The sequence below is a fragment of the Anomaloglossus baeobatrachus genome, chromosome 10 (genome assembly GCF_048569485.1).
Source record: "Anomaloglossus baeobatrachus isolate aAnoBae1 chromosome 10, aAnoBae1.hap1, whole genome shotgun sequence".
In the NCBI taxonomy this organism is placed as follows: domain Eukaryota; kingdom Metazoa; phylum Chordata; class Amphibia; order Anura; family Aromobatidae; genus Anomaloglossus; species Anomaloglossus baeobatrachus.
Window position 1 is genome coordinate 61,126,692 of NC_134362.1, and position 144,179 is coordinate 61,270,870.

At 46.8% G+C, this 144,179-nt stretch overlaps 2 protein-coding genes and 1 long non-coding RNA gene across 3 annotated transcripts; 1 reads left to right on the top strand and 2 right to left on the bottom strand.

Annotated features, from left to right (window-relative positions):
- Positions 1–31,323: 31,323 nt before the first annotated feature.
- On the top strand, positions 31,324–67,097 carry LOC142255337 (uncharacterized). The gene is made up of 5 exons (XM_075326895.1): positions 31,324–31,689; positions 36,727–37,070; positions 42,234–42,336; positions 49,253–49,427; positions 65,345–67,097. The coding sequence occupies exons 1-5, from the start codon at positions 31,594–31,596 to the stop codon at positions 65,470–65,472; spliced, it is 846 nt and encodes a 281-aa protein (XP_075183010.1). The 5' UTR covers positions 31,324–31,593; the 3' UTR covers positions 65,473–67,097.
- GATD1 (glutamine amidotransferase class 1 domain containing 1) lies at positions 65,524–92,470 on the bottom strand. Its single transcript, XM_075326896.1, has 8 exons — positions 92,307–92,470; positions 88,851–88,927; positions 83,337–83,442; positions 78,929–79,036; positions 73,157–73,251; positions 71,284–71,377; positions 69,095–69,206; positions 65,524–65,991 (listed from the first exon to the last, which is right to left on the bottom strand). Exons 1-8 carry the CDS (start codon positions 92,404–92,406, stop codon positions 65,985–65,987), a joined length of 699 nt encoding a protein of 232 aa, XP_075183011.1. The 5' UTR covers positions 92,407–92,470; the 3' UTR covers positions 65,524–65,984.
- A 29,160-nt stretch (positions 92,471–121,630) lies between these two features.
- Positions 121,631–138,164, bottom strand: LOC142255341 (uncharacterized). Its single transcript, XR_012727408.1, has 2 exons — positions 138,078–138,164; positions 121,631–122,505 (listed from the first exon to the last, which is right to left on the bottom strand). It is a non-coding gene; the product is annotated as an uncharacterized LOC142255341 (long non-coding RNA).
- Positions 138,165–144,179: the final 6,015 nt, after the last annotated feature.

Genomic DNA, 144,179 nt, shown 5'->3' on the forward strand with positions numbered 1-144,179 from the left:
TACCGGCAGGTTCCACTGACCCCCATTGTGTGCAATGTTCGGTCCCTGTGCCACTTCGTCAGCCGGAGTCTATGCTAGTAGTGGCCCAGGCAGAGACGCCTGTGAACCCTGCCCCGGTGACGGGGACAGAGTTTGCAGTTTTTGCTGATAAGATGTCTGTGACTATGACAAAAATTCTAGAAACTTTGCAGTCCAGGCCGGTCACTCAGACCATGGGCACTGCTGATTCAATGTTCCCCGGTCCCCCTCAGTTGGAACTAATCCGTGCTCCAAGGGGGTCCCAGGCATCACAGGCTGAAGGCTCTGACTCGGACGACAGTCCCAGGCAGCCTAAGCGAGCTCGCTGGGAGAGACCCTCGGCGTCATCACGCTGGTCAGGGTCTCAGCGAGAGGATTCTCTGTATGATGAGACAGAACTAGGTGATCAGGAGTCTAATCCTGAGACTGCTCTCAACCTGGATACCCCTGACGCCATGGTGAATGATCTTATAGCGGCCATCAATAGACTGCTGGATATTTCTCCTCCAGCGGAGGAGGCAGCAGCACAGCAGGAGAAATTCCATTTCAGGTATCCCAAACGTAAATTGAGCTCTTTTCTGGACCACGCTGACTTCAGAGAAGCAGTCCAGAAACACCATGCTTAAACAGATAAGCGTTTCTCCAAACGTCTTAAGGATACACGTTATCCCTTTCCCCCTGACGTGGTCAAACGCTGGACCCAGTGTCCAAAGGTGGACCCCCCAATCTCCAGGCTTGCGGCTAGATCCATAGTTGCAGTGGAAGATGGGACTTCACTTAAAGATGCCAATGACAGACAGATGGACCTTTGGTTGAAATCTGTCTATGAAGCTATCGGCGCGTCGTTTGCTCAAGCATTCGCAGCCGTGTGGGCACTCCAAGCTATTTCAGCTGGTCTGGCGCAGGTGGACTCTATCATACGTCCATCAGTGCCGCAAGTGGCGTCCTTGACCTCGCAAATGTTTGCGACTTACGCTATCAATGCGGTCTTGGACTCTACCAGCCGTACGTCAATGGCGTCCGCCAACTCGGTGGTTTTACGCAGAGCCTTATGGTTAAAGGAATGGAAAGCAGATTCTGCTTCCAAAAAATGCTTAACCAGTTTGCCATTATCTCAAGACAGACTGTTTGGTGAGCAATTGGCGGAAATCATTAAACAGTCCAAGGGTAAGGACTCTTCCTTACCCCAGCCCAGATCAAGCAAACCTCAACAGTGGAGGGGACAGTCGAGGTTTCGGTCCTTTCGAGGTTCGGGCAGGGCCCAATTCTCCTCGTCCAAAAGGACTCAGAAGGAGCAGAGGAGCTCAGATTCCTGGCGGACTCACTCACGCCCAAAGAAAGCAGCCGGAGGAACCGCTTCCAAGCCGGCTGCCTCATGACTTTTGGCCTCCTCTCTCCGCATCCTCGGTCGGTGGCAGGCTCTCCCGCTTTTGCGGCATTTGGCTGCCACAGGTCAAAGACCGGTGGGTAACAGACATTTTGTCTCACGGGTACCGGATAGAGTTCAGTTCTCGTCCTCCGCCTCGGTTCTTCAGAACTTCCCCACATCCCGACCGAGCCGATGCTCTTCTGCAGGCGGTGTGCTCTCTAAGGGCAGAGGGAGTGGTGATCCCTGTTCCTCTTCAGGAACGAGGTCAAGGTTTTTACTCCAATCTGTTTGTGGTGCCAAAAAAGGACGGCTCTTTCCGTCCTGTTCTGGACCTAAAACTGCTCAACAAGCACGTGAAAACCAGGCGGTTCCGGATGGAATCTCTCCGCTCCGTCATTGCCTCAATGTCTCAAGGAGATTTCCTAGCATCAATAGACAGACATCAAGGATGCTTATCTCCACGTGCCGATTGCTCCAGAGCACCAGCGTTTTCTACGCTTCGTTATAGGAGACGAACACCTTCAGTTCGTAGCCCTGCCATTTGGTCTGGCGACAGCCCCACGGGTTTTCACCAAGGTCATGGCAGCAGTGGTAGCAGTCTTGCATTCTCAGGGACACTCGGTGATCCCTTACTTGGACGATCTACTTGTCAAGGCACCCTCTCAAGGAGCATGCCAACACAGCCTGAACGTGGAGCTGGAGACTCTCCAGACCTTCGGGTGGATCATCAACTTTTCAAAGTCAAACCTGTCACCGACCCAATCACTAACATATCTTGGCATGGAGTTTCATACTCTCTCAGCGGTAGTGAAGCTTCCGCTGGACAAGCAGCGGTCACTACAGACAGGGGTGCAGTCTCTCCTTCAAGGCCAGTCGCACCCCTTAAGACGCCTCATGCACTTCCTAGGGAAGATGGTGGCAGCAATGGAGGCAGTTCCGTTTGCGCAGTTTCATCTGCGCCCACTTCAATGGGACATTCTCCGCCAATGGGACAGGAAGTCGACGTCCTTGGACAGGAAAGTCTCCCTTTCCCAGACGGCCAAGGACTCTCTTCAGTGGTGGCTTCTTCCCACCTCATTATCACAAGGAAGGTCCTTCCTACCCCCATCCTGGGCGGTGGTCACGACAGAAGCGAGCCTGTCAGGGTGGGGAGCAGTTGTTCTCCACCACAGGGCTCAAGGTACGTGGACTCAGCAGGAGTCCACCCTTCAGATCAATGTTCTGGAAATCAGGGCAGTGTATCTTGCCCTACAAGCCTTCCAGCACTGGCTGGAAGGGAAGCAGATCCGAATTCAGTCGGACAACTCCACAGCGGTGGCATACATCAACCACCAAGGTGGGACACGCAGTCGGCAAGCCTTCCAGGAAGTCCGGCGGATTCTGATGTGGGTGGAAGCCACGGCCTCCACCATATCCGCAGTTCACATCCCCGGCGTAGAAAACTGGGAAGCAGACTTCCTCAGTCGCCAGGGCATGGACGCAGGGGAATGGTCCCTTCACCCGGACGTGTTTCAGGAAATCTGCCGCCGCTGGGGAGTGCCGGACGTCGACCTAATGGCGTCTCGGCACAACAACAAGGTCCCGACCTTCATGGCGAGGTCTCGCGATCAAAGAGCTCTGGCGGCAGACGCCTTGGTGCAAGATTGGTCGCAGTTCCAGCTTCCCTATGTGTTTCCCCCTCTGGCACTCTTGCCCAGAGTGCTACGCAAGATCAGGTCCGATTGCCGCCGCGTCTTACTCGTCGCCCCAGACTGGCCGAGGAGATCGTGGTACCCGGATCTGTGGCATCTCACGGTCGGCCAACCGTGGGCGCTACCAGACCGGCCAGACTTACTGTCACAAGGGCCGTTTTTCAATCTGAATTCTGCGGCCCTGAACCTGACTGTGTGGCCATTGAGTCCTGGATCCTAGCGTCTTCAGGATTATCTCAAGGGGTCGTGGCCACCATGAGACAGGCTAGGAAGCCCACGTCTGCTAAGATCTATCACAGAACGTGGAAGATTTTCTTATCCTGGTGCTCTGCACAAGGAGTGTCTCCCTGGCCATTTGCATTGCCTACTTTTCTTTCCTTCCTGCAATCTGGTTTGGAAAAAGGCTTAGCGCTCGGCTCCCTTAAAGGACAAGTCTCAGCGCTATCAGTATTTTTTCAGAAGCGTCTAGCACGACTTCCTCAGGTACGCACGTTCCTGCAGGGGGTTTGTCACATCGTCCCTCCGTACAAACGGCCGTTAGATCCATGGGATCTGAACAGGGTACTGGTTGCTCTCCAGAAGCCGCCCTTCGAGCCTATGAAGGAGGTGTCACTTTCTCGACTCTCACAGAAAGTGGCCTTTCTAGTGGCGGTCACGTCTCTTCGGAGAGTGTCTGAGCTAGCAGCGCTGTCATCCAAAGCTCCCTTCCTGGTGTTTCACCAGGACAAGGTAGTGCTGCGCCCGATTCAGGAATTTCTCCCTAAGGTGGTATCCTCTTTTCTCTGTCGTTTCATTGGGGGACACAGGACCATGGGTTATGCTGCTGTCACTAGGAGGCTGACACTAAGTAAACAGAAAAAGTTAGCTCCTCCCCAGCAGTATAACCCCTGAGCCGGAGGCGGGCTCAATCAGTTTTTTGCTTAGTGTCGTAGGAGGCTGATGTGGGCCGTCTGGGCCCCCTTCAGCCACTTGATTTTTTGCGTTAATTTTTTTCATTTTTTCTCGGCGACGCTCGTCGCTCTCATCTGTGGTAATTTTCTTTTTCTGCAGGTATCTTTTCTCTACCTCAGCTCTCGCAGCCCGTGTGGGTACCGCTCCCCTAGGTCGCAGAGGCTTGAGTTGTCGGGCCCTCTCCCCCGTCCAATTCCACGGTACCACTCCCCGGTTGGCACGCGGGGCTGAATTTTTCTGGGCACCCCTATTCACCCTGCGGTACCACCCCAAAGGGTCGCAAGGGGCATACAGCAGGGACTGGACCTCCGCAGCGCATCTGGAGTTTTTGGATGGGGCCCGCAACGCTGCTACATTTAGGGGCTTCCACCCCAATGGCGTCCAACTCCCTGCCTTCTTCAGCCTGCTTCCAGGTGCCCGCAGCCATTCCTTCGCTGAGCGGAGCACACAGGAGCATGTGCAGAGTCTCAGCCTGCACACTGGACAGCGCGCCGCGGATCAGGTAGGACCCCTACCTTCCCCCCCCCCTCGGACGGCTGCAGAAATTGAGGCCCCGGTCTGGGCCTACTCGCCGGACTCCCCCGCTGCGTCCGTGGAGCTCCCTGCCGGCTCCGAGGTCGGGCGGCCCCGCATCGCTGCTGCGCCGCCGCCGCTTGCGGCCGGGTCCGCCGGCGCTGCCCCTGTACCTTTTAACAGCGCCTCCTGAGGTTGGCTCCGCCGGCGCTGCATCTGTCTGCAATGGCACCTCCGCTCGGCCACTGTCCTCGGTCCCCCAGGCCCCGTCCTCGGCGTGCCCAGGCCGCATCCCGCACGGCGCGCCGAGGATCCTCTCCGCCGCCGCCTGCGGTCGGGTCCGCCGGCGCGGCCTCTGTCCGCCCCGGCACCTCCAAAATTTAGTCCCCGGCTTCGGCCCTGTCCTCGGCGTCCCCAGGCCCGCCTCCCGCACGGCGCTATTGGACGCCGGCCTCTCCGTTCCCGCCCTCGGCCGTGCTCCAGGCATCACTTGGGGGGTGGGGGATATTTTTTTTTCCCGCTCACAGCGTCCATTTTAAATAAAGAGAGAAAGAAAAAAAAAAAAAAAAAAAAAAAGGAGAATGGGAATTTATTCCAGACTACTAGTCTGGGTTTACTGAGGCCTCAGCGTCACCTTATTTTTCCGGGGGAGAGACTAAAACACACTTTTCTTAGTGGATATTTTTTATTTTAGGTCGATTTTTATTAAAAATTTTACATACATGAGTTTTTTGCACCTTAACTCCTACAGTACTTGCGGGCACTTGTTTTGCTTCACCTTTTTTATATCGCGCTCCCAGCTTGAGTTTTTAGTTTAGTCCCCTCCGGCGGGTTAATGCCCTGTCTCAGGTCATAGATCCCCTCGCCGCCGGCCCTCTGCTTCGCGCGCATGCGCTGCGTCCCCGGCCAATACTCGGTTATACCTTCCATAGGTCTAGCGCAATCCCCTTGGGGAGGTGAGTCTCGTACCAGGGACCTTTCCTATGCTAGAAGCGGACCCGACAGGTCTCGTCTTTTGTGGCCCTCCTGTTTTCCACCTTATTCCCCAGGTCCAGACTGCTTTTTCTCCGGCAGTCTTCCGACCTCCCGGGTGATGGCCCAGGCTTTCCACCTCTGCTGGACTCCGAGCAGGACCTGGATGTTTTGGCGCATGTCTAAAGGCCTGCTGGAATTGGTGAGTCAGGCCGTAAGGCTACGGACAGCCCCCTTATCTCCATGCACGCAGGTCCCCCTTAAGTCATTTGGAGCGGACCCTGCTCAGACGACATCCAGAGCTTGCTGAGTTACCGCGTGCTCAGTCAACTGCCATACACGAAGTTTACCAGCGGTAAGTCTAGTCATCGTCTTTATTCCCTTCTACAAAAAGGGGTCTCGGTGAGAATGGGCAGGCCACACTGGAGTCGCTGAGTGATCACAGACAACAACCAGACACGGCGTTTACCTGCGGTAAGTCGTGTTATTGTCATTATCATTCCCCCAGAGGGCTCTGGAGAGAGGGGGCATGGCACCTTGCAGACAGGAAGGTGCGGGCCCCTGCGGGTTTTCAGTGGACATCCAGTTCGCCGTGTGACTGCGTGAGCACGGATATTCATCGGACGCAATTTTTACCAGCGGTAAGTCCCTTATATTGTCTTACCCCTTCTCTTAGAGGGCTCCGTGATGAAGGGGCACGCTACCCTGTACTTCACCCGCCTGGGTTCCTCCTGGCTTCTCGTCCCTATCGTGACGCTCCGCAGGGCCTCCACGGTCACTCTACGCAGAGGTCCGCGCTCCACCTATGCCGATCCAGGACTGGTTATCAGCTTCTGTGAGTACCCTCTCTTTACAAAATCTGGTGTCTCCCCGCTACACGGCCTGAGCCTCTAACATCAGGGTACCTACCCGTCGAGAGCTCTGACTCGGGATCAGGAACGCAGATTCGACGTCTAGGAAGTCGCTGATTTCCTTTCCGGCTCTCGGGATCGCCCTTTCGGAGATAGGCGAGTCCAGTTTATCCCCTAGGCTACGTCAGGGTAGACTGGCTACGTAAGGGAAGGGTACATCCTTTTCCCGGCATCGGCTCTGATGCACCAGGACTCGTTCCCTCACGTTAGGTTCGTCAGGAAACCTTTATCCCTACAACAGCCATCTCCGCTTTGCGTGGCTGCGGACCGTCCCAGCTTTCTAAGAGTGCTTGCAGGGATCACGATCCCTACGCATTCCCAGGCTCTCTCTGCCCAGGAACGACCGGGAGACCCAGAGTCTCCCTTCAAGTACCCTCGCCTTGAGGTTTAGACCATCATCATCACTTTTCGCTACTAGGGTAGCTGAGCTACAGGAAGGAGTCCTCCCAGACCCGGCCCGGTCCATCACTCCTCAGGCACGGTATTTGAGCCGTTCAAGGGTTGCTACTCCTCACGCAGGAGCAGTTTCCCTCCTGGCATAGGGTCCTGCGGCTCTTTGCCTCCCGCTCCCGTTTTTTCCCTTCGGTTTTTTGCTATGCGAGTCCTCGACAGCCTGTGGCGGTGTTAGCGATGGTGCACATACCAGATTTCATCCCGGACTCTCCAACGGAACACACTGAAGAGCGGGGACAGGAAGGCTCCGTCTTCGAGGGTGACCGGCCAATTTCCTCCTAGATGACCAATCTTCCCAATCATCCCTGGGAAGATTCCCTTTCCTCCTCTGGAGCTTGTTATCAACCGTCACCAGTCTCCCGTACTAGAGTATGCTACCACACCATTCCTCGGCACGGTCCCGAGGGACACCCCTGGAGTGTCGTCTCCCCTTCAGCATTCCGGACTCGGAGCCATTCGGTTAGCTCGGTTACAATTTCTTCTCTGGGTTGTATTGTCCAGTCAGGTTCCAGTCGGACCATGCCACAGCAGTGATGCGCATCTTCCACCAGGAAGACGCAAAGAGCTTCATGGCAAGTGAAGAGGCCAAGAGGTTCTTGCTCTGGGACGGGCTCTTTCATTCGCCAATCTCGGCAGCACATCCCGAGCGTGGACGTTTGGGCGGCCGATTTCCGCGGTACGATAGGTCTCGCGTAGGTAAAGGACTCCAACAAGGGTATCAACAGCCAGATCTCTGGCGAAGGAAGACCTACAGTCGTGACTTTTTGGCATTCCGATCCAACTCTCAAGTCCATGGTGCGTCGAGTACGCCACCTGCTCTGGACTAGAGGACGACGCCCAAGCCCGGTCGTGTTGCTTGTTCAGGCTCTCGTGCATCTTCCCGCTGCGTTCCATGTTCTCGAGGGTTCTCAAGAAGGACCTAGGCAGGCGATAGCTCGGGAGTGGCCCAGGCGAGCATAGCTTCGCATAACTTACTCATCTCCTCGCAGATGCCCCGTGGCTCCTTCCAGACCGCCAGATTCTTCCGTGTCGGGGCCCCTCTAGTCTACCAGGACTCAGGAGTCCCAGGTTCCATGGCCTCACCAGTGGATCCCGGGTGCTGGCTCGGTCAGGTCTGTGAACAAGATGATGGCAGACATTGAGGAGGGCATGGAATCCAGTTCCCTCGAAGATTTATTTCCACGTGGAAAGAGCTCCCCCGGTGGTGTGAGGACCGCATCTTCAGAGACTTTTCACTTTCCGTCAATCAGGGCCTTCGCTCAGAGAAACGTCCATCTGGCTCGGCGTTTTTCATCGTTCACTAGAAAAGTGGGACCATAATCCAGTGATGAGTTTGCTCAAGGTACCCCTTTTTTCCCTGCTCCCACCTGTTTTGATAGGTGGGTTCCTTGTGGCCATCTGTTTGTTATCGACGGCATCAGGGCGGACAGCCCTCTCGTAGTCTTTTCTCCCCCTTTTTCCGCTCCGCCAGCAGGATAAGGGGGGGGTTCCAGCCAGAACCCTTCGTTTCTGTCCGAGACACCTCGGCTTTCCTTCCAGAAGAGGTCTTTAGGTTTCGTTTTTGTCGGTTCTAGGCTCCCCTCTCAGCCTGAAAGAGGCATAGTTCGTTCTAGGGCTGGTACGAGCCCTCAGTCTTTCGTGTCGGCAGGACACCATTTTTTTGTCGGTTACACCGACTGTCAGTCCATCCTTCCGCCCTTTCCCAAGAAGCATAGGCCGGCGCAAAGGGCCTGAATATCACATGGATCCTTTCCTCCATATGTGAAGACTATCGCATGAAGGTCGGACTTCCGCCGCGGTCTACCGAGCAAGGGGCACCCTTGCACGATTGGGCTCCGGACGTCGGTCAACCAGGTCCTCTGGTCCACCACCCGATCTAGTCGGCGTACCTTTGCTAGTTTCTAACAGGTTCTCACTCAAGCTTCGGCAGAGGCCAGTCTTGGTGCAAGGTTTGCGGGTGGCAGTGGCACACCTGTAACAACGTAGGCGCTTGTAGGTCCGGGTCAGCCCGGCAAGGGGAAGCGACTTCCTTCCTATCTCCGGTGATGGTTTTCTTCCCACCCAGGGACTGCTTTTGGACGTCCCATGGTCCTGTGTCCCCCAATGAAACGACAGAGAAAGTAGGATTTTTGTGTACTCACCGTAAAATCTCTTTCTCTTAGTCTTCATTGGGGGACACAGCACCCACCCTGCTTGTGTTTTTCGTATATATGACATGCCTGTTTCCCCAGTGTCCACATTCCCAGGTCACTGGTCACACGACTGTTCGTCATAGTTTTTTACCTTGTTTTTATCCAGGATTGTTTGGCTCTCCTCCTACTGCTTGTGCACTAAACTGATTGAGCCCGCCTCCGGCTCAGGGGTTATACTGCTGGGGAGGAGCTAACTTTTTCTGTTTACTTAGTGTCAGCCTCCTAGTGACAGCAGCATAACCCATGGTCCTGTGTCCCCCAATGAAGACTAAGAGAAAGAGATTTTACGGTGAGTACACAAAAATCCTACTTTCATCTCAATCAGGATATCTCCTTACCTTCCTTTTGTCCTCATCCAGTTCATCGGTATGAGAAGGATTTGCATTTGTTAGATCTGGTGAGAGCACTCAGAATCTACATCTCCCGCACGGCGCCCCTGCGCCGCTCGGATGCACTCTTTGTCCTTGTCGCTGGTAAGCGCAAAGGGTCGCAAGCTTCCAAATCCACCCTGGCTCGATGGATCAAGGAACCAATTCTTGAAGCCTACTGTTCTGCTGGGCTTCCGGTTCCATCAGGGCTGAAGGCCCATTCTACCAGAGCCGTGGGTGCGTCCTGAGCATTACGACACCAGGCTACGGCTCAACAGGTGTGCCAGGCGGCTACCTGGTCGAGCCTGCACACTTTCACCAAACATTATCAGGTGCATACCTACGCTTCGGCGGACGCCAGCCTAGGTAGAAGAGTCCTGCAGGCGGCAGTTGCCTCCTCGTAGGGGAGGGCTGTCTTGCAGCTCTAACTTGAGGTATTATTTTACCCACCCAGGGACTGCTTTTGGACGTCCCAATCGTCTGGGTCTCCCAATGGAGCGCCGAAGAAGGGAATTTTGTTACTTACCGTAAATTCCTTTTCTTCTAGCTCCAATTGGGAGACCCAGCACCCGCCCTGTTTCCTTCGGGATTTTTGTTTTTTTCGGGTACACATGTTGTTCATGTTGAACGGTTTCAGTTCTCCGATGTTACTTCGGATTGAATTTGTTTAAACCAGTTATTGGCTTTCCTCCTTCTTGCTTTAGCACTAAAACTGAGCAGCCCGTGATCCCACGGGGGGTGTATAGCCAGAAGGGGAGGGGCCTTACACTTTTTAGTGTAATGCTTTGTGTGGCCTCCGGAGGCAGTAGCTATACACCCAATCGTCTGGGTCTCCCAATTGGAGCTAGAAGAAAAGGAATTTACGGTAAGTAACAAAATTCCCTTCTTTTTTTTTTCACCCTCCACAACACATCACTGGAATAATGAAGTTATTCTGTGGTGCCTTATGGCTGGCAAAAGGCACTAGCAGTGTTACATTGATGCCAGCTATGGGGAGATAAGGTATGCACACCAGTGACTATATAAGGGGAATACATGGAATAGCAGAAACTGCTGTGTGAATACTGACTTGAAAAATCCAATAGCTATATGTAGAGTGAAAATGTGAAAAATGGAATCTGCATTACTGCCATGAACATATGAATCAAGAGAAATTTAGCTACTGAATTGATCAATGCAATAGAGCCCCAACACTACGCCAAAGTATTTCTCTACGTTGGGGTCCCTAGCGTTGGGGCTCTATTGCATTGATCAATTCAGTAGCTAAATTTCTCTTGATTAATATGTTCATGGCAGTAATGCAGATTCCATTTTTCACATTTTCACTCTACATATAGCTATTGGATTTTTCAAGTCAGTATTCACACAGCAGTTTCTGCTATTCCATGTATTCCCCTTACATAGTCACTGGTGTTGCATACCTTATCTCCCCATAGTGATGTTTTTTTAGGTTTTTTTGCACCCAGTTCAGACTTAGAATGGTGTTCCAAACGTTATTCGTTATTGTTAACATTGATGCCAGCTGACATCAACCCCAAAAAATATTACCCTTGATTGCTCCCCGCACCAGGGCAATTTGGAAGAGTCATGGCAAAGCGCCAGAAAGAACAAATCTAATGGATGAGCCATTTCTGCGGCAGATGTGGGCTGCTATTTTTAGGCTGGGAAGGGCCAAATAACCATGGACCTTCCCAGCCTTGTATCAGCCTGCAGCTGTCTGCTTTACCTTGGCTGGTCATCAAAAATGAGGGTGGACGCCACTTCCAGCAGTAACCTGGGAGTTGAATGCATCCAGGCATCTTCCCCATGCTTTTCCTATTTCCCTCTAGTGCTGTTTAAACTTTCAGTGATTTTCCTGCCCCCAGCCCTCCTAAAAAAGTCTGCTGGAAAATGCTAGAGTTCCCTATGGACTTCCATTATACTCATTACTCGAATCGAGCCTGTCTGAGTGTCTGGACATGCTCAATTTGAGTATCAAACACTTTGGTGCTCGCTTGTCACAAATAAAAAAAATAATTGGGCAGGCAGAAGCTGTGCTAGATTTCAGTGATGCTTACTAATACAACATGGAAGAAAAATGTTGGCAAATTTTCATGCTACATTGCTTTCAATGTAACATATAGATGGGGAAAAGCCTCCTGACATTTTCATTAGACCTTGTGATGAATGGCAAACATGGAATCTAATATAGGTGCCAAATGGATACATTGAGGATTTGTTTTGTTTTTGTTTCATGATCTATGGGTTATGGATACCCTTTTTTTCTTTGTCGCTCCATTGGGAGACCCAGACAATTGGGTGTATAGGCTATGCCTCCGGAGGCCACACAAAGTATTACACTAAAAGTGTAAAGCCCCTCCCCTTCTGCCTATACACCCCCCGTGCTCCCACGGGCTCCTCAGTTTTCTTGCTTTGTGCGAAGGAGGCAGACATCCACGCATAGCTCCACAGCTTAGTCAGCAGCAGCTGCTGACTATGTCGGATGGAAGAAAAGAGGGCCCATAACAGGGCCCCCAGCATGCTCCCTTCTCACCCCACTCTTGTCGGCGGTGTTAAGGTATCCATTGCGGGTACGGAGGCTGGAGCCCACATGCGGTTTTCCTTCCCCATCCCCTTTAGGGCTCTGGGTGAAGTGGGATCCTAATCGGTCTCCAGGCACTGAGACCGTGCTCCATCCACAGCTCCTGGGGACTCTGCTGGACAAGGAGCCAAGTATCGTCAGGGACAGGCCCTGCTACTTTGAGGTACTCTGTGTCCCCGTGGGGACCGCGCACAGAAACACTCCAGCATTGCTGGGTGTTAGTGCACCGGGGACCGCAGCGCTGACCGCGCTTGTGCCATCACACACTGCAGCGTGGCTGGGTGTTAGTTTACTGGGGACTACCGCGCTGACCGCACGCTGCCATTTCACACTGCAGCGCGGCTGGGAATGTTAGTACGCCGGGGACTACCGCGCCGACCGCGCTTATACGCCGGCCGCGCTTATAACTTTTGTCCCCGTCTTTTGCGGCCTAGTCTCACTCTTTTCCCGCCCCCAGGCCTGCCAGTCAGGGGAAGGGCGGGACGCTGTACAGGACGTCAGCACTGAGGGCTGGAACATGCTTTGCATACTCCACCCCCCTCACTGTGCACAGTGGGGCACCAGATTCCCGCACTTTCTAGGGCACGCCCATGGCCCCCTCCTCTCCTCAGGACGCCGGCAGCCATTCCTGTCAGCTCTTCTGACACTGGAGAGGGGAGACAAGCTCTGGGAGACCCAGGCAGGGATTCTGGTGACCACACAACCGCTTTTGAGCGGGCGGTAAGCAGCACCTGAGGTGCTGGCCCCACTAGTGCAGAAGTGTACTTATAGATTATATGATTATAGGATATACTTTACACTGTATGGTGCACGATTGATTTTTGGCTATATACCCTCCTGGATTGCTCAGAGGAGACAACAGCATGTCGTCCGCAAAAAGCAAGGGTGCCAAAGCACAGGCTTACTATGCTGCCTGCGCCGCATGTACGGCTATACTACCGGCAGGTTCCACTGACCCTCATTGTGTGCAATGCTCGGCCCCTGTGGCACTTACTCAGCCGGAGCCTCTGCTAAGGGGGGCCCAGGGGGAACCACCTGCTAACACTGTCCAGGTGACAGGGACGGAGTTTGCAGTTTTTACTGATAGACTTTCTGAGACTATGGCTAAGATACTAGAAGCCTTGCAGTCCAGACCGGTATCTCAGACCATGGGCACTGTTGAATCATTGTACCCTGGTCCCCCTCAGTTTGAACAATGTCCTCCCAGGGTGTCTCATAGATCCCAGGGTGAGGTCTCTGACACGGACCGCAGCCCCAGACCGCCTAAGCGAGCTTGCTGGGAAATTCCCTCGACATCATCACATTGTTCAGGGTCTCAGCGGGAGGACTCTCTGTATGATGAAGCGGAGGTAGCTGATCAGGATTCTGATCCTGAGGCCGCTCTCAACCTTCATACTCCTGATGGGGACGCCATAGTGAATGATCTTATCGCGTCCATCAATCAAATGTTGGATATTTCTCCCTCAGCTCCTCCAGTGGAGGAGTCAGTTTCTCAGCAGGAGAAATTCCGTTTCAGGTTTCCCAAGCGTACGAGTATGTTTCTGGACCACTCTGACTTCAGAGAGGCAGTCCAGAAACACCGAGCTTGTCCAGATAAGCGTTTTTCCAAGCGCCTTAAGGATACACGTTATCCCTTCCCCCCCTGACGTGGTCAAGGGCTGGACTCAGTGTCCCAAGGTGGATCCTCCAATCTCCAGACTGGCGGCTAGATCCATAGTTGCAGTTGAGGATGGGGCTTCACTCAAGGATGCCACTGACAGACAGATGGAGCTCTGGTTGAAATCCATCTATGAAGCTATCGGCGCGTCTTTTGCTCCAGCATTCGCAGCCGTATGGGCACTCCAAGCTATCTCAGCGGGTCAAGCGCAAATTGACGCACTCACACGTACATCTGCGCCGCAAGTGGCGTCCATAACCTCTCAAACGTCGGCATTTGCGTCCTACGCTATTAATGCTGTCCTGGACTCTGCGAGCCGTACGGCGGTTGCAGCCGACAATTCGGTGGCAATACGCAGGGCCTTGTGGCTACGGGAATGGAAGGCAGATTTGGCTTCCAAAAAGTGCTTAACCAGTTTGCCATTTTCTGGCGACCGTTTGTTTGGTGAGAGATTGGATGAAATCATCAAACAATCCAAGGGAAAGGAAACATCCTTACCCCAGGCCAAACCAAACATACCCCAACAGAGGAGGGGACAGTCGAGGTTTCGGTCCTTTCGGGATGCGGGCAGGTCCCAATTCTCCTCGTCCAAAAGGCCTCAGAAGGATCAGAGGAACTCCGATTCATGGCGGTCTAAGTCACGCCCTAAAAAGACCGCCGGAGGTGCCGCTACCAAGGCGGCTTCCTCATGACTTACGGCCTCCTCACACCGCATCCTCGGTCGGTGGCAGGCTCTCCCGCTTTTGCGACACCTGGCTGCCACAGGTAAAAGACCGTTGGGTGAGAGACATTCTGTCTCACGGTTACAGGATAGAGTTCAGCTCTCGTCCTCCAACTCGATTCTTAAGAACATCTCCGCCTCCCGAGCGAGCCGATGCTCTTCTGCAGGCGGTGGGCACTCTGAAGGCAGAAGGAGTGGTGGTCCCGGTTCCTCTTCAGCAACAGGGTCACGGTTTTTACTCCAACATGTTTGTGGTTCCAAAGAAGGACGGGTCTTTCCGTCCTGTCCTGGACCTAAAACTGCTCAACAAACACGTAAAGACCAGGCGGTTCCGGATGGAATCCCTCCGCTCCGTCATCGCCTCAATGTCCCAAGGAGATTTCCTTGCATCGATCGATATCAAAGATGCTTATCTCCACGTACCGATTGCTCCAGAGCATCAGCGCTTCCTGCGCTTCGCCATAGGAGACGAACACCTTCAGTTCGCGGCACTGCCGTTCGGCCTGGCGACAGCCCCACGGGTTTTCACCAAGGTCATTGCTACAGTAGTTGCGGTCCTCCACTCTCAGGGTCACTCGGTGATACCTTACTTAGACGATCTGCTGGTCAAGGCACCCTCTCAAGAGGCATGCCAACACAGCCTCAACGCTACTCTGGAGACTCTCGAGTTTCGGGTGGATCATCAATTTTCCAAAGTCAAATCTGACACCGGCCCAATCGCTGACATATCTTGGCATGGAGTTTCATACCCTCTCAGCGATGATGCTCCCGCTGAACAAACAGCGGTCACTACAGACAGTGGTGCAATCTCTCCTTCAAGGTCAGTCACACCCCTTGAGGCGCCTCATGCACTTCCTGGGGAAGATGGTGGCAGCAATGGAGGCAGTCCCTTTCGCGCAGTTTCACCTGCGTCCTCTTCAATGGGACATCCTACGCAAATGGGACAGGAAGTCGACGTCCCTCGACAGGAACGTCTCCCTCTCTCAGGCAACCAAAGCTTCCCTTCGGTGGTGGCTTCTTCCCACTTCATTATCGAAGGGGAAATCCTTCCTACCCCCATCCTGGGCGGTGGTCACGACGGACGCGAGTCTGTCAGGGTGGGGAGCAGTTTTTCTCCACCACAGGGCTCAGGGTACGTGGACTCAGCAAGAGTCCTCCCTTCAGATCAATGTTCTGGAGATCAGGGCAGTGTATCTTGCCCTAAAAGCGTTCCAGCAGTGGCTGGAAGGCAAGCAGATCCGAATTCAGTCGGACAACTCCACAGCGGTGGCTTACATCAACCACCAAGGCGGAACACGCATTCGGCAAGCCTTCCAGGAAGTCCGGCGGATTTTGATGTGGGTGGAAGCCACGGCCTCCACCATCTCCGCAGTTCACATCCCGGGCGTAGAAAACTGGGAAGCAGACTTTCTCAGTCGCCAGGGCATGGACGCAGGGGAATGGTCCCTTCACCCGGACGTGTTTCAGGAGATCTGTTGCCGCTGGGGGATGCCGGACGTCGACCTAATGGCGTCCCGGCACAACAACAAGGTCACGGCATTCATGGCACGATCTCACGATCACAGAGCTCTGGCGGCGGACGCCTTAGTTCAGGATTGGTCGCAGTTTCAACTCCCTTATGTGTTTCCTCCTCTGGCACTGTTGCCCAGAGTGTTACGCAAGATCAGGGCCGACTGCCGCCGCGCCATCCTCGTCGCTCCAGACTGGCCGAGGAGGTCGTGGTATCCGGATCTGTGGCATCTCACGGTGGGCCAACCGTGGGCACTACCAGACCGACCAGACTTGCTGTCTCAAGGGCCGTTTTTCCATCTGAATTCTGCGGCCCTCAACCTGACTGTGTGGCCATTGAGTCCTGGATCCTAGCGTCTTCAGGGTTATCTCAAGAGGTCATTGCCACTATGAGACAGGCTAGGAAACAAACGTCCGCCAAGATCTACCACAGGACGTGGAAAATATTCCTGTCGTGGTGCTCTGCTCAGGGTTCTTCTCCCTGGCCATTTGCCTTGCCCACTTTTCTGTCCTTCCTTCAATCCGGATTGGAAAAGGGTTTGTCGCTCGGCTGCCTTAAGGTACAAGTCTCTGCGCTCTGTTTTTTCAGAAGCGCCTTGCCAGACTTCCACAGGTACGCACGTTCCTGCAGGGGGTTTGTCACATCGTCCCTCCTTACAAGCGTCCGTTAGAACCCTGGGATCTGAACAGGGTGCTGATGGTTCTTCAGAAACCACCATTCGAGCCAATGAGGGATATTTCTCTCTCACGCCTTTCTCAGAAAGTGGTCTTCCTAGTAGCAGTCACTTCACTTCGGAGAGTGTCGGAGCTAGCAGCGTTGTCATGCAAAGCCCCTTTCCTGGTGTTTCACCAGGACAAGGTGGTTCTGCGTCCGGTTCCGGAATTTCTCCCTAAGGTGGTATCCCCCTTTCATCTCAATCAGGATATCTCCTTACCTTCTTTTTGTCCTCATCCAGTTCACCAATGTGAAAAGGATTTGCACTTGTTAGATCTGGTGAGAGCACTCAGATTCTACATTTCTTGTACGGCGCCCCTGCGCCGCTCGGATGCACTCTTTGTCCTTGTTGCTGGCCAGCGTAAAGGGACACAAGCTTCCAAATCAACCCTGGCTCGGTGGATCAAGGAACCAATTCTCGAAGCTTATCGTTCCGCGGGGCTTCCGGTTCCCTCAGGGCTGAAGGCCCATTCTACCAGGGCCGTGGGAGCGTCCTGGGCCTTGCGGCACCAGGCTACGGCTCAGCAGGTGTCAGGCAGCTACCTGGTCGAGCCTGCACACTTTCACAAAACACTATCAGGTGCATACCTATGCTTCGGCAGATGCCAGCCTAGGTAGGCGAGTCCTTCAGGCGGCGGTTGCCCACCTGTAGGACGGAGCCGTTACGGCTCTATTATGAGGTATTATTTACCCACCCAGGGACTGCTTTTGGACGTCCCAATTGTCTGGGTCTCCCAATGGAGCGACAAAGAAGGGAATTTTGTTTACTTACCGTAAATTCCTTTTCTTCTAGCTCCAATTGGGAGACCCAGCACCCGCCCCTGTTTTTTTTTGTGTACACATGTTGTTCATGTTGAATGGTTTCAGTTCTCCGATATTCCTTCGGATTGAATTTACTTTAAACCAGTTTATAATTTTTTCCTCCTTCTTGCTTTTGCACCAAAACTGAGGAGCCCGTGGGAGCACGGGGGGTGTATAGGCAGAAGGGGTGGGGCTTTACACTTTTAGTGTAATACTTTGTGTGGCCTCCGGAGGCATAGCCTATACACCCAATTGTCTGGGTCTCCCAATTGGAGCTAGAAGAAAAGGAATTTACGGTAAGTAAACGAAATTCCCTTCTTTTTAAAGGGATCCTGTCAGTTCCAATATGTACCCAGTACCACGAGCAGTTCTGGGTGTATATTACTAATCCCTGCCTAACTGTCCCTGTATACACTAGCATAGATAAAGGGATCTTTAGAAAGTGTTTCTAAAGATCTTTTATCTTATGCTAATGAGCACAGGGAAGTCCCAAGGGCGTTGCTTCTTTCTAGTTCGACCATTAGCATATTAGCACACCCACAGGCGCATGCTAATGTGCAGCTCAAATCAAAAAAGGTCCATGGAGCCTCTGTTAGGAGTCTCTAAGCTGAAACTAGCCAGGTATCCCTCTTGGCAGGACCCAGCTACAAGGAGTGGCTTTTTTTTAGACCACCATAACCACCATATTAAGTGGCCCTTTTTAGTCAATATCCAACTCTAGACAAGTTTAAAGATATGACAAGGGAAATACCAAGGCCAGGTATCAAATGTCAGAGAATGATCTCACTCCCCTCTCCGCTGCCATGGCTGCCCAACGCTGGATTTCAGCTCAGTGCACATGACCCCGGAATTTGGGACATGCGCAGGGCTGTATTTTGCCTTCATGCTGCCCTAGGCACTTTAAGTGGTCGCGCCCCTTAGTGACAACGTAAAACTGAGTTTTCGCACTCGACATCTGTTTAAGGCAGATCTACTCTGCAAAACACTTTAAAAAGTATAAATGAGAAATGAAGGGCACTAACCCCCCCCAATGGGGATCACCACAGGCACATCAAAACATAGCATGAGTATAAAATATTTCCACCACACCATCCCCACTTATATACTGTGACTGTCACACTGCCCCTAATAAACTACACACTGCCCTCCCTTATAAATTATAACCACCACACCTTCCTCAATTATGAAATATGATCTGTACTGTCCTCACATCATGCTGCTCCCTCCTCAGTGTCCCATGCATGCTGCTCCCTCCTCAGTGTCCCATGCATGCTGATCCCTCCTCACAGGGTCCCATGCATGCTGCCCCCTCCTCACAGGGTCCCATGCATGCTGCTCCCTCACTGTCCCATGCATGCTGCTCCCTCCTCACAATGTCCCATGCATGCTGATCCCTCCTCACAGGGTCCCATGCATGCTGCTCCCTCAGTGTCCCATGCATGCTGCTCCCTCCTCACAATGTCCCATGCATGCTGATCCCTCCTCACAGGGTCCCATGCATGCTGCTCCCTCAGTGTCCCATGCATGCTGCTCCCTCCTCACAATGTCCCATGCATGCTGCCCCCTCCTCACAGGGTCCCATGCATGCTGCCCCCTCCTCACAGGGTCCCATGCATGCTGCCCCCTCCTCACAGGGTCCCATGCATGCTGCCCCCTCCTCACAGGGTCCCATGCATGCTGCTCCCTCACTGTCCCATGCATGCTGCTCCCTCCTCACAATGTCCCATGCATGCTGATCCCTCCTCACAGGGTCCCATGCATGCTGCTCCCTCAGTGTCCCATGCATGCTGCTCCCTCCTCACAATGTCCCATGCATGCTGATCCCTCCTCACAGGGTCCCATGCATGCTGCTCCCTCAGTGTCCCATGCATGCTGCTCCCTCCTCACAATGTCCCATGCATGCTGCCCCCTCCTCACAGGGTCCCATGCATGCTGCCCCCTCCTCACAGGGTCCCATGCATGCTGCCCCCTCCTCACAGGGTCCCATGCATGCTGCCCCCTCCTCACAGGGTCCCATGCATGCTGCCCCCTCCTCACAGGGTCCCATGCATGCTGCCCCCTCCTCACAGGGTCCCATGCATGCTGCCCCCTCCTCACAGGGTCCCATGCATGCTGCCCCCTCCTCACAGGGTCCCATGCATGCTGCCCCCTCCTCACAGGGTCCCATGCATGCTGCCCCCTCCTCACAGGGTCCCATGCATGCTGCCCCCTCCTCACAGGGTCCCATGCATGCTGCCCCCTCCTCACAGGGTCCCATGCATGCTGCTCCCTCCTCACAGGGTCCCATGCATGCTGCCCCCTCCTCACAGGGTCCCATGCATGCTGCCCCCTCCTCACAGGGTCCCATGCATGCTGCCCCCTCCTCACAGGGTCCCATGCATGCTGCCCCCTCCTCACAGGGTCCCATTCATGCTGCCCCCTCCTCACAGGGTCCCATGCATGCTGCCCCCTCCTCACAGGGTCCCATGCATGCTGCCCCCTCCTCACAGGGTCCCATGCATGCTGCCCCCTCCTCACAGGGTCCCATGCATGCTGCCCCCTCCTCACAGGGTCCCATGCATGCTGCCCCCTCCTCACAGGGTCCCATGCATGCTGCCCCCTCCTCACAGGGTCCCATGCATGCTGCCCCCTCCTCACAGGGTCCCATGCATGCTGCCCCCTCCTCACAGGGTCCCATGCATGCTGCCCCCTCCTCACAGGGTCCCATGCATGCTGCCCCCTCCTCACAGGGTCCCATGCATGCTGCCCCTCTCCATGAGCGCCTAATGCTGCCTTACTCTTTTCCATAATGACACCTCCATGCTGCCCCATTCATCACACTAAGACCACCACACTAACGCTTATGCTGAGACCACACACACACACACACACACACACACACACACACACACACACACACTACCCCACTCTTGATATTGACTCCCCTACATTGCTCCACTCCATACTGAGCCCACACATGCTGCCCCTTCTCCATAATGAGCTCCCAATGCTGCCCCCCTCTTATTCTGAGTCCTTACACTCCCCCCATCGATTTTGTCATTGCACTATCCCTCAACCCTTGTCCTCTGTCTCTAGCATTGGCCCCTCTCTCCCCCGCCTTCAGCAGCAGCCTCTCCCCCAGCATCAGCCTCTCTCCCCAGCCTCCCCCAGCATCAGCCTCTCTCCCCAGCCTCCCCCAGCATCAGCCTCTCTCTCCCCAGCCTCCCCCAGCATCAGCCTCTCTCTCCCCAGCCTCCCCCAGCATCAGCCTCTCTCCCCCCAGCCTCCCCCAGCATCAGCCTCTCTCTCCCCCAGCCTCCCCCAGCCTCAGCCTCTCTCTCCCCCAGCCTCCCCCAGCATCAGCCTCTCTCTCCCCCAGCCTCCCCCAGCCTCAGCCTCTCTCTCCCCCAGCCTCCCCCAGCCTCAGCCTCTCTCTCCCCCAGCCTCCCGCAGCATCAGCCTCTCTCCCCCCCAGCCTCCCCCAGCATCAGCCTCTCTCCCCCCAGCCTCCCCCAGCATCAGCCTCTCTCCCCCCAGCATCAGCCTCTCTCCCCCCAGCCTCCCCCAGCATCAGCCTCTCTCCCCCCAGCCTCCCCAGCATCAGCCTCTCTCCCCCCAGCCTCCCCCAGCATCAGCCTCTCTCCCCCAGCCTCCCCCATCCTCAGCCTCTCTCCCCAGCCTCCCCCAGCCTCAGCCTCTCTCTCCCCAGCCTCCCCCAGCCTCTCTCTCCCCAGCCTCCCCCAGCCAAAAAGAGGCATCGCAACGATCATCAACTAACCTGTAAGGTGCTCATACATTCTAGGCTCTGCCTTACGCATACCTGCTCCGGTGCCTGCTGCCCTGCTCTGCTGATTACCCTCCTCTGGCTGGCTCCAGCTCCAGTCGCGTCCTCCTCCGCGGCGTGTGTCGTCTGAAGCATTGGACGCTGCAGCACGGGGCAGTGAGCTGATTACCGCGCCCGCGCGCCTCTGACCCGGAAGTGCAGGTGCTGGAACTTCCGGGGTTAATCAGCTCACTATGCCTGGCGCCCTCCGTGTATTTAAAGAGACAGAAGTGCGCCTTTCCTCTCCCTCCCCCCCCCCCCCCTGACTGCAGGGGCGAGGAACATCACCGTACCTGCGGCCGCCAGCAATGAGGAAGGAAGGAGATGGGTGGGATGTTCATCCTGCTAGTCTCTGCCCCTCCGCTTCTGATTGGCGGCCGCTTTGTGACGCCACAGGAACTGCCCCCTTAGGAGGCGGTTCGCTGGCCAGAGCGACGTAACTAGGCAGGTAAGTATGTGTAACTGGTGTAAGCGATGTTGTGTGCCACGGGCAGCGATTTGCCCATGACGCATAACCGACAGCGTGTAAAGTGCCCTTAACCCAAAGGGCTGGATGGACGAGGAGAAGATGATTGAGTAGCTGAGGGAGGTCTACGTCAAGAGACCGAATGGCTTCTCCCCCCCACAATACCCCATCCCTATTGGTTTGTGACTCCATGCGCGCCCATGTGAAGAAAACTAATTCAGAGCTTGCCGTAATTCTGGGTGGATTAACCAAGGAGCTCCAGCCGCTAAATATCGGCATCAACAGGTCATTTAAAGTTAAATTGTGAGCTGTGTGGGAGCATTGGATAACAGAAGGTGACCACACATTCACCAACACAGGGAGGCAACGCCGGGCAAGTTATGCCACTGTGCCAGTGGATTGTGGATGCCTGGAAGAAGGTATCAGTCTCCAGTGTCATCCGAGATTTCAGAAAGGCTGGAATCATCACTGAAGAGCTAAGCAGCAGCATCGAGACCGACTCCGATAATGATGAGGGGGAGCCGAGCATGCTCGATATAGAAATCGCCCAACTGTTAAACTCCGACATTGATGATGAAGGATTTGATGCATTTGTGGAGGAGGAATGAACTGAAAATGTAATTTTATTGATATGCAGTTACAAATGAACAAGTTGAGTTATTGTGAGAGTTGAATGAAGTTTGACCTACGGTCTGAGCTTTGTTTCATTTAATGCGCTGCGCCTTATACTCCGATGCGCCTTATATATTAACCTAGGCGCCTTAGCAGGCGCTCATTGATAATGTGCCTTATCTGGTGCGTCTTATGGTCCGCAAAATACTCCTAATCACTAAGTTTAAATCTACAAACTTCATTCCTTCATTTTTCCATCACCCTGAATTGCAGGGTGCAGTCTGATCCCAATTTTAAGATTTTTCTTGGAGTGTTCCTCCCAGTAATACAGGCTGGATGTGATCTGTGTGAAATCAGGGCATTGCAATCTTTCCCTGTATGTATCTTTACAGCTCTGCTACTGCACATATTGCCATTTCATATGCTTTCTTCCTTGTCCACAGCCAGTTTTCTGTGCCCTCCTTTTCTCAATAGGGTTCTGTTATGGAGGAGCAGTCAGGAGCTGGAACTCAGACTTATAACCTTTCTGAAAATTCACTGCGCTAGATAAAGGACTTGCATCTTCTGTGACGGACAACCCAGTTGAGTCTTTTATGGTGGCCATACAGGGTGCTGGCAGTAGAAGTGCAGATTGCCTTGCTTTGGCTGCCATAACTGGATTCTGGGCAATGTGAACATTTGTTCTCAACTCTACCTTTTTAAGCTATTGCAGAGCTCCATATAGCCACTAAACTAGTGCCATAGGTTAGCCTTGTGTTTAGAATTGTATACATTCAGACCTATACTGACCAGATGGAGGCCAGAGGACAGTTTTTGCCTTGGTCTGCAATGAATTGGCTTCTAAGGTACATGCTAAAGTGTCCCAAGGGCTCTATGGGCAATCCCTTTTACCTCCCCACCTGTCCTCATCTGCTGACCTGCTCCTAAATCTCAGGTCTGTCTTAATAACACGCAGACCATGCCGTGCACTCTCCTTCTCCCACCTGCTCTCTCTTTCTCTACTTCTCCTCACTGCTGGTGACATATCTCCCAATCCTGGACCTCCCCAGATGGGACACTCCTCTCTACCACCCCCCTATCGCTCCACCCTTACTAGTAACTACCGCAACCTCTCCAATATAAAACCCATCCCCCTCTCACCCACTCCACCGCCCACTCTCTCTGGAGCGCTGTGGAATGCCCGTTCGGTCTGTAACAAACTGCACATCATTCACGACCTCTTTACCTCTTGCAATCTATCCTTTCTGGGCATCACTGAAACATGGCTGACACCATCCAACACTGCCTCCCCTGCTGCGCTGTGCTACGGTGGCCTTCACTTCTCCCATACTCCTCGCCCTGGCAATAGACAAGGTGGAGGAGTGGGCCTCCTTCTTTCTAACAACTGCAGCTTTAATCCAATCCCACCCTTACCCTCCCTTGTCCTGCCTTCCTTTGAAGTGCACTCTGTCCGCATCTATTCTCCTTCCAACCTCCAAGTGGCCATCATATACAGACCCCCAGGCCCTACCACTTCCTTTATCGACCAGTTCTCTGCCTGGCTTCTACACTTTCTCTCTGCTGACATTCCCACTATTATCATGGGTGACTTCAACATCCCCACTGACACCCGCCAGTCAGCAGCCTCCAAACTACTCTCCCTTGCTTCATCTTTTGGTCTATCTCAGTGGTCCACCTCTGCCACCCATAAAGATGGACACACATTAGACCTTATCTTCACCCGTCTCTGCTCTCTATCTAACCTCACTACCTCCCCTCTCCCCTTATCTGACCACCATCTATTGACCTTCACTGCCCTGTCCTCCTCACCTGCCCCTCCTGTCCAGCACGTATCACACCCTCGCAGAAACCTCGCACACGTCAACATACATACCCTTTCTGACTCTATCCTACCACTGTCCTCCATATCTTCAGTGCACGACACAAACAGTGCCACCACTTTCTACAACGCCACTCTCACATCAGCTATTGATTCAGTTGCTCCTCTTGTGCATGGCAGAGTGAGACAAATCAATAGACAACCCTGGCACAACAGCCTCACTAAAAAACTACGGCAAGTGTCTAGGGCTGCAGAGCGGCGCTGGAAGAAAACGCACTCCCAGGAAGACTTCACCACATTCAAAAATGCAATTCACACATTTCGCTTGGCCCTTACCTCGGCTAAACAGGAATACTTCAGAAACCTCATATCCTCTTTAACACACAACCCCAAACAGCTCTTCAATACTTTCAACTCCCTCCTTCGCCCACCACTGCCCCCTCCAACCTCCCTCATTTCCGCAGAAGAATTTGCCACATATTTCAAAGAAAAGATCGACCAAACCAGACAAGTCTTTTCTGCTCAACCACCACAACCCCTTCATATAACAGACCACTGCTCCTCCCCCATAAACTTCCTCTCCACTATCACCGAAGAAGAGCTTGCACATCTTCTCTCAAAAGCGCACCTCACCACCTGCGCACGTGATCCCATCCCAACCCACCTCCTCCCCAACCTCACCACTATCCTAATTCCAGCCTTAACCCATCTCTTCAACCTATCTTTATCAACTGGTACCTTCCCTTCTGCCTTTAAACATGCAACAGTCACACCCATCCTAAAGAAACCTTCCCTCGACCCAACCTCTGCTGCCAGCTATCGCCCCATATCGCTACTCCCATTCGCCTCAAAACTCCTGGAACAGCACGTCCATGCTGAACTTTCCTCCCACCTCTCCTCTATCTCTCACTTTGACAACCTACAGTCCGGCTTCCGTCCACATCATTCCACTGAAACTGCCCTGACAAAAATCACAAATGACTTACTGCCAAAGCTAACAACCACTTCTCTATACTCCTACTTCTAGACCTATCCTCAGCTTTTGACACTGTTGACCACTCCCTCCTACTACAGATCCTCTCTTCCCTTGGTGTCAGAGACCTCGCCCTCTCTTGGATCTCTTCATACCTCTCCAACCGCACTTTTACTGTCTCCCACTCCCACACAACCTCTTCATCCCGTCCTCTCTCTGTTGGTGTCCCTCAAGGCTCTGTCCTGGGACCATTACTTTTTTCTATCTATACATTTGGCCTGGGACAACTCATAAAGTCCCATGGCTTCCAGTACCACCTATATGCCGATGACACTCAGATCTACCTCTCTGGTCCAGATGTCACTTCTCTGCTGTCCAGAATCCCAGAGTGCCTATCTGCTATATCTTCCTTCTTCTCCTCTCGCTTCCTAAAGCTCAATGTGGCCAAAACTGAGCTGATCATCTTTCCTCCATCTCCCCTACACTCTCTACCTGAACTATCTATTACAATAAATAACATCACGCTCTCCCCAGCATCCAAAGTTCGGTGCCTCGGAGTGACCTTTGACTCTGCCTTGTCCTTCATACCACACATTCAATCCCTCACCACCTCCTGTCGTCTTCAACTCAAAAATATTTCCAGAATCCGTCCCTTCATCAATTCTCAATCTACAAAAATGCTAGTGCATGCTCTCATAATCTCCCGCCTCGACTACTGCAACATCCTCCTATGTGGTCTCCCTGCTAACACGCTCGCCCCTCTCCAGTCCATCCTTAATGCTGCTGCCCGACTGATCCACCTCTCGCCTCACTACCACCCCGCTTCTCCTCTCTGCATGTCCCTTCACTGGCTCCCAATCTTCCATCGTATCCAATTCAAACTACTAATACTGACTTATAAAGCCATCCACAAATTGTCTCCTCCATATATCTCTGAACTAATCTCTCGCTACACTCCAAAACGTAATCTCCGGTCCTCCCAAGATCTCCTTCTATCCTCCTCTCTCATTCGCTCCTCATGCAACCGTCTCCAAGACTTCTCCCGAACATCCCCAGTCTTCTGGAACTCACTGCCTCAACACGTCAGATTATCTACTACACTTGCAAACTTCAAACGGAACCTAAAGACTCATCTGTTCAGAAATGCCTATAACCTTGAATGACCTCACTGCCCCACCACCGTGCGGAGCTGCCGCCCCACCACCGTGCGGAGCTGCCGCCCCACCACCGTGCGGAGCTGCCGCCCCACCACCGTGCGGAGCTGCCGCCCCACCACCGTGCGGAGCTGCCGCCCCACCACCGTGCGGAGCTGCCGCCCCACCTACACCCCACCTATTGTCTCCTCCCCATAATCCTATAGAATGTAAGCCCGCAAGGGCAGGGCCCTCTTCCCTCTGTACTAGTCTGTCTACTGTAACTTGTACATGTATTTTGTATGTAACCCCCTTCTCATGTACAGCACCATGGAATCAATGGTGCTCTATAAATAAATAATAATAATAATAATAATAATCAAAATGGATTTTTCAGATCTAAATGGATTTTCCCACTACTTTTTCATCCCCTTTTACAAATATCATAGCTCTTCTAAACAATACCTTTTGTAATATACTTGTGTTAGATGTATAGCTTCTAGGAGTGTATCTCAGCAGGGATCACAGTACTAGCTTGTTATGCAGATTCTTCTTCCTCCTATTTTCAGGCACAGAAATCAGACCAAATGAAAGTAAAGGCCCCGTCACACGCAGCGACATCGCTAGCGAGCGTACCCGCCGTCGTTTGTGCGTCACAGGCAAATCGCTGCCCGTGGCGCACAATATTGTTAGGAGCCGTCACACGGACTTACCTGCCTAGCGACGTCGCTGTTGCCGGCAAACCTCCTCCTTTCTAGGGGGGCGGTTTGTGCGGCGTCACTAAGCGGCCGCCCAATAAGGGCGGAGATGAGCGGCCGTAACATCCCGCCCACCTCCATCCTTCCTTATTGCCAAAGGACGCAGGTAAGCTGTAGTTCGTCGTTCCCGAGGTGTTCCACATAGCGATGTGTGCTGCCTCAGGAACGACGAACAACCTGCGTCCTCAACAATCAACGATTTTTGGAAAATGAACGACGTGTCAATGATGGACAAAATGGTGAGTATTTTCCATCGTTAACGTCTGTTTGTTGGTGTCACATGCAACGACGTTGCTAACTATGCCGGATGTGCGTCACGGAATCCATGACTCCGGCGATATATCGTTGCGTGTGATGGGGCCTTTAGTTTTCACTGGGCTCCTGTTGGTGAGTATGGACATTTTGGAAGAATGACAGCTGCCTGAGCAGCATGTGTCCTGACAAGACAATTGGTCTGCCTCACAGGATCTGAGCTAACAGTTTCATTCAGCAATACAGCAGTGGCTGACGCCTTTGCTAATGAAATGCTGCGATCTGCATTTCAAATGCAAAGGGTTTAGGCAATGCAATCATTGATGTGGGCAGCTGAAAAGTGTTGCAATTTGCACAACAGTGATAGGTCAATACTAGCAATTGCAAGATTATATTGGTACCTAGCCTAGGCTGCTCTGACTCTTTGCACTGCTCAAGATATCAGGAGATACTAAGTGTTCTCACAGGCTACTGCGATGCATGATGGAACTTCTACTAATATAGCACAGTAAACTTGGGGAGACTAAGTGATGGATGTAAACATCAGAGCTGCAACTGACAGTGATGCTATCTGCATGATAAAAGGTTTATAGCGTATGGAAGCATTTGGTGGCACATAGCACAATTGATGAATTAAAAAATGAAATGTGTAAGGGTATTGGATAGCTTCCTTAACCCTTTTAAGTATTAGTTATGTCTTGAATTATTTATAGTAGTTGAACGTTGATTTTTCCTTCCCAAATGGAAGGAACTAGTGCAGAGCATAACTGATCACAGCATCCCTTGTTAACATCAGACAAATGTAATAAACTACAGTTACTCTTGGAACGATATTTTTTTTTTTTGGGCGCTGATAACACCACCTTCTAAGTCTGGGGTCACACCAGTTTATATTCTCATCTGAGAGAATTGGGTAAATTATACAAATTACATTTTGATCAGTGTGATCTGATTTTCTCAGACAAGATGGAGAAAAATGTTTCCCCCATTCAATCTGAAAATCAGACTGCACTCAGATGTCATCAGAATGCAGTCTGATGATTTCCACAGACTCATAGATTTGCATGGCTGAGTGTGACCCGATAATTGGATCCAAGTGAAAAATCAGACTTTGGCCCGGGCCCATATAATTGTTCACATGCCGATGATGGTTTCTGTCGATCGCAATCGGACTGAAAATAGTGTTTTAATTGAGCCCCAAAAATTTCTTCAGATGCTTCCACATTATATAAAGACCTGTAGAACATTGAACTTGTATGGAAATTCTGCTGGATGTAACGTTCGCTCCCTATCCGGGGTATATTGTAGTGAAACGTACAGATACAATAACAAAGAATAAGAAGGTGGCAGATTCCTAAACACAACCCCAGACAGAGTCATAAAAGGTGATCGAAATCCATGTGGATAAAGGCCTGCTCCTAAAATAGCCGTGTGTCTTAACCCTTTTCTCTCCATATTACACTTGTTCCTGGAAAGTCGCTATGATAAAGAAAAATTGCTGAATAAATTACATTACTATAACACCAGATCATCCTAAATTATATTAATGTCTTAGGAATCATGTCGCGGCCAGGCTTTACATTGCAATATTTGATATCTGCTAACATATTGCTATACATTCTACAAGCAGTCATTAAACATTTGCTTTAGAATGAATTACTTGACGTGGCGCCTTTGATTTTATGCCATATCAAGTCGTTATATATTAATCCACCTGCGTAACGTCGGAGAATGAGGGCTTGTTTATGGTGCCTGCTCCGAGTCTGGTTAGTGTCGTCCTGCGGCTAATGAAGCTTCTCGTCTCCGGTATAAACCTCTTGTACAAAAAAAGAAAAAGTTCTAAGTTTATGCAGTAATATTCATAAAATGAGGATTTGACATCTGTTCCTAATATTTCAGTCTTTAGCCTCCAGTGTGTATCTGAAGTATAGCGTAGACAAGATATTTGGCTGCACAACCTGCGGAAACTCTTAAGGAGTCCCAACCATCATCATGTTAGACAATGAACTTCAGCACCAAGAAAATAATACTGCAGCTCCACTAGATGTGTTCCTGTGTGTGTCTGAGACGCATATGCCACATGTGGATTATTGCAAATTGCCATGCTGCTTTGGGAATGCTGCAGGATTAGGTTGGAAGTACAGGTGCAGCGGGGAGGAAAGTGCCAAAGATTCCCATCACATGGCGCACCGCCACCATACGCACACCTCCATATATAAAAAAAATATGCACATACTACAGCTCTGGCAAAATGTTTTCAGACTGACACAAATTGTGGTTTTCACAACGTTTGCAATTTCAGGTTTTATAGTGGCAATTTGCATTAACACTAGATTGTTTTGAAAAGTGATCAAAGGAATTGCAGAGCCATTTTTTGCCATGAAAATTAACTTAAAGGGACTTTTATATTGATGGCCTATTAATAGGTAGGGGGTGCGCCACACTCGGCATCCACGCCACTCAGGTGCTCCCAATGCCAATGGCAGCCGAACCTATTGAGTTGTGGAGCTAGTCACAGTCCGGTTCTACACTTCCGGCCCTGATTCAAATCAACGGGAAGGATGCACAGTACCAGGTCGTGGTCACTATAAAGACTAAAAGACTATAGAGCTGTGGTATGACGTGAAGCAACTCGGCACATCTGTGAACAGCTGATTGGTGGGGAAACAGAGAGTTGCGCACCTTCTAGTGATGAGCGATCAAGTGTGCTTAGCACTGCTCATTACTCGATCGAGCCTCAGGGTGCTTGCGTACTCGCGGAGCTTGGCCGAGTGTCGCTGGTGCTTGGGTACTTGCGGAGCTTGGCCGAGTGTCGCGGGTGCTTGGATGTTTTGACCATGAAACAAAGGCCACAACGCACAGCCTAGCTTCACTGCATGATGTGTGTAGGAACCCCAGGGAGAGCCATTCACAGTCTCTAAATGGCTCCCACTTGGGGTAAAGTAATGTTTTCGGATGTACTGTGTCCCCCAAAAAATCCTGTCCTCCATCCCCCGGAAATGCTCTCTTTATGGCTGGATGTATTTGGGTGGAGCGCTGAACTGGCCAGTCGTTGACTTCCATTACACTCATTGAGCACTTTCAGAGCATCTGACCTTGACTCGAGGACCAAGCACCCAAGCATTTCAGTACTTGCCTATCTCTAATCCCCATGAATCAGACATTGATGACCTATCCTAGGGCTAGGCCATCAATATAAAAGTCACGGTCTTTGGCTGGTTATAAAAAAAAAAGTAAATTTAAATAAATAATTTTTAAAAACAGCATACGGTCCCCAGTATTTTTGATAACCAGCCAGGGTAAAGTAGATAGCTGAGGGCTGCAGCCTACAGTTGTCTGCTTTATCTGCGTTGGTTATCAATAATAGGGGCGACCCCAGGTAAAAAAAAAAATTATTTAATTTTGTTCACAGCAGCGTACAGGCATCTTCCCCATGCTGAAAAGCTTGCTAATTGCCTTAGCTGTAGCCTTTCAACAAGTTTTATTCAGCATTCAAAGAAGCACCTGGACACGCACTGTTCAAGAAACGTCTGTGTTCAAGTTCGAGCCCAGGACAAAAGGTGTCCGGTATGGACCCCGAGCTTTACCGTTCAGGTTCGCTCATGCCTAATGATGAAAGAGCTGTGTAATATTTGGACACTATATAGGCAAACAAAATAAATAATTAAGAATTTAATTGCCAATAGTGTGCACCCATGTGTTGTAGTACAAGTATCCAAGTCAAAGCATACCACAGTCTCAAGGTGGTTTTTCTATACTGTCAAAAATACAACATAAAAATCTGAAAGCAACTTTGACTCGGAAAATAAAAAAAATACCATTACATCTTCCCAGTCTTTTAGTATCATCTTTCACTAATGCACTAAGAACAAGCAGTCCCCTGATCCCACATATCCCACCACACACAAAAGAAGAAAAAAAGTCTCCTGGCTGCACAGGATGAGCCGGAAGCCTGGAAGATATCTTCTGTTATAATTATCTGACATCTGCTTACACATTGTCCTGTTCTTATTACTCCCAAACCGCAAACTCCATTCTGAAGACAAGGAAGAAAAAAAAAAACACTTGTTTGTGGTTGGGAAGCATTTTCTATCATGTACGGATGCCCTGACCCCACCTGGAGGAAACGTCATATATAGATGTATCAACACTTTAATGAGTAAACATCAGATTCCTAACTTGGCAACTAAAAGGTTAAAAGTCCCCACCCTCCGTTCCGCAGACAGTCCATTACTAGACACATTTCATCCTAAGCAGCACTAAAGGTATAGCCATAACCTTCAATAGGAGCTTCGGAAAGCTCCTGCTCAGGAAACCCTACTACCAGCCAGGCGTCTATGGACCTATGTCTTTAAAATGGGGCAACAAAACTTCATTGTACCTTGGATTTTATATGTAACACTACTATGTGAGCTGATCAGTGCTGGGTCAGAAAAGCCAAAGCATATACCGGTAAGAGCTGTATCTTCTATACTGTTACTGTTATGCTGGTGTTTAATAGATCAATAGAATGTTGGGAAATTATTTTGAAAATATAATTTTGATCGGTTGCGAATATTCAAATTTTGAACTGTTGCTAATTAGCGTTTGATCAGTTGCTAATATAGAAATGTTGATCGATTGCTAATAATTAGATTGTGATCGGTTGCTAATAATTCGATTTTGTTTGGTTGCTAATAATTAAATTTTGATCGATTTTTAATACTGTGTTTCCCCGAAAATAAGACAGTCATTAATTTTTTTTCTCCAAAATATCATAGGACTTATTTTCAGGGGATGTCTTATTTTTCAATGAGCAACAATCTAGTGCAGTGTGGTGACCAGCAGGACTTCTCATCCCATGTATGAGAGTCTGGCACTTGCCAACCTTTTGGGTCTCATGGGGTCTTTTGAGTATGACTCTTTTTGAGGTGTCTGCTTTCCTTGGTTAAGGGTCTATCTTTCCTCCTGCATTCTATTGTTAATTGATTTTACTTGAATAGATGCCTGGACACTATTTAAATTGACTTTTTTATTTAATTAACTATAACAAGGGCTTAATTTTGGAATAGGCTTATGTTTCGAGCATCCTCAAAAATCATGAAAAATCATGCTAGGGCTTATTTTCAGGGAAACAGGGTAATTAGAATAGGATATTTTGCTAATAATTCGATTTTGATCTTTTGGTAATAATTAGATTTTGATGAATTGCTAATAATTAATTTTGATCTTTTGCTAATAATTAGATTTTGATGAATTGCTAATAATTAGCTTTTGATTACCTGCTAATATTGAAATTTTGATTGGTGCTAATTTTGAAATTTTGATCGATTACTAATAATTAGATTTTGATCTTTTGCTAATATTTTGATTTTGATTGGTTGCTAATAATTAGATTTTGATCAATTGCTAATAATTAGATTCTGATTAATTGCTAATTTTGAAATTTTGATCGATTACTAATAACTAGATTTTGATCTTTTGCTAATAATTATATTAGGATGTTTTGATAATTCGATTTTGATCTTTTGATAATTAGATTTTAATCGATTGCTAATAATAAAACATGCTTATAATAACATTTTGATCAGTGGGTAAAAAAATAATCTTATTTACTTACATGTGTATATAGCAGTTTGTTGAGTTATGAACAAATATTAGACACATTGGCACTGGTTGTATATAGTCATGAAAAAATATCGGATTATTTGATAAACAATAGTGAAGAATACAATTTACTAACACAGCTTTGAATCCATTAATGGATCATATTCGAACAGACCATTCCATCCAAAAAATGTAGGATGTCTATGCATTTATCTGCATGTTCATACATTTATAGGGTCCCATATTACCTTTACAGTCATCTAAAGTAGAAGCTGGTGACTTGGTACTAAAACACCCACATATATAACATTGCTGTCATGAGTGGTTGGAGCTGTCGTTTGCTCCCGAGGAGCAGAACCAGAGGTGTCCATCCCATTATACGATGACATATGTGTACATTAGCTCTGTATTAGAAGAAGGTATGCACTGTCTATAGTTCACTAATGCCTAAGACTATTTTCTCTCCATGTGATGAAATACACTTCCTGGCCACTGGTATTGGTGAGTGAGGCTTTGTATATAGTAACACAACACGGACTACATCCACAAGCACAAAAATTACAGCAATGTGGGTATCCACTCCATATGTTGGTGTATAAAACTATATATATAGTGCAAACAAGCACTTTCTCCAAAACACCCAGAGTTTTAATTAAGAGATCTGTAAGGCTCTGTTCAGACTAAGATTTTTTTTGAGGTGTTCAAAAATGGCAAGTTGTTTTTTTTTGGAGGGGGGTGTTTAAGCAGAGAACTTCAGGAACCTTTGTTTGAGGGATAGATTTTATTTTCCTGAAGAAATTTGGAGACTTTTGGAAAAGGTTTTTTTTTGTCAGATGATTTTTTTTTTTTTTTGCAGCTTTTTGATTGGACAGTATCTAGTTTGCACTTTATTGTTTTCCACCAGGAGTTTTTAAATCCTCTTCAGGGGCAAAAATAAAGCTCCCAACTCCCAATAAGAACTGCAAAGTTGATTTACCATATACAGTTAGGTCCAGAAATATTTGGACAGTGACACAATTTTCGCGAGTTGGGCTCTGCATGCCACCAGATTGGATTTGAAATGAAACCTCTACAACAGAATTCAAGTGCAGATTGTAACGTTTAATTTGAAGGTTTGAACAAAAATATCTGATAGAAATTGTAGGAATTGTACACATTTCTTTACAAACACTCCACATTTTAGGAGGTCAAAAGTAATTGGACAAATAAACCAAACCCAAACAAAATATTTTTATTTTCAATATTTTGTTGCGAATCCTTTGGAGGCAATCACTGCCTTAAGTCTGGAACCCATGGACATCACCAAACGCTGGGTTTCCTCCTTCTTAATGCTTTGCCAGGCCTTTACAGCCGCAGCCTTCAGGTCTTGCTTGTTTGTGGGTCTTTCCGTCTTAAGTCTGGATTTGAGCAAGTGAAATGCATGCTCAATTGGGTTAAGATCTGGTGATTGACTTGGCCATTGCAGAATGTTCCACTTTTTTGCACTCATGAACTCCTGGGTAGCTTTGGCTGTATGCTTGGGGTCATTGTCCATCTGTACTATGAAGCGCCGTCCGATCAACTTTGCGGCATTTGGCTGAATCTGGGCTGAAAGTATATCCCGGTACACTTCAGAATTCATCCGGCTACTCTTGTCTGCTGTTATGTCATCAATAAACACAAGTGACCCAGTGCCATTGAAAGCCATGCATGCCCATGCCATCACGTTGCCTCCACCATGTTTTACAGAGGATGTGGTGTGCCTTGGATCATGTGCCGTTCCCTTTCTTCTCCAAACTTTTTTCTTCCCATCATTCTGGTACAGGTTGATCTTTGTCTCATCTGTCCATAGAATACTTTTCCAGAACTGAGCTGGCTTCATGAGGTGTTTTTCAGCAAATTTAACTCTGGCCTGTCTATTTTTGGAATTGATGAATGGTTTGCATCTAGATGTGAACCCTTTGTATTTACTTTCATGGAGTCTTCTCTTTACTGTTGACTTAGAGACAGATACACCTACTTCACTGAGAGTGTTCTGGACTTCAGTTGATGTTGTGAACGGGTTCTTCTTCACCAAAGAAAGTATGCTGCGATCATCCACCACTGTTGTCATCCGTGGATGCCCAGGCCTTTTTGAGTTCCCAAGCTCACCAGTCAATTCCTTTTTTCTCAGAATGTACCCGACTGTGGATTTTGCTACTCCAAGCATGTCTGCTATCTCTCTGATGGATTTTTTCTTCTTTTTCAGCCTCAGGATGTTCTGCTTCACCTCAATTGAGAGTTCCTTAGACCGCATGTTGTCTGGTCACAGCAACAGCTTCCAAATGCAAAACCACACACCTGTAATCAACCCCAGACCTTTTAACTACTTCATTGATTACAGGTTAACGAGGGAGACGCCTTCAGAGTTAATTGCAGCCCTTAGAGTCCCTTGTCCAATTACTTTTGGTCCCTTGAAAAAGAGGAGGCTATGCATTACAGAGCTATGATTCCTAAACCCTTTCTCCGATTTGGATGTGAAAACTCTCATATTGCAGCTGGGAGTGTGCACTTTCAGCCCATATTATATATATAATTTTATTTCTGAACATGTTTTTATAAACAGCTAAAATAACAAAACTTGTGTCACTGTCCAAATATTTCTGGCCCTGACTGTAGTTTTCCAAAAATGTTTGTGTTTTTTAAAGAAGAATTATGGAGAGGATCTTATCCCATAAGGTTCTATGGAGAACTTGTAGCTGAATGTCTTTCTCAGTCTCTAGTTCCCCCTCCTCCATAGAATGTTAAAAGCACCGACTGTCATCTCCTATCTCAGTAATGGGAACATCTGTCTTCACTGAATACAAATTTTATCCATGAATTGAGAGTGAAGGATCAGTATAGGAGGAGGAGGAAGTGGATTTCCCTGATAAGATGTATTACATAGTTGCTTCTTTTCATGTGTACTATTGATTTTTTAAATTAAAGTTAAACTAATAGTTACTCTTGAACTGTAAGACAGTCAGTGTCATGACTGTATCTCTGCAATATGTCACTAGTGACAGATGCAGTATTTGAGAGTCATTTCTATTATTGACTCTCAATATTAAACTTGTTTCCTTTTCCTTTGGCAGTCGTAAGGTCAATGTCAGTATTCCTTGCCAGCAAGCAGACTAATTACCAGCTCAGGTTTTTCTAGTTTGGGATCACTCCTAGTCCCTTGATATACCCTCTGCTACTAGCAGAGGGTGCCGGTTATTCTCTTTTCCATTTGGCTGCTGGGCCTGGAGGTGGAAGTAGTTGCTGAAAATCCTGTCTTGAAGTTGCTGTGGTGGCTGCAGTCTTGGTGCTGTCTGTAGCAGCCTTTTATAGTGTTTCCCCCTGTCGGTCTCTGTTCTCCGGTGTGTTGTTCTAGTGTAGCGGTGGCGCTAGTGTCCCTCATCTGCCCACTCCCCAGCAGGGACTGTTGTAGGGTCTTTTCAGGGCTTCAGCTTCCTGCTCGGCGACAGGTGAGGAACCTGTATAGGGACTGGCTAGGCGAGCAGGGTACAGTGGCAGGTAAGTGGAGGAAGTGTCCATCTTCCCTTTCAGTAGTGCTAGGGTCCTCCGTTGTTAAAGTGTCTCCTTGTTTGCCATCGTGTTACCCTTGTCGTTGTGTGTTTTGTCTCACGCTGGATTTTCCCCTAGTCCGCGCCGTGACAGTCGGCGCCTGGTGTGAAGGTAGGATTCTGCTAAATGTTTGCCAGGGAGGGTATGTTTTGACTTTGCATAGTTAAAAAAAACTAACTTTTCAACAGATTGTTGTGTGTGTCACTGCTGGGAGCTGAATTTGGGGGGAATATAACATTTTTTTTGCATTCCAGTGTTTGTACTGATTAGTTGTATGGAGTATGATGATATCTTCACAAATTTTTGTCTAGTGTTTGTATTTTCTCTTTGTTAAAGGAGCATAACTTGGACTTTACTTCAAGAACCACAGTAAGAAATGTCACTAATGACACACTGGTTGTCCAAACTCATCTTCGAAATACACAGGACACCAATCTGATGTGGACGGATTGCTTAACCGACGGACAGTTTGGTCATTTCCGCTTTGGTATTGGACTAGGCCCAGTCCTAGGCACAAGTATGAATGAGGTGACATCACCTCTCCTGCATATCGGGGGATCTGAGAGGCTTTCTGTCACTGTCACTGCAGAAACCAACAGGAGCGATGTCAGGCTGGTCATCATAGAGTGCAAGCTTGTGAGCAAAATGAACAAAACAAAGTCCTACTTCATCCAGGATGGGTAAGAAACAAACTTTCTTTGTTTTCTTCCTTCCTATACATCCAAGGAAAGACTAGGAAAATAATCTATATACAATTATTGTGTGTATCTTCTTTTCCTGAGTTAGGAGTTTTTACAGAAATTCCATTGAAGCGGCATCTACATGATTTATCTTGTACTGAAAAGATGATGGTACTTAGCGTAAAAATTGGCCAATTCACGAGGCGCCATCAGCCACATATAGCAGTAATGCAGTTCAAGTTTTACATATACACGATTCACGAAAAGTTAGGGATATTTGGCTTTTGGGTGAAATTTCAGGATGATCCTAAGATACCCTCTAACCTTTTCAGGTGACCTTAATGTGACCTTCTCTAAACTTTTGCATGCACATGTCCAATTGTTCAATGTTTCAGTACTTTTTGCAAAACTTGCTGTTCTCTATCAAGGAGCTTAATGGCAAAATGCACAACAGGTGTTTGAGTCATGAATCGCCCAATAAATTTTGGGGTTCAAATAGAATTTTAATCAGCCCTCATCATGCTTTAAACATTTTGATATCAGGAGACCAAGATGACAGCTAACAATTGATCAACTGTACCATGCTATTGCGAGGCTTCAAGCAGGATGTTCTCAGATGGAAGTGGCCACTGAGCTTAGAGAATCACAGAGTGTCATCAACAGGTTGCAACGGAGATACAGAGAGACTGGAAGAGGAATAGAAAGGCAGAGAAGTGGACATCTGTTGGCCACATCCCACATTCATGACAACTTCATTGTGAACAATACATTTTGGAACCAGATGATGAATGCCACACAACTCCAGGCACATTTAAGGGATGTGAGAGGCACCAGGTGTCAGTTCAGACCATTCAAAACCGTTTACACCAGTGTGGTCTGCTTGATAGACAACCTGAAAGAGTTCCTGACCTCACCACCAGGCGCAGGTATCATCTAAAAAGGACAAGGGACAAGTGCGCCTCAGTGCTGTTCACTGATAAAGGTCGATTCACGCTGAGTAGAAATGAGGGTCAACAATTATGAGTGCCATGCATCAGCCACTGTTGTCACCAGATGAGCCTTTGGTAGTGGTGCTGGTGTTACAGTGTGAGCGGTGTGTCTAGTCAGTACAGAACGGCCCTACACTTTATAAATGGTACAGTGTCAGCTCCTACTACTGGAATAATATCATTCATCTAGTCATTGTGCCTCTGTATGTACAACACTGGCCTAATTTCATCTTCATGGATGACAATGCTTCAGTTCATTGAGGTCGCATCATTAGGGAACATCTGCTGTAGACTGGGGGAACTCAAATGGAGTGGACTTTCAACAGACCTGAATCCCATTGAAAACCTATGGGATCAGCTAAGTCACCTTGTAGGGGCTAGAAACTCTACCCCAGAACATCAATGACCTGAGGGCCGCCCTTCAGGAAGAGTGGGATGCCGGCCTCCACAGACAATAACTGCACTTGTGAACATCATGAGATGTCATTACCTGTAATTGATGATCAAGGCCATATGACAAGTTATTGAGACATTGACATTTTTGGGCATATACCCACCACTGTTGTTGGCTTTTGTTTCAATAAATTTAGATGAGGATATCACCATTACATGAAGCTACTTAAATGCCCGAATGTCATGATAAAAAAATTACTGTAGTGTGAATGTTTTACATAAATTTGACCAGAAAGCCAATCATCATTATCTTTTTGAGCATCACAGAGTGTCATCAGCAGGTTGCGTATCTTGGCACTTACAAAGTGCTGCTGTCCTCTTTTATTTGTGCACATGGGCATGTAGGTCATAGGAAGATGAATAAAATGATTCCTTCATATCTGCAATCTGATGTTTTATTCCCAAGAAATCCATGGTTTTATTAATATCTATAGGAGCTCTTAAGATCTATGGGCCAGACATAGATCTCCCCAAAAATCTGGAGATAGAACTGTGAGATATGTAGATAAAGAGAGCAGACTGTCAGTTATTACATGTCTCACATTGGTAACGTCCCCTTTCATTTACACTAATCTCTGGGGGCAGATCCTCATGTCCGGCCCATAGATCTTAACAGCTCATTTACATATTTAAAAAATGTGGATTTCTTGGGAATAAAAGATCAGATCGCAGATATCAAGGTATCATTTTATTCAGCTTCTTGAAGGCTTAGGAGGATTGATCTTACTGACAGATTCCCTTTAGCTAAGGAACTTCTACCATTATGCAGGGGCATTTGATTACAAGCTATAGGACCAAAAGGTATGTATTACCGGGTGCTACCATGTATGTGTATCCAGTGCCTGTCATTCAGCTGAAAAGGACTTTTGGAGGAGTGTTGTGAAGAGAGACTTTTATGTCTATTTTGCTCTGCTATCCTCACATTGACCAAGTCAGCACAGAGCAAGGTAACATTCTGGAGAGACACCAAGGTCCTGTCTTTGTAACATATGATGGGATTTGTACGTGACGTAGTGGAATTAGTGATGCTATCTCCTCTGCTGGAATTCAAACATCTGTTAAACAATCACATGAGAATAAATTATTTTACTCAGATTTCTTTAAAGTAGTATTGCGCCATAAAAATAATGAAAGTGTTTTACTAAATACAATTGTATTCGTTATTTGCAAGTGTCACTGTTGTACTACATGGAAATTAATGAATAAATTGACAACTCGTTAATGGGGATTGTCCAAACATACTAAAATATGGCCAGAGCTGATTGGCTAGTGTCAAACAGCGAAAGGTCATACCCAATCAATTTACTCATATACAGGTGCATCTCAATAAATTAGAATATCATCAAAAAATGTATTTATTTCAGTAATTCAATACAAAAAGGGAAACGCATATATTATATAGAGTGATTACACACGGAGGGGTCTATTCCTATATATTATATAGAGTCATTACACACAGAGGGATCTATTTCAAGTGTTTAGTTCTGTTAGTGTTGATGATTATAGCTTACAGCCAATGAAAACCCAAAAGTCATTATCTCAGAAAATTAGAATGATTACCAGAAAATACCTGCTTAGGCTTCCTAAGCATTTAAAATGGTCCCTTAGCCTGGTTCAGTAGGCTACACAATCATGGGGAAGATGCTGACTTGACAGATGTACAGAAGGCAGTCATTGACACACTCCACAAGGAGGGTAAGCCACAAAAGGTCATTGCTAAAGAAGCTGGCTGTACACAGAGTGCTGCATCCAAGCATAATAATGGAAAGTTGAGTGGAAGGAAAAAGTGTGGTAGAAAAAGGTGCACAAGCAACTGGAATCACCGCAGCTTTGATAGAATTATTAAGAAAAGGCTATTCAAGAATTTGGGGGAGATTCACAAGGAGTGGACTGCTGCTGGAGTCAGTGCTTCAGTGTTTCATTTGGAAATCGCGGTCCCAGAGTCTGGAGGAAGAGTGGAGAGGTCACAATCCAAGCTGCTTGAGGTCTAGTGTGAAGTCTCCACAATCAGTGATGGTTTGGGGAGCCTTGTAATCTGTGGTGTAGGTCCACTGTGTTTTATCAACACCAAAGTCAGCACAGCCGTCTTGCAGGAAATTTTAGTGCACTTCATGCTTCCCTCTGCCGACAAGCTTTTTGGAGATGGAAATGTAATTTTCCAGCCAGACTTGGAATCTGTCCACACTGCCAAACGTACCAATACCTGGTTTAATAACCACAGTATCACTGTGTTTGATTGGCCAGCAAACTCACCTGACCTAAATCCCATAGAGAATCTATGGAGTATTGTCAAGAGGAAAAGGAGAGACACCATACCGAACAATGCAGACGATCTGAAGGCTGCTATCAAAGCAACCTGGGCTTCTATAACACCTCAGCAGTGCCACAGGCTGATCACCTCCATGCCACGCCGCATTGATACAGTAATTCATGCAAAAGCAATTGAGGCATTTACTGTACATTTGTATTACAGTTACATGACTATGACATCGGCATAGGTCCTGCACAAGCACTTCTCTTCTGCTGATTATCACAGGTCCTTCAAAATCAGTTCTCTGATGAGCTCCACCAAGTACGGTCACATGATTGTGACATCAGAACAGGTCCTTTACCACCACTTCTCCAATGCTGAGCTCCAGAGCTCAACACTGGAAAAGTGGAGGTGAAGGACCTGATGTCACTATCATTTGACCGTAATGGACGAACTCAGCAGAGATGTGATAGTGAAGGACCTGTGGTAATCAGCAGAAGAGAAGTGTTTGTGCAGGACCTGTGCTGATGTCATGGTCATGTGACCCTAATGGGCGTAGCTCAGCAGAGAAGTGGTGTTGAAGGACCTGTGGTGTAATCAATTACAGTGCAGGAGCGTGACTTAAGGGCCATTTACACAATGTGACATTGCTAACGATATATCGTCGGGGTCACTGTGTTTGTGACGCACATCCGGCGCCGTTAGCGACATCGCAGCGTGTGACAGGCTGGAGCGACCTTTAACGATCGCAAAAGAGACAAAAATCGTTGGTATATGAGAGGTCGTTCATTTACCAAAAATCGTTGTCTGGTACATAGTGAGGTTGTTCCTCGTTCCTGCGGCATCACACATCGCTATATGTGACACCGCAGGAGCGACGATCATCTCCTTACCTCCGTCCACCGGCAATGAGGGAGGAAGGAGATAGGCAGCATGTTCCGGCCGCTCATCTCCGCCCCTCCTCTGCTATTGGACGGCCGTTTTGTGACGTCGCTGTGTCGCCAAACGCCCCTCCCCCTTGAAGGAGGGATTGTTCGGCGGTCACAGCGACGTCGCAGAACAGGTATGTGCGTGTGACGTTGTTCGCTACCGCAGTGATCACCACATATTACACCAACGACGGGGGCGGGTGCTAACGCTTGCGACATCGCTAGCAATCGCTAGCGATGTCGCAGCGTATAAAGCACCCTTTAGTTAAAAAAAAAAATCATGCCTGAACTTGAGTGACAGTGACTGATCCCAGCAAAAGCTCCGCCCCTATGACTGAAACCTAAGGTCTGTACTGCATCCACCTAAGCATATAAAGTATTTTTTTAAGATACGGTAAATACATGGAATTATTTTTTTTTTTTAAATCATGTTAGTGATGCACATTGCATCATTTAAAACACATTGGGGTCAGTTTAATAGAAAAAAAAATGACAAATTCCCTTTAATCCTTAATGTAAATTCTTTTTCCTTTAATTCCAGGTGTTTAGACCACAGAATGGTAAAGAACATCTCAAGAGAAGACAATAAGATGGTGTTCACACTGCATCTCTCAGGAGTAGCCCTGAGTTCTGGCTCCTCTATGGTAGGCGAGATTAGTTTTTCTGGTTCTTTTCTTGGCATAATATGGAAAAACACTTGTAACTTAGGGTTTCTTTAGTGTCTATCTTAAAAAAGAGAATTTTAGCCTAATAAAGCTCAAACAGTTCAATTCTTACTGAACACAACTGTTCATAGAGGCATCAGACGCTTTTCGGGGGTTTCTCTTCAAGAGGCACAATATGCTTAATGGTTTCAACACTCACATGAGCTATAGAATCGTGGAGGTTTCAGATGAAGACAGAACAAACGAGCCAAAAAAAAACCCACTGAACAGATGGTGTCACCATCTTTCTCAGGTCCTATTCTTAAAGGGTTTTCTGACCAAATAAATTATTACCTCTTTATGGGATGGGTAGGGGATGGACCTCTGGGACCTGCGTTGATCAGCAAATTAAGCACCTCGTATTCTCGTCAGAATGAAGCAGTATTGTGTATGTTGTATTGCTTTTCCATCCATTCCTTATGGCACTACGTCACACTTGGCTTTTTCTGGCTGTAGACCATGAATGGAGAGGTAGTTATGCATCTGACCCCTTGTGCCATTTTGTAAGAAGTATAAAATGTACCTGTCGCTAAAGGCCGCTTTACACACTGCGATATCGGTCCCGATATCGCTAGTGTGGGTACCCGCCCCCATCTGTTGTGCGACACGGGCAAATCGCTGGCCGTGCCGCACAACATCGCCCAGACCCGTTACACATACTTACCTGCCCGGCGACGTCGCTGTGACCGGCGAATCGCCTCGTTTCTAAGGGGGCGGTCCGTGCGGCGTCACAGCGACGTCACTGAGCGGCCGCCCAATAGAAGCAGAGGGGCGGAGATGAGCGGGACGTAACATCCCGCCCACCTCCTTGCTTTCGCATAGCGGCCGGGAGGCAGGTAAGGAGAGCTTCCTCGTTCCTGCGGTGTCACACGGAGCGATGTGTGCTGCCGCAGGAACGAGGAACAACCTCGTTACTGCTGCAGTAACGAATTTTGAGAATGGACCCCCATGTCACCGATGAGTGATTTTGCACGTTTTTGCAAAGATGCAAAATCGCTCATCGGTGTCACACGCAACGGCATCGCTAATGCGACCGGATGTGCGTCACAAATTCCGTGACCCCAACGAGTTCGCATTAGCGATGTCGTAGCGTGTAAAGCCCCCTTAAGAATTCTTCAATCTGCCAATCACTATTGTTCATGGTGGTCGGACCACCGCCGATCAGCATTAGCAAGTTATCACGTATCCTGTGGTTAGATGATTACGTAATAACGTATTCAAACTGGACAATCCCTTTGAAGGCGCTCATGCACATTGGATAGCTGTCAGCCATACTAACAACTCCCCCCAAAAGTAGGCTATGCCATGCTTTCCTGTGTTCTCTATGGCAGCAGCTGACCTTCCTGCTAAATAAAAGGATCAGCTGTTGATATTCCAACAATTAGATCTATCACTCCTCAGTGATCATCTGTAGGTCACACTCTACAGAAATACTGGGACCCACTTGAGATCTTTCCCACATTTATCGAGCACACCACTGCTTAGTCAAAAGTGTGTTTTTTCAGATGATAACTATTCTTTTGAATCCTATGCATGGTGGGAACCTCTTGTCAGTTCACTCCTTTGCTCACTGGGTCCTTGTGCAAGTGCATGGCATAACCAATAAACATCTGACTTGGAACTCCTTGGTAAACTTGTGGTCCCTTGCAGGTGTTGTCCACTACTCGGACAACCCATTCTCCACTACTATATTTTACCATGTAAAATAAAACAGCCTGTACTCCCCACCGGTGCTGGTGCTGCCCCAGTGATGCTAGCGCAGGGTCTACCGGGTTCAACCTCCATTGGATGTGATTAACGTTTGGAGGAAGTCATAGACCAACAATAATTCTCACTTCTTCAGGATATCAGTTTAATCCAAAGGAAGTGAGAGTGGAAATGCCCATTAGAGGTCGTAGACTGGCTGCAGGGCTCACGTGATGGAAGACTCGGTGCCGATATCTCTGCAACCGGAGGTGAGTACAGCCTGTTTTTATTTTACATAGGAGAATATAGTAATTGAGAAGGGGTTGTCCTAGTCAGTGGACAACCTCTTTAAAGGTAACCTTTATCAGAATGATTTAGTTTAAGTTTTTGTGTTTTTGTGTTACGTTTTTTACAAATGTTCGGCAATGTAAAATTTAACAATCTATGTTAACAATAAAAAATAGAAATCTTGTAATTTTCCCACTGGGGATCTTTTAGACTCTAAAGTACAAGGAGGGCCTGGATGTAGTGATGAGCGAGCACTACCATGCTCTGAATTAAAACGAGCGGGAAAGATACCCAGAAGGGCTCTATTCGAGTACTAATTAAGTATAATGGAAGTCAATGGGAAACGTGAGCACTTTTCCAGAAGATCTTCCGGAAAAATGCTTGAGTTTCCCATTGACTTCCATAATACTCGGTCCAGACATCCGACCTGCTAGTTTTGAGTACAGAGTGCTCACTCATTACTACCTGGATATCTTTATTGAAAAATACAGGGTGGGCCATTAGTATGGATACACCCTGGGTGGGCCATTAGTATGGATACACCCTGGGTGGGCCATTAGTATGGATACACCCTGGGTGGGCCATTAGTATGGATACACCCTGGGTGGGCCATTAGTATGGATACACCCTGGGTGGGCCATTAGTATGGATACACCCCGGGTGGGCCATTAGTATGGATACACCCCGGGTGGGCCATTAGTATGGATACACACTGGGTGGGCCATAAGTATGGATACACCCTGGGTGGGCCATTAGTATGGATACACCCTGGGTGGGCCATTAGTATGGATACACCCTGGGTGGACCATAAGTATGGATACACCCTGGGTTGGCCATTAGTATGGATACACCCTGGGTGGGCCATTAGTATGGATACACCCTGGGTGGGCCATTAGTATGGATACACCCTGGGTGGGCCATTAGTATGGATACACCCTGGGTGGCTCATTAGTATGGATACACCCTTGGTGGCTCATTAGCATGGATACATCCTGGGTGGCCCATTAGCATGGATACACCCTTGGTGGCTCATTAGTATGGATACACCCTGGGTGGAGTATGGATACATCCTGGGTGGCCCATTAGTATGGATACATCCTGGGTGGCCCATTAGTATGGATACACCCTGGGTGGCCCATTAGCATGGATACACCCTGGGTAGTCCATTAGCATGGATACACCCTGGGTGGCCCATTAGTATGGATACACCCTGGGTGGGCCATTAGTATGGATACACCCTGGGTGGGCCATTAGTATGGATACACCCTGGGTGGGCCATTAGTATGGATACATCCTGGGTGGGCCATTAGTATGGATACACCCTGGGTGGCTCATTAGTATGGATACACCCTTGGTGGCTCATTAGCATGGATACACCCTGGGTGGCCCATTAGCATGGATACACCCTTGGTGGCTCATTAGTATGGATACACCCTGGGTGGAGTATGGATACATCCTGGGTGGCCCATTAGTATGGATACATCCTGGGTGGCCCATTAGTATGGATACATCCTGGGTGGCCCATTAGTATGGATACATCCTGGGTGGCCCATTAGTATGGATACATCCTGGGTGGCCCATTAGTATGGATACACCCTGGGTGGCCCATTAGCATGGATACACCCTGGGTGGCCCATTAGCATGGATACACCCGGGGTGGTCCATTAGCATGGATACACCCTGGGTGGCCCATTAGTATGGATACACCCTGGGTGGCCCATTAGTATGGATACACCCTGGGTGGCCCATTAGTATGGATACACCCTGGGTGGCCCATTAGTATGGATACACCCTGGGTGGCCCATTAATATGGATACACCCTCGGTGGCCCATTAGTATGGATACACCCTGATAAAATGGAAGTGGTTGCTGATATCACCTTACCGTTTGTGGCATATTAGTACATGGGAGGGGCAAAATATTTGAGGCCGGGTGACGCCCATGATGGCCATCTGCAAAGCCGCCATTTTGAATTCAACTTTGTTTTTTTTTTAATCAGGGTGTATCCATACTTATGGCCCACTCAGGGTGTATCCATACTTATGGCCCACCCTGTATATTACATTATAGGCACTACATTCTGTGATGGGAGTCTGGAAGGAATATTTTCCCTTATTACAGTGCAATTAGCCTCAGGGGCTTTTTGTCTTCCTTTGGATAAACATGTTAGGAATATATGTTAAACTCAATGGACTCATGTCTACCTTCAACCGTAAAAACTATGGAATTATGAAACTTCCTGTCGCGTCAGAAACAATACATGAACTTATCTTTTCTCCTGATGCATCTAATGAGCAGATGCAAAAATAATGTAGAGCAGGGTGAGCTCTGATTGGTGGATCCTATGTTATCCGCTGTGTATGGCCTAAAACACACTTCCGCAAAGAAAAAGTCCATGTGACACGGTCCGTTTTTCGGGTCCGTGTTCCGTTTTTTTGGGGCGTTTCTCCGGTACGTATGGCATCCGTGTGATGGCGTATGCGAGCCGTGTGTACGTGGAAAATGTCCGTGTTTGTGTGTAAAATGCCCGTGCATGTGTACGTGGAATGTCCGTGTGGAATGTCCGTTTGTGTGTTGCACAATGTCGTTGATACATGTCGGCTGACAGCAGACAGAGTTGCGCGATGAGAATGAACTCGGGTGAACTTCACCCAACTTCATTGTCATGCCGCGGCTCTGTCTGTGTGCCGCGCACTGATTAGCGGTCACCTGTGAAGGATTCACCAGTGACCGCTAATCCCCTGAGTGACTGAAGTGAGCAGCCCTCTCTCATACTTACCGCTCCCCGATCACCAGCGCGGCGAGGAACAGCTGTGCAGAGAATACGCGGCAACAATTACTTTGAATATGCCGGCCGCTCATTAATCAATCTCGTATTCCCTGCTTTCCCCACCCACAGACGCCTGTGATTGGTTGCAGTCAGACACGCCCCCCCACGCTGAGTGACAGCTGTCTCACTGCACCCAATCACAGCAGCCGGTGGGCGTGTCTATACTGTGCAGTAAAATAAATAAATCAATAATTAAAAAAACCGGCGTGCGGTCCCCCCCAATTTTAATACCAGCCAGATAAAGCCATACGGTTGGTATTCTCAGGATGGGGAGCCCCACGTTATGGGGAGCCCCCCAGCCTAACAATATCAGTCAGCAGCCGCCCAGAATTGCCGCATACATTATATGCGACAGTTCTGGGACTGTACTCGGCTCTTCCCGATTTGCCCTGGTGCGTTGGCAAATCGGGGTAATAAGGAGTTATTGGAAGCCCATAGCTGCCAATAAGTCCTAGATTAATCATGTCAGGCGTCTCCCCGAGATACCTTCCATGATTAATCTGTAAGTGACAGTAAATAAACACACACACACCTGAAAAATCCTTTATTAGAAAAAAAAACACTAACAAATTGCCTTGTTCACCAATTTAATCGCGCTATTGCCTTCATTAGCTGCGTGTAGCTGACAGGAGCGGCGGTGTCTTCTGCAGCTCCGGTCACCTTCATGCAGCAGAGCTGGAAGCGACGCTGGACCATCCTGGATTACGCCGGACATGGAGGGCTTTTTCAGGCTTATTAAAGTGGTGAACCAGGGTATATGTTTGTGTTTTTTATTTCTAATAAAGGATTTTTTCGGGTGTGTGTGTTTATTTACTGTAATTTACAGATTATTCATGGAAGGAATCTCGGGGAGACGCCTGACATGATTAATCTAGGACTTATTGGCAGCTATTGGCTTTCGGGAAGAGCCGGGTACAGTCCCAGAACTGTCGCATATAATGTATGCGGCAATTCTGGGCGGCTGCTGGCTGATATTGTTAGGCTGGGGGGCTACCCATAACGTGGGGCTCCCCATCCTGAGAATACCAGCCTTCAGCCGTATGGCTTTATCTGGCTGGTATTAAAATTGGGGGGGGACCGCACGCCGTTTTTTTTAATTATTTATTTATTTTACTGCACAGTATAGACATGCCCACCGGCTGCTGTGATTGGGTGCAGTGAGACAGCTGTCACTCAGCGTGGGGGGCGTGTCTGACTGCAACCAATCACAGGCGCCTGTGGGTGGGGAAAGCAGGGAATACGAGATTGATTAATGAGCGGCTGGCATATTCAAAGTAATTGTTGGCGCGTATTCTCTGCACAGCTGTTCCTCGCCGCGCTGGTGATCGGGGAGCGGTATGAGCCGGGGGAGAAAAAAAACAAGCGCCAATGTAAGTATGACTGAGAACAGCAGAAAAAAGGTAAGTATACTGAATTTAATTTAAAAAAACAAAAGAAAAGATCGCCAGTGTAAAAACGCACACGCACGAAGCGTGCTGAACACGGACATACTCTGTGTGCGGTACGTGCAGGCACGGACCCATAGACTAAAGCGGGTCCGTGGCTGCGTGCTGCCAGCCAAAAACGGACATGTCGTCCGTGTAGAAAAGCGCACACACGTACTTACCTCACGGACACACGTCCCGTGTGATTTTACGTGTGTGTGCCATCTACCATTGAATAACATGGGTCTCCGTGTGTACGTGTCTCCGGTACGTGCAAATACGTACCGCACACGTACAAATTAAACGGATGTGTGTTGCGGGTCTCTAGAAGTGTTACCTCTCATTGCAATCCTGTCTGTGATAAGGAGTCTGCTGAAAACTCTTCCTGAAAAGACATGGTCATTTAAAAAAGCCTCAGTGACCAGTCTGAAAAATTCTAATTTTATTTTTTTATATAAAGGTTATTTAAAAAAAAAAAAAAATTTTAAAAAAAATATATATAATTTTTTTTTAAAACAAAAATCTGATTGTTTTAGTATTTATTTTTTGCACATTAGACATAACATATGATCAATATTTTTTTTTCTCATCCATCCTCATGTATATACTGTATTTTTTCTTTTCTTAGGTGTTTATCAGCTGTGAAGTGAAGCTCTGCCTCATTTCTAATCACCCCAAGTCTTGCAGTTCCTTCTGTCCTTTACAATTACTGTCTAAACAACCCCCGGAACCGGTGCTGGAGACGAGAACCTACCACATAATCACCCCGCCTATCTATGTGATTAAGGAGGAAAGAAAAAAAGGCAAGTATGGGGACTAGAGATGAGCGAACCGGTCCCGGTTCGGCTCGAGGCGGTTCGCCGAACGGGGGGTCTGGCTCGAGTTCGGCTCGTCGAACGTTCGACGAACCGAACTCGAGCCCATAGGAAACAATGGCAGGCAATCACAAACACAGTAAAACACCTAGAAAACACCCTCAAAGGTGTCCAAAAGGTGACAAACAACTCACAACACAACACAAACACATGGGAAAGTGACAAGGACATGTACTCATGCGAAAACAAAACAGCTGGACAAGGAAAAAGAGGAGGACACACAGATATAGGCATGGCACGCCCTTCTAAAGTCATGTAAAACACCGCAAGGTGACTCCAAGCGGAGTCTCCCTTTTTTCCAAAAATTGGGCCCCACACACCCACCCCTTCAGTGGCAGCAGTTGTGCCCCAGTTGTACACTTCACAGCTAGATTTGCATCAAGCACATTCAAAAATACGCCATTCTTATCCGTCCCCAGGATGACACCGGGGTAGGTAGCAAAGTCTTTCCTGATCCCAGCTCTGTTCATCTTGGCTTCTTTTAAAAACACAGCAAGCAAGGGTTACTCCAAGCGGAGTCTCCCTTTTTTCCAAAAATTGGGCCACACAGACACCCACCCCATCAGTGGCAGCACTTGGGCCCTAGTTGCAAACAGGATGTTTTGATTTGCATCAAGCACATTCAAAAATACGCTATTCTTAGCCGTCCCCAGGATGACACCGGGGTAGGTAGCAAAGTCTTTCCTGATCCCAGCTCTGTTCATCTTGGCTTCTTTTAAAAACACAGCAAGCAAGGGTTACTCCAAGCGGAGTCTCCCTTTTTTCCAAAAATTGGGCCACACAGACACCCACCCCATCAGTGGCAGCACTTGGGCCCTAGTTGCAAACAGGATGTTTTGATTTGCATCAAGCACATTCAAAAATACGCTATTCTTAGCCGTCCCCAGGATGACACTGGGGTAGGTAGCAAAGTCTTTGCTGACCCATGACTTGTTCATCTTGGCTTCTTTTAAAAACAATGTAAGCAAGGGTTACTCCAAGCGGAGTCTCCCCTTTTTTCCAAAAATTGGGCCCCACACACACCCACCCATTCAGTGGCAGCAGTTGTGCCCCAGTTGTACACTTCACAGCTAGATTTGCATCAAGCACATTCAAAAATACGCCATTCTTATCCGTCCCCAGGATGACACCGGGGTAGGTAGCAAAGTCTTTCCTGATCCCAGCTCTGTTCATCTTGGCTTCTTTTAAAAACACAGCAAGCAAGGGTTACTCCAAGCGGAGTCTCCCTTTTTTCCAAAAATTGGGCCACACAGACACCCACCCCATCAGTGGCAGCACTTGGGCCCTAGTTGCAAACAGGATGTTTTGATTTGCATCAAGCACATTCAAAAATACGCTATTCTTAGCCGTCCCCAGGATGACACTGGGGTAGGTAGCAAAGTCTTTGCTGACCCATGACTTGTTCATCTTGGCTTCTTTTAAAAACAATGTAAGCAAGGGTTACTCCAAGCGGAGTCTCCCCTTTTTTCCAAAAATTGGGCCCCACACACACCCACCCATTCAGTGGCAGCAGTTGTGCCCCAGTTGTACACTTCACAGCTAGATTTGCATCAAGCACATTCAAAAATACGCCATTCTTATCCGTCCCCAGGATGACACCGGGGTAGGTAGCAAAGTCTTTCCTGATCCCAGCTCTGTTCATCTTGGCTTCTTTTAAAAACACAGCAAGCAAGGGTTACTCCAAGCGGAGTCTCCCTTTTTTCCAAAAATTGGGCCACACAGACACCCACCCCATCAGTGGCAGCACTTGGGCCCTAGTTGCAAACAGGATGTTTTGATTTGCATCAAGCACATTCAAAAATACGCTATTCTTAGCCGTCCCCAGGATGACACCGGGGTAGGTAGCAAAGTCTTTCCTGATCCCAGCTCTGTTCATCTTGGCTTCTTTTAAAAACACAGCAAGCAAGGGTTACTCCAAGCGGAGTCTCCCTTTTTTCCAAAAATTGGGCCACACAGACACCCACCCCATCAGTGGCAGCACTTGGGCCCTAGTTGCAAACAGGATGTTTTGATTTGCATCAAGCACATTCAAAAATACGCTATTCTTAGCCGTCCCCAGGATGACACCGGGGTAGGTAGCAAAGTCTTTCCTGATCCCAGCTCTGTTCATCTTGGCTTCTTTTAAAAACACAGCAAGCAAGGGTTACTCCAAGCGGAGTCTCCCTTTTTTCCAAAAATTGGGCCACACAGACACCCACCCCATCAGTGGCAGCACTTGGGCCCTAGTTGCAAACAGGATGTTTTGATTTGCATCAAGCACATTCAAAAATACGCTATTCTTAGCCGTCCCCAGGATGACACCGGGGTAGGTAGCAAAGTCTTTCCTGATCCCAGCTCTGTTCATCTTGGCTTCTTTTAAAAACACAGCAAGCAAGGGTTACTCCAAGCGGAGTCTCCCTTTTTTCCAAAAATTGGGCCACACAGACACCCACCCCATCAGTGGCAGCACTTGGGCCCTAGTTGCAAACAGGATGTTTTGATTTGCATCAAGCACATTCAAAAATACGCTATTCTTAGCCGTCCCCAGGATGACACCGGGGTAGGTAGCAAAGTCTTTCCTGATCCCAGCTCTGTTCATCTTGGCTTCTTTTAAAAACACAGCAAGCAAGGGTTACTCCAAGCGGAGTCTCCCTTTTTTCCAAAAATTGGGCCACACAGACACCCACCCCATCAGTGGCAGCACTTGGGCCCTAGTTGCAAACAGGATGTTTTGATTTGCATCAAGCACATTCAAAAATACGCTATTCTTAGCCGTCCCCAGGATGACACCGGGGTAGGTAGCAAAGTCTTTCCTGATCCCAGCTCTGTTCATCTTGGCTTCTTTTAAAAACACAGCAAGCAAGGGTTACTCCAAGCGGAGTCTCCCTTTTTTCCAAAAATTGGGCCACACAGACACCCACCCCATCAGTGGCAGCACTTGGGCCCTAGTTGCAAACAGGATGTTTTGATTTGCATCAAGCACATTCAAAAATACGCTATTCTTAGCCGTCCACAGGATGACACCGGGGTAGGTAGCAAAGTCTTTCCTGATCCCAGCTCTGTTCATCTTGGCTTCTTTTAAAAACACAGCAAGCAAGGGTTACTCCAAGCGGAGTCTCCCTTTTTTCCAAAAATTGGGCCACACAGACACCCACCCCATCAGTGGCAGCACTTGGGCCCTAGTTGCAAACAGGATGTTTTGATTTGCATCAAGCACATTCAAAAATACGCTATTCTTAGCCGTCCCCAGGATGACACCGGGGTAGGTAGCAAAGTCTTTCCTGATCCCAGCTCTGTTCATCTTGGCTTCTTTTAAAAACACAGCAAGCAAGGGTTACTCCAAGCGGAGTCTCCCTTTTTTCCAAAAATTGGGCCACACAGACACCCACCCCATCAGTGGCAGCACTTGGGCCCTAGTTGCAAACAGGATGTTTTGATTTGCATCAAGCACATTCAAAAATACGCTATTCTTAGCCGTCCCCAGGATGACACCGGGGTAGGTAGCAAAGTCTTTCCTGATCCCAGCTCTGTTCATCTTGGCTTCTTTTAAAAACACAGCAAGCAAGGGTTACTCCAAGCGGAGTCTCCCTTTTTTCCAAAAATTGGGCCACACAGACACCCACCCCATCAGTGGCAGCACTTGGGCCCTAGTTGCAAACAGGATGTTTTGATTTGCATCAAGCACATTCAAAAATACGCTATTCTTAGCCGTCCCCAGGATGACACCGGGGTAGGTAGCAAAGTCTTTCCTGATCCCAGCTCTGTTCATCTTGGCTTCTTTTAAAAACACAGCAAGCAAGGGTTACTCCAAGCGGAGTCTCCCTTTTTTCCAAAAATTGGGCCACACAGACACCCACCCCATCAGTGGCAGCACTTGGGCCCTAGTTGCAAACAGGATGTTTTGATTTGCATCAAGCACATTCAAAAATACGCTATTCTTAGCCGTCCCCAGGATGACACCGGGGTAGGTAGCAAAGTCTTTCCTGATCCCAGCTCTGTTCATCTTGGCTTCTTTTAAAAACACAGCAAGCAAGGGTTACTCCAAGCGGAGTCTCCCTTTTTTCCAAAAATTGGGCCACACAGACACCCACCCCATCAGTGGCAGCACTTGGGCCCTAGTTGCAAACAGGATGTTTTGATTTGCATCAAGCACATTCAAAAATACGCTATTCTTAGCCGTCCCCAGGATGACACCGGGGTAGGTAGCAAAGTCTTTCCTGATCCCAGCTCTGTTCATCTTGGCTTCTTTTAAAAACACAGCAAGCAAGGGTTACTCCAAGCGGAGTCTCCCTTTTTTCCAAAAATTGGGCCACACAGACACCCACCCCATCAGTGGCAGCACTTGGGCCCTAGTTGCAAACAGGATGTTTTGATTTGCATCAAGCACATTCAAAAATACGCTATTCTTAGCCGTCCCCAGGATGACACCGGGGTAGGTAGCAAAGTCTTTCCTGATCCCAGCTCTGTTCATCTTGGCTTCTTTTAAAAACACAGCAAGCAAGGGTTACTCCAAGCGGAGTCTCCCTTTTTTCCAAAAATTGGGCCACACAGACACCCACCCCATCAGTGGCAGCACTTGGGCCCTAGTTGCAAACAGGATGTTTTGATTTGCATCAAGCACATTCAAAAATACGCTATTCTTAGCCGTCCCCAGGATGACACCGGGGTAGGTAGCAAAGTCTTTCCTGATCCCAGCTCTGTTCATCTTGGCTTCTTTTAAAAACACAGCAAGCAAGGGTTACTCCAAGCGGAGTCTCCCTTTTTTCCAAAAATTGGGCCACACAGACACCCACCCCATCAGTGGCAGCACTTGGGCCCTAGTTGCAAACAGGATGTTTTGATTTGCATCAAGCACATTCAAAAATACGCTATTCTTAGCCGTCCCCAGGATGACACCGGGGTAGGTAGCAAAGTCTTTCCTGATCCCAGCTCTGTTCATCTTGGCTTCTTTTAAAAACACAGCAAGCAAGGGTTACTCCAAGCGGAGTCTCCCTTTTTTCCAAAAATTGGGCCACACAGACACCCACCCCATCAGTGGCAGCACTTGGGCCCTAGTTGCAAACAGGATGTTTTGATTTGCATCAAGCACATTCAAAAATACGCTATTCTTAGCCGTCCCCAGGATGACACCGGGGTAGGTAGCAAAGTCTTTCCTGATCCCAGCTCTGTTCATCTTGGCTTCTTTTAAAAACACAGCAAGCAAGGGTTACTCCAAGCGGAGTCTCCCTTTTTTCCAAAAATTGGGCCACACAGACACCCACCCCATCAGTGGCAGCACTTGGGCCCTAGTTGCAAACAGGATGTTTTGATTTGCATCAAGCACATTCAAAAATACGCTATTCTTAGCCGTCCCCAGGATGACACCGGGGTAGGTAGCAAAGTCTTTCCTGATCCCAGCTCTGTTCATCTTGGCTTCTTTTAAAAACACAGCAAGCAAGGGTTACTCCAAGCGGAGTCTCCCTTTTTTCCAAAAATTGGGCCACACAGACACCCACCCCATCAGTGGCAGCACTTGGGCCCTAGTTGCAAACAGGATGTTTTGATTTGCATCAAGCACATTCCAAATCCACAAGCATTTACTCTCCCCAGGATGACACAGGGGTAGTAAATTCCTTCTGGATCCATGACTTGTTCATTTTGATGAACGTCAGTCTGTCCACATTGTCACTGGACAGACGCGTGCGCTTATCTGTCAGCACACACCCAGCAGCACTGAATACACGTTCAGAGACAACGCTGGCAGCTGGACACGACAAAATCTCCAAGGCGTAAGTTGCGAGCTCTGGCCATTTTTGTAGGTTTGAAGCCCAAAAGGAGCAAGGCTCCAGTTGCACAGTCATGGTATCGATGTTCATTTGGAGATACTCCTGTATCATCCTCTCCAGCCGTTGACTATGTGTCAGACTTGTTGTCTCTGGTGGCCTTGCAAAAGAGGGTCTAAAAAAATTATGAAAAGATTCCATAAAATTGCTGTTACCGGCACCAGAAAAGGTCCTACTGGTACGGGTAGACTGTTGAAGATGACGAGACCGTCCCATGTTTGTCAAGTTACAACTGGGAGATTCACTCCCTGCACCTGCACGGTTGTTTGGTGGAAAAGCCGAGCTAAGATCTAGTAACAGCTTCTGCTGATACTCCTGCATACGTGCGTCCCTTTCTATGGCTGGAATTATGTCACAAAATTTGGACTTGTACCGGGGATCTAATAGTGTGGCAATCCAGTAGTCATCATCACTTCTAATTTTGACAATACGACTGTCATGTTGGAGGTAGTGCAACAAAAAGGCACTCATGTGTCTTGCGCAGCCATGCGGACCAAGTCCATGCTGTGTTTGTGGCATAGAGGTGCTACCCGTTCTTTCTTCCTCTGACATCTGACCCCAACCTCTTTCAACTGAAATTTGACCAAGGTCTCCCTCATCCGCTGAGTCTTCCATGTCCATGGACAGTTCGTCCTCCATTTCTTCATGTTCTCCTGCACCTTGCTCAACATTTCGCCTGCTACTATGCGCCCTTGTCGATCCCTGTCCCCCATGGTCCCATGCCTGCTGCGTTGGTGATGATGAACGTCTGGACCTTCGTGATGTTGTTGTCCCTTGCGCATATGAATCCTCCTGTAGTTCCTCCCCTTCATGTTGTCCCACCCCCTGACTCCGAATAGTGTTTAGCGTGTGCTCCAGCATGTAAATGACTGGAATCGTCATGCTGATAATGGCATTGTCAGAGCTAAACATATTCGTCGCCATGTCGAAACTGTGCAGAAGGGTGCATAGGTCCTTGATCTGAGACCACTCCATCAGGGTGATCTGCCCCACCTCTGCATCTCGTTGGCCCAGGCTATACGTCATGACGTATTGCACCAGGGCTCTGCGGTGCTGCCACAGTCGCTGTAACATGTGGAGAGTTGAATTCCAGCGTGTCGCCACATCGCATTTCAGGCGATGAACCGGCAGGCCGAAAGACTTCTGGAGCGATGCAAGTCGCTCTGCTGCGGCGCTTGAACGGCGGAAGTGAGCTGACAGTTTTCGTGCCCTGTTCAGAAGGCCATCTAGGCCGGGATAGTGTGTTAAAAATTGCTGCACGACAAGGTTCAACACGTGAGCCATACAAGGTACGTGTGTCACCTTGCCCAGGCGAAGTGCCGCACCCAGGTTTGCAGCATTGTCGCACACGGCCTTACCAGGCTGCAGTTTGAGTGGAGACAACCATTTATTAAACTCGGACCGCAAAGCTGACCACAACTCCTCAGCTGTGTGACTCTTATTACCAAGACATGTCAAGCTAAAGACCGCCTGATGCCGTTGCGCTCTGCTGCCAGCATAGTAATGAGGGGTGCGTGATTCCTTCTGCGCAGTGAGAACGCTGGTGGCCTGACCAGGCAGGCTTGGGGCGGAGGTGGAGGACCCAGATGAGGTGGAGGATGCAGAAGCAGTGGCGGAACTTGGACAGACAGAGGATTGACACACAAGTCGTGGGGACGGCAAGACTTGTGCAGCAGACCCTTCACCATCTATCACCATAGTTACCCAGTGCCCAGTCAGCGACATGTAACGTCCCTGTCCATGCTTACTGGTCCAAGTATCGGTGGTGAAATGCACCCGTTCACACACAGAGTTTCTCAAGGAAGCGGTGATGTTGTGTGCGACATGCTGGTGTAGCGCGGGCACACCTTTCTTAGAGAAGTAGTGGCGACTAGGCATCTGGTACTGGGGCACAGCGACAGACATAAGGTCTCTAAAATCCTGTGTGTCCACTAGGCGGAAAGGCAGCATTTCGGTAGCCAACAGCTTACAGAGGGATAGAGTCAACCTCTTAGCTTTGTCATGGGTCGGAGGAAGTGGCCTTTTATTTGACCACATCTGAGGGACAGAGATCTGGCTGCTGTGTGTAGACGGTGTTGAGTAGGGTGTCCCTGGAAAAATGCAGGTTTGTGAGGAAAGTGCAGGCGGAGACATGATGTTGCCTTCATCCAACGTTGGTGCTATCGATGTCTGAGAGAGCTGTACACACTCACTTGTTTCCCCTTCCAAACCAACTGACGACCTTACAAGCAAACTGCCTGTTGCGGTTACAGTGGTGGAAGTTTTGCGTGGAAAAACAGGTGTGGCAGCTGTCCCCACAGTCCTAGAAGATGAAGAGCGCGCGGATGCAGTGGAAGGGGCGGGCGGTGGATGGTTCGCTCCGCTAGGCCGCATTGCAGCACGGTGAGCTTCCCACCGGGACTTATGATATTTATTCATGTGACGATTCATGGAAGAAGTTGTCAAACTGCTGAGCTTTTGACCTCTACTAAGAGAATCATGACAAATGTTACATATCACATGAGTTGGGCGATCTTTTTCGATGTGAAAAAAGGACCAGGCTAGGCAAGGCTTAGAGGCCATGCGACCTGTTGATCCACCCCGAATAATGCTCATAGGCAGAGTGGTGGCTGAGGATGCAGTTGTAGACGTGCTACCAGTGCTCCGACTCTGTCCAGGAAGGCGCAAGGTAACTTCGTCGTCGGTTGCATCCTCCTCCACCGCCTCTGTTGACCTCCTCGAGTGCCTGACTGGGGGTTGACAGTAGGTGGGATCTAGAACGTCATCATCAATTGTTGTGTTTGCACTCCCCTCCCCCTCAGACCGAGCCTCTTCTTGCCCTGACGGAATATTTAAGTTGTCATCCCAATCGGGTATCTGCGTCTCATCTTCATCAGTATGTTCCTCATTGTCTATAACCACAGGTGTTACAGTTTGTGACAAAGGGTCAACATTATGCTCAGAAACTTGGTCCTCACGGCCTGAATCTGAGTCACAAAGGTTCTGGGCATCACTGCAGACCATTTCCTGTTCTGTACTCACTGTAGCTTGGGAGCAGACCTCTGATTCCCAGGCTATAGTGTGACTGAACAGCTCTGCAGACTCAGCCATCTCAGTTCCACCATACTGTGCAGGGCTGATGGAGACTTCAGAGCTGGGAGAAATCAAGTGTGATTGGGATGACAACTCAGAGGACTGGTGTTTTTTGGATGCGGTACTTGAAGTGGCTGAGAGGGCACTTGTTGGACCACTTGAGATCCATTCAAGCATTTTCCTTTTTTGCCCATCATCTACCTTTCTTCCTGTTGTTCGTGTCCGTAAAAAAGGGAGCACATCGGATTGTCCACGGTAAGTAGTAGACATCTTACTTTTGCTGGTAGATGGTCTATCTTCAGCAGATGATAATGGAGCTTTGCCACCTTCCCCACGGACAAAACCTTTTTTGCCTTTTCCACCACGCCTCTTCCCCTTTCCACCAGCATCTGTCATTTTGCCACTCATGTTGATTGCGACAAGATTGTGGACTGAAAATGTGGTAGTAAAAATTGAGAGGTGGTGAAGATTGCAGTGGTGGTCTAGCTTTATTAACAGCAGAATAATAAAGAATAAATATCCCTGACAATGCAACTTAGTTATAATTAGTTGGAGTGTGCAACGCAGGCAGACGTGCTGCAAATGTCTTTGCACTAGTGGGACTATAGCAAAGTCCAATAGCCACGTATAGGATGCCACTAGGTACACTGAGTGTTTGCTAGTATAATGGCTTGGTTAGAATGAGTTGTAGTGTGCAACGCAGGCAGACGCGCTCTGCAAATGTCTTTGCACTAGTGGGACTATAGCAAAGTCCAATAGCCACGTATAGGATGCCACTAGGTACACTGAGTGTTTGCTAGTATAATGGCTTGGTTAGAATGAGTTGTAGTGTGCAACGCAGGCAGACGCGCTCTGCAAATGTCTTTGCACTAGTGGGACTATAGCAAAGTCCAATAGCCACGTATAGGATGCCACTAGGTACACTGAGTGTTTGCTAGTATAATGGCTTGGTTAGAATGAGTTGTAGTGTGCAACGCAGGCAGACGCGCTCTGCAAATGTCTTTGCACTAGTGGGACTATAGCAAAGTCCAATAGCCACGTATAGGATGCCACTAGGTACACTGAGTGTTTGCTAGTATAATGGCTTGGTTAGAATGAGTTGTAGTGTGCAACGCAGGCAGACGCGCTCTGCAAATGTCTTTGCACTAGTGGGACTATAGCAAAGTCCAATAGCCACGTATAGGATGCCACTAGGTACACTGAGTGTTTGCTAGTATAATGGCTTGGTTAGAATGAGTTGTAGTGTGCAACGCAGGCAGACGCGCTCTGCAAATGTCTTTGCACTAGTGGGACTATAGCAAAGTCCAATAGCCACGTATAGGATGCCACTAGGTACACTGAGTGTTTGCTAGTATAATGGCTTGGTTAGAATGAGTTGTAGTGTGCAATGCAGGCAGACGCGCTCTGCAAATGTCTTTGCACTAGTGGGACTATAGCAAAGTCCAATAGCCACGTATAGGATGCCACTAGGTACACTGAGTGTTTGCTAGTATAATGGCTTGGTTAGAATGAGTTGTAGTGTGCAATGCAGGCAGACGCGCTCTGCAAATGTCTTTGCACTAGTGGGACTATAGCAAAGTCCAATAGCCACGTATAGGATGCCACTAGGTACACTGAGTGTTTGCTAGTATAATGGCTTAGTTATCAGTTGGAGTGTGCAGAGGACAAGAGGGTACAGTGGCAGGATTGTGGTGCTCTGGGTAGAGGAATGGAAGACTGCCTTTCTATTCCCTCCTAATGGTGAAATGCAGGTAGGAAATCCCTGACCTGGGCTACACAGACGCTGTTGCTGTTTGCAGGACCTGTCACCTATGGCTCTCTGACCCTGCCGGTTGGAGCCCTTAAAAGGACTGCTATAAAGTGCTCTCCCTAAGCTGTCTAACGCTGTGTATGCAGCGCATACAGCTGTATCGGCGATAGGACTCAGGAAGACGGAGCTGCGACAGTGATGTCTGACACCAAAGACGCAGAAGGCAGATAATGGCGTCCGTGAAGAAAATGTCCGGTTTTATAATGCAGGGACATGTGACATGCAGATCCTATCACACATGCCGTTGCTTCTCTGGCTCAAAGTCCACTTAGCTGTGTGTGTGTCTGGGATTGGCTGACATGCTGGCCCGCCCCACAAGACGCGCGCGCTTAGGGAAGGAAGACAAGAAAAAAAAAAAAAAAAAATGGCGATCGCCATTATAGAAACAGCAGTGATCTGAAGGCGCTGTTCACGCACACTATACACTGAAATGTGATAATAGTTTGATTCACAGAGTGACTTACACTATTACAGCAGAAACCAAGCTATGATTTAGCTGTTTTTTGGCTGCTAGAACCGTTCTCGAACGTTTCTAGAACTACCGAGCTTTTGCAAAAAGCTCGAGTTCTAGTTCGATCTAGAACATGCCCCAAAATCACTCGAGCCGCGAACTGGAGAACCACGAACCACGAACCGCGCTCAACTCTAATGGGGACCAAGGATTCATTCTCCAATAAAGCCTGGGGCCATCTGAGACAGACTGGTTGCTAGGGACTTGTTATCTGATGACATTGTGTACCAGGGGTGGTCGTCAGTCACTGTAACCATAGCAACAGTCAGAAATACTTCCAAGAGGGACCTGCACTGCCCTAACAAGAGATAAGGAGAAACACAACATGGAAGAAGTCACAATGTTGTGTCAGATGACCGCCAATAAAGAGGTTGACTAACATTTGGCACACATTTAAAGGGAATCTGACACCGGGTTTTTGCTACCCCACCTGAGAGTAGTATGATGTAGGGGAAGAGACCCTGATTCCAGAGATGTGTCACTTACTGTGCTGCTTGCTGTAAATTTGATAAAATCACCGTTTGCAGCCGATCTAGCAGTTCTCTGAATGCTGAGCTCTGTATAACCACGCACACACAACCGATTCACAACTTCCTGACTACACTGTGCATAGGCAGAATGCTGAGCTCTGTATAACCCTGCACACACAACCGATTCACCACTTTGAGTACACTGTGCATAGGCAGAAAGCTGAGCTCTGTAAAACTCTACCCACAGCACTTCTTGACAACTTTCTGAATACATTGTGCATAGGTAGAATGCTGAGCTCTTTAAAACTCTGCCCACACAACAAATTGCCAACTTTCTGAGCACACTGTGCATAGGCAGAATACTGAGCTCTATATAACCCCGCCTACACAACCGATTCACAACTTTCTAAGTACACTGTGCATAGGCAGAATGCTGAGCTCTGTATAACCCTACCCACACAATCGATTGAAAACTTTCTGAGCACACTGTGCATAGGCAGAATGCTGAGCTCTGTATAACCCCACCCACATCACGAATTGACAACATTCTAAGTACACTGTGCATAGGCAGAAAATTGCCAATGGTTATACAGAGGTCATGAATATGGAGAACTACTCTGCAAGAGGTTTACTAGTCATCTAGTAATAACCTCCTGCTGATTAAACAGTAGTTTTATCAAAATTACAGTAAGCAGCCCAGTAAGTAACACATCACTGGAATCAGGATTTCAGTCTCTACATTGTGCTGTTCTTAGATTAGTTGGGAAAAACATGGCAACAGATTCACTTGAAGCCATTTCTTTCCTGATAAGGCTACATCCACATTTAGGGTAAAGTGCAAAAACTGTCTAAATATGATAAACATTTAGCCTAAATTCAGCATGGTAATGCTCGCTCATCACTAGTTACTAGTACTGAGCACCCGAGCATGGTAGTGCTCGCTCATCACTAGTTACGAGTACCGAGCACCCGAGCATGGTAGTGCCCGCTCATCACTAGTTACGAGTACTGAGCACCCGAGCATGGTAGTGCCCGCTAATCACTAGTTACGAGTACAGAACACCTGAGCATGGTAGTGCCTGCTCATCACTAGTTACGTGTACTGAGCACCTGAGCATGGTAGTGCTCGCTCATCACTAGTTACGAGTACCGAGCACCCGAGCATGGTAGTGCCCGCTCATCACTTGTTACGAGTACTGAGCACCTGAGCATGGTGTTGCTCGCTCATCACTAGTTACGAGTACCGAGCACCCGAGCATGGTAGTGCCCGCTCATCACTAGTTACGAGTACTGAGCACCTTAGCATGGTAGTGCCCGCTCATCACTTGTTACGAGTACTGAGCACCTGAGCATGGTAGTGCTCGCTCATCACTAGTTACGAGTACTGAGCACCTGAGCATGGTAGTGCTCACTCATTACTAGTTACGAGTACTGAGCACCCGAGCATGGTAGTGCTCGCTCATCACTAGTTACGAGTACCGTGCACCCGAGCATGGTAGTGCCCGCTCATCACTAGTTACGAGTACTGAGCACCCGAGCATGGTAGTGCCCGCTAATCACTAGTTACGAGTACAGAACACCTGAGCATGGTAGTGCCTGCTCATCACTAGTTACGTGTACTGAGCACCTGAGCATGGTAGTGCTCGCTCATCACTAGTTACGAGTACCGAGCACCCGAGCATGGTAGTGCCCGCTCATCACTTGTTACGAGTACTGAGCACCTGAGCATGGTGTTGCTCGCTCATCACTAGTTACGAGTACTGAGCACCCGAGCATGGTAGTGCTCGCTCATCACTAGTTACGAGTACTGAGCACCTGAGCATGGTAGTGCCCGCTCATCACTATTTACGAGTACTGAGCACCCAAGCATGGTAGTGCTCACTCATTACTAGTTACGAGTACAGAGCACCCGAGCATGGTAGTGCTCGCTCATCACTAGTTACGAGTACCGAGCACCCGAGCATGGTAGTGCCCGCTCATCACTAGTTACGAGTACTGAGCACCCGAGCATGGTAGTGCCCGCTAATCACTAGTTACGAGTACAGAACACCTGAGCATGGTAGTGCCTGCTCATCACTAGTTACGTGTACTGAGCACCTGAGCATAGTAGTGCTCGCTCATCACTAGTTACGAGTACCGAGCACCCGAGCATGGTAGTGCCCGCTCATCACTAGTTACGAGTACTGAGCACCTTAGCATGGTAGTGCCCGCTCATCACTTGTTACGAGTACTGAGCACCTGAGCATGGTAGTGCTCGCTCATCACTAGTTACGAGTACTGAGCACCTGAGCATGGTAGTGCTCGCTCATCACTAGTTACGAGTACTGAGCACCCGAGCATGGTAGTGCTCACTCATTACTAGTTACGAGTACTGAGCACCCGAGCATGGTAGTGCTCGCTCATCACTAGTTACGAGTACCGAGCACCCGAGCATGGTAGTGCCCGCTCATCACTAGTTACGAGTACTGAGCACCCGAGCATGGTAGTGCCCGCTAATCACTAGTTACGAGTACAGAACACCTGAGCATGGTAGTGCCTGCTCATCACTAGTTACGTGTACTGAGCACCTGAGCATGGTAGTGCTCGCTCATCACTAGTTACGAGTACCGAGCACCCGAGCATGGTAGTGCCCGCTCATCACTTGTTACGAGTACCGAGCACCTGAGCATGGTAGTGCCCGCTCATCACTTGTTACGAGTACAGAGCACCCGAGCATGGTAGTGCTCGCTCATCACTAGTTACGAGTACTGAGCACCCGAGCATGGTAGTGCCCGCTAATCACTAGTTACGAGTACAGAACACCTGAGCATGGTAGTGCTCGCTCATCACTAGTTACGAGTACGGAGCACCTGAGCATGGTAGTGCTCACTCATCACTAGTTACGTGTACCGAGCACCTGAGCATGGTAGTGCTCACTCATCACTAGTTACGAGTACCGAGCACCCGAGCATGGTAGTGCCCGCTCATCACTAGTTACGTGTACTGAGCACCCGAGCATGGTAGTGCCCGCTCATCACTAGTTACAAGTACCGAGCACCTGAGCATGGTAGTGCTCGCTCATCACTAGTTACGAGTACGGAGCACCTGAGCATGGTAGTGCTCGCTCATCACTAGTTACGTGTACCGAGCACCTGAGCATGGTAGTGCTCACTCATCACTAGTTACGAGTACCGAGCACCCGAGCATGGTAGTGCCCGCTCATCACTAGCTATGATTACTGAGCACCCGAGCATGGTAGTGCTCGCTCATCACTAGTTACGTGTACTGAGCACCCGAGCATGGTAGTGCCCGCTCATCACTAGTTACAAGTACCGAGCAACCGAGCATGGTAGTGCTCACTCATCACTAGTCACGAGTACTGAGCACCCGAGCATGGTAGTGCTCACTCATCACTAGTCACGAGTACTGAGCACCCGAGCATGGTATTGCCCGCTCATCACTAGTTACGTGTACTGAGCACCCGAGCATGGTAGTGCCCGCTCATCACTAGTCACGAGTACTGAGCACCCGAGCATGGTAGTGCTCACTCATCACTAGTCACGAGTACTGAGCACCTGAGCATGGTAGTGCCCGCTCATCACTAGTTACAAGTACCGAGCACCTGAGCATGGTAGTGCTCGCTCATCACTAGTTACGTGTACCGAGCAACCGAGCATGGTAGTGCCCGCTCATCACTAGTCACGAGTACTGAGCACCCGAGCATGGTAGTGCTCGCTCATCACTAGTCATGAGTACTGAGCACCTGAGCATGGTAGTGCTCGCTCATCACTAGTTACGTGTACCGAGCACCCGAGCATGGTAGTGCCCGCTCATCACTAGTTACGTGTACCGAGCACCCGAGCATGGTAGTGCCCGCTCATCACTAGTTACGTGTACCGAGCACCCGAGCATGGTAGTGCCCGCTCATCATTGAGTACTGAGCACCACAACATTGTGATGATCCTGATATAGGAGAATTACTCCGAAATGCATTGACTAAACTTACATATCAAAGATCCAGAATCCATCCTGTATGTACAACAGCGCGCCTTTTAACCTCGTCCTCTCCTTGGCTAATTTCTAGAAGAAAGCAGCCAAATCGCTTTATTTTGTACAACCCCTTTAAAATAGTCATGAAAGAAATAATGACTTTGTACCATCGGGCTATAAATAATACATATATTTTCTTTTCTTCCCCGCAGCCTCCACAAACTATGCAGCCATGGTTATCGGCATGGTCCTTGGTGGCACTGTTTTAGCTGTGGTGGTTTTGCTTGTCAGGAAATCTTTTTCTGGGGTGCGACGGAGGAATATACTAATGGACCTGTGACCGATAAGGCCGTCTTCTCCGCAATAGGATGTGTGAAGGAAAAAGCGAGACTGCAGGAACAGAATATTTTATTGAAAAAAGGCCAATGAATGGATGTACATTTTACAATGACACAACCACAGGCAATGATCTGCAGACAATCACAGTGACACGAACAGTCCCACGTGTCGTTCGTTAATGGGATGAAGCGTATCGGACGGCACAGAAGCATTTTTCCGACTATAAATTTGAGATGTACGGAATATAATAAATTACACACATGAGCAATGGTTCTTCCTAAAGTAAGAGCAGAAAACAGAATCTCAGCACCTCCATGACATTTTGGCGAGGGTCATCCTAAGCCACCTGGACCCTTGGTCTATCCTCTTCCTCCGTTCAGAGGAACGTGGCAATTCGGGTGTAGAGTCTCGGGTGCTCCTGCTTCACGGTAATGTACATGGCACCTGTCTCCAGCCTTCTATATACAGACAAGCACATGACGGTAGTTGATTCACTTCGGTCACTCAGCGGCTTTACTTCCTACACAGAAGAAATAAAATCCATTACATCTAGAGCTGAAAACGTTTTGGCTCACCACCGGTCCAGGGTGGTCTTCCCTTCTGAGGCCAGCATCCATGCCTTGGACGCCTTTGTTGTTTGCTTGGCCCATCAATCTCAAGGCCTTGTGAACACCAGAGTCGCCAAGGAAGCCGAGCTGAGGATGTCTCCCTAAGAGAAGACTATCCTGGTCTGAACGGAACCAGGGCAGCACAAATCTTTTTAGCCCAACTCTAATGAAATCAGTACTGGCCAGCATCAACTGTAGCGCTTTACATTTTTTTCCTTATTCTTTACATTCCCTCCATAAACAGAGTGAAAGGAAACCTGCCATTGTGAAAATTCTGTTTAAAGGGAAGCGGTCACCAGATTTGGCCTCTATAAGCGGCGGCCACCACCAGTGAGCTCTTATATATAACATTCCAGAATACTGTATATAAGAGCCCAGGCCGCTCTGTATAATGTAAAATCGACCTTTATAATACTCACCTAAGGGGGCAGTCCGGTCCAATGGGTGTCGCTGCACTCCACTCTGCGGCGATCGCCATCCTCCTTCTATCCAGCCAAGTGTGGATGATGTGTCCAAAGTTATTCATACAGGCCGGCATTGCGATCCTGCGCAGGCGCACTTTGATCTGCCCTGCTGAGGGCAGATCAAATACTGTAAAAAAAGAAGAGGGATCCAGTGCCAGGAATGGGAAATGCATATTAAAATTCCAGCAGGTACAGCATATCAGTCGGATGGCAACAGAACAACGCGTTTCGAGGCCTCAGGTCTTAATCATGTTCTACTATTGATTGACTGCCAAGTCAAATCCGTGCGCAGGATCTGGAACACACCAGCAAGGCAGTACAGTGAGCTGGATTACCCCTTTTCCTCTTTTCACATCAAATACTGTAATGCGCAGGCACGAGGAAAGGTTAAAGACTGCCCGCGCATGTGCACTACAATACTTTCATCTGCCCTTGTCTGGGCAGATCAAGGTGCCCCTGCGCAGGAGTGCAATGCCAGCCTGGGTGGATGACATAGGACAGACACGTCATTCACACTGAGCTGGGTAGAAAGAGGAAGGCAATCGCCGCAGAGAGCTGGCACCAGACCGGAGAGCAGCGACACCCATTGGACCGGACCGCACTCCCAGGTGAGTATTATAAAGGTGTTTTTTATGTTATACAGAGAGGCCTGGGCTCTTATATACAGTATTCTAGAACATTGTATATAAGAGCTCACTGGTGGTGGCTGCAGCTTATAGGCCCCAAATCTGGTGGCAGATTCCTTTAAATACCTCCATATTTTAGAGCTAGAGGAGCTGAGTGGATTGATATATAGAATTGACTTGTAACTTACTGATTGAAAACCCTGCTCATTCTATGCGTAGGAGTCCAGTGGGTGTGGTTCACCGCCATGATTGGCAGCTGGATGATCATTGGCTGTCGATCACTGCTTAGGACCGCCCACTGGACTTCTGAAATATAGAATGAGCAGGAATTTCAATCAATAAGTTAAACTGAATCTTTTCTCACACATATTAACATCCTCCCATTTACGGCTTCTCTATAATATACTGATGGCAGGTCTCACTGTATGTTCAATGTAAACGTGGTAGAATTTCTAACAGATTTATACTCCAAAGTTAGGTTAAGCTTTAGTTTGGAGTTAAACTCAACCCTAACGACGTGCATTTCTAACTAATTCCTAATATAATCACCAAAAAGTCTTAAAGGGAACCTGTCACCAGGTTTTTCCTTATGAGCTGCTGCCACCAGCAGTGAGCTCTTATATACTGCATTCCAGAGTACTGTGTATAAGACCCCAGGCCACTCTGTATAACATTAAAAATACCTTTATACTACTCACCTAGGGGGAGGTCCAATGGGTGTTGCTGCTCTCGGTCCAACTACTCTTCCATCTTGCTCAAATGCAGTCCTCCTTCTTCTGAGGCCCCCATGGATGATGCGTCCTACGTCATCCACACAGGCCGGCATTGCGGTCCTGCGCATGCGCACTTTGATCTGCTCTGCTGAGGAAAGGTCAAAGACCACCAGTGCATGCGCACTACAATACTTTGATCTGGCCTCAGCGGGCAGATCAAATTGCGCATGCGCAGGACCGCAATGCCGGCCTGTGTGGATGAGATAGGACGCATCATCCACAGGGGCCTCAGAAGAAGGAGGATGGCATTCTCGCAAAATGGAAGAGGAGCTGGCCAAAGAGCATTGACACCCATTGGACCGGATCGCCCACTAGGTATTATAAAGCAGTTTTTTCCGCTATACAGAGCGGCCTGAGCACTTATATACAGTATTCTGGAGTTCTGTATATAAGATCTCACTGGTGGTGGCCACAGCGCATAAGGGAAAAAGCCTGGTGACAGGTTCCCTTTAAAGTTATATTTATTCAGAGGTCATCAGCCGCTCGTTGCCCTATAACTAGTCTCCTGGTCATGATATACAGCATGCTTCACTTGTTTTGTGGGCTGCAGACTATAGACTGCTATAAAATAGGCTAAAATTCCTTTTACATGGGGGGTGATGAATGCCCAAATAATGGTTAGCAAATTAAAGATCAAGGATAATACAATTAATTATCGCGGTTGTGTCTGTTACACTAACCTTAACTTCATTGTTGGTTGCATCACATCCACCCATGTAAATGGGATTGGCTACTGACCGCAATGTAAAGGGTTTTGTATGAACGATCGCTTATACAAAATCCTAAAGATTATCACAAAATTAACTAAATCAGCTCCGACCGACGTCCTATACCATCAATCAGTGCTCTTTTTACAGCCAGTTCATCAGCCCATGTAAAACGACATTATGTCTGTAGTTGGATGAGGCCACGTTTATGCAGAGACTCGATATTTACAGCATTGACCCTTATTTTACAAGATTTCTGCTCTTCGCCCTGGCAGCTGGATATCAGGACAAATAAGAGTCAATGCTGTGAATATGGAGAATATTAGCCAAGACTGTAGAGCAGCTGGACTGTGCTGGAGGCTTCGGGATACTTTGGTGTAATCCTACCCAAGATAGAGGACACCATGATCGGGCTCTGGATGAGCGGTCCAGGGTCGGCACTAACCTTCCATTACCGAGCAGGATTAGATTCTGGACAGCCGCCATTGTGGAGTTCTCATTTTGTCCTGTGATCAGATGTCTGTCCAAGACGATGTGAACGGCATCCGGCTCACTGGCTACAGACAAGACAATGAAAGACATTCAATGTTATTAATATTCTGTAATTCAAACATATTAATTCACTATTTGACGTTATTACCTCGTCCTTATAGCCACCTATCCTCATTACAGTGATCAGCCCGGACCGGCTCCTCTACTACACAAAGCGAGGTTTTACTCTGATAAACTGCAGCCTAACAACACAGCTTGAGAAACAAGCCAGACATAGGTAGAGGAGGGGAGAAAGTCTTCAGGGAGGGTCCCCCTGGCTTCTCCCCAACCCCCTCGGCCTTCTCATTTTCTCAGCTACGCTTTATCTGAAACGCAGCAGCATTTTTCAGGATAGGGCTGTACCATATCTAGATTTCATGCCGCCCTAGGTGCAAGAAATAGTAAATAATAGCTTTTTACTATTATAGCATCATTATAAGACTCTAGCAACCAAGATTATCCAAAACAGGGGGAAAAGCTGCCATGAGGTCACTAATATAGAGGTGACAAGAAGGCAATTATGTGACTTCTGTTTGTCCAATATAGGGAAAGGCAAAGTACTGCTGTGACTACTGTGGGGATCAGAGAGGGGCATGGTGCTGCTGTGACTACTGTGAGGATCAGAGAGGGGCATGGTGCTGCTGTGACTACTGTGGGGATCAAAGAGGGGCATGGTGCTGCTGTGACTACTATGAGGATCAAAGAGGGGCATAGTACTGCTGTGACTACTGTGGGGATCAGAGAGGGGCATGGTGCTGCTGTGACTACTGTGGGGATCAGAGAGGGGCATGGTGCTGCTGTGACTACTGTGGGGATCAGAGAGGGGCATAGTACTGCTGTGACTACTGTGGGGATCAGAGAGGGGCATGGTACTGCTGTGACTACTGTGGGGATCAGAGAGGGGCATGGTGCTGCTGTGACTACTGTGGGGATCAGAGAGGGGCATAGTACTGCTGTGACTACTGTGGGGATCAGAGAGGGGCATGGTACTGCTGTGACTACTATGAGGATCAAAGAGGGGCATGGTGCTGCTGTGACTACTGTGGGGATCAGAGAGGGGCATGGTGCTGCTGTGACTACTGTGGGGATCAGAGAGGGGCATGGTGCTGCTGTGACTACTGTGGGGATCAGAGAGGGGCATGGTGCTGCTGTGACTACTGTGGGGATCAGAGAGGGGCATGGTACTGCTGTGACTACTGTGGGGATCAGAGAGGGGCATGGTGCTGCTGTGACTACTGTGGGGATCAGAGAGGGGCATGGTGCTGCTGTGACTACTGTGGGGATCAGAGAGGGGCATGGTACTGCTGTGACTACTGTGGAGAACAGATACGGGCATGGTGCTGCTGTGACTACTGTGGAGATCAAAGAGGGGCATGGTACTGCTGTGATTACTGTGGGGATCAGGAAGGGGCATGGTAATGCTGTGACTACTGTGGGGATTAGGAAGGAGCATGGTACTGCTGTGACTACTGTGGGGATTGTGAAGGGGCATGGTACTGTTGTGACTACTGTGGGGATCATGGTACTGCTGTGACTACTATCGGCAGGAGAGGTATTGCTGTGACTACTGTAGAAAACAGGGAAGGGCAGGAATTGCTGTGACTATTGTGGGGAACAGGTAGGGACAAGGTACTACTGTGACTACTATGGGGAAAAGGGAAGGTACTGCTGTGAATACCATGCAAGAAAGGAACTACTGTGAGCAGGAAAAGTACTGTTGTGACTACTGAGGGGAACAGGTAGGGTCAATATATTACTGTGATTACAGTGGGCAGGAGAAGTAACTGCTATGACTACTATGGGAAAAAAAGAAGCACAGGGTACTGTTGTGAACTCCATAGAAGAAAGGGAGGGAAGCAATGCATTTCTGTTAATACTGTGGGGAAAAGGGATAAAGGATAATACATTTCTATGACAGAAGTTTCTTTTCATCATAATCCTCAGGTTCCCCCTGATCGGGTAGAACTATGTACTATAAAAGCTATACATTTTGTTATCTAAAATAGTTTTGGTTTAAATAGTTCATTTTCATCACTTTATCCTAATCTGTATTGTCTTTATTGAAAGTGGCCAAAGTTGAAAAAAACCCTTCCCAATACTTACCACTAAATGTTGCCCCAGAGTCTTTAGCAAAGTCTTCTAGGATAAGGGGCAAACTGGCGAAGTCTGGATGACGGACCAGCTCATACACAGAGGGCTGAGAACGGAGAAGGAAACTTAGTCTGGCACTGCTTTACACTAAAATGACAACACTAAAGGCTGCTTTACACGCGGCGACATCGCTAGCGTTCTCGTTAGCGATGTGACACACCAGATCGCAGATAAGATTTGCCGAGATCGCACATAGGTCATTTTTTTATAGCACCGGTCACATGTGCGATCTCGGCAAATCATATGTGCGATCTGGCGTGTCACATTGCTAACGAGATCGCTAGCGATGTCGCAGCGTGTAAAGCACCCTTAAGGCCAGTGACTAAAATACAGATATCTCAATACATGGCTTCTACTCAGAACACGGCGAGATCTGGGCCTCAATATTGGCCACAATCTATACTAACGTCTCTAAAGGTAGACAACCTGTCATCAGGATTGTATACTCCAAACTAATAGCATGCATGTAAAGACACTTTAATGCTAAGTAAATCCTCACCTTTCTTGTAGAAATACATTTTGCTGGTTTAGAGAAATATAGGAGTAGAAAGGAGGAGGAGAATAGTGAGAAACAGGAGAGCTGTAAGTGCAAGCCCCGCCCACTGCACTTAATGACTCATTAGCATATGAGAGCTGTAAGTGCAGGCCCTGTCCACTGCACTTAATGACTCATTAGTATATGAGAGCTGTAAGTGCAGGCCCTGTCCACTGCACTTAATGACTCATTAGTATATGAGAGCTGTAAGTGCAGGCCCCACCCACTGCACTTAATGACTCATTAGTGTATGAGAGCTGTTAGTGCTGGCCCCGCCCACTGCACTTAATGACTCATTAGTATATGAGAGCTGTAAGTGCAGGCCCCGCCCACTGCACTTAATGACTCATTAGTGTATGAGAGCTGTTAGTGCTGGCCCCGCCCACTGCACTTAATGACTCATTAGTATATGAGAGCTGTAAGTGCAGGCCCCGCCCACTGCACTTAATGACTCATTAGTGTATGAGAGCTGTTAGTGCAGGCCCCGCCCACTGCACTTAATGACTCATTAGTATATGAGAGCTGTTAGTGCAGGCCCCGCCCACTGCACTTAATGACTCAGTGTATGAGAGCTGTTAGTGCAGACCCCACTCACTGCACTTAATGAGTCATTAGCATATTATTTCAACTATAGATTTCTCTAAAACAGCAAAACAAATTTCCACAAGAAAGATAAGGATTTACTCAGCATGAAAGCGCCTTTACATACATGGGGTATAAAATCCTGATGACCGGTTTCCTCTAAATACCCTTTACATTTTCAGTTGTGCAAATATTACATTATCTAGACCCTGGTGATAAATAAAACACACAGTGCTGCATTTCATACTCTATATTGTTTATTTACAGAGAGGCCGGCAATTTGTGATATTTGGTGTAAATCAATCTGCAAGTGAAAAAAATTACATTCATTTTAATGTTTATTTTATTTGAGATTTCATTAAAAATACGGTTTTAGGTTTTTTGTTTTTTTTTTTAATAAAGCAAATATATTCAATGATTGCTATGTGTCTAATACTCTTCATTTGGCATGGATTGTTAGCAATCAGGGGTTTCCTTTCATATAATGTATAGGAGAGCCCGAAAGCAGAGACTCATTGGTACAACATGGATAAATGACAATAACCAAATGTGAATAAACTCAAACGTCAACGTATGAAACACAAAAATAATTTGATAATGTCAGATTATGGATGAATTGGGCAACGAACTAACAAGGACATCATTACAGATCCCACAATTGTCTCCAGGCAACTTACATAGGTGTCAATGGGAGAACGGTATACTCACCCCGGTGAGACTGTAGTCCTGAAAAGCCCAGGTCTTATCCTCATTGGTTACACAGCACAGTGCCGTCACCCCGTGCCCAATGGCACAAATGGGTTCTATAGGGACAGTATTTATGTTAGTAAGGGAGCCTATAACAAGGAATTCACATTTATCACATAAAAAAGAACAATTATTGTGTGTCTAGTAGGAATGCTTGAGGCATTACATCCCCTTAAATCTTAAACATGAATACAACATTATATGTGTGTGTGTGTGTGTGTGTCTCTGCCAAACCACTTTATTATTTTTAAATTTGCATGAAAGTGGTTTCCAGATTCCTGCCATTTCTCTAGTCTTCAGCTACATTGATATCACAAAATACTCATTTGGAGTACAGATGATGGCAGTGAAGAGTCAGCACCTGTGTCTCACTAACTCTGGGGATAAGCAGAACAGAGGAGGAGACAGGTGCTGCTGACCTATCACTGCCATCATCTGTACTCCAAATGAGTATGTTCTGATACTGTGCTTTCCCAAAAATAAGCCCTACCCTGAATATAAGCCCTAGTAGGAATTGTTGGCATTTTCGGAGTAGGTCTTCAATATAAGCCCTACCCCAAATATAAGCCCTAACTGCGGTTCAATAATGAAGTGTCCATGCAGCTAAACAGTTAAAGAATACTGCAGGACACTTCATTATAGAAATTAGACAGCCCCCAAAGAAAGAAGAAAGCCCCCACAATCACCAGACCCGGAACACCCACAGTTGGCCAATGCAGACAATTGTTGGGATCTCCCATAGTGGTCTGAGTCACTGTCAGGTCCATTGCTGCTCTGCTCACACACACACCAGGTCCAGGATCCCTTCGCCTTCAAACACACACACCCGATCGCCATAACATCACAAACAAAATCCAATAACACCAGACTGGATCCGACTGGCAGCAAGATCTGGGAAGCTGTGGAATGTGAGGACCTGCGGTGGAATGCATCAAGAAGCAGATCCTTGATGCGTTCCACCGCAGGTCCTCAATACGTCCCACCATAGGTCCTCGCATTCCTCAGCATCCCAGGTCTCCCTGCGGCCAGATGCGGTATCACTAGATGTGTGCATGTGATGTTACTACAAGTGTGTGTGTGTGTGTGTGTGTGTATGTGTGCGCGCATGGAGGGATGTGGCCGTAAACAGCGGGGGACCGCTCGGGAACACAAGAGGAACTCCTGTGCCCGCTGTAGATCGCAGGAGGACCGGGAAGCGATGCAGATGTCCAAGGTCTGGTATGTGCAATTTTCCGGGGTGGTGGGGGGGTGTAGTCTGCCTTTTTTGGGTGGTAAACTTACCCCCAACCTGTGTTTCCCCTAAGCCCTACCACAAAAAATAAGTCCTAGCGCATTTTTCAGGGCAAAAAAATTATATAAGACAGTGTCTTATTTTCAGGGAAACACGGTATCAGTGCAGCTGAAGGCAAATGAACAGTGGGGGGGGGGGTGAGCAGAAATTTACGGTAACAGTGAGGTAAGCACTTCCACTCATTCGTCCCTCAGCGGGGTGCGGCATGCAGCAACGAATCGCTCAACCATATTGTTAGGCTCCAGAAGTAGCAGAAAAAAAATCAATCATGAACACAGCTAATTGCTTCAAGTCCAGCAGATACAATTCAGGAGGAAGCTGAGAGCATCCCAGACCCTGGAGGAGAAATGTGGTATTACACAGTAGTAATCTTGCTGGATCCTCCAGAGCAGGAGATGCTCATACCTAGCAGGTCTCTAGTCCGATGATAAAAGAGGGGTCTGTTGGCAGGAGTTGTCCTAAGGTGGCAACCCCTTTAAAAGTTTATATGATCTTAAATTATATACATGCTGACTAGACAGGATGATTATTCCACAGGTGTGCCTTAGGCTGGCCACAATAAATGGCCACTCTAAAATGTGCAGTTTTATTACACCGTACAATGCTACAGATGTCGCAAGTTTTGAGGAGCGTGCAATTGGCTGCTGACTGCAGGAATGTCCACCAGAGCTGGTGCCTGTGAATTGAATGTTCATTTCTCTACCATCAGGTCCATTATATTACATAAACATTACCAGTACTATATTAGAAACAGAATGTCTTTAAAAGGAATTTGTCTGCAGGTTTTTGCTATGTAATCATATAGCAGCACGATGTAGGGGCTGAGATCCTGATTCCAGCGATGTATCACTTAATTTACTATGTGCAGCAAATGTGATAAAGTCACAGTTTTCTCTGCTGCAGATCTAGCAGCGCTGTGTATAACTCTGCCCACACACCACTGATTGGCAACTTTCTCTTTACACTGTACATTGAGAAAATGTTGCTGATTATTGGTGTGGTCTGGTTGAACCAGGAGGCAGGAGACACCTAGTCCTGTAGTGATAATCTCCTGCTGATAAAACACTAAATTTATTGAAACAGCAACACACAATCCAGTACGTGACACATAACTGGAATCAGGTTCTCTGCCCCTACATCAGGTTGCTCTCCGATTACATAACAAAATGTGCTGGCAGATTACCTTTAGAGATGTGACTCAAAAATAAAAGGGGGAAAAATAAATGTTTTAAGGACTTCAACACACATCCTTCTGTGTACTAGCAAACAGAAATGTTGTCCTAGACCAAGTCCTCCTGTCAGTCTTTTCTGGTGGCAGCTTATCACAAGAAAAAACACAAGGATCAGCTGCTGAAATCCAGTATGTCAGATCCTGCTCATCCCTGACATAGTCTATCGGTGAAGAATTGGGTGGCCCCTATACCTATTAGACTGATATCTAAAAGTTCAGCAGACTTTAGAATAATGTGTATAGGGCATTATATGGAAAATACAGGTACAAAGGTGTTTCCAAAAAATCCTATACCTTTACATCTGTTTGCAGCTGAGCAGGCACAGTTATCTCAATAGGGGTAAATGCACACGTCGTCTATGTATCGGGCAAATTTTCCAAGCAGAAGACTGTTCTAGAAAATGCCTGCAAAATTTTTCCTGTAGCATCTTTTGAAGATGCTTTTTGGAGCAGCCTTGCCAGCATTTTGTTTTATCTTATGTATAAACCAACATGTAGCTTCCAAGCAGAAGGTCCCTGAACAATAGTCAGGTCACTTCATTTAACTGCTTTGTGCTTTTTGAAGCAATTACAAGATGTTCAAAAAGACTGGACATATGAGCATCAAATCATTGTGACATTACAGTGCATATGTTCATTCTTTTTAGCATTCCGGAGCACTTTTTCAGGTGGGTTCCAAAAAACATGTCGCGCACATGCTTATAGATGAGCAGGCACAGTTATCTCAATAGGGGTAAATGCACACGTCGTCTACGTATCGGGCACATTTTTTGAAGCAGAAGACTCTTCAAGAAAACGCCTGCAGAATTTTTCCTGGTGCAACTTTTGAAGTCACTTTTTGTTTTGGCCTCGCCAGCATTTTGTTTTACCTTATGTATAAACCAGGGGTGGGGAACCTTTTTTTCTGCCGGGGGCCATTTGGAAATTTCTACCAACCTTCGGGGGCCGCACAAAATTATCAACTTGAAAATTACCCTAATATATTTGGTCAAACAATTAACTCACTGTGGGGCTGGAGCTTGTACTCTTTGGTGCAGCTGTAATATTAGGCGATATTGATCTTTTTGCTTTTCACAACTGCTTTTCCAGGTTTGAGTTGGCTGGGACTGCTGTATATACATCACAGTGGAGGGTTGGGAGGAATATAGATCACTGGGGAGGCTGGGGGCATAGACATCACTGGGGGGGTACATACATCATTGATGGGGAGCACAAACATAGCTGGGGGGGCATAAACATTGCTGGGGAGGGCTGGGCGGAATATACATCACTAGGGAAGCAGCAGGTCATAGACGTCACTGGGGGTATATACACATCACTGGGTTACACAGACATAGCTGGGGGGCACAAACATTGCTGGTGTTATATAAATAGCCGGGGGCAAACAGCCCTGGGGGATGCCGGAGGGACACAGACAGCCCTGGGGGCACAGAGAACGATGGGAGAGGCTGGAGGCACAGACAAATCAGGGGGAAACTGGGGGCACAGATGGCACAGAGAAGGATGGGAGAGGCTGAAGGCACAGACAGAACTGGGAGAGGCACCGGGCACAGATATCACTGGGGAGACTGGGGGGGTGCAAAGATCACTGGGGAGACTAGGGGGGCACAGATCACTGGGGAGACCAGGGGGGCACAGATCATTAGGGGGGCATAGATCACCGGGGAGACTGGGGGGGCACAGAACACTGGGGGGGGCACAGATCACTGGGGAGACTGGGGGGCACAGGTCACTGGGGGGACTGGGGGGGAGGCACAGAACACTGGGGGGGGGGGGAAGATCCCTGGGGAGACTGGGGGGCACAGATCACTGGGGGGGCACAGATCACTGGGGAGCACAGATCACTGGGGAGACTGGGGGAAGGCACAGAACACTGGGAGGGGGCACAGATCACTGGGGAGACTGGGGGAAGGCACAGAACACTGGGGGGGCACAAATCACTGGGGAGACTGGGGGGGGCACAGAACACTGGGGGGGGCACAGATCACTGGGGAGACTAGGGGCACAGATCACTGGGGAGACTGGGGGACACAGAGCACTGGGGGGGCACAGATCACTGGGGAGACTGGGGGAACAGATCACTGGGTAGACTGGGGGGCACAGAACACTGGGGGGGGGCACAGATCACTGGGGAGACTGGGGGACACAGATCACTGGGGAGACTGTGGGGGCACAGATCACTGGGGAGAAAGAGGGGCACAGAGCACTGGAGGTACAGAGTGCTGGGGGCACAGGCAGACCCGGATGAGCTTGGAGGTAGTTAGAGAACTGGGGGAGGCTGGGATCACTGAGCGCTGGAGGTGGCTGCGGGCACGGAGAGCTCTGCCGCCGGGCACAGAGAGGAGCAGCCGCCGCCGGGCACAGAGAGGAGCAGCCGCCTTCGCCGCTGGGCACAGGGAGCTGCCGGGCACAGAGAGGAGCAGCCACCGCCGGGCACAGGGAGCCGCCGGGCACGGAGCCGCCGCCACAACCGCCGGGCACAGGGAGCCGCTGCCGCAACCGCCGGGCACAGGGAGCCGCCGCAACCGCCGGGCACAGGGAGCCGCCGCAACCGCTGGGCACAGGGAGCCGCCGCAACCGCTGGGCACAGGGTGCTGCCCGGCACAGTAAGACCTGGGGGATGATTGGCAGTCAATCCTTTCCTTTTGATTTTAGCGCTTCTCACGCCGACCCCACCTACAAAGTATGTCCTCACGTAGGCAGTGCCAGCGTGGGGACGTAGTCTTTCAGGTATAGGAAATGCAGCGTTCAGCATTGAACGCGCTGTGTGGGGTTTTAAAGGGCCAACAGCAAGTAAGATGCGGTTGCCGCCCCAGCACTACAGTTCCCGGGAATCAGCCCGGGGGCCGCAGAAAAGGTCGTCGCGGGCCACATAAGGCCCGCGGGCCGGAGGTTCCCCACCCCTGGTATAAACCAACATGTAGCTTCCAAGCAGAAGGTTCCTGAAGAATAGTCAGGCCACTTTGTTTAACTGCTTTGCTTTTGAAGCCTGAAGCAATTAAAAGATGTTCAAAAAGACTGAGCATCAAATCATTTTGACATTACAGTGCATGTGTTCATTCTTTTTAGCATTCTGGAGCACTTTTTCTGAAAAACATGTCATGCACGTTCCCTACGGAAGCAATTTTTCTGCACCGGTTTTCACTCCGTGTATCAATAAACACTAAAATCCAGCAATAATCCATACAATGCTCTACTGTTTACATCTTACTTTTTTCTGTTTTGAAATGTTGCAAGATTCTGGCCAAGTAACCGCTATTGGCCAAGTCAGTCATAGCCCCCGGGCAATGCGGGATTAAAAGCGCATGATAACGAGAACCTAGAAAGGAAAAAAAGAAGAGAAAAAAAGCGCTTTCATATCATACATCGCCATATGCATTATTTTGAAAATATTTTTCGAGCACTAGGTTTGTTTTTAATATATGGAAAGGTATATAATTAAAATAAAAAATAAATAAAATAAAAAAATAAAATAAAAAAAAACCAAACATACTACACGATATATGTTGTTTTTTGGTTTTTTAATAAGAAACCTTAGGAGACATATGTATGGTCATACCATGATCTGTGTTTGGAGTCTTGCGTATAATAGGAATTATTACAGATGTAGATCTCCAATGAAAGGCATAGGGTGTGACAACAAAACACACAGTGCTCAGCAGAAATGAGTACACCCCAACAGAATTCTCAGAAAACTCTTAGTTTCCTTTAAGAATCAACATTTCCTATTGGAAACCATAATACAAAATGCTCCCAAAATTTTGAGCCATTGATTGCAAAAAAGATTTATTAATTTGCACCCAAAAAGGTGATTTTCCTAACAAATTATTTCAAGGCTATGTTGCAGAAATGAGTACACCCCAATGACAGTCTAAAGTTTAGACTATAAAATTCTAATGAAAAAAAATTCAACCACCGGAAAGTCTAATTATTCATTAAATAGGTGTCCAGCGGACAGCTGACTATAAAGGGGTGTTACTTAGAGCACCACTCCAGTGGTTGTTTTTTAATTCCAGAGCTCATGTGGTGCTTTAAAGTCCCCTGTCATATACTCACACTCTGGCGTTTTCAGCCTTTTACACCTTTTTCACTCCGGTCCCACAGTGCCATCTTGTGCTTGCAACTTTTGACTGTCCAGAAGTCAGATTCTATGGCACATGAACTCAATGCAAGTCTATGAGAGCCAGAATGAGGCTCTCATAGATTTATATTCTCCATGAAACAAAGGAGCTGCAAAAAGGTCACAAATCAAAGGAGACTGAGAGGAGCGGTACTGGAAAAAGATGAAGTCGTGGCAGGTGAGTATATGATAGAGTACTTAGATTTAAAGCACTATTCCAGTGCTGAAATAAAAACTAAATAAATAATGAACTGGTGCTTTAACAAAGAAAACACCTTCCCATTTCATGCTGTCAGCAATGGCACCACATGAAAGAGAAATGTCACAAGACCTGAGAAAGAAAATAATTTAATTATACAAGAAAGGTGAAGGCTACAAGAAAATCAGCAAAGCTTTACTTATACGTCAGAATACAATAGCAAAAGGGATACAGAAACGTAACAAAGATGGAAATGCAACCATCTCAAAGAGACGTCCAGGCAGACTATGGAAGTTAAAATCTAAACAGGACGATCTTCTGATTGGAAAGGTTGAAGAAAATTAACATGCAAGTTCACTGCAAATAGCTAAAGAAGTAGAATGCCAAAGTGAGTGTTTCTTGTAACACAATACGGAGTACACCGCAGAGGAATGGTATGCATGGGTGTCCTCCACAAAAGAAGCCTCTCCAAAAGCCCATGCAAAAAAAAAGACCTCCTACAAATTGCAAGGGACAATGGTGAAAAATATGAAAACTACCAGGAATAGTAGTCATAGTAATGAGACCAAAATAAAACTTTTTGGAACTGATGGCTTCAAAACTGTATGGCATCACAAAAGTGAATAGTACAGTCATGGCCAAAAGTTTTGAGAATGACACCAAAATTATATTTTCACATGATCTGTTGCCCTCTGGTTTTTAATTGTGTTTGTCTGATGTTTACATCACATAAAGAAATATAATTGCAATCATATTATGAGTACCAAAAGGTTATATTGACAGTTAGAATGAGTTAATGCAGCAAGTCAATATTTGCAGCGTTGACCCTTCTTCAGGACCTCAGCAATTCTCCCTGGCATGCTCTCAATCAACTTCTGGATCAAATCCTGACTGATAGCTGTCCATTCTTGCATAAGCAATGCTTGCATTTTGCCAGAATTTGTTGTTTTTTGTTTGTCCACCCGTCTCTTGATGATTGCCCACAAGTTCTCAATGGGATTAAGATCAGTTGCTCTTGGAGGACATTCTGGTACCATTCTTTATTCATGGCTGTGTTTTTAGGCAAGACTGTGAGTGAGCTGATTCCCTTGGCTGAGAAGCAACCCCACACATGAATCGTTTCAGGATGCTTAACAGTTGGGATGAGACAAGACTGGTGCTAGCGCTCACCTCTTCTTCTCTTAATAAGCTGTTTTCCAGATGTCCCAAACAATCGAAAAGGGGATTCATCTGAGAAAATGACCTTACCCCAGTCCTCAGCAGTCCACTCCCTGTAGCTATTGCAGAATATCAGTCGGTCCCGGATGTTTTTTCTAGAGAGAAGTGGCTTCTTTGCTGCCCTCCTTGAAACCAGGCCTTGCTCAAGCAGTCTCTGCCTCACAGTGCGTGCAGAAGCACTCACACCAGCCTGCTGCCATTGCTGAGCTAGCTCGCCACTGCTGGTAGTCCCATCCCGCAGCTGAAACAGTTTTAAGATACGGTCCTGGCGTTTGCTGGTCCTTCTTGGGCGCCCTGGAGCCTTTTTGGCAAGAATGGAAGCTCTCTCCTTGAAGTGCTTGATGATGGGATAGATTGTTGACTGAGGTGCAATCTTTGAAGCTGCTATACTCTTCCCTGTTAGGCCATGTTTGTGCAGAGCAATGATGGCTGCACGTGTTTCTTTAGAGATAACCATGGTTAACTGAAGAGAAACAATGATACCAAGCACCAGCCTTCTTTTAAAGTGTCCAGTGGTGTCATTCTTACTTAATCATGACTGATTGATCGCCAGCCCTGTCCTCATCAACACCCACACCTGTGTTAATGGAACAATCACTAAAACAATGTTAGCTGCTCCTTTTTAAGGCAGGAATGCAATGATGTTGAAATGTGTTTTGGGGGTTAAAGTTCATTTTCTCAGCCAATGTTGACTTTGCAAGTAATTGCTGTTAAGCTGATCACTCTTTATGACATTCTGGAGTATATGCAAATTGCCATTAGAAAAACTTAAGCAGTAGACTTTGTAAAAATTAATATTTGTAGCATTCTCAAAACTTTTGGCCATGACTGTACAAAGAAAAATGTATGGTGCCTACAAGGAAACATGGTGGTGGCAGTGTCCTTATGTGGGGCTGCAAAACAGCTGCTGGTATCGGGAGCTACATTTCATTGACGGTATCATGAATTCACAGTTGCACTGCTCTATACTCAGTGCTCTTGGTAGACGTGCACTTTTCCAACATTATAGTGATCCAAAACCCACATGTTGTATTTTGGAAGAAAAACAGGAAGAAAGTGATTTAGTGGCCAAGAATCTCCAGATCTGACCCCAACTGAACACCTATGGGGGATTCTGAAGAGACAAGTCATCACCCTCCATCCAGCACCCAGGCTCTAAAAGAGCTCGTTCTTGAAGAATGGAAAAGAGAGAGATGATAAAATACGTTGCCACTATGTCGAAAACAGACTTGGTGATGTCCTTAAAAACCATGTAGATCATACAAAATACTATATGTAGCAGTTTTTGATGTGGGGTGTACTCATTTTCTGCATTAACTAATTTGAGTAAAACTGAAGATTTTGTAATGAAGGTTAGATCATTAATAGTGATGAGCGAGCATTACCATGGTTGGGTGCTCGGGTCTCGAAACAAGCAGTTGGATGGGCGCAACTTATGTACAAAGTATAATGGAAGTTAATGGGGAACTCGAGCATTTTTCCAGGAAATCTTCGGAAAAAACGCTTGAGTCCCCCATTAACTTCCATTACACTCAAGTAGAGCTCATCCGAGTGTCCAACTGCTCCATATGAGTACCGCGCATGGTAGTGCTCGCTCATCACTAATCATTAACCTTACTTTTATGCTATGGGTTAACAAAACGTTCTATGACACTCAGTCTTGTCAAAATTTTGGAAATTGTTCATGTGTTCATGATCAGATATTTAATCAGATATTGATTAAAATCTTACTTTTCAAAAGGGGTGTACTATTTTAAGCCGAGCACAGTAAATAGCATTGTGACAAGTTATCCAATGCCGTGGGGTTAGCAGATAGCTATCCATCCCGATTCCCCCATACATATGCCCACTATTAGGCTTCAGGCATACTATCGGTCCTTATATACCCCTCCAGCTGTGCAGGAGAGCCACCAATGTTTCACCTCCCTACAACGATAGTGAGATACCCCCACATTATACATTATCACTTACAATCTATACAGAATAGCTGGTCAGTGAGCTACAAACCCTGGGAACAAGCGTAGGGTCGGCACTACAAGTGGCAGCGGTAATATTACACATGGCTCTGTCACTTTATCTTACCATCTATTGACTCCAGCCTGGCTGGATTGGCATACGGTTTAAGTTGGAAATCTTGGAACCATCTTGTGTCTATTTCACTGATGCCCACAAAGTCTAGAGCCTTTCCCTGACGAAGAATAAAAAAGAGAGCAAATAATTAATGATGGACAAGGTTAATAATTAGTGATGAGCGGGCACTACCATGCTCAGGTGCTCAGTACTAGTAACTAGTGATAAGCGAGCACTACCATGCTCGGGTGCTCAGTACTCGTAACTAGTGATGAGCAGGCACTACCATGCTCGGGTGCTCAGTACTCGTAACTAGTGATGAGTGGGCACTACCATGCTCGGGTGCTCAGTACTCGTAACTAGTGATGAGTGAGCACTACCATGCTCGGGTGCTCAGTACTCGTAACTAGTGATGAGCGGGCACTACCATGCTCGGGTGCTCAGTACTCGTAACTAGTGATGAGTAGCACTACCATGCTCGGGTGCTCAGTACTCGTAACTAGTGATGAGCGGGCACTACCATGCTCGGGTGCTCAGTACTCGTAACTAGTGATGAGCGAGCACTACCATGCTCGGGTGCTCAGTACTCGTAACTAGTGATGAGCGGGCACTACCATGCTCGGGTGCTCTGTACTCGTAACTACTGATGAGCGGGCACTACCATGCTCAGGTGCTCAGTACTCGTAACTAGTGATGAGCGGGCACTACCATGCTCGGGTGCTCAGTACTCGTAACGAGCAGTTGGATGCTTAGATGGGCGCGACTCGAATACCTGAGTATAATGGAAGTCAATAGGGAACTTGAGCATGTTTCCGGAAGATCTTCTCCATTGACTTGCATTATACTCTGTACACGAGTTGCGCCTGTCCGAGTGTTTAACTACTCATTTTGAGTACCTTGCACCCGACCATGGTAGTGCTCACTCATCATTACTAATAATAATAATAATAATAATAATAATAAAGCAGCGAGTCTCGGAGAGGTAATTATTATGGGGGACTTTAACTATCCTGATATACATTGGGGAACAGAAACTTGCAGTTCCAGCAAAGGAAATAGATTTTTGATAACAATGAAAAATAATTACCTTTCACAAATGGTACAGGACCCCACAAGAGGGGGAGCACTACTAGACCTTGTACTAACCAATAGGCCAGACCGCATATCAAATATACAAGTTGGGGGTTACTTGGGGAATAGTGATCACAAAATAATAAGTTTTCATGTATTCTTTAGTAAGATGTCTAGTAGAGGGGCTACAAGGACACTAAACTTCAGGAAAGCAAATTTTAAACGGTTGAGAGATGATCTTAGTGCAATAAACTGGGATGATGTACTAAGTAATAAAAGTACACAAAGCAAATGGGAGACTTTTATGGGCATCCTGAATAGGGCTTGTGCAGAAAATATACCCTATGGGAACAAACATGCTAGAAATAGGAGGAAACCCCTATGGCTAAATAGGGCTGTAAGGGAAGCAATAAAAGAAAAACAGAAAGCCTTAAAAGACTTAAAGAGGGTAGGTAGTGATGAGGCATTATATAATTATAGAAAATTAAATAAAATATGTAAAAAGCAAATTAAGTTAGCTAAGTTTGAGACAGAGAGACTCATTGCGAGAGAAAGTAAAAATAATCCTAAAATATTATTTAACTACATAAACAGTAAAAAACTGAAAAGCGATAGTGTTGGCCCCCTTAAAAATAGTCTTGGTGAAATGGTGGAAGGGGATGAGGGTAAAGCCAACCTGCTGAATGACTTTTTTTCTATGGTTTTTATACAAGAAAATGCCATGGCAGATGACATGACCAGTAATACCATAAATTCACCCTTGAATATTACCTGCTTAACCCAGCAGGAAGTACGCCGCCGCCTCGAAATCACTAAGGTTGACAAATCTCCGGGCCCGGATGGCATACACCCCAGAGTACTACAGGAATTGAGTTCTGTGATAGATAGACCATTATTTTTAATCTTCTCAGATTCCTTAATAACAGGGTCGGTACCGCAGGACTGGCGCATAGCAAATGTGGTGCCAATATTCAAAAAGGGGACAAAAACTGAGCCGGGAAATTATAGGCCGGTAAGTTTAACCTCTACGGTTGGTAAAATCCTTGAGGGTTTCTTGAGAGATGCTATACTGGAGTATCTCAAGAAAAATAACCTTATGACAGAGTATCAACATGGGTTTATGAGGGATCGATCCTGTCAAACTAATTTGATCAGCTTCTATGAAGAGGTAAGTTCAAGCTTGGACCAGGGAAATGCAGTGGATGTTGTGTATATGGACTTTTCAAAAGCTTTTGATACGGTGCCACACAAAGGTTGGTACATAAAATGAGAATAATGGGGATAGGGGAAAATATGTGTAACTGGGTTAAAAACTGGCTCAGTGATAGGAAACAAAGGGTGGTTATTAATGGTGCGTACTCGGACTGGGTCTCAGTTCATAGTGGGGTACCACAGGGGTCAGTATTGGGCCCGCTTCTTTTCAACATATTTATAAATGACCTTGTTGGGGGCATGCGGAGTAGAATTTCAATATTTGCAGATGATACTAAACTCTGCAGGGTAATCAATACAGAGGAGGATAATTTTATATTACAGGGAGGTTTATGTAAATTGGAGGATTGGGCTGAGAAGTGGCAATTGAAGTTTAATGTAGATAAATGTAAGGTCATGCACTTGGGTAGAGGAAATAACATTTATGATTATGTACTTAATTGTAGAACACTGGGTAAAACAGACACAGAAAAAGACTTGGGTGTATGGGTGGATGGTAAACTTCACTTTAGTGGACAGTGTCAGGCAACTGCTGCCAGGGCTAATAAAATAATGGGATGTATTAAAAGAGGTATAAGTGTTCATGAAAAAAATATACTTCTACCTCTGTACAAGTCACTAGTGCGACCGCACTTAGAATACTGTGTACAATTCTGGTCACCGATATATAAGAAGGACATAGCTGAACTGGAGAGGGTGCAGAGAAGAGCCACCAAGATTATTAGAGGAATGGGTGGGCTGCAATACCAAGACAGGTTATTAAACTTGGGGTTATTTAGTCTGGAAAAAACGAAGGCTTAGGGGGGATCTAATCACAATGTATAAATATATGAGGGGACTGTACAGAGACCTTTCCAAAGATCTTTTTACACCTAGGCCTGCGACTGGAACACGGGGGCATCCGCTACGTCTTGAGGAAAGAAGGTTTAATCATAATCACAGACGAGGATTCTTTACTGTACGAGCAGTGAGACTATGGAACTCTCTGCCGCATGATGTTGTAATGAGTGATTCACTACTAACATTTAAGCAGAGCCTGGATGCCTTTCTTGAAAAATTTAATATTACCAGTTATGTATATTAGATTTTATGACAGGGTATTGATCCAGGGAACTAGTCTGATTGCCGGATGTGGAGTCAGGAAGGAAATTTTTTCCCCATTGGAACTTGTTTGCCACATTGGGGTTTTTTTGCCTTCCTCTGGATCAACATGTTAGGCTACGGGTTGAACTAGATGGACTTAGGGGCACTTTGCACACTGCGACATCGCAGGTGCGATGTCGGTGGGGTCAAATTGAAAATGACGCACTTCCGGCATCGCATGCGACATCGCAGTGTGTAAAGGCTGGATGATACGATTAACGAGCGCAAAAGCGTCGTAATCGTATCATCGGTACAGCGTCGGCGTAATCCATAATTACGCTGACACAATGGTCCGATGTTGTTCCTCGCTCCTGCGGCAGCACACATCGCTGTGTGTGAAGTCGCAGGAGCGAGGAACGTCTCCTACCGGTCTCACTGCGGCTTCCGTAGGATATGCGGAAGGAAGGAGGTGAGCAGGATGTTTACATCCTGCTCATCTCCGCCCCTCCGCTCTGATTGGCCGCCTGCCGTGTGACGTCGCAGTGACGCCGCACGACCCGCCCCCTTAACAAGGAGGCGGGTCGCCGGCCACAGGGACGTCGCACGGCAGGTGAGTGTGTGTGTGAAGCTGGCGTAGCGATAACTTTCGCTACGCCAGCTATCACCACATATCGCTGCTGCGACGGGGGCGGGCACTATCGCACTCGGCATCGCAGCATCGGCCTGCGATGTCGTAGTGTGCAAAGCCCGCCTTAGAGTCTCCCTTCAACCTTAAAAACTATGATACTATGAATATATTCCAGTACATCTTATATGAGATATAATAACACAGGTATTAAAGAGGAACTCCAATAGAAGCAGGTGCACTGTGAGGATATGTGCACACAGCGTCTTTTCTAGACGGGAGAATGCACCGAGTTTTTCCAGCTGAATTCCACTTCACAAAATGCCAGTGTTATTTTTTTATTTTTTTCTGTTTTTTACTGTTTGTTTCCTTAACATTTTTTTTGTTATTTTTTCCTATTGGTGTTTTTCTTTTATTTTTCCCATTGACTTGGATTGTTAAGTACACATCGTCTTGAGGGTACCATCACACTTTAGCGACGCACCAGCGATCCCACCAGCGATCTGACCTGGTCAGGATCGCTGGTGCGTCGCTACATGGTCGCTGGTGAGCTGTCAATTAGGCAGGTCTCACCAGCGACCAGTGACCAGCCCCCAGCGACGCGTGGAAGCGATGCTGTGCTTGGTAACTAAGATAAATATCGGGTAACCAAGCGCTTGGTTACCCGATATTTACCTTGGTTACCAGCGCACACCGCTTAGCGGTGGCTTCCTGCACTCCTATCCAGAGTACACATCGGGTTAATGAGCAAACCACTTTGCTTATTTACCCAATGTGTACTCCGGCTACGTGTGCAGGGAGCAGGGAGCCGGCACTGGCAGCCTGAGAGCGGCGGACGCTAGTAACCAAGGTAAATATAGGGTAACCAAGCAAAAGGGCTTCGCTTGGTTACCCGATATTTACCTTGGTTACAGCTTACTGCAGGCTGCCAGACGCTGGCTCCCTGCACATTCAGATCGTTGCTCTCTCGCTGTCAAACACAGCGATGTGTGCTTCACAGCGGAGAGCAACATCCAAAAAATGAACCAGCGCTGTGTGTAACGAGCAGCGATCTCACAGCAGGGGCCAGATCGCTGCTCAGTGTCACACACAGCGAGATCGCTAATGAGGTCACTGCTGCGTCACAAAACCGTGACTCAGCAGTGATCTCACTATGTGAGAAGTACCCTTTTAGAGTGGGAAATGCTTGAAGAATGGACAGGTCACTTCTTTTAACCACTTGGCGCCTGAAGACTGACAAAGACATCGTGTGCCCATACTCTTACTATTCACCGATCCTTCAGATGATAATTGGTAATTGCTTTAGCTGCACAATAAGATAAGCAGCGACACAAATATGTTCCAGCCGCTACACAATGGAGATTGGGGGTCTGCAAATGCCGTATCTAGTGTGGTCATTCATTGCCTCCTCTGCTCATGTGGGAAAGGACGACAACATTAATTCAGAGGAAATGGAAACTGCTTAGACAATTTCAGGGAGTAATATTGCAATATTCAGAGGAAGTTTGCTCCAGCCGCACAATTACAATACACACCCCAGGGGAGGCCACTTGTAGATTGAAGGCTGAACTTGCAAGGGTGAAGGTCTGCAGGAACGATTGTGCCGAGACCCCTGAAATAGAGAGACAATGTTACTATCTTCCGCTAAAGAAAGCCACAATTCACAATAAAGTGCTCTTTCCTATACAATTAAAGGGAAGGTATCGTGGTTTTTTATTTTTGGATTAAAAATAGTGATTATGAAATCAAGTATTTTTAATACAAAATTAAAATCATCGCTTATTTAGTTTTTATTTAATTCTAATTTTACTGGAGGCACTGGGGGCTGCCATGGATTTGTTGTGTGTGTGTAACGACAGTGACTCACTCCTTTATGGCAGCCTCTGTGCATAGACTCTGATAGTCGGAATCCGACCCCTAGGCTTATTACAGGAGAGCTCCCTGCTGTGACCTGGACGCGCCCCCTGGGCTGTCCACATCACAGCAGAGGGAGGAGATCAGCGCCATCATTGTGGAGCTCACAGCGGTCATGCTGTGTGCTGACCTTTTCCCCCTGTCACCCGTTGGGCCCGTTGGAGTAGTGTACCGGCGCCCCTCCCCCCCGCCGCCGATGCTACCGTCTCCAATAATACCTCCACGGCATGTCACCCTGTGTGTGTTACACACACAGAATATACACAGTGTTCATACGGTATATTGTATATACACACAGTATATAGTATATACACACAGTACATGGTATATAGTATATACACACGCTGGCTCCACCTCCCCTCATGCTGCTCGGTCACACACACAGAATATACACAGTGTTCATACGGTATATAGTATATACACACAGTATATAGTATATACACACAGTACATGGTATATAGTATATACACATGCTGGCTCCACTGCCCTCATGCTGGGTGCTCGGTCACACACACAGTATATACACAGTGTACACACACACACACACTGCATGTGTCCGTGTGGCAGAGCATTGCGGGCATGCATGTGGCAGAACATTGCAGGTGTGCGTGCATGCAGCAGAGCATTGCTGGACCGGGGAGTGCAGAGCGTTATGTGGGGAGCACTATGCAGCTGTCCTTGGTGACACTTTAGACATTTGTGGTCACCAACAAAATGGCTCTGCACTGTGTCCCTACACTTCATTCTCTCTTATGTGTTGGAAACATCCAGATTGGGAGGGGGATGTGACATCACACACAGGAGAGCAAATTCTGCCCACTTTCCTGCAGCTGTAATCCAGGCTTTTTCTACAGTGGGATTTCTGTAGGACTTCAGAAGCTGCTCCCCCTAGTATTTAACAGTGGAAAATATCAAACTTTTTAATTTTTTTATATTATGCTCAATTAAAAACAAATAATAATATTTAAACAAAACATTAATACTTTACATTTTTTCAGTTATTGAAATTTTTTTTTGGCCACGACACCTTCCCTTTAAGAGTATGACGATTTTTTTATGATGTGGATTATGGAATGAATTCTGCTCCAAAATCTACATCAAATACGCTTAATATTAATAATAATAAATATAATAAAATAATAAAAATAAATATTAATAAAAAATACTCCATCTTTTGCAAAGGGCCCCATAAAAAGAACCTAATGCACAGCAGTGTCAAAATGATATTACAGTGCACACGTTCAGTCTTATCTCACAGGATCTAAACATCATCCAAGAACAACTCCCAGTGACCAAGGAGCAATTTGGTGATGGACAAGGCTTCCTCCAGTATGATGGAGACCATGTCACAAGGCAAAAGGGATATGGAAGTGGCTTGGAGAGCAAAACATTGGGAGTTTGGGTCCACAGCCCGGAAACTATGCAGATCTCAATCTCCAGTGGACAAAAAAAGAAGAGAAATTGTGCTAGACTCCAAGCATTGATTAGCCAAGAATGGGTCATCTGTCAGGGTTTGGTCCAAAAGCTGTTATCCAGCTGCCAGGGCGAAGGGCAGAAGTCTTGAAACATAAGGGTTAAAATTGTAAATATTAAGTATTTATATAAACTTCATGTATTTGTCATTAAAAGTTTCACACCTTCTGAAATGTTTATAATTGTATTTTAGTAACCAAAGAAACATCGAGAAGATCTTAAAACGTTAAAGAAGAAAACTGTGCAAGGCAAAAATGTATGTCTTATGCCCACAGTTTGGGCAAAATGGATTGAGTGCCAGGTTCCCTGTAACATGGGGTAGACACCTGCACTGAGCTCCTCTTTGCCCAAATCACTATGGCTGTCTTCAATGGCCCCCCTCCACTGGTGCAGAACACCTGTATTAAAGGGAATCTGTCACCAGGTTTTTGCTCCCCCCTCTGAGAGCAGCATAATATAGAGACAGAGTCCCTGATTCCAGCAATGTGTCACTTACTGAGCTGTTTGCTGTCATTTTGATAAAATCAATGTTTTCTCTGCTGCAGATCTAGCAGTTATACAGAGCTCATGAATATCCCGGACTACCTGCAGCTTGCAAAATAGTCCTGTAATGATAATCTCCTGCTGATTGAACTGTTTATCAAAACTACAGTAAGCAGCCCACTAAGTGACACATCGCTGGAATTAGGATCTCTGCCCCTACGGTATGCTGATCTCAGATTAGAGGGCAAAAACCTGGTGACAGATTCCCTTTAACCTTTCATGTCCTCCAGCATAGCAGCTTTGTGGTCCAAGGGGTAAGTTACTCTTCTTTTCTTATGTTCCCACAATCAGAAGGGAAAGTTGACTTATTGCGCCTTTGCTTGGAGAGAAAAGTATTCCCAGGAAAGTCGTCAGCAGCCGATGCGCCCAACCCAGGCAGATCGTGTTGTTGTTATCCATCTTTAAAAAAAAATAAAATACTCATCTCTGCCGCAGGATTCTTGGCACCTCGCTGGGTTTCCTTCCAGACTTTGATGCCTCCAGGTCACATTTTATTCCATATGAACACTACAGGCGTCACCAAAAAATGCAATTTATCAGCAACAGAAACTGACAAACTGCGACAAGAGAAATGTGCGCCCCGGGGCGATTCCTGCGCAGGAGACAGCGGCTGATATCCACTCTGCTGCTAATGTAACATGCTGCGGATTTTCATTCCAGACTGTGGATGGACGCGGCTCCGGGGATCGGTCAGTGTATGTGCTGCGGCCGACTGCACCTGGGGCTAAAAAATGCATCAAACACGTCCCATGTGAACACGGCTGTACTCTGACTATTTACAACAGTCCTGAAAAATCCCTTTAAAACCAGTTAAGCAATAATTTTATTCTTTTTATCATTTTCTGGCTGGACTGCCCCTTTAAATACGGCAACAACTTTTTGTGCCTGATCTATTAGGCAGTCTCCTGCCCATGGCCACTGTGAACTACAAATACCAGCATGCTGACCCAGTCACGTGTAAGCTCTGGTCCAATACAACAGCACAGGAGGCAGGTCACATGACCCACGCACTAGACAGCGATGGTCTGGTGATGATCACATGACCAGGACCAGCGTCTCACCTCCGGTAACGGCGCTGCACACGATCAGACAGCTGGGCTTGGTGAGCCGGTCCGTAGCTCCACCCCCACCGGAGCCGGTAGATCCTTGTTTCTTCATCATATCAGGGTGAAACGCCGGGTATTACTGTACGCATGCGCATTAGGGGTTGTCAACCGCAACTTTGTCAATAAAGATCGTTAGAATGACGCGCTGATGTGAGTGACGTCACATTTGGAGGCGGATCCGAGTTCTTTCACATTGGTATGTCATTGGTGTAACGGTGCGAGGCCGGTGCATGTCTGCATTGCTGTCCATAGGGGGCAGTATATCCTATATATGTATGTGTACATAGGCACATATCTATCTATCTATATATACAGTAAATATATTTCATACCTGTACATTATATATTAATCTGTAGATATATATATAGATATATATGTGTGTGTGTGTATATATATAAATATATATATATATATATATGTATGTATATATATATATATATATTCATCCATACATATATATCCAGAGATAGATATATATATACATATATATATATATATGGATATATATGTATGAATGAATATATATATATATATATATATATATATATATATATATATATATATATATGTATATATATATATATATATATATATATATAGCGCCAAGTATGGTTATATGTATAATTTAACCCCCTACCTCCAGAAAAAAAACATGTAGCAGATTGTGATTTTCACTATACATAGCAGTGCTCATGCACTACTAAATACAGTGAAGGTTTAAAAAAATGTTTTCTCAATATGAAAAAATAAATAAATAATAAAGGTTTAAATCACCCCTCCCACCACCTTTTGCCTCATTAAAAATAAAGTAAGTAAAAAAAAAAATAAACATGCACATCTTTGGTATCGCTAATATAATATAATTAATATATTCATTAATTAATCCAATCAGGAAAACAGGGTTACAAAAAAAAATTAAAAAGTGTAAAAATACTTTTTTGGGGGCAGCCGCAACATTGCAATAAAATGAATAAGAAGCGATCAAATCATCGTATCTGCCCCAAAATGGTATCAGTAAAAACGTGAGCTCAGGGCGCAAAAAATAAGCCATCACACAGCCCCAGATCCCAAAAATTGAGAACATTATGGCTCTCAGAATATGGTGACACAAGCAAAATTATTTTCCTTTACAAATTTTTTCACCCCTTAAATAAAAAAAAAAACTATACATATTTGGTATCTGCATAATCGTACTGACCTGGTGATCACACTGCAGATTTGTCACAAAGTGAACATGTTAAGTAAAAAAATAAAAAATTGTGAAATTGTTTTTTTTGGGTTTTTTTGCAATGTCACCGCACTTGGAATTTTTTTCCCGTTTTCCAGTACAATATGGAGCAGGATGACTAGTGTCATTCAAAAGTACAACTCGGTGGGGAGGGCAGCAATAGACAAATCCATCATATATTTGATACATTTCTGCCAAAATGGAAGCCTCACTACAAGGAAAGCAGAAGCAGAACAGCGTTGACCACCCGAGCTGTGCTGCTGGGGTCATGGGGGTGGGTGATTGAAAATTTTAGTTATGGTTATTGTTTTTTTATTTCATTTGCTGCTCCGAAAACATTTTAAGGCTATGTGCGCACGTTGCGTAAATACATGCAGTTACGCTGCGCTTTGTAGCGCAGCGTAACTGCATGCGTCCTGCGTCCCCTGCACCCCCTATGGAGATTGTGCAGGGGCCGTGCGCACGTGGCGTTTTAGAGCGCAGCGCTTTGGCTGCTGCCCGAAGCGCTGCGTTCAAGAAGTGACATGTCACTTCTTCCGTGCGCTCTGCCGGCAGCTCCTGCTCTGTCTATGGCAGGAGCTGCAGGCAGAGCGCACGTTCTCTGCCGGCACCATGCGCTTCAGAACGGAGCTTTTCAGCTGCGCTCTGAAGCGCACCTTTTAGGTGCCGTGCAGAGCGCACACGTGCGCACATAGCCTAAAAGTTTTGGACAAGCTTTTTTTATTTGTAAGTTTGATTAAAGTCATTGAGAACAGTTTATGGAATTCTTTATTTACAAACACTTCTCTTTTATTTTATAAACAAGTAAAGTAAGGCTGCTTTCACACATATGTATTTTGTCGTCCGGCTCAATCCGGTATAAAAACTGATGTAACGGATCAGGCAAAAAAACCCCGGATCAGTTGCATCAGTTTTTTCCTTCAGTTCCTTCAGTTTTTCGACGGCTCCGTTGTGCTACTAAGCATACTCAGCAGCACTAAAAAACCGGAATCCGTCGCTGTAATGTGTTGTATGCCGGATTACGACTGATCCGGCGCTGATACGGCGCCCATAGGCTTTCATTGTACATGACACCGAACGGTCGCTGCCAAAAAACATTTCATGCTGCGTCCTTTCAGGCAGCTGGACACAGAAATTTCGCTGGATGCAACGCAAGGGCATCAGGCACAATCCGGCGCTAATACAATTCAATGAGGAAAAAAACGCATCCGGCGCCGGATCCGTTTTATCCGGTATTCGCCAGATTGTGCCTGATGCCAAAAACCGGATGTGTGAAAGCAGCCTAAGAAAGGTGTAGTGGGGTCTCTGTGAATCAGCGTTCTGTACAGGCCAGCTGATAGTTATATAATGGGAGCCGTGTGCTTCTACTGTACTGGGCCGGCACTGGAGCGACATCCAGCAATCTCCGGACACCATTCACTGTTATATTTAGTGCTCAGCGTGTTTATCCTGCAAGTTTATATCCTCACAGTTTATAAGATGAGAAAACGCTTGAGTCTCGATTACCTTTAAGAACAGCTCTTGAATCAACATTAAACATGAACCTTTTGTACTAAGTAAGAAGCCAGCGGAGACGCTGCATGTATCCGGGGTATTCATGTTCTCATTAAAGTTCCAGAAACATTATGCCGTAGAGGGGTCTTCACGACAAGACGGAAACGGTTCCCTGAAAAATGCCCACAGGAAAATTGCCCACAGGAAAATTGCCCACATGGAAAATTGCCCACACGGAAAATTGCCCACACGGAAAATTGCCCACACGGAAAATTGCCCACATGGAAAATTGCCCACACTGAAAATTGCCCACACGGAAAATTGCCCACACGGAAAATTGCCCACACGGAAAATCGCCAATTGCAGCATCACAAAGTTTCAGATCTATGATATTTGAGGTGCAAGGTGAGGATGTTCACATTATAGGTCATCAACTTGTGATTTACAGTTGACCTAGTGCAAAACTGCAAAAATGATGAAGATCTGTGGTTTGTAGCAGTCTGTCATTATCAGCGATAGATAGATACAGTCTGCTCTAATCTCACTGATTCTGCCTTAGGGTACCTTCACACTTTAGCGATGCAGCAGCGATCCGACCAGCGATCTGACCTGGTCAGGATCGCTGCTGCATCGCTACATGGTCGCTGGTGAGCTGTCAAACAGGCAGATCTCACCAGCGACCAGTGACCAGCCCCCAGCCAGCAGCGACGTGCAAGCGACGCTGCGCTTGCACGGAGCCGGCGTCTGGAAGCTGCGGACACTGGTAACTAAGGTAAACATCGGGTATGGTTACCCGATGTTTACATTAGTTACCAGCGCACACCGCTTAGCTCTCCTTGCTCTCCTAGCTACAGTACACATCGGGTTAATTAACCCGATGTGTACATCAGCTACATGTGCAGAGAGCCGGAGCCGGCAGCACAGGCAGCGTGAGAGCGGCGGAGGCTAGTAACTAAGGTAAATATCGGGTAACCACCTTGGTTACCCGATGTTTATCTTGGTTACAGCTTACCGCAGCTGCCAGATACCGGCTCCTGCTCCTTGCTCGCTTCATTTGTCGCTCTCTCGCTGTCACACACAGCGATCTGTGTGTCACAGTGGGAGAGCGCCTTTGAAGAAAACGAACCAGGGCTGTGTGTAACGAGCAGGGATCTCGCAGCAGGGGCCAGATCGCTGCTCAGTGTCACACACAGCGAGATCGCTAATGAAGTCACTGCTGCGTCACAAAAAGCGTGACTCAGCAGCGATCTCGGCAGCGAGCTCGCTGTGTGTGAAGCACCCCTTACTCCTTCCACCAGCCCAAAACAGCAGCACATGCAGAACCAGCAGCACATGCAGAGCCAGCAGCACATGCAGAGCCAGCAGCAGTGTGATCAAGAGGAGCAATCACTACTATCTGTACTCACAAAAGTATCACTGTATTATCTGTTGAGTTACATGTGACTGCAGGTCACATCTAATACATTATCATCTCAGGGGAGCCCACCAAAAGTAGGGTGCTGCTGGCAGAGATAGGGTACTTACACACTTGCGTTCATCGCAATCCGCCACTAGGGAAAATAGCGCAGTCCGTTAACGGACTGTGCTATTCTCCATAGACTTATATTGACGACGCACTGTGACGCAGTGTCTGCGTTTCACCCGCTGGCCGACGCTGAGTCGTTATTTTGACTGAGCACCGGGAGGAGGGAACAGCATGTAGCGTTTTTGGTGTCGGTAAAACAACTCACCTTGGCGGATTCCGTTGGAATCCGCCAAAGTGTCTAATGATCGTCTATGGTGGCGGATTCCGCCGCTATGCGCTAAGCAGCGGAATCCGCTGATGGATTCCATCACATTCTACTGAGCATATGTACCGCCCCGGGGCTTGGCCGGCTGCCGAGACGCTCGGATCCGGGTTCATCGGTGGGTGGCTCGAGCTCCTCCCGGACCCGGGGGTCACGTCACTCTGAAGGGATGCTGACGCTACATGAGGGGTGGTGTTCGGTGGGGAGGTCCACGGCCGAGGCCGCGGTTGTTTTTGAGGGTTAAGTTCGTGACGCCACCCACGGGTTGTGGTGAATGGATGGACACCACCGCTGCCGTTGACTAGGCTCCCGGGGATGGTGTTGCGCAGCTTGGTGTTGACCCCTCCGTGGGTAGGGGGTGATGGTCCCGGGGGCCCGAGGGTGCTGAGGAGGGGGGATGCGTGCTGGCTTGTTGGTGCGATGCGGTGCGTGGCCCGAGGGAACTGTTGTACTCACTATTACAGACACACTGGAGTCTCTGGTAAACCAAACAAGATGGTGGACGATGCCTGCAGCCGGCTGCGCTTCTCCCCTTTTTTCAGGTTGGTGGTTTCCGCCTTTCTCCTGCACCTCACTTTTAGTAGAATGGTGACTCCTATGCCTGAGCAACAGTAGTCCGCTCCCCAGCTTTGTGTATGCCAGTAGAGCCCGTTTGCCCGCAGACGCTGGCCCGTGGGATCTCGATGCCTGGGCGGTGGCTTTCTATCCCTCTGGTTGGCTGTTGTCTTCAGTCGGGTCTTGGGTGGGAAAGGACCTAAAGTTCAGACCCCAATCAGTGAATTCAACTCGGTCCAGTGGCTTTTGGGCCTCGTACTGGGTCTGAGTACCCCTCCTGGTGCTCTGGTTTCCAATCGGTTCCCCGGTTCGGTACCGGCGGTCCCGGTTCCTTACGGTTCCACCGGCTGTAATCCCTGCTCCTGTAGGTGGCCACCACCGTCTGCCCCCTGGCCACAGGGTATCCGGGCTCCAACCCAGATCCCTGACAGACGTGCACACTTTGCTACCACTCTCCTCCACTCCTGTCACTGAACTCTCTGTTTTTCCCGCCTCAGGCTCTCCGAACTCCTTGGTGGGCGTGGCCAACCGCCTGGCTCCACCCCCCGGGTGTGAACGTCAAGTCCTGAGAGGGGTGACTCAGGGTTTTAAGGTTGGCTGCTGGTACCTTTTTAGGTGAAGGTGTTTGTGCAAGGGCCTACCTGTGACTACCTGGCTAATCCAGGGCGTCACACATGCTCAGCATGTCCAGCAGAACGATCTAAATTGTTTAAAATCACTCCTATGATTCTCTATGGTCTCTCTATCGCTCTCTGTCGGTCGGTCTCTCCCTCTCACCCCCTCTCTCATACTCACCAGTCATGGGCGCGGCGCTGCACAGCTGTCACCATGCTCTGGTGGCTTCTCCTCTTTTGAAAATGTCGGCCGCTCATTATTCCATCTCGTATTCCCTGCTTCCCCCGCCCACTGGTGCCTATGATTGGTTGCAGTCAGATGCGCCCCCACGCTGAGTGATAGCTGTCTCACTGCAACCAATCACAGCCACCGGTGGGCGGGTCTATATCATGCAGTACAATAAATAAATAATAAATTTTAAAAAAACGGCGTGCGGTCCCCCCCAATTTTGATACCAGCCAAGGTAAAGCCACACGGCTGAAGGCTGGTATTCTCAGGATGGGGAGCCCCACGTTATAGGGAGCCCCACAGCCTAAAAATATCAGCCAGCAGCCGCTCGAAATTGCCGCATCCATTAGATGCGACAGTCCCGGGACTCTACCCAGCTCATCCCAAATTGCCCTGGTGCGGTGGCAATCGGGGTAATTAGGAGTTAATTGCAGCACATAGCTGCCACTAAGTCCTAGGTTAATCATGGCAGGCGTCTATGAGAAACCCTCCATGATTAACCTGTAAGTGAAAGTAAATAAACACATACACCCAAAAATCCTTTATTTGAAATAAAAGACAAAAATACACCCTTTTTCACCACTTTATTAAAATCCCCAAATACCACTCCAGATCCGACGTGATCCACAGAGGTCCCATGACGCTTTCAGCTCTGCTACATGAAGCTGATAGGAGCGGCCACAGACCATTACCGCTCTCTGTCAGCTCCACACAGCAGCTGAAGTGAATCGCGCTGTCAGCGGGGATGTCACTGAGGTAGTGCTGGTGTGTGCATTAATGATGGGGGCGGTAGTACCTGCGTGTGTGCGGTGATGATGGGGGCGGTAGTGCCGGTGTGTGCGGTGATGATGGGTGCGGTAGTGCCGGGGTGTGCGGCGGTGATGATGGGGGTGGTAGTGCCGGGGTGTGCGCAGTGATGATGGGTGCGTTAGTGCCTGCGTGTGTGCGGTGATGATGGGGACGGTAGTGCCAGGGTGGGGGCGGGTGATGATGGGTGCAGTAGTGCCGGGGTGTGTGTGGTGATGATGGGGGCGGTAGTGCCTGCGTGTGTGTGGTGATGATGGGGGCGGTAGTGCTGGGGTGTGTGCGGTGATTATGGGGCGGTAGTGCTGTGGTGTGTGCGGTGATGATGAGGGCGGTAGTGACGGTGTGTGCTGTGATGATAGGGACGGTAGTGCCTGTGTGTGGGCGGTGATGATGGGGGCGGTAGTGCCTGCGTGTGTGTGATGATGATGGGGGCGGTAGTGCCGGGGTGTGTGCGGTGATGATGGGGGCGGTAGTGCCTGCATGTGTGCGGTGATGATGGGGGCGGTAGTGCCTGTGTGTGTGCGGTGATGATGGGGGCGGTAGTGCCTGTGTGTGTGCGGTGATGATGGGGGCTCTCTCTCGGCTAAAGAAAACTAACGCAACGTGTTATTTCACAGGAATCTGTTGCCTTTATTATCACACTATTTACAACGCATCCGTCACATGCGTCACACAACGCATTGTGACGGATGCCAAACAACACAATTGTGAAAGTAGCCATAGCTGGTCCTGAAAGCCTCAAAGGCACAGCAGAGAGGTGAGACTCTGTCGCTTGTACCACCTTGTGTTTGTGCTGGGAATGTATGATATGTTTTTGGAGTGGTGTAACTAGAGTCCAATGGGCCCCAGTGTGAAATTTGGACCTGCCCCCCCCCCACCCCCTCACACATGTTCTCACATATACGGGCCCTTGTAGTGTTCTAACTTCTATCAAGACTTATGAACTGCCTCCCCTCCCCCTTCCTTATGTAGTAATGTCCAATGCTGGTATATAAGGTCCTCATCCTGGTATGTATGGTCCACGTTGTCTCCATCCTGGTATATATGTTCCCATCCTGAGTTACATGGTCCCCAATCCTAGTGGGCATTCATGTCTGTTGGCAATTTTCTGTGGACATTTTTCACATATCATGTGAACATCCTCACCTTGCACCTCAAATATCATAGAACTGAAACTTTCTGATGCTGCAATTGGCAATTTTCTGTGTGGGCAATTTTCCGTGTGGGTAATTTTCCACGTGGGCAATTTTCCGTGTGGGCAATTTTCTGTGTGGGCAATTTTCCGTGTGGGCAATTTTCTGTGTGGGCAATTTTCCATGTGGGCAATTTTCCGTGTGGGCAATTTTCTGTGTGGGCAATTTTCCATGTAGGCAATTTTCTGTGTGGGCAATTTTCCATGTGGGCAATTTTCCGTGTGGGCAAATTTCCATGTGGGCAATTTTCCGTGTGGGCAATTTTCCGTGTGGGCAATTTTCCATTTGGGCAATTTTCCATGTGGGCATTTTTTCTGTGGGCAATTTTCCTGTGGGCATTTTTCTGGTCACCGATGGAAACATATTGCCGTGGAGGGGTCTTCACGACATAATGGAAACATATGATAAGCAGGTGATGTTAATATATATTAAGTTGTAAGTGGAATATCACAATGCATTATTATTGGAGTTGATGCTTTCTCAGCCTTCACCACAGCAGGGAGTTCATTACATAAAGACTTATAAATAGAAAGCAGCCACTTATCTCAGCGTACAGAATCATCTGTATACAGTAAGCTCCAAACATTCCCCTGCTGGTAGCTCTAGACAAATGTTAATTATTCATCCTATAGCCAAAACGTATACAGTGAAACCTTGGTTTAAGATTAACTTGGTTTGAGAGCGTTTTGCAAGACAAGCAAAGCTTTTTACAAATTTGTAACTTGGTTTAAAAACAATGCTTTGCAATAAGAGCTAACACTCACCGTGCACACGTCTGGGTCTGTCCTTTCACCGCGCTCTGACCCGCTCTGGAGGTAACTTTCTGTACATATGTACTGTATACAGCATACCATTGTACAGTATATACCAGTGATGGCGAACCTATGGCACGCGTGCCACCAGGGGCACGCTGAGCCCATTCTGCTGGCACGCGTGCTGTCGCCCGATTCTGCAGTTTTGATCTGCTAGTGCAGTGGCGCTGGCAGATCACATCTGTGTTGGAGCGGAGGAGACATTTCTCCTCCGCTCTGACACTCCTCCTCTCCCAGGCTGCAGGTGTGTTGCCTAGGAGACGGAGGAGTGGCGCCGTCTGCTGGCCGCGTGGGAACTGAGGACCCAGCAGCGCGCAGCGGGGAAGCGTGTGCAGGTAAGTTGTGTGTTGCGCTTTTTTTTTTTTTATAACTCGTGTGCGGCTGTGCCAAGGTAGGGATGGGGGGGCAGCGCCAGCATGGGGTGGGGGAACGCACATGCCAGCTTGGGGTGGGGGAGGGGGAACGCACATGCCAGCATGGGGTGGGGGAGGGGGAACGCACATGCCAGCATGGGGTGGCGGTGGGGGAACGCACATGCCAGCTTGGGGTGGGGGAGGGGGAACGCACATGCCAGCATGGGGTGGGGAAGGGGGAACGCACATGCCAGCATGGGGTGGGGGAACGCACATGCCAGCATGGGGTGGGGGAGGGGGAACGCACATGCCAGCTTGGGGTGGGGGAGGGGGAACGCACATGCCAGCATGGGGTGGGGGAGGGGGAACGCACATGCCAGCATGGGGTGGGGGTGGGGGAACGCACATGCCAGCATGGGGTGGGGGTGGGGGAACGCACATGCCAGCTTGGGGTGGGGGAGGGGGAACGCACATGCCAGCATGGGGTGGGGGAGGGGGAACGCACATGCCAGCATGGGGTGGGGGAACGCACATGCCAGCATGGGGTGGGGGAACGCACATGCCAGCATGGGGTGGGGGAACGCACATGCCAGCATGGGGAGGGGGAACGCACATGCCAGCATGGGGAGGGGGAACCCACATGCCAGCATGGGGTGGGGGAACGCACATGCCAGCATGGGGAGGGGAAACGCACATGCCAGCATGGGGTGGGGGAGGGGGAACGCACATGCCAGCATGGGGTGGGGACATGCATGCCAGGATGGGGGGGGAAACATGCATGCCAGGATGGGGAACAATGCATGCCAGAATGGGGAAACATGCATGCCAGGATGGAGGAAACATACATACCAGGATGGAGGAAACATGCATGCCAGGATGGGGAACAATGCATGCCAGGATGGAGGAAACATGCGTGCCAGGATGGAGGAAACATACATGCCAGGATGGAGGAAACATGCATGTCAGGATGGAGGAAACATGCATGCCAGGATGGGGAAAACATGCATGCCAAGATGGAGGAAACATGCATGCCAGGATGGAGGAAACATACATGCCAGGATGGAGGAAACATGCATGCCAGGATGGAGGAAACATACATACCAGGATGGAGGAAACATGCATGCCAGGATGGGGAACAATGCATGCCAGGATGGAGGAAACATGCGTGCCAGGATGGAGGAAACATACATGCCAGGATGGAGGAAACATGCATGTCAGGATGGAGGAAACATGCATGCCAGGATGGAGGAAACATGCATGCCAAGATGGAGGAAACATGCATGCCAGGATGGAGGAAACATGCATGCCAGGATGGAGGAAACATGCATGCCAGGATGGAGGAAACATGCATGCCAAGATGGAGGAAACATGCATGCCAGGATGGAGGAAACATGCATGCCAGGATGGAGGAAACATGCATGCCAGGATGGAGGAAACATGCATGCCAGGATGGAGGAAACATGCATGCCAGGATGGAGGAAACATGCATGTCAGGATGGAGGAAACATGCATGCCAGGATGGACGAAACATGCGTGCTAGGATGGAGGAAACATGCATGCCAGGATGGAGGAAACATGCATGCCAGGATGGAGGAAACATGCATGCCAGGATGGAGGAAACATGCGTGCTAGGATGGAGGAAACATGCATGCCAGGGTGGAGGAAACATGCGTGCCAGGATGGAGGAAACATGCGTGCTAGGATGGAGGAAACATGCGTGCCAGGATGGAGGAAACATGCATGCCAGGATGGAGGAAACATGCATGCCAGGATGGAGGAAACATGCATGCCAGGATGGAGGAAACATGCATGCTAGGATGGAGGAAACATGCATGCCAGGATGGAGGAAACATGCATGCCAGGATGGAGGAAACATGCATGCCAGGATGGAGGAAACATGCATGCCAAGATGGAGGAAACATGCATGCCAGGATGGAGGAAACATGCGTGCCAGGATGGAGGAAACATGCGTGCTAGGATGGAGGAAACATGCATGCCAGGATGTAGGAAACATGCATGCCAGGATGGAGGAAACATGCATGCCAGGATGGAGGAAACATGCATGCCAGGATGTAGGAAACATGCATGCCAGGATGGAGGAAACATGCGTGTCAGGATGGAGGAAACATGCGTGCCAGGATGGAGGAAACATGCGTGCCAGGATGGAGGAAACATGCATGCCAGGATGGAGGAAACATACATGTCAGGATGGAGGAAACATGCATGCCAGGATGGAGGAAACATGCATGCCAGGATGGAGGAAACATGCCACGATAGGGTACATTTACCAGGAAGGGGTACATTTACCTGGATGGGGGTAAATTAACCAGGATTTCGAACATTTACCAGGATGGAGGACATTTACCAGGAATGGGGTACATGCCGGGATGGGGGAACATTTACCAGGATGGAGGACATTTACCAGGAATGGAGTACATGCCATGATGGGGGAACATTTACAAGGATGGGCAATATGTCAGGATGGGGTACATTTACCAGCATGGGGGAACATGCCAGAATGGGTAACATTTACCAGGATGGAGGACATTTACCAGGATGGGGCCGTGATAGGGACAAATATACCAGAATGTAGGAAATATATATCAGGATGGGGGACATGTTTACCAGGAAGTGGCCGAGGAAGGGGACAGAACTACACAATGATGGGGAGGGGAGCCACTCGTACGTCTTTATGGGATTTCAAGATGTTCAGACTTTGAAATGTAGATGTGGATTACAGGGTGACATCTGATTGCATTCCATGCTAAAATCTCTGTCTAATATGCTGCAATTTTTTCCAGAAAGAGCAATCCAACTGCTGTGTCTGGAAAGGGCAGGGGCTCAGCTTCAATGTGTGGTAAGCATGAGCGTGATGTCCCCTGCTGAAGAGAAGAGAAGACGGCAAAGGTAAGATTAAAATCAATTATTTACATAATAGGATTGGTTGGCACTTCGGAAAAAAAATTGGGTTTAGGGCTAACGTTTGGGCACTCGGCCTGTAAAAGGTTCGCCATGACTGGTGTATACTATACAGCACATCTAGCAATTTGCATTTGTGGATACAGTATTGTGCTTTCTGCTAACCAGTGCAGCACATTGCTTATACTGTATCTCTCACACACCAACAATTTTATGGTAAGCTAAAGTGCAGTTTAATTTGCTTTCTATGTTTTTTACTGTACTGTATTTTGTATTAGTGTACTGTAATAATTTTATATGAATACAGCACATTATTTTGCATTACTGTAATAAGTTTGTATATATACAGTAAATATTTTTGGGTTGTGGAACGAATTGTCTATATTTTAATTATTTCCTATGGGAACATTCGCTTTGATATAAGAGTAACTTGGTTTAAGAGCGCACTCCCGGTACCAATTATGCTCGTAATCCAAGGTTTCACTGTAATTTGATCCTCTCTTAGAAGTCTACATTGTATCATTCCACTTGTTATTCCTCCCATAAATCTATTAATAAATTGACAACTTTTGCTTCCATTTCCCTTGTTTCTGTAGTGTTCTGTGTTGACAGTGTGAACTGTATAGAGATATACTCCTTTAACAAATGGAGTGTAGTTGTGATAGAATCCCTGCGGATCTAGCAGAGCTCGAAACGCTGAGCTGTGTATTATCCCGCCCACACCATTGATTGGCAGCTTTCTGTGTACACTGTATATTGTCAGCAAGTTGCTGTGTAGGTAGATGGACATACTGCCCACATTCCCCCAAGTCCTCTTATGATGTGTGATGTGTATGGAGTGTATTTTGCCCGTCAGTAGGAAGAGTTAGGCCCCTTTCACACATCAGTTTTTTGCCATCAGTAACAATCCATCGAATTTTGAAAAAAACGGATCCAGCGATTGATTTGTATTAGCGACGGATTGCGACGGGGTGGCCTCACAGTTCATCCGTCGTTCGACAGATCTGCCGAAAAATGTTTGTCCATCAGACAGAGACGACGTCCACAGTAACATTTTTTGTGTACGTTGAAAAACGGACCGCGATGCATCCGTCGCCGTCCGTCGTTGGGTAGAATGGAAGCCTATGGGCGCAGGATCTGTCGTCGGATTCCGTTTTTTTAACTGAGCATGCTCCAAGTATTATTTAGCCCCCAGCTAGTCGGATCCGTCGAAAAACAGATCAGTTGAATCAGTTTTGCCACAATCTGCGAGAGAGCCATCGATCCGTCAAGAAAACGGATTGTGACTTATGGCAAAAAGCTGATGTGAGAAAGGGGCCCTAGGGTTAATCTTGGGACTAGCCCAGAGTGATTTGGGTTAAAATGAAGTTACACAGACAGTTTCCGGTCAGGAGGCTAGATAGGGCACATCCTGCAGAAAAAGCAGACCTAAGGTCTGACTAGTGAGTAGAGCCGTATGACGTGGGTGTCCCTGACATGGTCCTGGCTGGGTGTGTAGACTTGTGTCATTTGGGCTGTGAACCCCTGCAGGCCGCATTCTGCCGCTGACGTTGACTGGCCAAAACCTAGACGATGACTTGTTTGCCCAATGACACCAACAGTTTTTTTTCAAACAACAATACTTTACTTGACAGTTCACTCTCAGCAACAACTTTACACATCAGATATCGGGCAAAAATCTGCATATTTCCATTGCACAAGGCATATGTAGATACAGTTTCAGTTCACACTGGGTTGCTTCAGATATTCCTGGTCCTCTGAGTCCCAGCACAATCCAGCCCAATGCTACAGTATAGTCTATGATGGTCACCTACCCTTCCAGCGGTTCCACGTCCAGTCTCCTTGGAGGAGTGAAGATCAGGGGTCCTGTACAACCAGAGTAGAGTATTGTGCTCCGAGAGGATTGAGGAGATTCCGCTAGGGTCATCGACATCAGTAAAGTTAATCCATTACCTTTATGATTAAAAGGCCTGGCCACTCAAGTCCTGTACTCTGACTCCTATTGTAATGGGGCTGCACCGTTTGTGGGTTGGTCTCTAGCCCTCATGTCATTCTCCCTCCATGTCTAAGTCAGCACTTGAGGATCACAGTATCTCATCTCATCTTATGTGGGCTTTACACGAGACGAGCTATCGTGCGATGCATCGTCGGGGTCACGGTTTTCGTGACGCACATCCGGCATCGTTCACGACGTCGTCTCGTGTGACACCTCTGAGCGACGCAGAATCGTTCACAAATCGTTAGTCGTGTACTCGTCGCTGAGTTGTTAAAATATTGTTTATTTAACATGACACCGATTGTTCATCGTACCCGGGGCAGCACACATCGCTCCATGTGACACTCTGGGGACGATGAACTCAGCTTACCTGCGTCCCGCGGCTCCCGCCGGCTATGCGGAAGGAAGGAGGTGGGCGGGATGTTTACGTCCCGCTCATCTCCGCCCCTCCGCTTCTATTGGCCGGCCACTGTGTGACGTCGCTGTGACATCGAACGTCCCTCCCCCTTCAGGAAGTGGACGTTCGCCGCCCACAGCGAGGTTGCACAGCAGGTAGGTACATGTGACGGGGGTTTAACGACTTTGTGCGCCACGGGCAACTAATTGCCCATGACGCACAAACGATGGGGGCGGGTATGATCGCTCGTGCAATCGCACGATAGCTCGTATCATGTAAAGCCCGCATAAGTCTCCTTTCCTTCCTTTCAACCCACTGTATGTGACCTTCACGACCGACAAACTATACCTTCATAATATCCCCTCACTAGAGCTTTACCCAACTGAATCTTCTAGAAAGAACCATCTCTTAACTTATCAATTAACCCCTCCCATTTTGGGCTAGTCCCAACACTTAACTATTCATTACCCTAAAGTCTGTTAACTTTGTAACCAAGTACTATACCATACATTATCACGTACAATACTTATTATACACTATACCTACATTATATATTGCACAGGAACATATTACAGAACATCACATTACATCACAATTTACAGTACATTATGCAATATTTGCAAAGGACAAAATTATTATTCTCAGTAAAGTACATGTCACCACAATAATGCGATTGGTGCCTTTAGGGGTAGGAACGCGATAGCTATAGTCCACCACCCACACACTAGTACCTTTAAGAGGGAGCAAGACGTGGCACTGTGGGCTGAGAATAGGACTCTCACTAACTTGACCATAGTACAGAACTGGGTGGTGGTGAAGTTAACATGACATGTTAAAGCAGAAACAAGTAATTTGGAGAAGTAAAGAGACCGTGTGTGGAAATACTCCATTTCATGAAGGAAACATTGTTTAAGCTGTGTATCTGCTATCCTCTGAACATAATGCCCACAATGTTATCATTCTGTAAAACGTTTACTTTTGAGTGGTGGTCTCTTTCATTGTCTGTTCATTATCCGGTCTTGGCCAGCCGAAATTACCGGCATCATGCAGCCTGCAAGGGCTTAGCGCCCCATAACACAAGCTCTCACACCCAGCCAGGACCCCCACTTTCATTTAACGTGCCAGGATGCAATAGACGAGTGCCTCACCCACAACTACCGCCCCGAGTCATGTTACAGATGATAAGTTTTGGGGGCATGATTAGACACAGACACACAAAGATTGAGTCTACTTCTCCCCTTTTTATCTGGTTTCACGTGGATTTTCATATTGCCCATGTCTGTTAATTGCTACAGGTGAGTTTGAATTGTTTACCCACAATTTGGAAAGTTGACAACAATTTTTGTCCTACCCATTTTTGGAGTTTTGTGTGAAATGATATCCAGTTTGCTTTTTATCTCTGTTTTATTTGTGTTGCTATAATTTACACAAGGGAAATAAACATGTATAACAAAATATGTGTAAGGGTACCTTCACACTTAGCGATGCAGCAGCGATCCGACCAGCGATCTGACCTGGTCAGGATCGCTGCTGCATCGCTACATGGTCGCTGGTGAGCTGTCAAACAGGCAGATCTCACCAGCGACCAGTGAACAGCCCCCAGCCAGCAGCGACGTGCAAGCGACGCTGCGCTTGCACGGAGCCGCCGTCTGGAAGCTGCGGAGACTGGTAACTAAGGTAAACATCGGGTATGGTTACCCGATGTTTACATTAGTTACCAGTGTGAGCAGGGAGCAGGGAGCCGCGCACACTGAGCGCTGGCTCCTTGCTCTCCTAGCTACAGTACACATCGGGTTAATTAACCCGATGTGTAATGCAGCTACATGTGCAGAGAGCAGGGAGCCGCGCACACTGCTTAGCGCTGGCTCCTTGCTCTACTAGCTGCTGTACACATCGGGTTAATTAACCCGATGTGTACAGCAGCTACATGTGCAGAGAGCCGGAGCCGGCAGCACAGGCAGCGTGAGAGCTGCAGAGGCTGGTAACTAAGGTAAATATCGGGTAACCACCTTGGTTACCCGATGTTTATCTTGGATACAGCTTACCTCAGCTGTCAGACGCCGGCTCCTGCTCCCTGCTCGCTTCATTTGTCGCTCTCTTGCTGTCACACACAGCGATCTGTGTGTCACAGCAGGAGAGCGGCTTTGAAGAAAACGAACCAGGGCTGTGTGTAACGAGCAGCGATCTCGCAGCAGGGGCCAGATCGCTGCTCATTGTCACACACAGCGAGATCGCTAATGAGGTCACTGCTGCGTCACAAAAAGCGTGACTCAGCAGCGATCTCGGCAGCGAGCTCGCTGTGTGTGAAGCACCCCTTACTGCAATACTTTTCTTAGATAAATGCTTAATTTTATGGAACAATTTAAAGGGCGCCAATACTTTTGGCTTTGACTGTATATTCTTGTAACAAATATACAGCTGCACTATGAGACACTAAAGGCCCTGTTACACACAGAGATAAATCTTTCGCAGATCTATGGTTGCAGTGAAATTGTGGACAATCAGTGCCAGGTTTGTGGCTGTGTACAAATGGAACAATATGTCCATGATTTCACTGCAACCACAGATCTGCCAAAGATTTATCTCTGTGTGTGCCAACGTCTATTATGCTGGGTCTCTACTTAAATGCCTTTACCAAGGATGAAAAAGCCTACAACTTTATGGACAGGCAGGAAACTGCTAATAGGAAATTAAAATTCACCTTATGCTGGTGGGAAGGAATGCTCATTCAGAAGGCAAAATGAGAAAATTGAGGACACTTACTAACAGACAAATGTGAACAAGTGCAAACTGAAAATGAAATATACTCAAACAAATATACAGCTGCATTCTGAGACGTTAAGGTATGCAAACATTGAATATAGGAATGGGGTAGGGACGAAGCATGAGAGATACACCTTGAGGCTGGCTGCTGGGCTCACATAAAACTGGCCTTTTTTTGAGCTAAGTGTCTCTATTTTTTAATTTATTTCCTTAGCAGTCATGCATGTCCAAATTCCTATATTCAATATTTGCATACCTTAGCGCCTCAGAGTGCAACTGTATATTTCATACAGAATATTTCATGTTCAGTTTGCACATGTTTACATTTTTCTGTAAGGAAGTGGCATCAGTTTTCACATTTTAGATTATAAGGTCATGCCTTCTGATTCAGCACTCTTTCCCACCAGCTTAAAGCGCACCAATTACCAGGATTTTCCTATATAACCTATAGCCAGTGCTATGCTGGCCCTATCAGGCTGATTCTATACATACATTTAGGTGTCAGCTAGGATGTATAGGTTTTGAAACACAAACAAGTAAAGTTTGAAAAATTGACAGTTTTTTGAATGGCAGCAGCTGCTAATCAGCTAATAGCTGGCGTGGGTATTCATAGTGATTCCCGCCCCCCTGCCTGTTGTTCCTCCCCCTGTTATTTATGCTAATTCTATTATAGAAGCGTTTTACTAAGTGGCTAGAAGGACCTTGCTGACATCATACCCATGTGGCCAGAAGGGACAGGGCCTCACCCAACATAGCTGATACCAAGATGTAACATCATTTTTTTGTTGGATGAGGCCCCGCACTTTCTGGTCACATGGGTATGACATCACCAAGGTCCTTCTAGCCACCTAGCTTCTATTACAGAATAAACATAAATAACAGATAGGGGGAGGAACAACAGTCAGGGGGGCGGGAATCACTATCAAAACCCACCTCAGATATTAGCTGATCGGCAGCTGCTGCCAATCAAAAAGCTGTTTATTTTACAAACTTTACTTGCTTGTGTTTCAAAACCTATACATCTTAGCTGACAACTACAGTTATGTATAGAATCAGCCTGATAGCGCCAGTATAGCTCTGGTTTTAGTTTATATAGGAAAATCCTGGTGATTGGTGCGCTTTCAGGCGATTTTTTATTAGCAGGTTCCTGTCCGCCCATAAAATTGATGAGGATAACTGTGGAAAAAAAGGCGCAAAATAGGGTCATACCCGGTTTGACACGTGGGGGCAAGTGTGGGTTAGTAAACTCACCTGAAGGGGTTGTGCAAGTCACAACCCCTATGAAGGCACGTAGTAAATATGGAAGGCAGCGGTCCCGCAGTGTAGATATATTCCAAGAGGTAGAGCAGAAAGCAGGTTTCAAAATCCGCGCCAGACCACAGAGAATCCAGATGCTTGTTAGTAAATCCTTTCTTTATTTATTCTTAACACAGGTCTACGCGTTTCGAGGACATATCCGTCCTCATCATCAGGACAAAGTACAAAGAAAGACTATCTTTCTTTGTACTTTGTCCTGATGATAAGGACGGATATGTCCTCGAAACGCATAGACCTGTGTTAAGAATAAATAAAGAAAGGATTTACTAACAAGCATCTGGATTCTCTGTGGTCTGGCGCGGATTTTGAAACCTGCTTTCTGCTCTACATCTTGGAATACGCCCATAAAATTGTAGGCTTTTTCAGCCCGGGAAGAGACATTTAGGAAGGGACCCAGTGTAAGAGATACGCCTTGATACTGGCTGCTGGGCTCACATACTGTAAATCTGTTTTTTTTATGCTCTAAGTGCCTGCATTTTTTTTTATTTACTTCCTTAGCAGTCAAGTATGTCCAAATTCCTATATTCAATATTTGCATACCTTAGCATCTCAAAGTAGAGTATATTTCATGTTCAGTTTGCATCTGTTCACATTTGTCTGTTAGGAAGTACCATCAGTTTTCTTGTTGTATATCCTTTATAAATAAATATCAGGACTCTGGTCTAAATGAGTGCATTGAATTTAGATGTATATTTCCTGCTTCAGATGTCAGACTGTTATGGACAAGATTATGAACTATTATGAGTATATAAAAGTTATATGGAGATATCCATAAAGAACAGGATTTAAGATGGTGTTTGAACTGTACCACACATATATCTCTTGGCATAAGACTCAGACAGACAGAGTCTTGTGACAAGTGAATCATGTTGACATTGCTTAATATAAATGAGGAACCAAGCACATTACAGTATATTGTATATCACAGAATAAGCTGTTCTATTTTATCCAATAGGAGACGTGTTACATATTCTTGGCGCCTAGCCAAAAACTCCGTTTAAATGTTTGTCCAACTTCCGGAATAAATCAGTCTTACTTTCTATTCATATCCGAGTACGTCTCTGGTGTGAGTGAAAGAGAGTGGTATGCATGCTACCACAAGTGACTCATAATTTGGACTGCAGACAGTTTAAAGGGAACCTGTCATCAGAAATTTCGCCCAAAAGCTAAAAGCTTCCCCCTCTGCAGCTCCTGGGCTGCATTCTAGGAAGGTCCCTGTTATTATTGTGCCCCATGTGAGACCAAAATAAAGCCTTTATAAAGTTCTACCTTTTTGTATGCAGCTTCTGTAAATGTGTCACGGGGGCGGGCTCTCTGCCGTCCGTTATTCTGCCTCCTGGTCCTGTATGCCGCCCCCATCGCTCCTTTCCATATCTGATGCACCGCCCACTGCTCCAGCCATCCCCGCGCATGCCCAGTGCCAGTCTCACAGGACTGAGCAGTGTGACCGCTGGTGACGTGTGCGCAGGCAAGTGATTATGGGCGGGACTGTGACTGTTATCAGCAAGTACCCGGCCATAATCTCGTGAGCGCGCAAACCTCTCCAGCATTCACACTGAGCTCAGTGTAGATGCTAGACTGTATGGGCTGCTTCCAGGAATGACGTCCCTTTGTCATGTGATAGTATTTCGAACACGCCCCTATCACATGACAAAGGGACGTCATCCCTGGAAGCAGCCCATACAGTCTAGCATCTACACTGAGCTCAGTGTGAATGCTGGAGAGGTTTGCGCGCTCACGAGATTATGGCCGGGTACTTGCTGATAACAGTCACAGTCCCGCCCATAATCACTTGCCTGCGCACACGTCACCAGCGGTCACACTGCTCAGTCCTGTGAGACTGGCACTGGGCATGCGCGGGGATGGCTGGAGCAGTGGGCGGTGCATCAGATATGGAAAGGAGCGATGGGGGCGGCATACAGGACCAGGAGGCAGAATAACGGACGGCAGAGAGCCCGCCCCCGTGACAGATTTACAGAAGCTGCATACAAAAAGGTAGAACTTTATAAAGTCTTTATTTTGGTCTCACATGGGGCACAATAATAACAGGGACCTTCCTAGAATGCAGCCCAGAAGCTGCAGAGGGGGAATCTTTTAGCTTTTGGGCGAAATTTCTGATGACAGGTTCCCTTTAAGAGGGATGCATGACTAGATTGCATCAAAGTAAATTTATGGCCAACATTAACAAGACCAAATATGCACACAGTGACACGCAATAAGTGTTTAAGATTTTATTAAGTACATTTGCTTTATGTTCATACATTCCTGCCAAAAGTCAGAAGTGCTCCGAAATCTGCTTGATACATCACAGCAGCACAGTTTCTCTTGTGAAAATACGTTGGTGAGATCGATACAAACCAGCAGAGGCACAGAAAGAAAAAGTGATGAAGATGAAGAGCACATATTGTTCACATTCATGTAAAACATATTATATTTTACTTTTAAAAACACTGTATCCACTATCTGTGTGTCTCATGGATACAACACATGCCCATTATAGTCTATGGGGCTGTTGACGTGTCATTGAGAAAGTATGGGATATTCATAGTTTACAATGTTAATTTGTTAACAATAAAGGAGAAAAGAACAAACAGAATTTGAAGATAGATCCTTACAATAATATTAATCAAGACCAAAATTAATCTAAATTGGTGTTCATGGCCAATTGATCAGATTTTAATCTGTCTCATCTGCCAGGAAACAGTGAAGGAGACGAAATAAGTTTTAATTCATGATGATCGTTACATACGAAGGTGATGAGATTGGTTCTGTCCTACCAAAATATCTGTTGGTGTGAACAACCCACTCTGACCAATTTCAAGATCTGTAAGATCAGTCTGATTGGACAGACATCTGTGTATTTAAACCTAGCTTAATGTGAATCTGTCAGCAGGTTTTTGGTATGTAATGTGAAAGCAGCATAATGTAGGGGCACAGACCCTGATTCCAACAATATGTTACTTATTGCTGTTTCAATAACATCAGTGTTTTATCTGCAGGAGATTATCACTACAGGACTAGGTTTCTGGTTCTGCCTAGTCATTGATGTATATAACCCCGCCCCCAGCACTCATCAGCAGCTTTCGGTCAATATACAGCGTATACAGAAAGTTGCCAATAAGTGGTGTGGGCGGGTTATACACAGTTCAGCATTCTGAGATACAGTAGAGAATATGGTGATTTTATCAAAATGACAGCATGCAGACCAGCAAGTGACACATCACTGGAATCAGGGTCTCTTCCTCTATATCCTTCTGCTGTCAGATTACATAGCAAAAACCTGCTGACAGATTCTCTTTAAAGCATTTAGTATGAACATCAGTGGTAGAGGGTATTGATTAAAGCACATCCAAGCATAGAGATAGTAAATTACTAATATTGGAGATCTGGTTTCATACTAAACAATTATTCAAATTGTCTCTCCAGGAAAGGAGACAAACTCTAGCGCCACCTATTGGAAGCAGCAATCCTAAAAGTCACAAGTGGCCTTTTAACAAGCCTTTTCATATGACCTAGGATATAGACAATTACTAAACAATTAGTCACTTGTGAATTAACTCTACTATATTTAATTGTAGTATTAGCTATCATTATAATGATGGTCTCAGGTTACCGGTTTTATATTACTTCTTCTCTCAATACTTTGTCCATAATGTCACTTAGTACTATGTGATTATACAGGCTACATAGGAAACAGATTATTGCTCAGTATAGTTATGCATCCTGATTTATAGGGAAGGTCTGCCTCCTGTAACGTGTGGTGCATCCATAAATTGCACATTACTTGGTTGTAATATGACGGCGAGCGTTATACAAAAGGAAACATTTTGGAATGAATGTTGTTGACTGAACACTGATTTTGCTTTCTTGAGGTCAATCGTTACTCTACGTCAATATTCCTGGTTGCAGACAATGCTTGCAGATTGCATGCTGTCTCTGATTATGTGTTCTGCCTCGTGCTGGACCTTAGGGAACATAGAAATCCTCCCTTTAGTATTTTTTGAATTTTGTGTTATGTGCCGCCTCCTCTACTAGTCATAATACAACATAATAAGGGGCTGTCTAGGACATTAACATTGATAGGCTATCCTTAGGAGATGTCATTAATGTCTGATCAGTGGGGGTGTAGCTCCCACACCCCCATCGGTAAGCTGGGCCCGATACCGGCAGCTGGAATTACTCAATTGCGGAGCTCCTTCATCTATGTTGTGGTCGTGGCTGGGGACTGGATATCTGCCTCCGATATGAATCAATAGTGGGCAGATGTGCAGGACTCAGCCGCGGACACTATTCTATTGACGGAGCTGTGCAGCTCCGCTATTGAGAACTTCTGTCCGTCACCGGTATAGGGAACAGCTGATCAGTGGAGGTGCCGCTTGTCACCACCCTCCACCCCCCCACCAATCAGACATTGATGACCTATCTTTAGAATAAGTCATCCATGTTTATGGAGCTGTGCAGCGTCGCTGTTGAGTAGTTCCAGCCGTCACTGGTATCGGGAACAACTCATCGGTGGAAGTGCCGGTTTTCAATCCCCACCAATCAGACATTGATGACCTATTTTTAGAACAGATCATCAATGTTGATGGAGCTGTGCATCTCTGCGAGAGTAGTTCCGGCCATCACCGGTACCGGGAACAGTTGATCGGTGGAGGTGCCTCTTGTCACCCTCCCCCACTGATCAGACATTGATAACCTATCTTTAGAATAGGTCATCAATGTTGACGGAGCGGTGCTGTGCAGCTCTGCTATTGAGTAGTCCCGGCCGTCGCCGGTACCGGGAACAACTCATCGGTGGATGTGTCGCGTGTCACACCCCCATCGATCAGACGTTGACCTATCCTAAAGATAGGTCATCTGTATTAAAGTTCAAGGCAACCCTTTTCATTTTGTCCACAGTGTGCGATTAACAATTTTGACTATCTTTGATATTGTGACACCCTCCACCCAACCATTCCCATTTTAGGAGCTGATGACGAGAATATCCCTACAAGAAGCCTCTCCTTCCAACTCAGCTTCCTATTGAAAAACATTTTTCACAATGTTCATCTACAATTAATTAATGCAAAAGTAACCATTGAGATGAATGAATATTCTTGTCATCCATTCCATAAAATGAAGAATTGTACGTTGCTGCATCCTTCATGAAATCAGGACCCGCTAATGATGAGTAGATCACCACACTCTTGGGATTAGTGGCCACAACAGAAGAAATGTGGACTTAAATGGCACCAAGTCAAACAGCTAAGACCTCCAGAGTAGGAGGTGGTCTTTGAAGAGATCCCCCCTCAATGATATTTTATAGGGGCATATGGACAGGGAAGGTCTAAAGTCCAATGTCCGGTCAAAAGTCCAAAGATTTCTTGTTAAAGGCCACAGCAATCTGCATATTGCGTGATTCACCGGTCTCCAGCAGAGAATCCCCCACCACCTATTTATTATTCTACATGGCGAGAAGTCTTTTCAGCTGTATTTTGGGTAATAATTTACCTCTTTTGCAAAACAAACACTAAATGGCTGCAATTACAGTGGTAAAATTAAAAATGGACGATGGTTTGCAGTTATAAGTGGAGAATAATTATCTCCATTCTGCTTTTGATGTGATTAGCTAATTACATGTAGAAAAAGACCCTCCTGAAACCTTCGCTTGGATAGGAATTCACTTTATAGCAGAGCCTTGATCCATCTGTAATTTTATTGTAACTGCTTTATTGCATACATACGCTTTAGTTTTTTTTTTTATAAAAACAGGGGCAGATCTGAAGTAGTTAAAGGAGGCAGAAAGTTCACATAATGGACGTACAGTATATACACTAGCTACCTAACAGGGTTAAGGGTATGTGCGCACGTTGCTTTTTACCTGCTTTTTACCTGCTTTTTTGCTGCTTTTTCTTCTGCGCTGTTTAATGCCAAAATGGATGTGTTCTTCTATTCAAGCAAAGTCTATGGGAATTTGGGTTTCTTGTTCACACTATGTTGTTCAAAATGCTGCCTTTTTGTGGCAGAACTTTGGTCAAAAACTCAGCTTTGCAGTGCAAAACCCAAATGGCAAAAACAATTGACATGTTGCTTCTTTGAAAAGCTGAGTTTTTGACCAAAGTTCTGCCTCAAAAAGGCAGCATTTTGAACAACATAGTGTGAACAAGAAACCCAAATTCCCATAGACTTTGCTTGAATAGAAGAACACATCCATTTTGGCATTAAACAGCGCAGAAGAAAAAGCAGCAAAAAAGCAGGTAAAAAGCAGGTAAAAAGCAACGTGCGCACATACCCTTATTCCAGGCGTTACCAAAGGGGTGTGTCCCTGCATAGCCAAACGTTGTGACCAATGGCTACACAGTATTAGACTATGTAGGAACATGCCCCCCAGCAATGATTGGACAGTATTAGAATGTGCATGGACACGCCCCCCAGGAGTGGACAGTATTAGAATGTGCATGGACACGCCCCCCAGGAGTGGACAGTATTAAAATGGCATGGACACGCCCCCCAGGAGTGATTGGACAGTATTAGAATGTGCATGTACTCACCTCCCAGGAGTGGACAGTATTACAATGTGCATGGACACGCCTCCAGGAGTGACTGGACAGTATTAGCCTGTGCAGGGACACGCCCCCCAGGAATGATTGGATAGTATTGAAATGTCCATGGACACACCCCCCATGACTGATTGGACAGTATTGAAATGTGCATGGACACGCCCCCCAGGACTCAATGGACAGTATTATAATGTCAATGGACAAGCCCCCTTGGACTGGTTGGACAGTATTAGAATTTGTGTGAACATGCAGTCAGGAGTGATTGGACAGTATTAGAATGTGCATGGACACGCCCCTAGTAGTGATTGGACAATATTTGGGACACACCCTGCAGGAATGATAGGACAGTATTAGGATGTGCATGGACACGCCCCTAGTAGTGATTGGACAATATTTGGGACACACCCTGCAGGAATGATAGGACAGTATTAGAATGTGCATGGACATGCCCCTAGTAGTGATTGGACAGTATTAGAATGTGCATGGACACGCTCCTAGTAGTGATTGGACAGTATTAGAATGTGCATGGACATGCCCCTAGTAGTGATTGGACAGTATTAGAATGTGCATGGACACGCCCCTAGTAGTGATTGGACAATATTTGGGACACACCCTGCAGGAATGATAGGACAGTATTAGAATGTGCATGGACATGCCCCTAGTAGTGATTGGACAGTATTAGAATGTGCATGGACACGCCCCTAGTAGTGATTGGACAGTATTAGAATGTGCATGGACACGCCCCTAGTAGTGATTGGACAGTATTAGAATGTGCATGGACACGCCCCTAGTAGTGATTGGACAGTATTAGAATGTGCATGGACACGCCCTCAGGTGGTACCATCCAATTGTCAATTCGTTTATACATTTGCACAATGAATAACAGAACAGGATAATGAAGAATTCTAAAGAAATAGCCCCAATATTGTTATATTATAGGGAATATACTATTATACCAAAGCAAACATGGAAGGAGAACTGACCAGTCACTGTAAAAGGAAGCTGTCATCAGAAAAGAACCTATTGCTTAAATCACATTTTTGTGTTACATGTATTTAAAACAAAAAATGATAAAAAATTAGCAATTTATTTTCGCATCACAACTTTTATTAGAAAAAAAAATTGTACTCTTGCAATTTTTATACTGGCCACAGTTCTTTTTCTAGACTTTTACTCTGTCTTTTAAGGAAAAGTTTACAAGAGTTTTAGTTTTAGTAGAGACAGGATTACAATGACAGGTAACACCTCTATACACAGATCACATCTGACCCTGCTCTTCCTCCCTTCACAATGTCCTTTGCACACACTCATTTGACACTTCAGTACAAAAGATAGGGTTGACATCCCACCATTGTGGCTAATGTACATGTGTTAGGCTATGTTCACACTTGCGTTGTTTTGCATCAGTCACAATCCATCGCCTTGAAGAATTATGGTATCCTGCAAAATATTTTGCAGGAATCTGTTTTTTCCCCATAGACTATGACTGATGGTCCTGCATTGCATCCGCCGCCTGACATATCAGTCATTTACTGACTGTCAGGCGGGAGCAACGCTGAATGTAACATTTTTTGTGTGCAGCGGTTCGTTTTTTTACTGTGAGCATGCGCACAATAAAAACCCATGATGGACTGTAAATTCAGTTCCAGGTCCAGCGGCCGGAACAATCAGCTGATCTGCCGACGGCCGGCTTTTGTGAACGATCAGCTGATTGGCCAGCGGCCGGCTTTTGTGAACGATCAGCCGAACGGCCGGTCGATCATCTGATCGTTCACAAAACCTGACTGCCAGTAAAACAGTAAAAAAAAAACAAAAAAAAAAACGGATCGTTGTTTTGCAGCATCAGTCACATCAGTTGTGCCACTATCTGCAACGCATCTATTGCATCAGTCACACAACTGATTGTGACGGATGCAAAACAACGCAAGTGTGAAATTAGCCTTATGTCTTGAAACAAAATGGAAGTACAAATCGAAAAACGCCCCGGTGGCCAGTGTGAAGATTGCAAGAGTTCAATTTTTTATTTTTAATACAGATATAATTCTTTTAACACAAAAGCTAATTCTATTAATTGGTCATTCCTGGGGATAGCTTCCCTTTTTGGTAGATTAATAGATCTATAGATTAATATAGACAATACTGTTCTAGATCTAATGGAAAATACAGTCCAATCATGATCTTGCAGCAAAACATGGTAACCAGGACACATCATATAATTCCATCACATCACCTCTATGGCTTCTGTCATGCCATTCGAGGATCATTATTCATATTTTTATATATATATATATATATATATATATATATATATATATACACACACTGTAAATATATATTTATGCATATATATATATATATATATATATATATATATATATAAAATGTATGTATATATATATATATATTTTTATATATATATATGTATATATATATTTTTATATATATATATATATATATATATATAGCTATATATATATATATATATATATATATATATATATATATATATATATAAAATGGATGACTATTAACGACGTATTGTAATGTCACCTGGCATTAAATGGAGAGAACAGAAGATGCTCTGCAGTACTTGGCAGCGGCTGCGTCACATTAAATGCAAGAGAATAGCAACTGTTCTGCAGTACCTGGCAGTGAATGGGGCTGTGCACTGCATTCAAATGTGTATATAATTGGCTTCTGATGGAGCTTATAACAGCTGATTGGTGGTAGAACCCACCAATCTAATATTGATGACCCATTGGAGGATAGACATAACATCTTCTGACTAGACAACCCCGTTATTGATTTGGTGTCTGATCACTTTATCAATTTGTATAGTGTTATGGTCCGTTCAATGCGCAGCTCTATTCAATGTGTAGCAGCCGCTGCCAGGTACTGCAGAACAGCTCCTATTCTCTACATTGCAGCTTTGTTCAATGTGTTTTTATCTGATCACCATCAGATCTTATCAGTGATCAGTGCATTTGTCGGACCCCCACTGATCTAATATTAATATTAAGGATATCAGTGATATATTATGCTGCTGGAACAACTCATTTAAAGTGGTTTCCCCACAAACAAAGTTAATTTTAAAGTTCATTGTAATCAATAATAATAAATTCCCCAATTGGATGTGTTTAAAAAAATTGTTCCTGAGCCGAGATCATCTTATATATGTGTCCCTGCTATGTACTGTGTAATGGCCGTGTCTGACCATACAGGGACATGATCTGTTAATACCACATCTACTGGGCCGGGGAGGAAGTAAAAGAGTGTAAAGACATTACAGCACAGGATCGCAAATAATTCTTTTTGTGAGGTAAAACATTTATCTGCCTGTTTTTAAAAAATGTTTTACCTCAAAGAAAGAATTATTTGCAATCCAGTGCAGTAATGTCTGTATGTCTGTATACTTTCTTTTGCATCCCCCTGCCCAGGAGATGTGGTATGATCAGACCATGTCCCTGTACAGTCAGACACGGCCATTACACAGTACATAGCAGGGGCACATGTATAAGATTATTTCAGCACACAAACATTTTTTATACACATCCAATTGTGGAACTTATTATTATTCCAAGATCTATTGATTAAAATCAACTTTAACATTAATTTTGTTTGTGGGAAAACCCCTTTAAGTGAGTTGTCCCAGCAACCGAATATTTCAATAATATCTTTAATATTACTCTCTTTCCTCCTCCCCCCTGCCCAGGAGATGGTCAGACACGGCCATTACACAGTACACAGCAGGGACACATAAATAAGATTATCTCAGCACAGAGACATTTTTTTTAAACACATCAAATTGAAGAAATTATTATTGTTCCAAAATCTATTGATTAAAATTAACTTTGTTGGGTAGGAAAACCCCTTTAAGTGATGACATATACTAATAATTTGCCATGACTTATAAGATAGATATATTCCATTGAAATCAGAAAACATGGATTGTTAATATAGTTCAAATCGTACTTGTAGCCAAGAAGATTTTTACTTAATAATAACTAATGCATAAATTAATTGTGTGCCTAATGGACAGTGATCCCGAGGAACATCTGCTGCCTTTTACAACAATCACAAATATAGCTTTTGATACCAGAGCTCGGCAGCTGTAAACGGGAAGAATATTGCATTTTGGCTGATTACAAAGTAAGATTTTAAGCAGATAATGAAATTATTAAGAAACATTAAGGTCATTCTAGAAAACAAATATCTACAAGAAGATATGAAAAGGCAGATGAGTGACATGGATAACTAATAGCAGGTGCCAGCAGGATTCCTGATGATTAAATTTAATTATTGATATTAGAAAGCTCAGCAAGAACTAACAGGCAGGATATGTCTCATAGGGAAAAAAAACACATCGTCAATGTATCTGTATCAATGAGGGATTTTGAAGAGCAGCCTGACCATAGGCACAGCATACCGGCACATGAACAGAAATACAAAACATTAATGGGCAATGTCCTTTGAAAACTGTGTGCATTAAAAAAAATCTGGAAACATGAAATGAATGGGAAACATATCAAACTATGCTGTCCACACCAGATTCATGTCCATATTTTGCTCAGTGGTTTGGAACCAGGCAGCCGTCTGTAGCCCACAAATTTTTGTTTTTTCTCGTGATCGTCATCTTCATGATATCTGAATGGCTGCAAGTGAGTAATGAGTAACAAATCTGAGACATGCCTCGTTCTCTGCAGAAACTGTACATATTAACCCCTGCTTGGAATAATTTATACATTTTTTTGCCTACGTAAAAGCAATAGTTTATTTTTTCCGGGCCAAAAATACAATACCCACAATAATGGCAATGGCAGCAACAGCCACCCCGGCAGCCACTAATACTGGTTTTAGACCCTCGCATCCAGAGCCCTCTGCAGCTCCATTGGTTGCCTCCTGCTCCTCCCCGTCAGTTTTGTTCTCTGTTGATGCTGGTGGCCCCTGAGGTTCGGGTACAGTAGGTTTGGAGCTTTCATGGTTGATGGGTGCAGTGTCTCCTGTTGTCTTCTTAGATGTAGGATTAGAATGTTCTTTAACTGACCCCTCTTTCTTTTCTCCTCCTGCGGCAGGGATGCCCTTGTCAGTCTTCTTCACGCTTGTAGTGCGTGGCTTGGCTTCCATTCTGAATTCCTATTGCTTCTATGATAGCTAAAAACAACAATTCTGTTTAGTATCTGAGTAACATAAAATAAAAATGGATTATAAATGCATAATTTTCATGGCATTTATTAAATCCCAGTGTTTAATAACATCCCAGTAATGCATGCCTTTCACACATATGGGAAACTGGCTTAAAGGGAATCTGTCAGCAGGTTTTTGCTATGTAAGCGGAAGATAGCATGCTGCAAGGGTTAACACATAGAGTTCAGGGATGCCTGTCTTGTCACAGTCCAATCAGTTGTTTATTTGCTACGTTTATTGAAGCAGCAGAACCCTTACCTTATCATTACTCGCACTACAATGTCACACTCACGTTGATTCTCTGATTGACAACTCACTGTCACTATACAATCTCTAGAGAGAGTCTGGTGTGGGCGGGGACAGCTCTCTCAGCTCTGCTACATGGCTAAATCTAAAAATTCTGTTTGTGTATAAACTGCTGCACCCAGTAATCTAAGTGATACATCATTGGATTCAGGGTCTCATTGTCTACATCATGCTGCTCTCAAAGGAGGTAGCAAAAACCTGCTGACAGATTCCCTTTAATAGGAAAAGTATTAGAGTATCAGTGAACAAAACATTTCTGTGCATATAATCCCCTTTTGGGGGTTAAAAGAGACCATGCCCCTTCTTCAAGTTAAAAGAGGTTATCTCTTTTGTGTGATTTTAATTTTTTTTACCCATAAGTCAATAGTACATGTGAAAATAAAAAACTTTGTAAAACATATTAGAGAAAATTGTTTTCTCCATCAGAACTGTTCATTTTCAAAAACTCTCAATTCACAGTAAAAATCAGTGTTTGGTGAATATAGATGTCCCCATTGCTGAGATAGATGACTGTTGGTGCTCATAAAGTTCTATGGAAAACTGTAACTGTCATTTCAGAAAAACTTGAAGCGGAATCTGTTTCTCTAGCTCCTCCCTTTCTCCATAAAATTTTAAAAGCACCAACTGTTATCTCCTATGTCATTAATGGGAAAATGTTATCTTCACTAAATACAGATTTTACCCATGAAATGAGAAAAAATTATCAGCACTGACGGAGAAAGAACCGGATTTCTTGATAAGATGAATTGCAAGGTTGCTTATTTTGATGTGTACTATTGATTTATGAAATAAAAATTAAAGTGATGGTTACTGTTTACAGCCTTAAGTAAGGATTTCCAAATTATCTAAAATGTATGCAGTTTATTGATATAAAGTCATCGGGCAAATCAGTATTTCATTATCTTCACTAGAACCGACTCCATACAAACCCAGGCTTCATCACCATTTGCTGCCAAAGCTAAACTAGTGGGTCAAACGGCATACAGCAAATAGTCGCCCAGCGTGCAAAGGCACCAATGTCAATAAATGCTAAAATGATTTCATGTGATAATGCACGCAGATTGGCTTATACAGTAGTTGGCTGCACCCACTAGACATTTAGGATTTGAAGGAGGGGTCCACATGTCAAATCTCACCAATCAAAATGTTATATAACAAATCTGGCTAGTGATTGTTATAACATGAGAATGTTCATTTAAAACACTACTCCGGTAATTTTTTTTTTTTTTTTCAGAGCTGGAGTGTTGCTCTTAACAGACGCCGCTCCCGTCCCACGGCACCATCTTGTGACCGCAACTTCTGACTGCCCGGAAGTTAGACTTTACATCACAAGTCCTCAGTACAAGTCTGTGAGAGCCAGAACCAGGCTCTCATACACTTGTACTGAGTTGTGACTTCCAGCGTGCTCCATTAAACACTGGACCTGCCGGCAGTGTCATCGGTATGTCATGGATGACAGACATTCATGTGGTTTCTGGCAATAGAAGGTCACAGCGTTTGGATGCACAGAATGCTCCCTGACTTTCTATTGTTCCTGCTGTTAGCATTCATTGTACTAGGTAGCTTTCCTGCTGGGTTTTCATCTCTTCCCCTTTTGGACCCAGCGGCGCCCTCCTTCCCTCCAGTTCTTAATTATCAGTATTCCAAATGTGCTTAAATACTCCAATCTTGGACTTGTGCTGGTAATATTTTCAGTTCATTCTAGTTCTGGTTGCAAGCAGGTGGTTTGCACTCATCTGTGGTATCATTGTTGAAACTTGGCTGAACTTCTACCTGGGTCATCTGTGTATAAGTAGTTGATGCTTTTTCCCCTATGTATCCTCCTGTGTCTTCCTTTAACGTTTAGTAGGGTTGACGAAGAGCTCATCCCATCCGTTCCCTATTTAGGGCCCAGCACTAGGGATACCTAGGGTCAGTTATCTGGCTGGGTGCATAAATGCGGAACCTATCTAGGGTGGTGAGGGACCCCAGGGACCAGCTGTAGGTTTGGCCAAGGGTCACTATCTCCCCCTTCCCTAGACACAGGGTTTCCCTTTCCTTCCCTTTCGCCATTCACTTGGTATTTCCCCGTACCTAGCGTGACAAGCAGGTCACAAAGTGCCGGAAACTGGCAGGAGCAAAGCTGGAAACATATGAAGACACAGGAGGGTGAATAATAGACAAGGGTCAGAGGTCTTAGATTAAAAGCACCACTCCAGTGATAAAATGTAAAACAATCCTCTGGAGTGGTGCTTTATGCTCTGGTGCTTAGGGTATGCAGAGGTATTTTTCTGATCAATGCAATAAGGGAAAGTACTTGTGATTCATCAGTATTGGTATTGATTGTGAATGGGTTAGGCAGCTAACCAGAACCCATTTGGGCCCGATCTAGTAAGATCAGCACTAAATGCCATCTTAAAATCTATATATATAATTGCCTTATTCTGTCTGTCTGTCTGTCTGTCTGTCTATCTGTCTGCCTATCTGTCTGTCATGCTCCAAAATTGTGTCCTTCCGGTGACACAAAGCTGATTGGCCGCTGGGCTCACCATGGTCCCGCCCCCCCCACACCGATTGGCCGCTCGCCCAGGCTGCGCCCCCACACGGATTGGCCAGCCGCTCGCCCAGGCTCCGCCCCCCCCACAGATTGGCCTCTCGCCCGGGCACCCTGCAGGCATTGGCAATTCGGCCACGCCACGCCCCGCCCCCCTCACGCAATGCACGCTAGCTCTGGCCCCGCCCCCTCCCTCCCCCCGCGCATTCCCCGAACTGACACGGCCTCCGCTCGCACGGGAGTGGTGGGGATACGTTGGTAACCATGCTCGCATGGTTACAAGCGCATCAAGGTCCTGCTGCTGCGGCGGAAGAAAACATACACACACATCAGATCAAACTCACTCTCACACACACCTCACACACACCTCACACACACCTCACACACACCTCACACACACCTCACACACACCTCACATCGCATTCACATACTTACAGCATCCGGCGATATCGCTTGCTTCTCGGCCTCGATACTGTGCTGTTGTGACCTTCCAGGACCTGACGGAGGATCACATGGCCAGAGGCATGTGGTATCTCCGGATGTTGTGAGTGTGAGCGCGTATGTGCGATATCGTCAGTGTCTGTGTGTGTGCGTGGATGCGATCGGGTGTGTGTGAGTGGATGCGATCGGGTGTGTGTGAGTGGATGCGATCGGGTGTGTGTGAGTGGATGCGATCGGGGGTGTGTGAGTGGATGCGATCGGGTGTGTGTGAGTGGATGCGATCGGGGGTGTGTGAGTGGATGCGATCGGGTGTGTGTGAGTGGATGCGATCGGGTGTGTGTGAGTGGATGCGATCGGGTGTGTGTGAGTGGATGCGATCGGGGGTGTGTGAGTGGATGCGATCGGGTGTGTGTGAGTGGATGCGATCGGGTGTGTGTGAGTGGATGCGATCGGGTGTGTGTGAGTGGATGCGATCGGGTGTGTGTGAGTGGATGCGATCGGGTGTGTGAGTGTCGGCAGAGGAGCACGGCGTGCTGGAGGAGGCTGGGAGCAGAGAGGCTGATCATGGGGAAGGCTGGGAGGGGGAGGCTGATGCTGGGGGAGACTGGGAGGGGAAGGCTGATGCTGAAGGAGGCTGGGAGGGGGAGGCTGGGAGGAAGGAGGCTGGGAGGAGAGAGGCTGATCCTGGGGAAGGCTGGGAAGGGGAGGCTGATGCTGAGGGAGGCTGGAAGGAGAGAGGCTGATGCTGGGGGAGGCTGGAAGGAGAGAGGCTGAGGCTGGGAGGAGAGAGGCTGATGCTGGGGAAGGCTGATGCTGAGGGAGGCTGGGAGGGGAAAGCTGATGCTGGGGAAGGCTGGGAGGACGGAGGCTGGGAGGAGAGAGGCTGTTCCTGGGGAAGGCTGGGAGAGGGAGGCTGATGCTGGGGGAGGCTGGAAGGAGAGAGGCTGATGCTGGGGGAGGCTGGAAGAAGAGAGGCTGATGCTGGGGGAGGCTGATGCTGGGGGAGGCTGGGAAGAAAGAGGCTGATGCTGGGGAAGGCTGGGAGGAGAGAGGCTGATGCTGGGGACAGAGAGGAGAGGCTGATGCTGGGAGGAGAGAGGCTGATGCTGGGATGAGAGAGGCTGATGCTGGGAGGAGAGAGGCTGATGCTGGGGGAGGCTGGGAGGGGGAGGCTGATTCTGGGGGAGGCTGGGACGAGGGAGGCTGATGCTGGTGGAGGCTGATGCTTGGGGAGGCTGATGCTGGGGGAGGCTGGAAGGAGAGAGGCTAATGCTGGTGGAGGCTGATGCTTGGGGAGGCTGATGCTGGGGGAGACTGGGAGGGGAAGGCTGATGCTGAGGGAGGCTGGGAGGGGGAGGCTGGGAGGAAGGAGGCTGGGAGGAGAGAGGCTGATCCTGGGGAAGGCTGGCAACGGGAGGCTGATGCTGAGGGAGGCTGGAAGGAGAGAGGCTGATGCTGGGGGAGGCTGGAAGGAGAGAGGCTGATGCTGGTGGAGGTTGATGCTTGGGGAGGCTGATGCTGGGGGAGACTGGGAGCGGAAGGTTGATGCTGAGGGAGGCTGGGAGGGGGAGGCTGGGAGGAAGGAGGCTGGGAGGAGAGAGGCTGATCCTGGGGAAGGCTGGGAAGGGGAGGCTGATGCTGAGGGAGGCTGGAAGGAGAGAGGCTGATGCTGGGGGAGGCTGGAAGGAGAGAGGCTGAGGCTGGGAGGAGAGAGGCTGATGCTGGGGAAGGCTGATGCTGAGGGAGGCTGGGAGGGGAAAGCTGATGCTGGGGAAGGCTGGGAGGACGGAGGCTGGGAGGAGAGAGGCTGATCCTGGGGAAGGCTGGGAGAGGGAGGCTGATGCTGGAGGAGGCTGGAAGGAGAGAGGCTGATGCTGGCGGAGGCTGATGCTGGGGGAGGCTGGAAGGAGAGAGGCTGATGCTGGTGGAGGCTAATGCTTGGGGAGGCTGGGAGAGGGAGGCTGATGCTGAGGGAGGCTGGGAGGAGGGAGGCTGGGAGAGGTAGGCTGAGAGAAGAGAGGCTGATGCGCACACACACACACACACACACACACGCGCGCGCACTGCACAACACACCACACACCACACACACACACACTGGGAACCACAAACAACTGCCCTACACAGACACCCACACACACAGACAACGCTGCACACACACAACACCCAACACACAAACACCGCGGCACACACAAATATACGCACATACCGCACAACACACACATTGCACAAAACATACCTCCCCCCAAAACACACCACACACACACAAACCGCGCAACACACACACAACGCTACAGACACACAGCGCTCCACAAACAACGCAACACACGCAATACACATACAACACCGCTCTCACCCCCCGTCACACCCAGACAACACCCAGAACATGTACAGCGCCTACACAAACACTTGGTAACTACACACAACAACATCTATATATATATATATATATATATATATATATATATATATATATAACAAAAATCATACATGAACTACACAATACGTAAATTCTAGAATACCCGATGCGTAGAATCGGGCCACCTTCTAGTGTATTTATAATGAGACATTCTCTGCTCTTGTGTTTCTCGGTCAATCTTGGTCAATTTGGTCAATCTATGTAAGTCTATATGCACTGGGGAAATAATGAGCTGAAATCTCACAGAAGTGTAAAACATATAACATTAATGTTTAAGCTTCAGGAGCAGAACTATAGATGGTGCTGATACTGCAGGTCAACCTGGAGCCTTAGGAAGCCAAAAGGTGCCTTTGTCCTGCATGAGAAGACCAATACTACCGTACTAAAGACCTATGATGGGTAAATGTCTTGTTGGATATCTGGCATTGGGGCCCATGAGCTCAACATTATGCTAACGATATAATTTTCCAACAATTCTACACAATAAAGTCAATGTGTTTATAACTACTGCCGTACATTCATGGAAAACAGGATTCCCTGTTTCTGAGCTAATGCTGAGCAGAAAGTCTTGTGTCAGCCACTTCTGCCCAGGGAGAAGCTGACATCAGCAGCCTTTAAAAATCACGAGATGAAGAAGTCCCTTACGTCCATGGTAATATTCACAATCTCCACATTTTTCTTTCATAAAGAATCAACATTTTTTGGTTTGGTGTCCAGAAAGAGTCTTACAACCTGTCAATCAAAACAGATCCGGCAACTGGGTCCCCCCGATTGTGAGAAGGTCACATTCCCAACCTTCACTGAGTTTGAGTAAAGGGGGCTTTACACGCAACGACATCGCTAACGAGATGTCGTTGGGGTCACGGAATTCGTGACGCACATCCGGCCTCATTAGCGACGTCGTTGCGTGTGTGACACATACGAGTGACCGCTAACGATCAAAAATACTCACCTAATCGTTGATCGTTGACACATCGTTCTAATCCTAAATATCGTTGCTGGTTCTGGACGTTGGTTGTTCGTCGTTCCTGAGGCAGCACACATCGCTACGTGTGAGACCCCGGGAACGACGAACAACACCGTACCTGCGTCCTCCAGCAATGAGGTGGGCGTCACTTTATTTAGGCTGCTCTCCGCCCCTCCGCTTCTATTGGACGGCTGCCATGTGATGTCGCTGTGACTCCACACGAACCGGCCCCTTAGAAAGGAGGCGGTTCGCTGGCCACAGCGACATCGCTAGGCATCTAAGTATGTGTGACGGATCCTAGCGATGTTGTGCGCCATGGGCAGCAATTAGCCCGTGATGCACAACCATCGGGGGCGGGTGCTTTCACCAGCAACATCGCTAGCGATGTCGCTGTGTGTAAAGCAGCCTTAAGGGTTTGCTCACATCTGCGTATAATCTTAATCTTACATAATAATAGAACTTTAAAGATAATCTGTGACAACATTTCACCAACAAAGCTTATTGATATGGGCGTTCAGCCCTTCCAAAGACAAATCCAGCAATACCTTTACATGGCCAGACCTTTCATCCATTACTTAAAAATTAGTGCTTGAATTTATATGCAAATGAGGCTGAAGAGCAACTCGTAGATCTGAAGCCTTTGTCACTCCAGCTCTATTATCTATTAATCACACAGCGCTGCCTCCTGCTCAACTTACAGCCTCTATGCTGTGCGACTTCAGTGAATGGAGTTGGCCGTCAAGCAGGAGGAGGTGGTGCTGGGCAGGGAATAGAACTGGAGTGACAGAGGCTTTGGATCTACAAATAGCTCCTCAGCCTCATTTGCATATCAATTCAAATGCTGATTTATCAGTAATGGGGGAATGAACTGTTCATGTAAAGATATCTATATGAAGAAGCTACATGTGCATATAAATAGTTTGGGGTGTAAAATCCTGCTGACATTCGTTTTAAAGACATTTATTAACCATCTACAGAATAACCAATTGCTACGACCCCGCACAATCACTGTTTTCGGGGTCTAGAACCCCTTGTTCCTCCTTACTTGATGATCACAATGAGATGGATTTTGAAAGGAGGGACCATCAAACATGTGTGGTGCCATTTCATTTAAAGTCTATGGGACTGACGGATATACCTGCCCCATAGACACTGACTGGAGGGGCTTGACTTACGCTCCACTAAAGGTATGCACATTAAAGGGCATATCTGGTAAATAACAATAAATAAGGTCTTACTTAAAGTTACTGCACCTGACCCGCCCGGTTCTTGTATAGATTAGAGGTCTCAGCTGCACAGTCCTTAAAGGTCCTTGCGCAGACTAGAACAACTCTAACTGGATGACTCAGATAACCACTCGGACCTTCGTTTCCTAAGCGGCATCAAGGGAGGAATCCTCAAGAATCCAGGGGAAGGTGCAGAGTAAAATAACGCAAACCAAAAGTTATAATCTGTCAGGAGAAACAAAATACAAACAGCCTGTAGTTCCAAGCAGGGCGCACTTGAGAAATATCACCAGCAGGAGATGGAAGCCCAGGGAGGGTTCAAACATTTACACCCACCGGGTGAAAGGGCAGACTGTTTGACATCATAGGAAACACTTGTTGGCAGAAAGGCAATGAACACACAAAGTGTCCACACAGAGACAAAGTGTTCAGAAACATGACAGTGACCAAATCTGACTGTGGCTCAGTGGAGAGGGAAATGGCCTACAGCACAGGAGGCTGTTGGATTAAATCTGAGGCGTGACAAGCTAGAAATTGTCTTCATTAGTAAGGAAGAATGGGGATCTTTGTCTTTTTTTGTAGTGATCAGTTTGGTCTGAGAAATCATAAATTTATTATCTATCTTGTGGATTATTAGTACTTGTCCATTGTGGAAAAATATTTTAGAGAGAGTTACAAGCCTGAGCCAGTACCACTGCCAGGTTTTTAGGAGAATATATTCAGTCTGTGATTTATCCATCTTAGGGCCATCCACCTCAGTAGTGGAAATGATGCTGATCTTTTATGTGAGTGATGATCTGGAGCCACATATTGTGTACGGCAATATTGAACACAATCAAAAGAAGTAGAGACAATGAGACAAAGACAGGAGCATTCATAGGCTAGTCATAAAAATAACAACTTTCTTTGAATATATAAATATTAAAAATTCAGTTTTTCACAAGAAAATGTGAATACAATACTCTAAGGTGCTAGATGTTAATAAGGATGAGAAAACCCACATGCTGATGAGGGACAAGGAAAGACACCACATGAACCAGAGGGAAAGTCTGATGGAATTCAGTATATGTAGTTTAAGACAAAGGGGCTGTCAGTTACAGCTTAATAAATCCATGAGGGATTCATGAAATATAATGTTAGTACGTCCCCAGGTATATTATAATGGCTGACAGCCCAAAGACTTACCCATGGATCAAGCTGTGGTCATACAATAGTCCCACACCAACATAAAGACCCTCCAACGCGCGTTTCGTGGAAAAATATAGATCTATATTTTTCCAACATCCATATTTTTCCATGAAACGCGCGTTGGAGGGTCTTTTTATGTTGGTGTGGGACTATTGAATGACCACAGCTTGATCCATGGGTAAGTCTTTGGGCTGTCAGCCGTTATGATATACCTGGGGATGTACTAATGTTATATTTCATGAATCCCTCTTGGATTTATTAAGCTGTAACTGACAGCCCCTTTGTCTTAAACTACATATACTGAATTCCATCAGACTTCCCCTCTGGTTCATGTGGTGTCTTTCCTTGTCCCTCATCAGCATGTGGGTTTTCTCATCCTTATTAACATCTAGCACCTTATTGTATTGTATTCACATTTTCTTGTGAAAAACTGAATTTATAATATTTATATATTCAAATAAAGTTGTTATTTTTATGACTAGCCTATGAATGCTCCTGTCTTCTTCTCATTGTCTCTAAGTCTATTTTGCAGTGGCATATAATATGATACGAGATGTGCACTGGTCAATTATTTATGTCTCACAATCAAAAGAAGGCAGCAAATTAGTAGGCCGTGGGTAGAACTTTCTTCAAATTTATCATGTGGACCAAATTGCCTTTCATTTGTCAATGTGATAGTTGAGTTTATGCTATTATTTTTATTGTTATATTGTTACAATAATTCCATTGTCTGATCTGCTTCTCCATATCTAATTTAGGAATGGATAAATGTAGTCTACGATCATTTCAGTTTTCATACAATACATTAAACTGTTCCGTCCTGGCATAGACATCCGGATGCTCTTTCAATTAGTGAGATTTATGTGGCACTTTACCACAGTCCCATTGCTTCTATTGTCTCATGATCCATTCCCAGGATACTGCAAGAGCTTTCACCATGATATCTATTAATATGTGATTGTTCAAAGCCCTAAATTAACAAATTTTCTCATTTAACGCTATACAGCTACCTACTCAGAAAGACTTTTCCTGTAGTTAAATTTCTATTTTGTTGGATATTTTTAAGGAGGCTACAAATACATTCTATAAGCTTAAAAACAATATATACTAATTATAAATAAAAATAAAAATGTGATTCAATATTGAACATAATGAATAAAGTATAACAAAATACAAACAAATATAATGATAATAGAAAAAATACAAAAAAATATAAAAGGAGACATAGAGGGAAATCATACATTAGCTTACCTATTGGTTAATAATAATAAGAATAAGAATAAAATGTGATAATAATAATGAAATAATAATAAGTAATAATAATAATAGAGTTATACAAATCTAACAAATAATAAATAATAATAAAAAAGTAATATTAATAACCGAATAATAATAAGTACTAATAATAATAATAGAGTTATACAAATCTAACAAATAATAATAAATAATATAAAAAAGTAATATTAATAACCAAGTAATAATAAGTAATAATAATAATAATAATAAAATGTGATAGTAATAATAATACTACTACTACTAATACTACTACTAATAATAATAACAATAATAATAAAATAATAATAAGTAAGAATAATAATAGAGTTATACAAATCTAACAAATAATAATAAATAATAATAAAAATGTAATATTAATAACCGAATAATAATAATAAAAAAATATATAAAATACATACATACTACATAACAATAATAATAATACAATAATAATAAATATAAATATTAGCAAATAATAATAATACACACATAATAATAAAGTCAAAATAATACAAAACGAAGTAAAAAGACTAGATTTGTCTTCTTCAGTTTTACTATAATTCTCTTCAGCCTCTTATTAGCTATATATCCCAGGAAAGCTTTGCGGCAGCCAGGGCGACCATGATTATCATTCCCACAGGGACCATTGGCTTACCCGAAGGTCTTGGGGACTGATATGAGGTCATGTACAAAAACCTATAATAATAAGCAATAATCTTACTGGCTATATAATCCAATTATTTTTATTATCATAAAATACCATGATATTTTCGTATGTGATGGAGAAACCTTCGTACTCCCTAGGCACCAGGCCCCTGCATGACTTCATCAACTATGCCCCCTATAGCAATGCACCTAATTGTTGTCCTGACTTCCAAATGACAAATCTACCTCATTATACAGGATTGTTAAGGTTTATCTTTGACTATATTTTTATTCTCGCCAGTCAGGAATCTGTGAAATCGGGGTGACAGTCTGCAGAGGCTTGCATTTCAGGTCTGCAGTCCCCTGGCATTGCTTATCCAGAGACAACTCAAATTACCGTTGCCAAAAATAAAAGTGATGAAGTCATTGCCAGAAAAAAAAGGCATTGCATCTTCCAGTACTTGTAGGGTTAATATTTCTGTGCGGCCATCTGTAAAACTGCATCTACCGCAGAGTCACCTCTGCCGGTGCCCTTCCTAGTCCTGCCACGTAGGCCTTCACAGGTTACAGCTAGTAATCAGGAGACATAGGAAGGAGATCGGAACCTTGGGTTTCAACCGGGAAAATCTACCGGTACGTCCTTGAGCTGTCCTCTCCTTCAGCTAGTTAAGATGCTGTTCCTATGCATGTTAAGATGAGTGATAACCATCTTGACTGCTGCCTCAGCTGATACCCAGCTGTCGTCGACGATTTAGGAGTGAGATTTATAACAATGCAGTAGATACATGCAGGCTGGGACTGGCCCACAGGGCAACAGGAGAATTCTCCGGTGGGCCCCTGTGCTGGAGTGAGCCACTTACCCCCTAAAATAATCAGTATTTGGACCATTACATTATTCATACTATACAGAAAAAAAGCAGCATCTCATCATTCACTAAACAAACTACTCAGTGCATTATTACATAGAAGTCCAGATAAATGTGTGAATGAGGCTAATGTAAAATTTGCATGTAGCTAAACAGTGAGCCCCTAGAAACAGTGTTAATGGTGGCCCCCAGAATCAGTGTTACTGATAGGCCCCCATAATCAGTGTTACTGGTGGGCCCCCATAATCAGTGTTACTGGTGGGCCCCCATAATCAGTGTTACTGGTGGGCCCCCATAATCAGTGTTACTGGTGGGCCCCCATAATCAGTGTTACTGGTGGGCCCCCAGAATAAGTGTTACTGGTGAGCCCCCAGAATCAGTGTTACTGGTAAGCCCCCAAAATCAGTGTTACTGGTGGGCCCCCATAATCAGTGTTACTGGTGGGCCCCCATAATCAGTGTTACTGGTGGGCCCCCAGAATAAGTGTTGCTGGTGAGCCCCCAGAATCAGTGTTACTAGTGGGCCCCCATAATCAGTGTTACTGGTGGGCCCCCAGAATAAGTGTTACTGGTGAGCCCCCAGAATCAGTGTTACTAGTAGGCCCCCAAAATCAGTGTTACTGGTGGGCCCCCATAATCAGTGTTACTGGTGGGCCCCCAAAATCAGTGTTACTGGTAGGCCCCCAGAATGAGAGTTACTGGTGGGCCCCCAGAATGAGTGTTACTGGTGGGCCCACAGAATCAGTTTTACTGGTGGGTCCCCAGAATCAGTGTTACTGGTGGGCCCCCATAATCAGTGTTACTGGTGGGCCCCCAAAATCAGTGTTACTGGTGGGCCCCCAGAATCAGTGTTACTGGTGGGCCCCCAGAATCAGTGTTACTGGTGGGCCCCCAAAATCAGTGTTACTGCTGGGCCCTCAGAATCAGTGTTATTGGTGGGCCCTAAGAATCAGTGTTACTGGTGGGCCCCCAGAATCAGTGTTACTGGTGGGCCCCCAGAATCAGTGTTACTGCTGAGCCCTCAGAATCAGTGTTATTGGTGGGCCCCAAGAATCAGTGTTACTGGTGGGCCCCCAGAATCAGTGTTACTGGGGGGCCCCCAGAATCAGTGTTACTGGTGGGCCCCCAAAATCAGTGCTACTGGTGGGCCCTCAGAATCAGTGTTACTGGTGGGCCCCCAGAATCAGTGTTACTGGTGAGACCCCAGAGTTAGTGTTACTGCTGGGCCCTCAGAATCAGTGTTATTGGTGGGCCCCAAGAATCAGTGTTACTGGTGGGCCCCCAGAATCAGTGTTACTGCTGGGCCCTCAGAATCAGTGTTATTGGTGGGCCCCAAGAATCAGTGTTACTGGTGGGCCCCCCAAATCAGTGCTACTGGTGGGCCCTCAGAATCAGTGTTACTGGTGGTCCCCCAGAATCAGTGTTACTGGTGGGCCCCCAAAATCAGTGCTACTGGTGGGCCCTCAGAATCAGTGTTACTGGTGGGCCCCAAGAATCAGTGTTACTGGTGGGCCCCAAGAATCAGTGTTACTGGTGGGCCCCCAGAGTCAGTGTTACTGCTGGGCCCTCAGAATCAGTGTTATTGGTGGGCCCCAAGAATCAGTGTTACTGGTGGGCCCCCAGAATCAGTGTTACTGATGGGTCCCCAGAATCAGTGTTACTGATGGGCCCCCAGAATCAGTGTTACTGCTGGGCTCTCAGAATCAGTGTTATTGATGGGCCCCAAGAATCAGTGTTACTGGTGGTCCCCCAGAATCAGTGTTACTGATGGGTCCCCAGAATCAGTGCTACTGATGGGTCCCCAGAATCAGTGTTACTGGTGGGCCCCAAGAATCAGTGTGACTGGTGGGTCCCCAGAATCAGTGTTACTGGTGAGCCCCCAGAATCAGTGTTACTGGTGGGTCCCCAGAATCAGTGTTACTGGTGAGCCCCCAGAATCAGTGTTACTGGTGGGCCCAAAGAATCAGTGTTACTGGTGGGTCCCCAGAATCAGTGTTACTGGTCGGTCCCCAGAATCAGTGTTACTGGTGAGCCCCCAGAATCAGTGTTACTGGTGAGCCCCCAGAATCAGTGTTACTGGTGAGCCCCCAGAATCAGTGTTACTGGTGAGCCCCAAGAATCAGTGTTACTGGTGGGCCCCAAGAATCAGTGTTACTGGTGAGCCCCCAGAATCAGTGTTACTGGTGAGCCCCCAGAATCAGTGTTACTGGTGGGCCCCAAGAATCAGTGTTACTGGTCGGTCCCCAGAATCAGTGTTACTGGTGAGCCCCCAGAATCAGTGTTACTGGTGAGCCCCAAGAATCAGTGTTACTGGTGAGCCCCCAGAATCAGTGTTACTGGTGAGGCCCCCAGAATCAGTGTTACTGGTGAGCCCCCAGAATCTGTGTTACTGGTGGGCCCCAAGAATCAGTGTTACTGGTGGGCCCCAAGAATCAGTGTTACTGGTGAGCCCCCAGAATCAGTGTTACTGGTGGGCCCCAAGAATCAGTGTTACTGGTGGGCCCCAAGAATCAGTGTTACTGGTGAGCCCCCAGAATCAGTGTTACTGGTGGGCCCCAAGAATCAGTGTTACTGGTGAGCCCCCAGAATCAGTGTTACTGGTGGGCCCCAAGAATCAGTGTTACTGGTCGGTCCCCAGAATCAGTGTTACTGGTGGGTCCCCAGAATCAGTGTTACTGGTCGGTCCCCAGAATCAGTGTTACTGGTGAGCCCCCAGAATCAGTGTTACTGGTGAGCCCCCAGAATCAGTGTTACTGGTGGTCCCCAGAATCAGTGTTATTGGTCGGTCCCCAGAATCAGTGTTACTGGTCGGTCCCCAGAATCAGTGTTACTGGTGAGCCCCCAGAATCAGTGTTACTGGTGAGCCCCAAGAATCAGTGTTACTGGTGGGTCCCCAGAATCAATGTTACTCGTGGGCCCCCAGAATCAGTGTTACTAGTGGGCCCCAAAAATCAGTGCTACTGGTGGGTCCCCAGAATCAGTGTTATTGGTGGGGTCTCAGAATCAGTGTTACTGGTGGGGTATCAGAATCAGTGTTATTGGTGGGGTCTCAGAATCAGTGTTACTGGTGGGCTGTTGGCAACTCAGTCCGACACTGGATACATTGAATTAGATGCATATAGAACTTTGGTGACATACAGTATGAGTAGAATTTGATCACATTTTCAGAAAAGAGGAGAGCTCCAGGGCTTTATAAATTATTTTTCAGGCCTACTTTGCAATTTAAAACAATTTTTGCAAAAAAAACCAAACAAAACATAACTACAATATAGTAATTCTATAGGTCACATAGATTTTAATTGTTAAAAAAACATATTGAAGGATAATAGCATAATTTAAAATAATAATAATAATAATAATAATAATAATAATAATTCAGCTGATATGTAAATCTCCAGTCATGGTAGAACTACAAATCTCAATGCATAAGATCCACTTTTTGAGCAGTTAAAAGGAGCTACACATTGATAAACCTGATTATGTATTTGTGTCACAGCTAAAATGATTATAAATAACCTGTCCGTGTATATATATATATATATATATATATATATATATATATATATAAAATGTATATATATATATATATATATATATAAAACACAGGGAAAAATGTAACAAATAGACAAATGCATGACAGAATACTAATAGCACATAGGAGATGAATGCATTACCTCCGGCTTCACGCAGTCTGCAGCTCAGGATGCTCTGCAGGGACCGACCTGGGAGTTTCCCACAATGCACTGCTCCCTACTGCAGGGAAGAGTGGGGGGTAGAGAGGAGCCGGGACCAATCAGGAGCAGTAATAGAAGGCAACTGGATTGTACCAATGCTTGGTAGTGAAGGGGGGGGCTTATTGCTTCCTTGTCTAATATGAAAAATGAAGCAAGCAAGGATAAGGGTTGATGTTACATATGGTACCGATGAAAGCAATATTACGGGGCAGGCGAGGATGTTAAGCATGGGGATAATTTCTTCTAATTTTGCACAGAATGGATGTGACCTTGTCGGATTGAAAGAGAAAGGAAAGCATGACTCAGGATTCGTGACATCATTATTCGTCACGGTGTCCACGGTAACAGTTGCTAGGCAATAGAATTTTCCAGGCCTACGGTGTCTGCAGCGTCTCTGCTCTGTGGTTGTGTCAGTGTGAAATGCATGTGACGAGAGGGAGATTCACGCCAGTCACAACCCTGCAAACAAGGATTTGTGGGAAACGAATAGGATGAGTTGTCTTGGAGCTACAGATTGTGTCCCGCCAACCCCAGCAAGAAGGCTGCAAGATGGACACTCATCCAGCTGCACTGTGCACTCCCTGGTCCACAGGAATTCCTAATAGCCTATATAGACTCCTCAACATTGAATTTGCAACACCAAGAAGGAAAAGTTATGGAATTATGGAAATTACAGGGTGGATAGACATGTTAATGATGGAAAAGGGAAACAAATGTTCAAAACATGTTATTTAGTTTTGGGAATGAGCACCACATGCACTTCTGTGGCGCCCCTGCAGCTCCAGTTGTCACAGAGTATTGCACCTCAGTTAAGGTGTGGTATTCGCCTCGGGTAAGGAGGGGATTAATCACCGGTATTCCACATTCACACTTTACTTATAGCTTTGGAGCCTTCTCACAGGGGAGCTGGACTAGGGTAGGCAGGGGGTTGGCCATCACGAAGTATGGGAATTTCCCACTAGGACAACCACTTGGGGGGCGGGTTCCACTTGGGGTAGAAGTACGGTAGGAGCAACTCACACAATCTTCAGTCAGTCTTCCTGGGACATCAGATCTGGTGACACGACACCACCATGTTCTCTTCTTCTTTTCCTTTCACGGGGCCTTGGCTTGTAGCGGAACGCTCAGCCGGATTCCTCACTGCTGGAGGGGCAATTCTTACAAAGAACCTTTTCCAAACACTGGTGACTTCTTCCAAAGTATCCGAGGTTGAGTAGGCCCATCACAGCGGTGACCAGTGCTACTGCGGCAGCGACTGGATCACTTAAAGAACTGTGAGTAAAGGCACGTGGAACCGCAGCGGCCGACTCGGACTCTTATTACCGGCACCCCACGCCTCGGCGCCAACAGCAACCGCCACTACTACTACTCCCCTCACCATCCTCCCCGGGGCCCGCTCCACCTGTGGGGAATGACACCATCTTAGCTGCTATTACCATCCGACCCGGAGGACAGCGACAGCAGTGGCGGCTAATCCCTGGTCGCGTACTGCAGGTGGCTTCATGATAAACATTCACCTCTTAATCCCCCTTTTATTGGGGACACCTCGGGGCACGAAGCCAGGCAGGGCCACCCGTGACATCCCCGGAACCGACACCATCGGCCCGGCAACAAGTAAGGTTAACCCCCTGCTCCCTGGGTGCTACACTTACATTATCACTGAGGTCATTAATGGTCGTCTGGAGAATGTTCTGCTGCACTGAATGCACTTAGGAAAATCATCAAGATCCTCTGCTGGCAGCTCCCAGTGCAGTCATAGACCAATGATGTCCAAGTTATGCTTGATGGGAGACTCTGCAGGCTATGGTAACACGTTTAGACCACGCAGGCTGCTCACAGTAGCATGAGCAACACGTGGCCTGGCATTGTATTGAAAATTGATTCCTGGGACACTGAAGAAATGGCCGCACCACTGGTTCCTCGACTAGAGATGAGCGGAACTGTTGAAGTCCAGGTTTGGCAGGTTCAGCCAGACTTTAGATGAAGTTCAGTTCTGGACCCAATTCAGTTCTTGAGCCGAACTTCATTGGAAGTCACTTATTGACAGTTAGGGTCTCTGTACACATGCAGCCAGCTGTAAGCAGAACCGTGTCGGGAGAGGGATGGCGGGATTTTTAAAAATGTTTTGTGCACACTACATCTGATAACGCTGATTTTACACCCAGTGTGAGCCCTTCAAACACTGCAAGTGGCTTGCACTCTGCCGAGCACAGAGCGTACCCGAGTACAGCAATGCTTATTTGAGTGGTTTGCATACGTAAAGCTGCGTCGGTACGTCCACCGAACTTTACAGTTCAGGTTCGCACATCTCTATCCACGACCAAATCAATATAGCACGGAGATGTTAGTACACTTGGAACAAAGATTAGATTTGTCTGGCTACCAAAAAATATGCCACCCTACACTATAATTACAGGAGTAGGACCAGTGTCCCGATCCCTCATGAATGCGTCTTCACAGGAACAGTGCATTCCTCTTCACAGGAACAGTGCATTTCTGCTGATCAGAGCAGTGCTGCAGCATCGCTCTGATCAGCACAAGTGATCGAATGGTACAGTCATAAAGTCCCCTAGGGCGACTAGTAAAATCAATAAAAAATGTTTAAAAAAAAAGTTTTAAAAAATATGAAAAAATTAAAAACAAAAATCAAATAACCTCCCTTTTGCCCCATTAAAATATGCACATATTTGTTATCACCACCTTCAGAAATGCCCAATCTATCAAAATATAAAATCAATTAATCTGATCGGTACACGATGTGTCGATAAAAAAATTCAAAACTTTAAAATTATGTTTTTTGGTTGCCACAACTTTGCTTTAAAATGCAATAACACTCAATCAAAACATTGCAACTATGCAAAAATGTTATAATTAAAAATGCCAGATCAGGACGCAAAACATAAGCCATCACTGAGCCTCAGATGCCGAAAAATGAGAACGCTACGGAAAATTGTGCCAAAAACGCCTTTTTTTTTTGGACAAACTTCTGAATTTATTTTCACCCCTTATATAAAAGTAAAAGTATACATGTTTGGTATCTACGAACTCGTACCGGCCTGGGGAATCATACTGATGCATCTGTTTTACCATATAGTGAATGTAGTATATAAAAGATCCCAAAAACTATTGTGCAATTGCACTTTATTTGCAATTTCGCCGCACTTGTAATTTTTTTCCCGTTTTCCAGTACAATAGTTGGTAAAACTATTGGTTTCATTAAAAAGTACAACTCATTCCACAAAAAACAAGCCCTCATATGGCACTATTTACGGAAAATTAAAAAAGTTATAGCTCTTGGAAGAAGAAGAAATAAAAACAAAAAAATGAAAAATCACCAAGGGGTGAAGGGTTTAATTTCCATTTACATAGACCAACTGGCGGTCATTTAAATGCCTGTTTACACTTGCAGACCAAAGTAAATGATGCACACTGATATATGTATATGTCACGCTCCCCGGGTCCCCTGCACTGTCCCCCGGCTCACCTGTCACGCGTCCCGGCTCCCCTGCCTCGCTTCCCGGTTCCTTGGTCCGGTCACCGCCGCTCCCCGCTCTCCTGCATCCATTGCCAGCCCGTCCCCGGCGTCCTGGTCCCCGCTCCCGGCGCCCGTCGGCTTCTCAGCCCCAGCCCAGCCCTGCTGCTTCCTCCTCGCAGCTTCCTGCCCTGGCTTCTGGCACTCGGGCCGCGCGCATGCGCATTAGGGCGCGCGCGCGGTCATTGACCCTTTCTTAAAGGGCCAGCGTCCATTAACAGGAAATGATGCAAACAGGTACAGGGTATAAAGGGGTTTAATGTCCAAGGGGGCGGGGCCTGATCTTCGTGTTTCCCAAGCTAGGAGTCAGGTCTCCTGGTGTCTATATGATATACTCACCTATCTCTCTTGGAGAAGAAAAGAAAGAACACGATCAACCGTCCATGAGGTGAAAAAAGATTTCTTTATTGACCAGTGCTGAGTGGACACACAGATAAAATATTTAAAACACCAACAAGAACCAACCGGCAAGAGAGGGTCACAGTAAGTACCAAATGCCAGACCTTGGAAAAGCATTAGATGGCAGATGATAATAAATACATCGGCATACGTGTAGATATGAGGAAAATGTAAACACATATGTATGTCTCACACACCACATATGTATCACAAATGTAACTTTATACCACTAGTCCATATTGGAAATATTAGTAACATCAAGGAGTCAAGCAGGCATGGAATGCTTGATCATATATATAATATGGGTGCGTGCTACAATAATAGCCAATGTTACAATTATTACTGCCTTCCAAAGTCTGGTACAATACACGTGGTTAAGATTATAGTAGTGCACGCCACTATGTGCTGAGGGCCCACACTAGTGTATTATATCTTCACCACTACATAAATGGATATAAAGGGGATGATAACCTGCATCCCATAGGAATGACTGGCTCAAATGAGCCCATCACAAGTGATACGGGTAGTGGTAAATCATATATACACACCTGTGAACCAAATGGTGAGCCTACCCAAGGGCTGCAGTAATTGATGCTAATGCATGCCCAAAGCGACGACAGAATTAACCACAAGTGTGCACAATTAACGTGATCAAGATTATAGTGATACACGCCACTATGTGCTAAGGGCAAATATTTGTGTGCAAATCTTCATCACCACAGCAATGAGTACAGGGGGGATGATGGCAAACATCCCATAACATAATAATTGGCCCAAGTGAGCCCGTCACATATAATACGTAGTGATGAACGACATATACACACCTATATAAGCATAGACCGGCAGATAATTAGCTGCCTATGGCAAGGTAAAAGATAGTTAAGCCAAAGGATAGGCTCACCCAGAATGGCGGAGGCTAATGCTGATAGTGCACGGAGCGGCAACAAGGCTTACCACGTGTGTAACAGGATCTGGAGAAACCAAGCCGGAAGGTCCGCCTACCCGACGGCCGTTTCGGCAACCGCCTTCGTCAGGGGGGGTGGAGCTATGCTGTCAGACGGCTCAGATAAAGAAAGCATGTACCAATCAAGATCCGGCACCACTTCCGTGACGCATGCGTTGCCATAGCAGAACGCGACGCCAGCCGAACGCCGCATCAAGGGCCGGTGACGTCAGATCACACCACGTGATCCGACGACACCCGCCCCCTCAGACACAGCAATCCGGAGGACGCCGCGCGCAAAAACGGCACGCATGCGTACAAGTGGTCCGCATGGGGATCGGTTTTAAGGCATGTAAAAGTAATCGTAATGCATAGTAACAGGGGATTCTCACAGAGATCATGATATGCATTAGCATATGACAAATAGGACACCCATATGTAATAGATCACAGTTTGGATCTCAAAGCTATTAGTTGCAGCACTCAATAACCAGCCAATATACTGATTAGGGGAAAACATACAGAGCTATGGAGGTATCCAAACTATAATAACAGAGACATGATCATATAACAGCAATAGTCAAGATAAACAAAAGACCATATAGTTATAAACAGGGACCATATGGAATGTGACATATAGCATTACACGCACATAGAAAACATATAGACAAACTTTCTTCTAATATATATAATATACATATAAAAAGTACAAGTCCACATGCGTGATGATAAGCATGGGGGGGGGGGGAAAGGGAGGGAAAAAGGGGGTGGGGGAGAGAGGTGGGAAGGGGGTGGGGGAGAAGGAGGGTGCACGGTCCATAGAGTCCCAATCTTCTGAAATCCAAAATACATGTGTCCAAATCGCAAGGTGCAGGATATACGTTCATGACATTAATCAACGAGCCTACAAGAACCAGCATAGAAGAAGGTGAAAATTAAAACCAAATAAAAACAAGCGCGAAACAGTGTGGATAAAAAACATGAGGAGACCACAAAAAGAACAATATACACAAAACTGAGGCCTTAGACTATAAGAAAGGAGAAAAACTGATATTCTCATTCAAACCCGATGGATGTAGAGTTGAGAGTGTCCAGATCCATCGGGTTTCCATTTGTGCCAACCTTTTGCTGACCGGCCCACCCCTGATCGAGATATCAATAGAGTCAAT

Coding starts and splice junctions, on each gene's coding strand:
- GATD1 (XM_075326896.1), bottom strand. CDS start 92,406: ATGATGAAGAAACAAGGATCTACCGGCTCCGGTGGGGGTGGAGCTACG. Junction 88,928..92,306: donor GTGCAGCGCCGTTACCGGAG/GTGAGACGCTGG, acceptor TCTCTATTTCAG/GGGTCTCGGCACAATCGTTC. Junction 73,252..78,928: donor ACATTTCAAAACAGAAAAAA/GTAAGATGTAAA, acceptor CTGTCCCTATAG/AACCCATTTGTGCCATTGGG.
- LOC142255337 (XM_075326895.1), top strand. CDS start 31,594: ATGGGGCAACAAAACTTCATTGTACCTTGGATTTTATATGTAACACTA. Junction 31,690..36,726: donor AAAAGCCAAAGCATATACCG/GTAAGAGCTGTA, acceptor TCTTTGTTAAAG/GAGCATAACTTGGACTTTAC. Junction 37,071..42,233: donor TCCTACTTCATCCAGGATGG/GTAAGAAACAAA, acceptor CTTTAATTCCAG/GTGTTTAGACCACAGAATGG.